At 41.7% G+C, this 136404-nt stretch overlaps 8 protein-coding genes across 18 annotated transcripts; 4 read left to right on the top strand and 4 right to left on the bottom strand.

Moving 5' to 3' along the window:
• Window positions 1-4431: 4431 nt before the first annotated feature.
• Window positions 4432-42283, top strand: LOC133395840 (MAP7 domain-containing protein 1-like). Of its 4 annotated transcripts, XM_061665071.1 has the most exons (18): window positions 4432-4769; window positions 22225-22434; window positions 24874-24942; window positions 25115-25135; window positions 27584-27747; window positions 28105-28213; window positions 28924-29028; window positions 31951-32070; window positions 32968-33116; window positions 34521-34663; window positions 35114-35355; window positions 35973-36285; window positions 36600-36780; window positions 39428-39532; window positions 39627-39677; window positions 39756-39810; window positions 40085-40303; window positions 41670-42283. In XM_061665071.1, the coding sequence occupies exons 1-18, from the start codon at window positions 4703-4705 to the stop codon at window positions 41678-41680; spliced, it is 2334 nt and encodes a 777-aa protein (XP_061521055.1). In that variant the 5' UTR covers window positions 4432-4702; the 3' UTR covers window positions 41681-42283. The 4 variants fall into 4 exon arrangements, with proteins under 4 accessions (XP_061521055.1, XP_061521056.1, XP_061521057.1 ...); XM_061665072.1 differs by lacking the exon at window positions 25115-25135; XM_061665073.1 differs by lacking the exon at window positions 28924-29028.
• Window positions 42284-44208: 1925 nt separating this feature from the next.
• Window positions 44209-60435, top strand: thrap3b (thyroid hormone receptor associated protein 3b). Of its 4 annotated transcripts, XM_061664256.1 has the most exons (12): window positions 44445-44462; window positions 44764-44880; window positions 50483-50626; window positions 53247-53954; window positions 54486-55103; window positions 56050-56216; window positions 56378-56486; window positions 56574-56649; window positions 57282-57445; window positions 57545-57788; window positions 58145-58306; window positions 59209-60435. In XM_061664256.1, exons 3-12 carry the CDS (start codon window positions 50511-50513, stop codon window positions 59428-59430), a joined length of 2586 nt encoding a protein of 861 aa, XP_061520240.1. In that variant the 5' UTR covers window positions 44445-44462; window positions 44764-44880; window positions 50483-50510; the 3' UTR covers window positions 59431-60435. The 4 variants fall into 4 exon arrangements, with proteins under 4 accessions (XP_061520239.1, XP_061520240.1, XP_061520238.1 ...); XM_061664255.1 differs by lacking the exons at window positions 44445-44462; window positions 44764-44880 and adding an exon at window positions 44209-44348; XM_061664254.1 differs by lacking the exons at window positions 44445-44462; window positions 44764-44880 and adding an exon at window positions 47416-47780.
• Window positions 60436-61746: 1311 nt separating this feature from the next.
• eva1bb (eva-1 homolog Bb (C. elegans)) lies at window positions 61747-67798 on the bottom strand. Its single transcript, XM_061664259.1, has 3 exons — window positions 67445-67798; window positions 63938-64077; window positions 61747-62790 (listed from the first exon to the last, which is right to left on the bottom strand). Exons 2-3 carry the CDS (start codon window positions 64002-64004, stop codon window positions 62369-62371), a joined length of 489 nt encoding a protein of 162 aa, XP_061520243.1. The 5' UTR covers window positions 64005-64077; window positions 67445-67798; the 3' UTR covers window positions 61747-62368.
• A 5743-nt stretch (window positions 67799-73541) lies between these two features.
• Window positions 73542-75942, bottom strand: lsm10 (LSM10, U7 small nuclear RNA associated). The gene is made up of 2 exons (XM_061664602.1): window positions 75858-75942; window positions 73542-74356 (listed from the first exon to the last, which is right to left on the bottom strand). The coding sequence occupies exons 1-2, from the start codon at window positions 75861-75863 to the stop codon at window positions 73943-73945; spliced, it is 420 nt and encodes a 139-aa protein (XP_061520586.1). The 5' UTR covers window positions 75864-75942; the 3' UTR covers window positions 73542-73942.
• A 298-nt stretch (window positions 75943-76240) lies between these two features.
• oscp1a (organic solute carrier partner 1a) lies at window positions 76241-80187 on the bottom strand. Of its 5 annotated transcripts, XM_061664598.1 has the most exons (12): window positions 79958-80187; window positions 79764-79793; window positions 79027-79181; window positions 78661-78828; window positions 78446-78526; window positions 78257-78360; window positions 78053-78181; window positions 77911-77959; window positions 76984-77129; window positions 76851-76908; window positions 76651-76785; window positions 76241-76559 (listed from the first exon to the last, which is right to left on the bottom strand). In XM_061664598.1, exons 1-11 carry the CDS (start codon window positions 80067-80069, stop codon window positions 76663-76665), a joined length of 1155 nt encoding a protein of 384 aa, XP_061520582.1. In that variant the 5' UTR covers window positions 80070-80187; the 3' UTR covers window positions 76241-76559; window positions 76651-76662. The 5 variants fall into 5 exon arrangements, with proteins under 5 accessions (XP_061520582.1, XP_061520580.1, XP_061520584.1 ...); XM_061664596.1 differs by having other exon boundaries at window positions 76241-76785; XM_061664600.1 differs by having other exon boundaries at window positions 76241-76785; window positions 79027-79099; window positions 79958-79984.
• Window positions 80188-82152: 1965 nt separating this feature from the next.
• Window positions 82153-88421, top strand: zc3h12ab (zinc finger CCCH-type containing 12Ab). The gene is made up of 5 exons (XM_061664770.1): window positions 82153-82617; window positions 84671-84810; window positions 85486-85720; window positions 86110-86216; window positions 86425-88421. The coding sequence occupies exons 1-5, from the start codon at window positions 82250-82252 to the stop codon at window positions 87123-87125; spliced, it is 1551 nt and encodes a 516-aa protein (XP_061520754.1). The 5' UTR covers window positions 82153-82249; the 3' UTR covers window positions 87126-88421.
• A 502-nt stretch (window positions 88422-88923) lies between these two features.
• smim13 (small integral membrane protein 13) lies at window positions 88924-92608 on the top strand. The gene is made up of 2 exons (XM_061664745.1): window positions 88924-89391; window positions 90904-92608. The coding sequence occupies exons 1-2, from the start codon at window positions 89316-89318 to the stop codon at window positions 91092-91094; spliced, it is 267 nt and encodes an 88-aa protein (XP_061520729.1). The 5' UTR covers window positions 88924-89315; the 3' UTR covers window positions 91095-92608.
• A 3978-nt stretch (window positions 92609-96586) lies between these two features.
• On the bottom strand, window positions 96587-125512 carry nedd9 (neural precursor cell expressed, developmentally down-regulated 9). Its single transcript, XM_061664463.1, has 7 exons — window positions 125332-125512; window positions 112946-113359; window positions 101978-102076; window positions 100698-100853; window positions 98826-99989; window positions 98136-98225; window positions 96587-97596 (listed from the first exon to the last, which is right to left on the bottom strand). Exons 1-7 carry the CDS (start codon window positions 125341-125343, stop codon window positions 97048-97050), a joined length of 2484 nt encoding a protein of 827 aa, XP_061520447.1. The 5' UTR covers window positions 125344-125512; the 3' UTR covers window positions 96587-97047.
• Window positions 125513-136404: the final 10892 nt, after the last annotated feature.

The following is a 136404-nucleotide window of genomic DNA, read 5'->3' as shown; positions in this document are numbered from 1 at the left end:
AGAAACACAATGTGATTATTAAGTGATTATATAGCATTAAAAGGCTTGTTACATTGAAGACACCTTAGGTCCAGTTTGTATAATATTTGGGAAGAATTTTCCCAAATGAAGCCTCAACAAGAGAGTGAGTGATAAGAAGAATATTCAGCAGAAGTTACATAAAGTAAGCAGACTCGCATTACACGCAATACAGCTCCAATGGCATCCTAAGGTTTTGATCATATTTTAACTAATTTCTACACTTGAGAAGATTATTACTTAATTATTACATTAAAAAAAATGGGTGGGTCACGAATGACATCTGTCATAAAAACTGTGCCTATCGTGCAAGTGACTCGCTTAGCAACCCCTGATGGGGCAAGTCTAAAGTCACCACAGAAAAGGGAAAATGTATTTTCAATTCAGAGACATTTTGGAACTCCAGTTTAGAGTTTCCACTCTACCATACGCCATGTACATCACGATAATGATAACAAGCCACATATTTTCAACCCTGCCCAAATATTCATGATGCTCTTGTGCGGTTCTGATATGTGGGCGAAAGTTATTGCTATGCCAGCTGCTGCGGGTCCAGTCAGCAAGTCCGCCACTGGAACAGCTGAGAGCTTGTGATGACACCAGAATGCAAACTGCTCGAGGGCAGGCAGGCACAGAGTGTGACTCTCTATGTGTGCAATGTAACTGAGTGGGCATGAGGCTGGGAGGGCGCTTCATGCCAGGGACAAATGGACACATCAGCCATTCCCTTTATCAGTGCACTGGGAGAAATAAGGTGACGCAAGGAGGCTATTTTTGTGTCACTCGGGCTATAAGCTACACTAGCGGTTCTCCAACGTTTTACACCAAGTACCACCTAAAAAAAATACTTAGCTCTCCAAGTACCACCATCATGGCCAACATTGCAAGACAGCAGCGTAGTTGGCGTAGCTGTTCATCAAACATAAAAAGTGTATGTAATACAGTTGTGCTCATAAGTTGACATACTATGGCAGAATTTGTAAGATCTGTACCATTCTTTAAAGACGTCATAAGTGATCAGGCAAAGTATATTTATTTTATCTTCATTTCATAAGAGCACAATCATTAAACAAAACAAAGAAAATAATGGTGTTGCTCCCTGTTTAGTCATCATTCATATTTTCCCCCAAAATTGCCAATATTTCACACATTCTGACAGGGTATATAAACTTATGAGCACAACTCTATTATTGCAAGTGACTAGCATTATGCGCAATTTGAACACAACATAAAAAAACTACTTAAATAGTATTGCAATTGAAATCTATTGCACATAAAAGTTAAATGAATATGGTACCTAATTAATTGTTTAAAAACAAAATAGTTCCTTACGATTGAATGCAAATGTATTGAACTTAAAAGGTAAATACAACTGAATTGTACTTAGGCAGTAATTATTTCGCCTATCACACCATGTACCACTATAGCCGTACATGCGCTACAATTATTGATCTACAGCAATAGACCCCATATGGTTACAGGATAACAGATTTACCCCACAATGTAGTTGTATAATGACTTGTTACATTTTCCTAAAATTGATTCTGCAAGGCTCGTGTTCATTGGATTCAGCTTTATGTTGGCTTGATGGTCATGCATAAATGGTGGCGGTCTGTTATTTATACCGCCTGCAATTTTCCTTCTGCAAGGATGAGAATGTGATCCCATTCAAACCACACTGTCATCTGCTCACAAGATTTTTCAGATTTTTCACCCTCTTCATAACAACTGCTTGACACCCACACAGCAGCAGCTGTAGTTATATTCAGATTGTGACCTCAGCCATCCGTTTTCCAAATAAGTATACCTCTGCTCTTGTGAGCTTGGGGGGTTTTTATAACCGGTCCTCTTTTGTCCAAAATGTGCAAAGGAGGCTGTAGATGAGCAGAACTGCAGGCCATCTTGAGTGAGACTCTTTTTTTTAGTTCCTTTTGTGTGGACGAGGTGCAATTATACATGCCTCTCTGGAATGATGGGAGTCTCTCTGATCCGCCCCGCATTTCAGTCTGGTGCAGACAAGTATGAACATGTCATAGTAGAAACACTGTTTTTGTACACACTGTTGAGTACATTTTAGGGAGAGATTAGAAGAGATCCATATAAGCTAATGTTGCAAGACTTACTCAAGGAGTCTGTCTGTTGCTTCACCACTTTATGGACTCTTTAACCTCGAACTTTAATCCAAGAAAAAATAAATAAATCACAGTTCAATCTTGACATTCCCTTTGCCTATCATATTCGGTTTTTGTTGACAACTAGACTGCTGTGGACGATATATGATTTTGCACTACATTTTTGTCAGAACACCTTGTATGTTTTCTTTGCCAGTGTTGCGTATCCCCAGGACACATTTCAGAGAAGGCAATACATTTTGGGGGGGTGCATAGAATTGTTTTTGATGTGCATTATAAATTGTTTAGCAATCCTTTTTATCTTGCAACCATGCCAACCTTGGCTACTTAGCATTAGACTAAAAAGGTGAGTTTCCTGAAAAGTATCTAGAAGGGTGCCGTACGTGGGGATAAAAGTCATGACAATTCAGAATCAGAATCATCTTTATTTGCCAAGTATGTCCAAAAAACACACAAGGAATTTGTCTCCGGTGATTGGGGCCGCTCTAGTACGACAACAGACAGTCAATTGACAGAGAACACTTTTGAGACACAAAGACATTGAGAAAAACAGTTACTGAGCAATAAAGGGTTGCTAGTTATCTGGTAATGCCGGTACAATTTTCACAACATTCGAAGAGCCACCATTAGTCTTAATGGAGCAGCTTTGCTTACAGCTATTACAGCTCAATTTGTGTTTTTAGTTTCAGAGGCTACAAACATCAGCCTCCGGTTAGGCTATAAAATAAATGCTTGAAGTGAAGGCTTTTAACTTCTTAGAATCATATTTATATCCTGTGCATTGGTATACTATTTATATTCTTCACGTGAATTATGCAATTATTCATACCATGTGCATGTGTTATCACGTACAGTACATCCTTCAGTTTGATGAAAAGGACATGCATGCATTTTTAAAAGCAGGCACGCACAGGACATTACTTACTGTTCCGTTTTGTTGAGAAATGTATACAGTGTACATTTTATTTTATTTGAAGAAATAGTGGTTAGCACATCTGCCTCACAGTTCTGAGGTTCAGCGTTTGAATCTCAACCATCCTGTGTGGCGTTTGCATGCTCCCCCTGTGCTTCCGTGGCTTTTTCCCAGGTACTGTGACTTCCTAACTCATTCCAAAAACATGCATGTTAGGTTCAGTTTAAGACTAAATTGTCCAGAAGCGTGCATGTGAGTATGAATGCTTATTTGTCTATACGTGGCCTGTGATTGACTGGCGACCAGTCCAAGGTGTACCCTGCCTCTTGCCCAAAGTCAGCTGGGATAGACCCCAGCTCACCCGCCACCCTCATGAGGATAAACACTATAAAAAACAGTAGATTTTATTTGAATTATATCCAGTAGAATTTAGTTGCATTGTAGTCATTTGCCGCTCAGACTGGTTTGTGACTTGCTTTAAAAAAAAAAAAAAATTCTCCTTGTAACATGCAGTGGTCATACATTCTCATTAATAGTTAATAAGATTGCCATCACAAATCATATGAATGACACAGCGGATAATGCCTTGTCGCTTTATGTTCATCTGAGAAAAAGGCCTCACATTTGCACTCCATTAGTATCCATTTTATCATGTTCTGTCATGTATTGCAGTTAGATGCCATCTACTTTTGACGATATAGTATAAGTTAAAATTGTTGTTCGTGGCGTACACAATTCTACCGTTACAAATAGTTATCTCGGCCCTTCTGTTGTAACTACACAGACCTCACAAGTCACCTTGTTTTCAGCTGCTCCAAATCATCGGAATGGATCAAACCATTCGCCGAGTTAAGAGAATAAAACCGTTCTTCGTGGAAGCTACAACCTAAATGGAACACACAGTGGAAAAAAAAAATGTTGCCACTAATATTTAGAGATACTCTTCTGAACATTTACGAAATGTATAGATGATAATTTCGCTTGTCGCCCGGGCACATGGTAAAATCCAGTTTTCCGGCATGCGGTTTTCTCAACGAGCACAACGACATCAAGTTAGTCACTGGGGTGCAAGGAAAGTGACAGGAAGCCACAATTTGCTTTCAGAATAGCATTTATTTATCACTAGATTCACTTGAAAGTTGACCTATACAATACAATATAATAAGTCATTTTACAATAATATCAACGATACCTCTTTGCCTCTATTAGCTGTCATAATGGCCTTTATTATAAATTGTATTTTGTGAAAATACGCTGCAAGTATTACGTTTATTCGTGCACACCATAACCGGAAGTCAGTTATTTTTCATTTAACTTTACCAAGTTGCGGTTGGCAAAACTGTGGGGTTTTATTCCCAGTGTGGATTTTCCACAGAAGACACGTTACACCCGCTCCATGCCACTTAGTAATATATTTGCAAAACACCCGCTTTGTATGATTTAAAAAAAAAATCGAACTTTCCTCGTCGTTTTCAGTGGGTAGTGAACGACTTGTAGTGTTTTCGTGTTGCTTTTCCTCTATTCCGGTTGGATTTTAGAAAGGGCGTGTTTGGCTGAATCTGGACCGGGAGTTGCAGCTCTCGTACTTGGGGACTCGTGAGGAATGACAGCAACTGAAAAGTCACTGCAATCCGCCTGAATGGACACAATGGATTATAAACAGCTTGGACATCATTTCGAGCAGAAGCTGACACTGACAGATAAATGTGAGTACTGTACACAGCACATCATCAAAATAGGTTATGGTGGCTAGTAAAATAAAATATTATGAAACAGGTCATTTATTCATCTTAACTTTAGTTTTTTTTTGGGGGGGTGGGTTAAATAATTTTTTTAAGAGCTGTCTTTTCCCGTTTTATCAACACTTGGAAAATCCTACTTATTTTTATTTTATATTTTTTTTGCAAATGTTGACGTGCCTGTGTCATTCCCCAACATCTCTACCAGGCAGCTCCTCACCAGTGGAGCAGTGGAAATACTGCGCTGGTCTTCATTAGGCATGCAGACTGCAGACACATAGCCCATCTCAGAAAAACAGGAAACATCCCACTCACCCATGAAGTGTCTGTAAAGATGTTTCAATCCAAACCCTTCTCAGTCTCTACCGTCTCATTTCAATGGTAAAGCTGGGTAAAGAAGAGTGAGGCAAACATCTCCCCTTGACCTGTACATCTTGATGGACGGCGTCCCTGACATCCCTCCCCCCCTGTTTCAAGCAGACATGCATTATCTTTATCAGTGTTGCCATGTTGCATGTTTGGGAATATTTTTGATGTTTGAGGCAATGGTGCTCAGAGGAACATCAGTGAGGGAGAGAGAAGCTTCCTGTTGGGTGTTTTTAAAGGCCTCTGAGTGTCTAGAACGCCATTTTAAAGTATTATAGTTAATTAATCACGGGTGTGGTTGCTTTAGAATACACCCATCCAATTATTTTCCATAGTGCTTTGCCTGACAGGATCATGGCGAGTGGGGGCTGGAGCTTATCCCAGCTGACTTGTGGCAAGAGGAGGGGTAAACTCTGCACTGATTACCAGTCAGTCACAGGACAAACATATTCTGTACCCCCTTCCCACAACTTGTGTCTTCTTGTCACAGCTTTACTCGCCATGAAAGCCTTTCCATTGCCAAAAGCGGCTAGTACCAGGTAGTAGTACGCACATTGTTCCGAATGTCACAGTGGACCTATATTTTTGTTAACAGATATTTTTTAAAGATAGAATACAGGAGGGACATAGGTGCTTCTAGCACTGCATGTTGAGGCTGCTATCATATGGGTGATGTGAATCACTGCTGGTTGTCCACTGGTCAAGAAAAACAATTGAGGTTATGTGCATTGTAATGTTATTGTACACAGTCTCCACTTTTCTACAATGGTCCATTGTCTTCCTGCCCTTAGTCTTTGTTCAAATAAAATTAGCCTCCTTTCCGTGAAATGTAAACACAGGAGACCCTCACTCTCTTTTGTTTTTGTTTGTCAGCATGTTACGTTTGACAACACGACAGAGTCTTTGCTGCTTCCCACTGTATTATTTTGAAGTGGAGAATCGGCCACCCTAATATGACAACAACACAACACAGGGCCAGTGTAGTGTAAAAAGAGCCCCCAATTAACCTAACCTTCATCCTTTTGGGCTGCGGAATATGTTAACTTCATACACAAAGACCCCAGTTGACACTGATTTCAATCCAGGGCCTGAATCTTGCACTAATTACTCACCCACTGTCATCCTAAAACTTTTGAGTATTATACATGCTACATAAGAATTACGTGAATATGATCATTTGGTTTGCGGCTCTGCCAACCGAGAGCTCCAGCATGTGACGTTATGAGGAATGTGACGCACAGAAAAAGGCAGGGGCGCTAAATAAACAGAAACATTCTTTGTCGGTGTCTCCTTTCTCTGAGTCTTAGTCTTGTGAAAATAGCAAAGGGAAGACAAAAGAAGAGGATCCCAGCTGGGGTTTGTTTTCTTTTTACAGTTTGGTGTGCATGCAGAGCTTTGAAAGGGTATCATAATATTCAAGTTGTCGAAGAGGAGACCATAACAATCCCTGATACAGTCACAACAATTGTTGTGACGTACTGTTGTTTCTTAGAAAATAGAAAAAAGAGTTACAGTTGCTTGGAGGAATTCCTATTTTTTTCCTATCCGGATAGCATTATCTGAGTCTTGGAACTTTGGACTGTTTTTTTAGAGGGTTATCAGTTTGCTTCCCAAGCCCTTCTGTTTGGAAAAATGGGAGCGTGTGATAGGTGGAGATAGGAAACCTTTGGACTTTGATTTGATTTTTGTCATCTCCTGTCGTACTGCCCTGCAGTCAGAATCTCAGTTTTCAGTAAAAGGCGTCACTGTGAAACTAATCACGAGACGTGGACTCACTCCCTTTTGTCCAGCTTGCTCCCGACCTATGTTGACGTAATTTTCTTGGGCCAGTGTCAAGATCCCTGCCGGTCTGAAAATACAGACTGGAGACCTTGCAACAATGGCTGAACATTAGACTCCTGGGTTATTATATTTGAATTGCTTTATTTTGAAGTACGAATAATCAGGAAATGGTGACATTTCTTTTAGTTATCGCGCAATGCGTTAGCGTTATTAATCGTGACTTACTGGAATTTTCTGCTTGAATGCAATGGTACAAAAGCCATCTAATGCATGCAGGGCGTTGCATTTTTGCGCATTTCCTCACATATAACATGTATACCATCTACACTGTTAGATTTAGGATTTGGAGTCAATGACGTCAATTGGCCTATAAATGAAAGTAATGTGCAAATGCACTAACAATGAGCCAATCCATGATTAACGCTGTTTGTGTGACATGTCCTCTTGATTTAATCTTAGCATTGTAAAAGTGCAACTAACCACCACACCTTGCTTATTTACATACCCATCATCATCATCATCGTCGATCCATCCATTTTCTATATTGCCTGGCTTCATGAGCATTCGCATTAGTTTCAACTTTTCATGCTAATGTTAGTTTGATTAGCTTGTCATCTGTAGCGAACCAAAAGTTAGTTATTTAGGTGTAAAGGTTCCTTTGTGGGAAGGTTGCTCTTGACCAGAATCAGAATCAGTATCATCTTTATTTGCCAAGTATGTCCAAAAAACACACAAGGAATTTGTCTCCGGTAGTTGGAGCCGCTCTAGTACGGCAACAGTCAATTGACAGAGAACACTTTTGAGACACAAAGACATTGAGAAAAACAGTCACTGAGCAATAAAGGGTTGCTAGTTATCCGGTAATGGCGGTAAATTTTTAAATTTATTTATTTCGTTATTTATTTCTTTTTTGACAATTGTACAAAAAGATGCAGAGTCCTCTAGCACTTAGAGCAGTTCGAATGACTAGTCTCGCAATAGTGGTGCAATGACCATTGTGCAAAAGGTGCCGAGACTTCAAGGAGTGTATGCAGTTTAAAGTGACAAGTAGTGCGATAATCTGGGACAATGTTGATTGTGCAAATGTTGTAGATACTCCTCAGTCAGTGTGCAAATGGGGCAGATGTTACTCTGGCATGAGTGGCCATTATTGGTTAACAACAGATATGCAAATAGTGCAGCATGGCGAGACTACTACAGTGAGTGCACGAGTAGTATATAATTGGACGGACAGAAATTTGACAACAAACTCAGACAAAAGAAATTGGCAGCATGTTGCAATGTAATTGTAAATTAGCTGTTTTAGAAGTTGATTGCAAGAGGGAAGAAGTTGTTGGAATTTCTGCTTGTTCTAGTTTGCATTGATCGGTAGCGCCTAAGTGAGGGAAGGAGCCGGAAGAGCCGGTGACTGGGATGTGGAGGGTCCGAGAGGATTTTGCACGCTCTTGTCTTAGTTCTGGTAGCGTGCAAGTCCTCAAGGGTGGGTAGGAGGGTACCGACAATCATTTCAGCAGTTTTGATTGTCCGTTGCAGTCAGAGTTTGTCCTTTTTTGTAGCAGCACCAAACCAGACTGTGATGGAAGAACACAGGACTGATTCGATGACTGCTGTGTAGAACTGCTTCAGCAGCTCCCGTGGCAGGCCGTGCTTTCTCAGAAGCCGCAGGAAGCACATCCTCTGCTGGGCCTTTTTGAGGACGGAGTTGATGTTGATCGCCCATTTCAGTTCCTGAGAGACTGTAATTCCCAGGAACTTGAAGGTCTCGACGGTTGACACAAGGCGTGAGGGGCAGCTGTGGCGAAGGGTGCCTCCTGAACTCCACAATCATCTCTACAGTCTTGAGCGTGTTCAGCTCCAGGTTGTGTCGGCCGCACCGCAGCTCCAGCCACTCCACTTCCTGTCGATATGCAGACTCGTCACCGTCCTTGATGAGGCCGATGACGGTAGTGTCATCTGCATACTTCAGGAGTTTGACAGCCGGGCGCGTTGAGGTGCAGTTTTTCGTGTAGAGAGAGAAGAGCAGCGGAGAGAGGACACAACCTTGGGGCTCCCCAGTGCTGATGCTGCGTGTGGATGAGGTGTCCTCCCCCAGCCTCACCTGCTGTGTCCTGCCCTAGGTCGCTGCACTGTCGAGGTGATCTAGGATGAAGTGCAGTCCCATGTTGACTGCATCATCCGCAGACCTGTTTGTTCGGTAGGCAAACTGCAGGGGGTCCACCAGGGGACCTGTGACGCTCTTGAGGTGGTCCAGCACGAGACGTTCGAAGGACTTCATGACCACAGATGTCAGGGCGACAGGCCTTTAGTCATCCAGACCTGAGATTGAAACAGATGGTACTTCACACAGTTCCAGAGATCTATTGAAGATCTGTGTGATCGCGCAGACTTTGAGGCAGGATGGGGACACAAGGTCCGGGCCTACCGCTTTGTTAGTCTTTTTTTGTTTGAAGATGCGTCTCACTGTCTTCTGCATTGACCGTGGATGGTCAACGCAGAAGACAGAGGTTTGATTGTGGTCGGTAGTGCGGCTGGGTGGGTGTGGGGTGTGAAAGTGTCCTTTTCAAATCTGCAGTACAAGGTATTCAAGTCGTTGGCTAGTGTGCTATTGTGCTCAGCTTGGGGGGATCGTCGCTTGTAATTGGTCAGCGATTGTAATGCATGCCATACTGATTTAGAGTTGTTAGCGCTAAACAGTTTTTCCAACTTTGCTGCGTAGTTCCTCTTTGCAATGTTAATTTCTTAAGTCAGCAGGTTTCTAGCTCGATTATACAGGGCCCTGTCCCCGCTTTGATATGCGTCCTCCTTAGGTTGGCGAAGTTGCTTAAGTTTGGCAGTGAACCACGGCTTGTTGTTATTGAATGTGCGAAATGACTTTGTCGGTATACAAACCTTTTCACAGAAACTAATATAGGATGTGACAATGTCCGTATATTCATCCAGGCTGCCAGCTGAACACTCCAGTCTGTGCAGTCTAAACAGCTTTGAAGTTCCATCCACTTTTTCACTGTGTTCACTGTAGGCTTCGCACATTTAAGTTCTTGCCTGTATGTTGGTATTAAGTGAATTAAGCAGTGATCAGACAAGCCCAGGGCTGCACGACGTTTGGCACGGTATGCGTTATTTAGCCTTGTGGTCCAAAATGTTATTTTGCCTCGTAGGACAGTTGATGTGCTGCTTGTATTTAGGGAGTTCGTGGTTGAGTTTAGCTTTGTTAAATTCCCCGAGAATAATGAGGGGTGAGTCCTGGTGTTTTTTTTCAATTTCATGTACTTGGTCAGGGGGCATTAGCAGTGCGGCGTTCGTGTTAGCTTGAGGCGGAATGTATACACCAGCCAGAATGAAAGATGTGAACTCGCGAGGTGAGTAGAATGATTTACAGTTCAAAAACAGCGACTCCAAATGCGGGCTGCAGTGTGTGCTGAGCTCAGTGACGTCCCTACACCATTTTTCGTTGATATAGAAGCATATCCCGCCGCCTTTTGTTTACCCCGATGATTCCATGTCGCGGTCTGCTCTGTGAAGATGGAAGCCGGGAAGCATGACGGCGCCATCGGGTACAGCGTCACAAAGCCAAGTCTCCGTAAAGCACAGGGCGGCGGAACGTCCGAAGTCTTTACTGGTCTTTATCAGAAGATGAAGCTCGGGCATTTTGTTGGGTAGGAAGCGTAGATTCGCGAGGTGGATGGACGGAAACGGCAGTCTGTATCTTCTCTTGCGGAGTTTCACCTGGATGCCGGCTCGCTTCCATCTGTGGCGGCGCCGCTTCCGCCTCCATGCGCCAAAGACCGCGTTCGCTGCTCTGGTGAGTAACTCAGGGAAAAAATTTTGTGGATTTGCGAAAGGTGGTGAAAGAAAGTCTGGAGTAGCCTCGTTGATGCTTAGCAAGTCTCCCCTTGTGTAAGTGAGTCGTGTAATGTCTCCAAAGACGAACGAAAAACACAAAAACAAAAACAATACCAGAGAGCGCGTAACCGAGGCGACCACATGGGTAGGCGCCATCTTGCAATCTGTATTGGTAAACATATGTTGTATTTATACATGATAATACAACGCTCACAATCAGGATTGTATCGTCTGTATGCAGAGTTTTGCATACTATAACAATCTGATAAACCCAATCCCAGATTTCTGACATGATAGAATGCACATTTTTGCCATGTGGGTGTAGATGGCGTCAATGTATATGAATTGAAGGGCAAAATATTTTTGGGGAGTGGAATGGGAGAGCTGCAATGACTGAGAAACTGTAGAGCTGATGTTTGGGGGTAAGTTGTTGAAAAGGAGGAGACCAGATCTCTTCTCTGTGCGCGTTCCACGTCAGCGAAGCCGAGAGCAGATGTTATAAATCTCAGTCATGACGCCAGCACAGGGAAAGGAGAGGATGGCCTCCATTCTGCTGCAGCGTATAAGGAGGGAGAATGAAAGAGCTTCCTAAGGGTTTATGCTCAGATTACTCATGTTTACCTCCTCTGGTTTAAAAAAAAAAACTGAATTGCCATTGATGTTATTAATCCTGTTTGGGGGATTATTTTCTGTGTGAGGCAGCGTTTAGGCCCAAATAGAGCCGTCACATCACATTGGAGAGATTAGACATTGTGGCAATGGTTGCATACGTTTTAGTCCAATGTACTAAATGATTATTAGATGTATAATATGTATAACGACTTGTAATGACTAATGACTTGTACCTCAACCGATAAAGGCCGAGGTACAAGTGCTTTTAATTCTAATTTTACTGGCGTTGTGACAGACTGGCACTTGCTAAATTGAGCAAGAGACCTAAAAAAAACTTAAGCCCCGCAATAAATCATCCTCCTTGGGTCATCCTGACCTTTCCATTCAATCCTGCTGGAAGAGGTGTTATTTTTTATTACAGTTTTTGTAAGTCGGACGGATTGGAATGTTATCGGTGGATGCACTTTAAAAAGATGCGTTTTTTAAGTTCACCTTGTCCCACAGAGGTTCACCTGTATCTTGTGAGCCAGTCTCTGTGGTTATCTGACTGTGTGCTGTGCAGCAAATACGCTGGACATTTGTGTTGATGCACTGTTCTAACCTCAGGAGAATCACTAACAGATGCGGCCGCACTCTGCTGCTTTGGCCATGAGTGTATGTGTGCATGCAGCACGAGCAACCCCGGTTGTCCACTTCATAACCACTCACACGTCACCCAACGGGGCATCAATTGTGTCAGTAGATCCACAGTCTAATATTAGAATGTAGATTCTGTCAGGCTGAACTACGAACCGACCACGGACATTGTCTTGCTGTTTCACATGCTTCTTTACTTCCTTTATGGCTATTTTGAGCTCACTGAACCAGTAAAAATGCAGCTTCTCCTGCTGCACCAGCAAAATTGATTACCTCTGCAGTTTCCTGACACTGCTCTACCTCCTCCAACACCTCAGCACTAACAGCACCTCAAAACATTTAGTATTTATTTATATCGGCCACCTATTTGTACTTAAGCCATTCAAATTGGCCATTCGCCTCGAGTCTCTGTCTTATCTGCCTGTTTTTATAATTTTTTTTATGATGAGCACTGCTGCAATTAAAGTATAGGTTTACTTTTCCTGGGTTAGAAATCTTATTGTGCTGCGAATCATGTTGTGTGTTTTGATATACTTTCTCCAAAATTTGGAAGTGTGTCTGTGGAAGTGTCTGTGACCAGGCTGGAAAAGGAGTCCTAAACAAGAATGTTGGGAGGGAGCAGGTCAGCTGTGGTTACGATGCTGACTCCTGTGTTGACTTGACTTTCTGACACAAACATGACATGCCGATCTTCATTGTCACACTGTCTTGCTATGTTTGCATCCTGTATTTGCTACAAATGAAATTTGTGCTTGAATTGGTCCTACGAAGGGAAAGAAAGGAATTGTACTTATCGATGCAGCGATTATGTCTTAATTTATTGTCTTGAGTTATCATAACATGTCATTAAAGGTACTACATATAGTGTACATCATCAGAGTATATGACTATTATGTTAAATTCAAATTGGTAATTTAGGAAAAAGTAAGTTGACAGCACAGGCTGTATGTAGTCAAGGTTTAGGATAGTCACTATTTGAAAGGATGGATATCTATCCATGTATCAAATTTATTACAGTACAGTAGAAATATCGGAAGTAACGGACCGGCTCCGTGAGCCCGTGCGAGCACATGGCTAATTTAAATGCGCCAGGCAAATTGCATATTAATTAGCCATGTGCTGCGAACTGGCTTGCTGTACTTTCATAGCATAGCACATCATAGCAGTGTATCGTGTACTGTCGTAACTACCCCAATTTTTCTCATGCTCCACGGATTTCTCAGGTAATCATAATAGGATAAAGTTGTTTTCTTTTCAAGGCTTTGTGAAGGCTGGTAGTTATGGGTTTAACATCAATGGCTGTCTTAGTTTTCTTCTTTCATGTATTTACTTGATTATAGTCCCAAAACAGGCCTTCTATGTTTTGAATTAAAACATCATCTATTCCCCATCGTCATCTTAAAGAGGAACATACTATAGCTTAAAACACCTGTCTTTATTTTGCGTTTATGTTCTTTCTCACCATAACTACATTGTGAACATGAGCTCATCATGAGGTCATAGCCGCGGAAATTATACTCCTGCACTTCAGGCTGGATCCAGAACTATTCTCTATTCTCTGCCTTAAAAGGTTTTGGTCAGTAAGTGAGGTGCACAAAAAAAAAAAAAGCTTCTTGTTGATCCACTTGCACCACTTCTGGCCTTGTATCTACCTCCAGAGTGAACCAGGAAAATGTGAATAACGAATGATTCATCTATGATTAATGCTGTCCCTGTGTTACAGCTTTGTGACTGGGTAACCCACTTCTTTGTTTAAAAGCATCTGGAGACTCCTCCTCTCAAAAGAGTCACATCCTGCCTTCCGCTTCCTCTCTCTGTTTTGACTCTTACAAGTGCTGTCATATGGATGCCTCGTGATTACCAGGGTGCAGTTTTTCATCCATCCATCCATTTTCCGTACCACATATCCTCACTAGGGTCGTGGGCGTGCTGGAGCGTATCCCAGCTGACTTTGAGCGAGAGGTGGGGTGCACCCTGAACTGGTCGCCAGCCAATTGGAGGGCACATATAAAACAACCACTCACACTCACTTCCACACCTATGGGCAATTTAGAGTCTTCAATTAACCTACCATGCATGTTTTTGATATGTGGAAGGAAACCGGAGTGCCCGGAGAAAACCCACACATGCACGGGGAGAGCATGCAAACTCTACACAGGTGAGGCCGGATTTGAACCCCGGTCCTCAGAACTGTGAGGCAGATGTGCTAACTACACAAATTTCAACTCACTGCCTTCTCAGATTGTATACTTACTGTTTTGTTATATCAAAATGAATAGCCTTATTGAGCGCCACATAGAAATAATCCCGCATCTATGCCCCCAAAAAAAGATTAGTTAGAAATTGTGTCTGAAAGTAACAGGAATATATACCCACTAATCTGAACTTTGTCCTCATCTACCATACACTTACGACGCACACTGCATACTTATATACTGTACAATAAAGGACTGCACGATCTTGGAAGAAAAATGACATTGCAATTTTTTTATTTATTTTTTTTAAACCTGCGATTATATATTGCGATGTGAAATAATACAGGATCAGTGTTGGGAAAGTTCATTTCCTACGCAAACTAGTTCAAAGTTCAGTTCATCATTCCAAAAAGGAACTAGTTCATTCAGAATTTTGAACTAAGTTCACCGGTCCAAAAATGAACTCGTTCATTGTTCTTTCCCCCCCCATATGTTGCCAATGGGCTATTCCCCTCAAAATACTGGCTTTTCATTTCCCCATTGTTGCCACCCAATTCAGTCCACACTAGTAGCCAGCTGCAGCTTTCACCCTGCAATCTCCAAAAACATGAGGAAAATTTTTTTTTGAATGGTGTTTTTTGAAATGAGGAATTCAAACAAAACAGGGCTTTTGTCCTTAATGTGCAAACAAAGACACACAACACAGTATGACAGGAACGATGGTGAAAGGACATTAATTACTGTATTCTTCACAGCACTGGCTGGCTATATTAACAAAATAATTTATCTTTTCTTATATTACAAAACTAAATAAATTCCATATACATATCTGTACAGTGTTTTAACTAAAGCATTCTGATACAAATAATTTTCCTAGTAATCCATTTTTACAATTATGTACTGCATTACAAAAGAACTCATTCATTCCCATTTACGCAATGCCCCTGAACGCATCTCATGCACTCACGCAGCTGCCACGTGCGTGCCTGCCTAGTTCCATTCCGAAGAGAGGAATAGGAAATGCAGCAAGTGTACAATCTTTTAATCTTTTGCGCATGTCCAAAAAGGTCCCTCTGCTGGTTACCATATTACAGTTGATTCACTGAATATTACAGTACACCAACATCGCAGCAGACCCTGCGATTTGACTACTGCCCACACAGACATCGCAATGACGATGCTCAAACAAAATATCGTGCAGGCCTAGTACAGGACATTTTATATATATATTTAAAATTAGTATGGTTCTTGTTTTGACATAAGATAATTTAAAGGTCGGTTAGACATTGTGCCTGAAAGTAAAAAGACGTTTACCGACTGACCTCAGCGAATTTGAACATCTTGTGTTACAGTAGTTATCCTTTAAAATCATATGGTTTCTATTTGCTGTGACTCAAGACTCCCTTGGGAGAATATTGGGACTCCCCTAATATTGGGAGAACAAGTGAAAAATGTGACAAAATATTTACCCACTGATAAAACATTTGACAACAGCTGCCACAAACTTGTTACGTTTGAGGTCTTAAAAAAAAGAAATCGGTATTGTTTTCAACTTGAATATGCCCTGCAATTTATTATCATGATGTTTTAATGATTACTGGTAGAGAGGTAGCATGGACCAATTACCTGCTGATCTGACCGGCCTCAAACCTATTGTTTGACATTTTTAAAATCAACCCTATTAATCCTATTAAAAATGTTTGAACAACAATCCCTGTGTTGGATAACAACCAAACGGGGCAAGAACACGTTTGACGTATTAGTTGATTTAATAACAATTGCAATCTACGGTTATCATTTAAAAGACATTTTTTTTTTTTTTTTGCATGCTGCAGCAGCAGCATATAAAAGAGAAAACAGATGCTGACTCCAAAGTCAGTGGCCTGTTGTACACGTGCTGTGCTATGACAGTAAAGTAGTAGTTCTTCATCTGTGACAGTGATTAGTATCTGTTCACATTTTGTTGACCGTTGTCGTACCCTGATGTCCATTACAAACACAGCTGTTCTTCTGGTAAACTCTCACGCTGCAACCAGACAGTCAAAGGGTTCAAAGGTTCGTGTGGCATCTGTGGTTATGGCCTCCAAATGTAGTGTTTGCGACATTTTGTTTGTTTGTTTTCCACGATGCGTGCTTGATCTCAAACTCATTGTCCTTCCGTTTTGTTCTATTGTTATTTGTCACGAGCCACGGCTTGGGAAAAATGTACTAATTGATATGAAATGGAATAGCCAGGGAACGTCACACGCTCGGCTGGCCGTGTCCTCGATGTTGCGTTGAACAACTCAGGAATGTTCTTCCTCTTCTTTTCCTCTTGGGCGTGGACACTTGTTGCCTATGAGCATTTCTGTGCTTTTAATAAACACAGGAAGTACTGTCAGTAACCCTCAAACACATCCTTTAGGTTTGAATTTTTGGGGGGCTTGTTGTATCTCTTGATGCGTTTCCTTAAAATATATATTACACTAGATATAATTAATCCCTGATTGTCAAGTAGGTGGGATTGCCAAACTCTAGTATGCTATGCAGTCACATCCACAAGACATGGTTTCTATATGTGTGGAAGTAGAGTTGTGGATGCCTGAGATTCCTAAGGTGGCCTGACCTAGATCTAACTACACACTCCACTTTTAACAAAGGCACGCTCATGCCCAAAATGCCCGACTACATGGAGTCTGACCTGCTTCACACAACACAAAGGGGGGCTTCAGCACACCACCTGCTAATTAAATGGACTGTTCAGTTTTATGAATGAAAAACGGTTGAACGCATTAGTCTTTTAAAAGGACACAGCCGAGAAACAATTCCTATTACATTAATATGACTTTATTAACATACTATTCTGACATTTCCTGATTATTTGTTTTTCACGGCAATGTAAGAACACTAAAAAAATAATGACATCTTGACCGCAAGACGTATGCCTAAAATGTGAAAATACTATGTTGTTCTAAATATGCACAGGAAATTATATCTGAACACTAAATAGAAATTTAAAGTTTAATCATTTTGCCATTCAATTAGTATGAATAGATACCATTGAGATCCATCAATCATGCTGTTCTCTTTAGCGTCGCAGGGGAGCTGGAGCCTAGCCAGTCAATCTCGGGGCACATATAAACAAACAAAAATTCACACTCACATTTGTACCTCTGGAGCATTTATAGTCTTCAATGAACCTAACATGCATGTTTGTGGAATGTGGGAGCAAGCCGGAGTACCAGGAGAAAAACTATGCAAACAAGAGCATACAAACTCCACGCAGGAAGGTCATAGCTGAGATTCAAACCCCAAACCTCCAAATTGTGAGGCGGTCGTGCTAACAACTCAGCCACCGTGCTGCCTAACATCGACATAATTATGCAATTAATTCATGATTTAAGCAAAACACAACGAATAAATCAAAAGCCCTATGTTCAGATCTAGTCGTCCATCCATCCATCCATCCATCCATCTGTTTCCTATACCGATTATTCAGTTCATGGTTGCGGGGAGCTGGATCGTTTCCCAGCTGACTTTGGGAGAAAGGCAGACTACACCTCAGAAAGAGCGCCAGCCAATCACAGGGCACATATAGTATAGAGACAGACAACCTCTCATTCACAGTCACATTGAGACCATCACTGAATGGGAACTGAACACAAGTCAGTCGAGTGAACCATTAGACCAGATTTAGAATCAATAAACTACAATTTTTCCTCTATTGGGGACCCAGTGAAAGCTGACCTGGAATCTGCTTTCAGTCTAGAGCCTTTGGGCTTGGGATTTCGCTTGTTTGCTACTGCTCTGGTTAAACCTCTTTTAGTTCTCAAGGAATTTTAAATCCTATTGCCCTTTTTTCACAAAACCACCGAAAAAAAACCCTCAAAATGTGACTGATAAACCGTCTTTCTTGCAGAGTATTCTAAAAGAATTCCGGGAAAGAATGAGCGTGTTCTTCCTGTAACATGAGCCGTCTGGACGAGCTCTGATTCTCGTCGTCTGTGGCTTCAGTTAAATGTGGATGCCCAGCCCTTATTTCCGTGCTCTGTTTTAGTCCGTTACTTGCATTTGCAGTTTGTGTTCTACAGGCCAAGCTCAAGCAAACTGGCAATAGATGTGTCTTGCCACACGCTGCCAATAAATGTGTCTTGCCACACGCTGCCGTGCTTCAGTTGGCCTCCTCTGTGGAGTTGTGCCCATGGTCAGCTAGCTGTACAGACGACTCCTAAGGTGCCTCAGCAGACGCCCGCCCCTTTTATGGCCGACATTCTCAGTATGGTGCCTGTCGCTATTTATAAACCCCAAGTCTGTCAGAGTGACACAGAAACCTGAGATAGCTGCGAGGGTGAGGAGGGGAGGGAGCGGGCCACGGTGCGCTGTATTTGTGATTCTGTCACGAGGGCTTGACCACACGTGATCCCATACGCTTGTTGGCCTTATGGTCCTGTTTTGTTCCTTTATGACTGTTGTGTTGCCTATTTCAGATGATATGGCGACGATATAACCTTTTTATTTTTTTATTTTTATTTTTTTATTTTTTTTTTAAACATTTAGGAAATGATAGCTGTGAGGCGCATGTGTCAATTGTCTATGAACTTATATTATTGCTTAAAGTTAACAGCAATGCACTGAAATTCATATAATTTTTGTAAAGTAATGCAGTTGTTAGTTTGGAATTTGTAAGGTTGAACATATATATTTTTTCTTTAGAATCATAAAAAATCTATTCCAGGGTCAAACAGTTACAATAAAAAAGTATATTAACTTAACAGCCATTTGAAATATTAAATGTAAAATGTTATAGATTAAAAGTAGCTACAATATTGGTATGCCACTATTTCTTTTACAAATGAATGCTAAGCCCAAACTCACTCTCAAAGTAGTGTAATGCAAGAAATATTTTTGAAATAAATGTGAAAAAAGCAAATGCACATCATACTACAACTTTCTTGTATGTCGAACTGCTACCTCAATACTTGACAAGGTTTTAATGTCTATTCAAAATTATAAGAAAATTAAACTTTGACCCAACTTAAATACAATTGAGATGCACAATTTCCACAAGATAAGAACAATCCATTAGCCACATTTTTATTTTATTTTATTTCTTGGTTACGTATGTTACTTAATTCACCGATAAATTCACAGATGAATACTTGTGATGGAGTGTGGTAATATCAGCAATTGTACTTGTAGGTGAAATAAGTTATTTCTTCTCACATAGCACCCTTTGCTGAACGTCAGCTAACATGGACAATGACAAGCCAATAATGGAGTGTTTTGAAAGCGGGACAATGTGCTATTTATCCTATAATGTGGCTATCTCTCCTGTAGTGCTCACAGACAACAAAACCACACCCGTGCCATGCTGGTAACAACTGGAAAAGTCGAACTGTTGCAGCCTCACCCTGTCATGTGATGGATGGTCTTCTTGCACCACAGTCAGCCTTTGTTCTGTTCCTTTATGCACATCTTATCACAGGGACGCCTGCTGTACTTTATGGCATTTGTGATTTCTTTGTTTCCAGTGTAAGTTAAAAACTACTATACCCTGGGAGAGGGTCTAGTACGTTCTTTCAAAAAAAAAAAAAGACAGGCAATCCAGGATGATTTTATTAAACATTGCTAAACTTGTTTTTAATCCTGATAGCCATTGGTAGTGTAGTGGTTAATGTAGATAACTTTGCGCAGCTGGTCGTGGATCAGTTCCTACTGAAAGCGCTGGCCACAAGCCACAGAATATCCATCCATCCTTCTATTTTCTATCTACGCTTGTCCTCGATAGGGTTGTGGGTGAGCTCGACCCGACCCCGTGTGACTTTGGACGAGAGGTGGGTAAAACCCTAGACTGGTAGCCAGCCAATCTCAGAAACCACAGAATAATGTGTTTTAATTTCAATTGAAGGGATGATTGAGAAATATTTTCCGCATTGATATGATTCTACAGTTGTATATTACAGAATTTAAAATACCATTATCTTCATCATTATAATGATTGTTTTAAGAACATTTCTCAAATCCCACTTAGAAGTTTTCCTAATAACCTTTCCAAGAACAAATGTAAGAAAATTGTACAAACATGCTGTATGTTGGTAAATCAGGCCCATTGTTATTGCTTGACTCGACTTCCCAAACCTTCATTCGCAATAGACTCTCAATACTACATTACTTTGAATACTTGAGAGGTTTATAAATTGCCTTATTTGGGCTGTCTGTGTCCCTTCACGACCTAAGATCGGTTAAGTGTTTAAACCAACAAAAGCAGTCACACATGGTGAGCAAATAATCTTCTCAAGTTAGGAAGAGTACAGCAATCCTCTTTTTGCCAAACCTTAATCCTTTTTATTGACACGAGTTGTAGCCATCTTTTTTTAGCATCTTTTTTTCTTTTTATTATTCCTATCTCATCATCACAAATTGGATCCAACTTTACTTCCCACGATTCCTCATTAGTCTCGTACAGTGGGGTGCATTGGAAAGAAGCCCAGTGTTAATCTGTAATTTATTTGGTTGGGTGAGTGCGTTACTCTCCATCTGCCCATTGTTGGCAAACGGAGTGGAGAGTTGGCCTTCAGCCTCTCAGCGTCCATCTCTAGCTTCTCTCTCGTCTTTTTTTCATTCCAACAGTCTGTTAATGTAAAAGTGTTCACTGCACTCTTTTTCCTCATTTCGTCTGCCAGCTCTTCTTTCTCAGGAAATATCTTGTAGCATGTCCTCATGCGTGTGTGCAAATGGATCCATTGTCTTGTTTTTGCTTCTACTTGTATTTCCTGTCACAGTGAGGCACTGCACAGTTTGTCACTCATATCCTCCAGAAAGACGTATGCAAGGGCGGCATATGCAATGAGGTCATTGAGTGGATCAGCAGGTCGACAGAGACAAAAAACATCAGAACAGGGAGTCAATGTCTGGTAGTTTTTTCTGGTTTCTTCACAGTGACCTCATGGCTAGATGTTTGTTCATCAATGAGTCATGGACATTTTTTTTTACAGAATTTGAGCCAGAACATTTGAATTCTATGTTGTGTGTATACATCATCACCATCACTTATTTGGGTTTAACAGTTATAACTGCAACATCATCCATTACGTTGGACATGACGTTGTACATTATGTAATAATCTTAATACATTAGGCATTGTCAATTAAGTTTCCAATTTGTCATGTAAGTCAAATGTTGGTATACTGTTACACTTGTACTTAATTATTATAATAAAATTAAGATTGAAATTAGGATTGCCTACTTGATCCTAAAAAATATTTGATAACAACAGCCCTAATTGAGTCAAATTATCCTTTCTGAATGAATTTTGACTTATTGAATATGCCAAAAATGTGGGTTTGGAAATTGGATTTGTCTGAGGAACACACCAAAACAGAAGTTGAGGAGAGTAGCAGTAAATATACACTATTGTGAACTTTTCAATGACAAACCTTATGGACGAAATTATGTGTTTGGCAGCAGCAGCAGAGAATGTTGACCCCTAAATTTGCAACGAGGTTGTAATATGGTATGCAAACATCTTCATTTTTTTCATTAATTACAATAATTTAATTTAAGGTTTTTATACAATTTATTTCCGAGGGTGTGTTGTCTGATCTTAAAATTCCATTATCCATTCGATTTGAGCCACTTAGTTGTTTTAGTTGGAGTGAATGTCATGAATTCGAGTTGTTAGTTTTATATGCCTGCTGGTGTGTTAAAACAATGCTGACAGGAGTTATTTTCTACAGGGCTGAAAGGGAAGGAGGGGCTTTGCAGTCTTGCCGCTGATGTGTGTGCGAATGACGTGTGAAAGAGAAGTTAATGATTTCTAATGAGGTTGGAGTGTTTGCGATAATGAAGCTGCTGTGAGCCCCTGAGGTTTGAGACTGAAAATGTGTCAGCAATGAACGAAGAAAGTCAGTCGGTGTACAAACTGACATCATTATGTTTGATGCCAAGACAACAGCATGTTGCCTCAGAAAATGCAAATTCTCATTTCTTTTTCATCTCTCTCTCCCCAGCTCTGCCCTTGCAAGGTGACTCTCAGTCCATCCACAATGGCGACAAATGTTTGGAGAGCGTATTTCTGACACCAGACGACTCGGCAATCACGGACCTTTCTCCCAAAATTGAGTCCTGCACCAAAGCAGAAACCCCCACAGAGACAGATGCCTTGTGCAAGACGGATAAGTCGGCCCCAGGCACTAGCGGCAGCCCTCAGCCCAAGAAAGGTGAGCTACAAGTATGAACTGTTGTTGGTGCGTATGTGCATATGTCTTGTTTCTGGTGTTCAGTAAATGTAAGCACAATGATATCGGATATGGGTCAGTTGCATTTATCTGGTTGTGCATTTAGATATGTATTTAAAAACCAGCCTATGTTGACCTTACCAGACAGGCTATTATGTTCAAGGCGAAACGCAATCATTCATTTTAAGGAGACTTGAACAGTTTTCCAAATAAGAGGTCAAGCATGCTTGCTTCAAGATGGTAAACTAACACGTAAAACAAAAGAGAATTTAACATTGTGTATCTAAATATTCAAATGTTCAACCAAACCATATAATTTCATTCAACTAAAGTTTGCTAGCTCTATGCTAACATAAAATTTGAATGCCATGCACAGGCTAACGCAAATTAGCATAGATATTACGGTAATTATAAACCTTCAAACAACTGATGCTTTAACACGAATGGATCAGCAACACACAAACAGAGCATACGACAAAACACAACTATTACTGGAGCTCGGGGTTTGGGGACCTTCTCGGCATCGTCTTCTTGCTTCCTAATTACACTGCATCTCTTCCAGTAGACCTCAGTGGTGCCCGGCATGACATCGCACGACGTGGTGTTTCACTCAAGGCGCACAACTCAAAATTCGGACATGTCTGAATACTGTAAAAACCCATGAAAAACGATGGCTTAAAAATCTGTGATATAGTGGGGGGGGGGGCATGAATGATGCACTGCAATATAACGGGGAAACGCTGTAACTCAGTACGGCTCTGCTTTCCTTTTTGCTTTTTTGTTGTAGTGTTTCCGACAGTGGCCTACCATCAGTCTTGCGGCTGGACTCCGGCCTTTGCTTGAAAGTGGGGGTTCACCGCTGCTAAATCAGGGGCAAAGAAACTCGTGGGGTGATTTATTATGCAAATTATCTCAACTGTTGCTCACTGACAAGTTTTCAGATATTATCATCTACAAAAGATATTTCACACTTGATGGGTTGGCAGGCCCTCCAGAGACCCGTTTGTTTACAAGCAATTAAAAAGAAAATTTTCGATATGTCCCCCGTTCAGCCAAGTGACATGCAAGGTCACATTTTTATTGCGCAAATCAATTCCACTTCTTCTAAATTCATTTCAAAAATAGCTGGAAGAATTTTCCTCTTCAGTTGTCCTTTTTCCTTTCCTTTTTCTGTATCTCGCAGCATAAAATTATTTGTAAGCATTTTATTTACTGCTGTTGGTGCACCAGAAATTTTACTTATTCCTAATTTTGCATCTCCTGCACTGCAGTCCAACATCAAAATTATTATAGAAATTCCATAAAAATGGGTGAAAAGCAATTAACCAGGCATTTGTGTTCCTTTGTGTTAAAGCTAAAAAAAAAAAAAAAAAAACATACAGCAAACATGTCAAATGCAATACAGTACAGGTCAGACAATTACATAATTTTGTACTTGGACACAAATCAATTCATTCCCAGCAGACAGATGGCTTTGGATAAAAGCCAAATCATTTGCGATGGCGAGTCATGGCGTATAGTGTACTGTGGGGGGGAGGGCCGGGCACATTTAGTGGGGTCTCAACGGGACGAGGCCTTTTATGTATATCTGCGAGACCGGAGCATACTGTACATCTATATAGCAGAACCAATGTAGAGACTGAGAGGGAGGGATTAAAAATCAAGTTGCCATGGTGATGGCGCTAAAGTGCTGCACAGTATATGATTGGTTGACACACGTGGCATAACATTACACAGTACAGATTCAAACCACAAAAAGAAAAGGGCTCGGTGAGCAGCCACTGGCAAAAGACTGAGCATGGAAGACATTCAAATTACATTCCCATCTGAGTTTAGTGTGTTTTCATTGACATTGCAACTCAGCTGGCCTTTGAAAAATAACCTTGAAAAATTATGAAAACCTGTCGTGTGCAAAAATGGGCCCTGCACAGAATCACTTGAATTCCCCCAGCCAATCAATCAAGTACAATAATGATTTTTTTTTTTTTAAACAGTAAAGGAACAATTAGGAACAATTTAGAGCTGTAGTCACTGTGCTCAATATCATATATTTTCCACAACAATAATGATAGTCAACTGTGTGAGTCAGAATGCATGCATTATAGTATGTTACAAAAATGCATCTTATTCTAGCTTGGTTATCGTAACCGAAACCCAACTATTGATAGCCTTTCTCTCGTAAGCTTTAAAAGCAAATAAAGACAATTCATTTCCAATTCAAATTCAAAACGAAAATGGGAACATAGTTAGAGGGCATTTCAAATACATCCATCAAATGCGACTAACCTTCACTCGAGTTAGAGAAAGGGCATCAACTATGAAGTAATGGCTGAAAATTAAATGTATCCTAATACAATTTAGCGAATAAAATATTTGGTGTACCCCGTATTGATTGAAAGCTGTTGTTTTGTTCTCCCGCAGATGCTATGAACTCAGAGCAGCGACAGAAGCTCGCCAAGCAAAGGAGAGAGGAAAGAGCCAAATATATTGGTGAGAGTTAAAGTAGATTTTTGTTATACGATAAACTGGTTTGCGCTGTCACCGAGTTGATGCATGTCTTTTATTCTGCCCTACTTTACTCTAACCTCTTGTCGTCCCTTCTCTGGCTCTCTGCTGATGGTTATTGACATTTCTTGTTGTTGTCTCCTTGCATGGCTTTCAGAACAGCAAACACAGCTGCAAGGTAAGGCGCTTCACTAAAACCGTCAACATATCTGCGATCATATCATTTAGAAAAAAAAACAAATATTTTTGGGGGTGTAATTCACATTCTGGAGCAAAAGACTGATTCTTTTTCAATCTTTCTCGACCTCCTTTTTCATTGGATTTTGTTTTTCATTACCACCTCACATGCATGTTTCACATTCTACCACCATCATGGCTTTGGCTAGAAATTAAAAATAAATGATGTGGGCCAAAATTCTCAAGACGCACCTCTTAATCAGTTAATTATTCCATTGAAAGATTTTGGTAAATCTGTGCTTCCAACTTTGTGGGAACAGTTTTGGGAAGGCCTTTTCCTTTTCCAGTGTGATTTTACCTCTGATAACAAAGGTATGGTCCATTCATGTGACATATGACCTCTTGGGTCCTCTTTTAAAGGAAGGAACAAAAAAATTATAATGCTCTTCTTCCCAGAAGAGTGGAATAGGAGTAATATTATGGAGCCTTGGGCATGAAAGATGAGCCGTTTTTAACATGAGCTGAAACCAGGCCTTTCAGACCGTTTAGATTTAATTACCACATCCATTAGAATTGCAAGTGTGGTCATGCTCCTGTCACACCACAGTTGGAACTGTATCATTTTTTTTTATCACCATTTTCAAGGTTTACCCTGCTTGAGTAGCTCTCATTTACATTTCCTGTCGTTATTTTTTTTTTGTATGACTTCCAGTGTTGGTGGTATGCTGTCAAGGATCGTGTTCACTTAATCTCTTACCAAAAAAGGATCGCTGCAAATCAATGCAAAAATGCTGAACTCTGTCCTCTTAAGCAATCTGTCAATCATGATACGAGTGGTGCTTTCCAATTTAAACACCCATGACAGATTTTTCTTTAAGGACCCCCAAATAAGGGAGTATTTGGTGGGGAATGGTGATTTATCCTGAAGCCCATAAGTACAACCCCAATTCCAATGAAGTTGGGACGTTGCGTTAAACCTAAATAAAAACAGAATACAATGATTTGCAAATCATGTTCAACCTATATTTAATTGAATACACTACAAAGACGAGATATTTAATCTTCAAACTGATCAAGTTTATTGATTTGAGCAAATAATCATTAACTTAGAATTTTATGGCTGCAACACGTTCCAAAAAAGCTGTTTTTATTTATGTTTAACACAACGACCCAACTTCATTGGAATTGGGGTTGTACAAACACAAGCTAAAACGTGATGTATTTTCCTCAATTCTGCAGTAATCCTGCAGGCATAATGGGATTTTTTTCCCCCAGCAATTGGATTACCAGAAGAATTTGTCATTGGTGCTTCTTTGCAGAGAAGAGCTGCTGAACACTGAATGGAGGAAAAATCTTATCTTCGCATGACGCTGCTACATTCCTCAGGACTTAGTCTACAAAGTATTTGTAATGCTGTTCAACTCAACTAAACTCTGGGAAAATCGCTGCCGTGCGACTGCTTGCCGACTAATTCATGGGGTACCCTGTTTCTTGCCCAAGTCAGCTGCGATAGGCTCCAGCTCACCCGCAACTGTAATAAGTACAAACGGTATAGAAAATAGCGGGAACATTTTTAATGGTTGCTATTACTCAGTTGCTCATTTTAACCTTAAACCTTCATCCTTGGTACATTGAGGAACCAGAAAACCAGGTTTTGATCCACCGGTGTTCAGTTAATCTCACCACAGAATGGGTTTAAATCTGTAAATACTGATCCTATCTGACCCGCCACGCCTCAGTTTGTCAAACAACCTACAGATTGGTGTGCGTCTAGCTCTGCCATTTAAGTACCAAAAACTGCAGTTAGTACCCCAATGGAAGGATACCTGTCAAATAATTCTTTGAAGTAGTACTCTTACCCCAATTTGCTTTAAAAACCTATACAATTATCGCACATATTAGTCAGATTGTGTGCACACACACTCCTTGTTGGAGACACACCATATCCCACAATGCCGCCCCATTCCAGTTGTCCTCATGCTTTTCCCATACCTGGAGTCTAATGCATGCAAAATACCAAAATGTCAGAGCCAAATCTAAGAGTAAGTTATTTGGAACACTTTATTTGTAAATTGAAATGGAACAAACCCAAACTGTACCACACCACTTGTTAGAAACGGTGCTCAAGGCTCATAAGCAACGACACAGCTGCTATCCAGCATGACAGAAGTTTAATTGCTGATTGCTGTTTAATTGTTCCCCGAAGAAATTAGCCACGGTCGTGTACAGACCGGCATCTGCTAAAGCACCCTTTGAAGCACTGCAGGAAACCTATATTTACTGTTGCAACGATTGGTGTGAAAGAACAGGCTTCCATCTGTTCGACTCTTCCATTCTTTAGGCATAGTTCTCCATGTGAGGAAAAAACTTTGGTGGTCTTTAATACCTCCAGCATGTGGCTCGTGAAGGCCTTTGTATATGATGACTGTGTCTTTGGTAATCTTTTCAGCGGCAAAGAAAGCTCAGTGGCTGGAGAAGGAGGAGAAGGCCCGGCGTCTGAGAGAGAGTCAGCTGGAGGACCGCAGGAAGAAGCTGGAGGAACAGAGACTGAAGGCTGAAAAACGCAGGGCCCTTCTGGAAGAGAAACAGAAGCAGAAACTGGAGAAGAATAAGGTGAGTGTGATGCCAACAGGTACATTAATAACCAACATTTAGAGTGCTGTCACACCTATAATTCCTCTGATACGAATCCATTACACAATCAGTAAAAGAAATCCAAGTGAACTAAAATGAGTCACAGGCATCTCCGTTGAATTTGTCAGTAGATTTTGAACAGATTAGAGTCCAAGTCTTGGTCTCGAGTTTCATTACATTAATTTACACCTGCATGGACAAATCACAACAAGTGAGAAAACAAACTGGAGTTCCATCAGAATGGAGCAAAGTCGGCTTGCGTGAAATCATTGTTTTCATTTTGAACTCTCCAGTAAATAAAATTGAGCTTGGCCGTTTGTGGTCTTTGTGGCGCAGGAGCGATACGAGTCAGCCATCAAGAGGTCGACAAAGAAGACGTGGGCCGAGATCCGTCAGCAGAGATGGTCTTGGGCGGGTGGACTCAACCAGACCTCCCGCAGGGAAAGTGAGTTTTGGTGCCAAAGAAATATATCACATCCTCACTTGAACGCAGGGCTTTAATTTGAGAAGTGTTTGCACACACTCATCTGAGGCCAGTCATCCAGCTGACGCAATTCAAGGGAACGGTCTCAGAAGGTTTTTGTGGTTGGGAGGGTGGAGCACCAGAGGTCCCACACATGATGTCAGTGCTGGGAATTGTCCAGTGATATTACCGTGGCTACCTCCTTTCTCCATTTTAAACTGGTCACAGGGGCAGACTAGTAGTTTTTTCATTCGATTACTCGTGTGAACAGCAAGGTGCTGTGATGTCATTTTCCCTTTTTGCACTGAACTCTACCCTAACCTGCGTACAGTTGTTGCAAATGTGACAAGTTGCTTTTTGCTTTTCTTCTCTCCTTTCGGTGACCTTCAGGGCAAAAAAGCTTGATAATGTGTGATCTTGTGTTGTAGCACTAAGGCAGATCCTTGATTTCTAACAAACCCTAACCTTTTCCTGACTGTTCCTCAAAATGTCCCTTCATCTGCCAAGTGGGAACTCAGATTGATCCTACTTGTGATAATGAATTGGCAATGTGACCCCAGGGACCGGTGCATGGCTACCCTTTCAAGGGTATGATCCAGAATAAGGGATTGGGCAGCGCCATCTCTGTGTGGACCGTAGCACACCGGTGCTCATGTGAACAGATGTTGTGTGTTGCGTTCTCTCCGGTGCAGGCAGATGCTCAGCCTCCACGGTCAACTTGCCAAGACAGGTGGACCCTGTCATTAACAACAGGCTGTCCAAGTCCTCTGCCACGCTCTGGAACTCCCCCAACAGAAGTAAGGACGACCCAACGTCAGTGTCCGCCAGGCTTCCCTCCTTCCTCATCCCCTTCCACTTTCTCCTTCCTCAAACCCTAATCTGGTTTTTGGTTTTTCTTTCATTATTATAATTGTCGTCTCTGGTGACCTGCCTGCCTGCCTGTGCTTGGTGACTGGTCATTCGCCACACACCTCCCCAACACTCACGGTCTCGTATGCATCGTGGTTTTTTGAGTTAATTCATTTGGTTTGGTTGTCTTTGATTTAAGTCGCTTTTGCATTTTGGATCGACCTTCTTTCACCTTTGAAGTCATAGTACCATGCTTTGCGATACTGTGTTTCAGCAGCTTATACGTTGACATCTCTTCATGGCATTTTCATGTGGTGTCTCCCTCCACCTCTCTGTTGGTGGCTTGGTGTGGTGGTGGTATCGGTGGTGAATATGAAATTGTCTTCCGATGAGTGAATCTTAAGTAACAGAAAAGACATGAAAATAATGTTCTGTTCATGATGGAACAGGTAACATTTATATGTAAATGTTGTCACTACATCACCTCAGGTTTCTTTTATTATTCAACAAAACTTTCCGATACATGACCATTATTGCAGAACACAGACTGAACCCTACTAATATTGTTTAAGTGGGATATTGTTATAACAAACAATTATAATGACACCTTTTTGAGGCTATATTTTTACATGTTGGTGCTGTATGTCAGCATGCTTATAAGCTCACAGGGAAATTGGTTAACATTATTATTTATTTTTCTTCAGAGCCACTCTTTCAGACAATTGTATTTGGATTGCTACATGTAGCAGCCATTTCAGATATGCCAAGTCTCACATAACGGGGTACCATTCTAGGTTGTGTTTCTTACTATGTAATCAGCAATTTTGCTCTCAATTGTCCAATCGGACACTATGGAGGTTCAGATTTCTTGATTGTTACTTACAGAGAGCTTTGATACTGTGTACAGAAAACAGGGCAATTATAAACTGAAAGATATTGCATCTTTGCAAAGCCAGGGTTAATAAGAGAGCCTTGTACCAATAATCAAGAGGTTAGTGATGAGAATCTGCTGACATTTGCACACGGAGGCAGCCGCCACACTACCTACACAGAAGGCGATCAGCAGGCACCAGCTAAACACAGCCTCCTTCTTGCCGCATTGGAGAAAGAGGAGAGGAGTCGGTGGTACACCGCCGTTGCCTAGCAACAGGGGGGAAGTCAATTGGTTGGTCAGTCGTAAAACACACAGCGAAGGTGACAGCCTGTGCTCTCATATAAGGAAGGCAGTTTATCATTCAAAGTCATTTCACATTTGCTTGCGAACACTACCAAACATGTTGTGATTGCACTATCATCGCACATACACTATATATGGTGGTGGTGTTGCTGTGCATACCTTTGTGAATGTCAACTCAGCATGAAGCATTTAAAAAAAAAAAAAAAAAAAAAAAAAGACGAATTCAGCCATATACTGTATGCATATCAGCCATATACTGTATGCATGTTTAACTTAAAAATATTGTAAAGCATTGTGATCATTTTCCACAGAGGAAAAATAAATTCTACCAATTACTGACTAACCTGATAAAAGTCTTAAAATACCTCTTTTAATAATTATTGCTGCAAATATTAATTGAATAGTCATCTACGGTTTCCACTAGGGATAGGACAGTACGCTCTTCGTGGGACAGTACGCTCTTATGGACCGCGATGTTTTGGCTTTGTAATTCACTTTGCATTGACTCTGTGTGTGTGTGTTTGTGTGTGTGTGTGTGTGTGTGTGTGTGCGTGTGTGCGTGCGTGCGTGTTGCACATTCACCTACTCACAGTCGTAAAGGTATCTGGATACAAACTGCATCTGACGTATATGGTAAAATGTAAAAACACTAGCATGAGTGGAGGATTTGAGAGACGAACATTTGAACAAGTACTGGCTTTATTTAAATCTGCCGTGTGGATTAATTTCGGTTCCACTGTTGAATACAATGACGAGTGAGTGAAGAGTGTTGACAATTTACTGTCTCTCACAAATTGTTGACATGGCCACTAACAATCACGTATACTGTGTTGTACCGTAAGCAGATGGCTCTCTCTTATGTGTGATGTGTTATAGTGGCAAATACCTGCACGATTCTACATTCTTCTGTGTAATGTCATCTAATCTCTGATCATGCAACTATGTACAACATATAAATAAAATTTAATCTTTCAAATTTTCTGTTAGATAGATACTTTATTCATCTTGTGAGGGAAATGAAGTTGTCACAGTATACGTATACACTTATATTAAATTATATAGAAAGTACCAACAAAGTAAAAACAATTACAAAGGGCAGCATTGAGGAGAAATTTAAATAAATGTACATCAAATCTAAACAAGACAAAACAGAAGATTAAGATGTTGCATGTTTGTATACGGTAAGTAATAATCGTTACGTCGACCCCATATTTCACTGGATGAGTAACACCTAAGAAGGGATGCTTAAGTCAACAAAAGACCCGTGGAGTATTCGGATGGACTTGTCCCGGATGTAATCATAATCCATATTAGTATATTGCAAAGCGTTTTGGTCAACTTTGTTAGCTTTTTAGCTTCATTTTGTGAGCTTTGGCTTATTGTCTGCACATGCTCGTGAGGTTATTTGTGGTTGCTTCCATTCAATAATTTCTACTCTTTGTGTTCATCCCATTGGGAAAGTGTGGTGGGACAATTCCACTATTCACTTATATGCAGCCCTGAAAATTCAAATTTAAACTCATGCTACCTTTCGCTTCTCAGTATTTGCAATTTAAAACACTAGGGGGCGCATTATTAGGTCACATATCAACATCATTCTGTGGAAGAAGCATCATCTCCTCTTGGAGACACACTGTAAGAGGTGCAGAGGATTTGACCATGACCTGCTATTGACGGCGCCCTCTTGTGTCAGCCCGCAGCCTGCGCCTGAGTCCATGGGAGAGCAGGATCGTGGAGCGGCTCATGACGCCCACGTTATCCTTCCTGGCTCGCAGTCGCAGTGCCGCCACCCTCCTCAACAACGGTGACTCTTGTGAGTGTGACATCCCGCCGCCTATGTGCATTTGTCATGACTAACATCTGAACACCAATTGAACATGACCTAACTGAGGTTTTCTCCATAATCCTTTGGGGCTTGTGGTTTTTGTCTCTATGTATGCGTTTCTTCAACCTTCTGTATGAATGATTATGGGCGTAGGGATTCTTATCTCTGCTTCACAGTTCTGAGGTATGAGATTTGAAACTGGGCTCTGACCCTTCTGTGTGGAGTTTGCATGTTCTCCTTATGTTTGAGTGGCTTTTTCTGGGTTCGCCAACATCCCAAGAACATTCATGTTAGGTTCATTGCAAACTCAAAATTGTCCTTCGTTCTGAATGTGAGTGCAAATGGTTATTTGTTTATATGTGCCATGTGATTGGCTTGCGACAAGTCCAGAGTGTTCCCCGCCTCTTGCCCAAAATCAGCTGGGGTAGGCTCCAACTCACCCGTCACCCAAATGAGGGCAAGCACTGTAGGAAATGGCTGTATAGATGAATGATTACCTTGCTTACTTACCTCTTTTGTTTCTCTCTTTTCCCTTTTAATTGAGTTATTTAGATTTGTAATGACAAAATAATTCAATAAAAAGCAATACCCAACATTCAATACCTGCTATGTATCTTTTATTTAAGTGATGTTCATTCCTACAAGAGAGTGATTCTTGCAGCGGTAAAGAAATTAGTTGCAAAGAGCTATAAATGAGCTACTGAAAATGCTAAGAGAAAGCAGCACACAAATACATTAATATCAACATAAAGGGACATTGAAGCATACATTCTTACTTTGTTATGTCAATTGTAATGTGTTATGACCCCTGATATATCAGCCTGCATGGTGTGTGTATATAAATGTGTGTGTGACCCCCTGTCTCTGCATGTCTACACTGCTCAGACTCTCACCACTGCTCCCGTTCAGCCTCAGCCAGCCCGCTCAACGCCTGCTCCCACCACCAGCACCAGAACTCAGCAGAGCGCTGGAGGCTCTCCTCGGCCAGCACGCCCGACATCACCCAGCGCCAACGACAACGTAACTCCGCACCGGTAGGTCGTGGGATTTGGAGTGTCATCAATGTAGAGTACGCGCCATTGTTAGTCGAGTAGTGTTATACTGTCATTAAAAGTGGTGTCAATAAGGTCACTAAACACCTGCACACTCTAATGATATCCAATACAAAAGCTGCATCAGTAATTCTGCATTTGATTGATTGACGCCATCGGAGATGTATTAATTTAGCAATGTGTTTGTTATTGGAGTTGTAGTTCGCAGTGGTGTTCAACTACACTGTGTGATCCAGGTAGCTGTTATATAATATTTGGGCCCTTTTATATAGTCAATCTTCGTATGATGAAACGCAATTGATATCCCCGCAAACTGCAACCGGAATAATAAAAATAACAATCAATAAAGGATATATTATCTTATTGCTACTGTGATCAAAACATCGTTATTGTTTTTCTAAGTAGAAAGAGCTCGTGAGTATCCATTTTCTCATGTGATTGAAGTCTAAAATTCCATGAAATGGAAATGACCTTTATTGGATCTCATGCCTAGACATCTATTCCATACTCAGAGTAAAAGGCAAGCCAATAGTTCATTATGATACTAGGCAACAAGTAGGTGATGGCTTCCTTTTTTCAAGTAATGTGATATATATTTTACACTACAGCACCTTATATATTACCATCGGAGAGGAAATTGTCTCTTCACAAATTCTAAAACATTAATTTATTGTGGTTTTGTTTTTGTTTTTGTTTGTTTTGTTTTTAGACTGGAGAGTAAATAGATCCTACAGGTATGTAGGCAAAGGAAAGGATTAACCCATTGTAGGGAAAGAAAGGCAATCACAATAAGTACTAATATATAAGTGAGTAAAGAAGGACAAGATGTATATACGACTATGATATGAAATTCAACGAGTACTCCATAAAAGAGTAAGAGTCATGAATGTCATGCACCTGAATAGTTGCTCAAAGAAAGCTCAGCAAAACTGATATCCCTCCAGCAAACAATTGTCTTAGTTTCCATCCCGGATGTTAAGATAACTGCTACTTGGTTCATTAATATGATTGATTTAAGAGCTATGTGGTCGTTGTCCTAATCTAAAGTAGTGGGACTATCTTGTTGAATATTGATGACTTCTCACTGCAGCCTGGTAAAAATACATTTGGCTGCTGGCTGCCAAACAGCAAAGTGAACTCAGTCGGAGTGAGTTTGCGTGTACAGTTGCGAGCCTCAGAGTGAGTTTACCCTCAGAGCTGCCTTATAAAGTATAATAGAAGGATAATAGGAATATGATATGAATAACAATGCTTAAAACGTATTTTAAAGCTGATATGAATAAAACCTGCGGCACCGTGTGTTGCTAGGTAACCAATGGATAGTTACATCAGCGCTGTTTTATATTGCCTCGAGAAACTTCCATTTTTGTTCTTGTCCCCTTCAAGGTTGACAAAAAGAAGAAAGAGAAGAAGGACAAGGAGAGAGAGAATGAGAAAGAGAAGAGCGCTCTCACTAAAGAGAGGGTACAGAAGAAGAGACACACCGCATCGCCCACCACAATCACAAGGAGGTCCCAGCCAGAGTCCAGGTATTGCTCTTATACATCAAACCATCCCATGATAATGGAAAAAAATTCCCTTTTTCATGTTGTTAAACTGTTTATCCGGCATAGGAAGAAATAATTTATTCTTGTAGCGGGGTTGTTTCTAACAGATGGTCCGAGATGCTCTTATCTGAGTTCTGCAGGACATGGTTCAGGCATCATTGTGGGCATGAGCACGTCGTCCATTTAAGTGAGAGTGAGAAGCTCTCAGGCAAAGCTGGCTTTTATCAACAGACACTTTCATCTTTTACCTCCCTTGAGCCAAAGAATGCTGTCAACACAAAGTGGAGTCTCGCTCACATGCGTTTCCACTTGACCGAGTTTTTGTTTTTATACACGACTGTACCTCGAACCTCAGTATTTTTCTTGACAGTGTGGCAATCTCATTTCCTTTCGAGATCACTTTTTCCCTCGCTTGCGTGTTTCCTATCTTAGCACCCCCAAGCCAAGAACCAGACCTCCATCGCCTGCTCCTCCCAAAAGTCGTCCCTTATCGCCGTTGGTACCAGCGGCGGGTTCCAAGACGCCCACGGGTAAGAAGACACCCCCTCCTGGCTCCAAGACCCGACCCAAACGGGCCCAGACACCCGCCAGGGTGCAGCCCCAGACAGTCACTACGATCGTTGTGGAAACGAGCCAAGAACCAAAGGAGTCTGACACTCCGCAGGAGAAAAAGGGTGAGTGTGGTAACCATGGTGATGATATCCATCCTCCAAGGTGACTTCAGGTTTGGCTGCCATCCATATTGCAAGAAATTAGAATATCATTATAACAATCAAAATTATTTTAGTAAAGAAATTAGGTCGCAATTGGCCTTCTGTTAAGTATTTTCCAATGTGTTTACGGAATATGTAAAATACATAAGTTTCACTTTTTGAATTGAACAGTGACAAATGAACATTTTTACAATATTTAATTTATTGAGCCTCTTTACCAAGTATTTACACCCCCCCCCAATATTTAAATGTCCTTATTTGGCTTCATAAAAAGCATCAAATACAAGAAACACCTGACAATATAATGCGTTACAGTTTTAGATGACTGAAAAGTGTAACCCCAAAAATGTATCGTTAAATTCATATCTCTGACACAGTGTCAATTAACTGAGGTGTTGTTAATTGTGTGCTTGCAGTGTAGTTCTTGTATTTGCTCTCATGATTAGAATGTGCAGGTATACCTAATGATTCTGCGTATACGGATTAGTCAGCCTCACAGTACTTGAGCACAGCTTTGGACATTTGTCTCCTTAGTAATACATCTTTACTCACCTTTACCTCTCTTTCCTCTCCTGTAGACTCCAGTAATGTCTCGGCTGCTGCACCAACTGCATCTCCCGCCCCCAGCCCACCAGTTGTTGAGGCCTCAGCTGGTGCTGCAGCTAAAGAAGAGCTCCCCACTCCAGCTGCCTCTCCCGCAGTCAACTCCGCAAGCAATCCCGCCGCCCCTGCTGTCACTGTCACGCCACCAGTCACGGCGGCCGGCAGGCCATCGGCCGGCACCAACGACCCTGAGGAAGCCGCTCGCGTCCTGGCCGGAAAACGCAGACAAGCGCGGGAGCAGCGGGAGAGAGAGGAGCAGGAGCGGCAGGAGCAAGAGCACAAGAATAGGTCAGCTGGAGTAATCCAATATGTGCCATAATGTATGTGCAAAAGTGGCATTAGTACTCACACTGGATACTTAAGTAGAAGTACAGATACTTGTTTTAAGAAGACTGGTAAAAGTAGAAGGACTGATTCAACTCCAGTAACAAGTAGAAAATACCCATATCTCTTTTCAAAAGCAGAGTAAAAGTAAAGTCATCAGAAGAACTGAAACTCAAGTAAAGCACATATTCCTGAAAACATCTGCTTACGTAATTGTACTTGGTTACTTTCCACCACTGTTTATATGAACACTGTGTAAAGTGGATGCATCCTCTCAGGATCCTCAAGGAGGAGGCGATGGCGCGGGATGCAGAGGAGAGGAAGCGCAGAGAGGAGGAGGCTCGCTTCATGGCAGAGCAGCAGCGTCTGAGGGATGAAGCCCAGCGAGCTGAAGAGGAGAAGGAGGCCGAGGAGCGAGCCAGAGCTGAGCAGGAGGAGAACGACAGGCTGCAGAAACAGGTCAGTGCTTGAACCAACCAACGAATGAATGAATGACTGCTTTATTTTGAATACGTGGTAGTACGCGATAAGAATTTAAAAATGAAACGAATCAAAGTACAGTAGTCAAACAATACTAAAACAAACTAAAAATATATAGCTTATTACTGCATTTCTTCTTTTCTCTTCTCTACAGAAAAATTTCATTTGTTGTGTATTTTAATAAGATGGCAATAACAGTTGTCATACTATTTATCGCTTTATAATTCAATTCAAGTATTTGTCCACAAAAACAGCCACACCTCCTCCGCGTGCTTTGTGTTGCCGTGGCTGCATATGATGCTTTGCCTTTGAGCTATAAATGAGGAAGGCAGTGTCCGCTGCTGGTCTCCAATATTATGAAAATGTAAATATTGTTGGTACTGTAAAGCCTTCAAATTTCCATTAAGGCTCATGGAAACCAGTGAACACCGCCACCATGCTGAGAGGCCATTTACCATCTGGGCTGCTTAATGCATAGGAGGATGCCGGAGCTGTCTGGCATGTAGGCAGATTAAAAAAAGGGGGTAAATATGTACACTGCTGTCATGGATTAGATGCGTGGCACGTGAGCCCTAATAGTCAGACAGGCCCCTTGTCTGCCCGGGCACATGCCAGCTGGTGACCTCCATAAGAGTGCTGGGTGGCGGCTGAGGGAGCCATTGTGATGGACGAGATAGTGACGGGCCTGTGTTGCTTGTGTCTCCTTCGCCTCAGCGCCTGCGGTGGGCTGATGGGCAGACAAGCGGCGTCAGTGTACGCCAGGACCCTAGCTCTCTGCTATCCTTGGCTCCCCTTTTCTCCTTGAATGGATCCATTGTCCCACATGACAGTGATCGAGGCTGGCTGGAATCTTATTTATCCTCTTCAAGGTGTTGGGCACTGTTTAGAAATATGACATACCTGCCCATATCTACTGTATTTTAGCCTGCCCACAAAATGGAGATAGCAGAATTAAACAGTTTGAATACATGATAGGTTTGATGGCATAGCTCCCTTGGGCACTTGTGCCTGCTTGGTGCTGATTGTAAATACTCAGTGAAGCATGTAATGGAGCTTATTACTTATGTGCTGTATACAACCGCCGTGGCGTGAAGGCTGCAGAAGTGGCTGACCATGCACTGCCCCCTGGTGGAGATGTGCAGAAATGTTTTTGGCAGCATAAAGCATCCTGGAGTATCAGATCAGGGCCACTCTGAAAAGAAAAAATATATACAGCGATTTTAATCGTTTATTTACGAGGCAGTTTTTCACTTTTGAGATCATTTTTTAAATATATTTTCGAGATTTTACAAGAATAACTTTGTATTTTATAGAGAAAACATTTTATCATTGCCATTATCATTATATTAGATGCTCTTATGAGGGGAAAAAGTCATATTTTTTAGATATTTTTTATTTTCAAGATGAAATGTCATAGTTGTATATATTTTACACTTTTTAAAAAAAATATTGTTTTAGTTTAAAGTAATAATATGAGAATAAAGGCAACAACGACTTTGGAAGAACTTGAAGGGCGAATACGAGAAGTTATGTCTTCCATCCCACAAAAGATGTTTGAGAAATCAGTTAATGCGGTTCCCAGGCGGCTTGAGAAACTGGTGGCTAATGCTGCCGCTCACATCGAATTTTAAATAAAACTCCATGCGATACGCTTTCTTCTCTTGTTCATTTCTTGTAAGACTTATAGTTCAGAAACTTAAGTACTTAAAAATATGGAATTACTTTTCAATCACCCGGTATATAAAAGTTGTTTTTTTTTTTTTTTTACATTTTCAAGAGCTTTTTTTATATTGTCACGATAAAACTTTGTATTTTTAAAAACAATTTTATATTATGGAAATTGTATATTTTCCAGAAACAGTGATTGTATACAGTATATTTGAAGTAAAGACTTGTATATCCAACCCTTTTCTGTACCGCTTGTCCACACTATATATATGGCTGGTTAGCACATCCACCTCACAGTTCTGAGGACCCGTGTTCAAATCCCGGGCCCCGCCTGTGTGGAGTTTGCATGTTCTCATCGTGCCTGCATAGGTTTTCTGCGGGTACTCCGGTTTCCTCCCACATCCTAAAAACATGCACGGTAGGTTAATTGGCAACTCTAAATTGCCCGTAGGTGTGAATGTGAGTGCGAATGGTTGTTTGTTTATATGTGCCCTGCGATTGGCTGGCGACCAGTTCAGGGTCTACCCTGCCTCTCGCCGGGAAATAGCTGGGATAGGCTCCAGCACGCCTAGTGAGGATAAGCCGTACAGAAAATGGATGGACGGATGGATATACAGGTAGATCAAGATTAAAGTTGTAATATATGAATAAAATAATTTTGTTATAAGGGGAAGCGAAGAGTTAATAGCAGAGGAGCACTTTAGTGTGGGCAATTCTTAGGTTCTGGGTTCAAATCTCAGAACCTTCCTGTGTGGATTTGCAAGTTCTCCCCGTGCTTGCGTGTTTTTCCCCCCCCCGGTACTCTGGCTTACTCGCACCTTTCAAAAATAAGCATTATAATAATTCAATAGAAAATACTTAAAAACAGCAATAAGAAAACAGTTATAACAAAGCAAAGCAAAAATTCCATTACGTTGACAAGCTCCTTACATGTGTGTTCATTTTAATCTGATTAAAGAGGGAGGAGGCCGAGGCTAAAGCGCGCGAAGAGGCCGAGCAGCAGCGCATGGAGAGGGAGAAACACTTCCAAAAAGAAGAGCAGGAGCGACTAGAGAGAAAGAAGGTGAAGAAAAGCTCGCCCTTAAAAGTTTATCATAGTCCTTCATCTGGAGGAAGGAACATCTAAGTTTTTGTTTGTTTGTTTGCTGTGTTTCTAGCGTCTTGAGGAGATCATGAAGAGGACTCGCAAGAGCGACGCCGGAGAAAAAGTTGGCATAGTTATTTTCAAATAAAACCAAGTGGCCATTTGTCTCGTCAAGATAACATCCTTCTTGTGTTCTTTACAGAAGGATGTGAAGGCATCTCCACAGGTTGATGGAAAAGACACAGACCTCAGTATAGGTAGCTGACATCTCGGCTTTGTTTGGAATATTTCACCCATTCCCCACTCCCTGTTTACTCCATAGAGATTTTTATTTAGTGGACTTCATAGTTCCCTTATCAGTCAAATGAAAAGTAGTTATTGAACACTACTCGGGTGGGCCTCCAACAGCACTAGAAAATGGCAAACTCACGATACACGGCACTAAATAGTGGATGGGGAGTTATTCCAAACAGAACCCGAATGATTATTTTCCATTTCTGGATTTGTTTCACAATATCATCTTTGTGACAGGCGAAAACCTGCTGAAACCTGCTGCGAGCTCCTCCGGTCCTGTCGTGAACGGAGTGCAGTCCGCCGGTCATCAGAACGGCGTGTCGGCCAACGGCGAGTTCGATCAGATGATGCAGCTGAACAGCAGCGCCAACCCCGCTGCCCCCCAGAGTGGACTGGTCACGGGAGGAGAGCCCTTCCTGATCAAAACAGCCCCCATGAAACCTCAGCATGTGGCAGGTACACAGCAAAAGTGATGATAGACTAAAACACTTATTATTGGATTAGTCATCGCGAAAAAGGCATTTGCAGGAGATTGGGCCTTGATGAAGGCCTTTATTTGGGCCAGTGCATTTTTACAATAATATTAAACAATATTACCAGTACAGTGTTTCCTTGCAATATCATTGTTCATCGTCCGCGCCCCTGCAAAATTGTGAAAAAAATTTTAAGCAATTGTTATTTCCTAGGTTTTTACAGTATACTTACTTACTGTAATGCCCACAGCTTGATTTATTGGGATATTGCAAGCATTTTTTTGTAACCAATCCCCCTTTTCAAAGAAATTCAATAATAGTTGAACACTTTTTTTGTGCCTTCTGATTTCAAAACAAGTTATCCATCAATTTGTTGTGTATATGTAATTTTATGAGGTGATAATTCATTTATATGGCTTCAGAGTCATAACGGCCCTATGAGGGAAGCCAAAACTACAACGTGGTCCACGACAAAAATGAGTTCGACACCCGTGGTTTAGAAGCTCCAGAATTCCAAACAATTGATTAGGTGCAATTGATTTTTTAACTGATGGTAAGGTAAAATTCTGGCAAGCTTTTTAGGCCCACATAAAATGATATGGAGGGCCGGGGCTGGCCCGCGGTGCTGCTGTTTTCGTTCACAACAGGGTTCGAGTAGGCTCAGTTAGGTATTTAAAGTGTGTGTGGGAACAATAGCCTTTCGTGGGGTTTTTTTTTTTGTTTTGTTTATCTGATGGTGGTGAAAATGTAGTTTTCGGAATAGGCATTGATTTGTCTTAAGCTGTTGATGGACCCGTACAAGACTTAGTCCCTCACAATTTTAAGGAAGTTTTGGAAAATTGGAGGGAAGTAAATAACACAAATAATATGTTTAGGAAAAAATGAACAGACAAATGTAAAAGAATGAATGAATTACACAAAATTGTATGTTCCATCTTTACTAATCAACTTTTATCATCTGAGTGATTTTAGGCAGTGAATCCCAAACTTATCACTTATGTTCATTTCAGTTGTTTTATGTTTACAAATTTTGAAATTGTTAGCCCGCTAACACACGAAGATGCTTAATACAATAGATAAAGAAATTGGCTTAAATATAGTCAAATAAAAAAAACTGTACTTAATTACTCATTCAGTTAAAATATATTGCACGTAATGGTTAAAAACAAACAATTTTTAAAGATCAAATGCCAATGTTTTGAACTTAAAAGTTAAATACAACTGAAGAGCGATTCTGTCCTGTACTACTAGTGCTACTTCTACCGCTCTTTGAGAATCAGTTTTAGTAGATGAAGATATTGAAGACATACAGTAGTCTCTCCCTCATGTGTCTCGCCTTTCCCTTGCAGAGGTCCTGTGATTCCCCGACACAACCATGAACACTCGCCTTATGTCTCCGCTTCACCATAGAGATTCATGCCACACCACAACTGTTTATACGTACAGTGAAAAACTAAAAATAGTGTGCCAAACAAACAACATGCCTGTGCTGACTCCATGACAACATGCAGAATCTGATACGGAGGACAAAGGAGGGAGCGGGAGAGGGGGAGGAGGGGGGTGAGGGTTGGGGGCGGGGGGGCACTCATCCAAAAGAATGACAAAAATATATCATTCAGTATTCTCTGTCTTCAACATGTGTTCTGGTGCAAGTTTTATTGAAATGTCACATGCAGATTTTACAGTGCACCTTAAAGATGACTGAATTTTTTGAAAATACAGTATAAGACCCCTGGGGGAAAAAGACATCCTGTTTGACAATGGTGGTTATTATTACCGTTGTTCTGATATTGTTAAGTTGAACAATGTGTGTTTGTTGTTTTTGTCGTCTTGAAATGTTGAGTTATTTAACATGAGGAGCATTGTATGGACAGGCCACAGACAAGTCTATGTAAATGTATAATGAGCCTGGCTGCCTATAGGCCTCCTGCTGCAGGGGATCTGTGAAATAAAGCTTTATGGAAGGGAAGCAAAGCGTCTCTGCATTCTTTTTCTTTTTTACAAATAAAAGTCGGTGGTAGATTCTGCATCATATTTTTGAGAAACGGGAGATGTGGAGCTGAGTATCCTTTTTTATTACCTTGTAAATCTATTAGGATACCTACTCCCTTTTTCTTTTTTTTAATGGAAAATTTCAGTTGCTGAAGCCAACAGTAGTGTCATGTGATTACATTCCAGTAGATGGAAGCACCGACACAAAATGGAGTCAGGCTTTCCATTTGTAGCAGCCATACCCAAATTTAAGTCTAAAATCAGGTTTTGCTTTTAAAAAAAAAAAAAAAAAGATTTGCTCTTGTATTCCATCTCATTAGATAGTGCTGGTGTACCTAATGTTGTGTCCGCGTTGAACAGATGTCCTTTTGCTGAATTTGTCTGGCTGTAGTTTCACGTTGCACAGAGAGGTTAAATGACCTCAGCTGCATGTTAAAGGTCTGTACATGAGATTTACAGCCCCGCTCCCTGTTAGCAATCAAATTATAAGCCGTTGTGGGCTATTCATGTGGTACGTACCTGTATCTCAAATTCCTAACATACTACACTGGGCCTTGTCTCACCTGGCAACGAGCTGCGAATGTGTGCTGAATGCCAGCTGCAGGGTGACGTGTGCTGTCTGTCTTTGCTCTGCTCTGCTTTCCGTGGCCACAATTAGAACGCCATCCAAAGCTCTGCGTGCAAAGCTTCTCCTCCACTCCTCAACTGCTTTGCTTTCCTTACTACTGCTTAACGGTGCACATGCGTGATATACAAGTCTTTGTTTCAACCTTTAAGCCCTAAATTTTAGAGACTGCAATTCTCCATGTCAAATTCATATCAATTCCAATATTGTGTCTGTTTAGACAGAAGTAAATGTTCACTTTCTTTAATTACGTTCATATACTATAGTTTGTGTACAGTTCTATTTTTTGTGTGCGTTAATTACTACTAATTCTGACAAACAAAGAAGAACTGACTATAACACAGTGACTCCTCGAATAGTGGTGGTTTGGCATTTGAAAATTCACCTAGTCGCTGTTTTTTATTTTTTTTTGGGGGGGGGGTGCTCCATTATTTGCAGGAAAAATCACCCATTCACTGTTTTTGTGCTCAGGCCAAAGCACTGAAAGCATTGCTTTGGTGCCATCTTGTCGCATCTTGGTGCCAAGGAACTATGTTAAAGTGAGTTAAGAAGCTTTATGTAGACAAAAGAAGTGCTTACTGCCATCTTGTGGCAACTTGGTGCAAAGGAATTATATTGAAGTGAGTTGAGGAGCTTAATTACAGAGATGATGCTTTGCCACCATATTTTGGCATCCTGGTCTCAAGGTACGATGTTGAAGAATGTTGACTTATTTAGACAAAAGCAGTGCCCTGCCTCCATCTTGTGGCATCTATAGGCAGTTATAAGGGGAGGGGCGTCAAGTAGTTGCAGATTTTCACTATTTACAGCAGGGCTTGGTCCCAAACACTAGCTTTGTTGTCATTGCAATACATAGAGTGTAGAATGTAAGGAATCAGGTAAGCAAACTATTGTGGCATCAGATGCTAAAACATTTGGCGACTATAATAATTTTATGTAGAATCAGAAAACTACAGTATTTATACCCCCATTGGGGCAATTAAAGGATCAGAGACCGGCACAGTAATTTAAACAAAGTTTACGACATAAGTCAGGGAGAAATCTGCGGGTTTACATTATCGCACTGAGTAGTATTGGAATGATATAGTTGTATTGATATGTTCTGTGCATGGAAATATTCTGTTAGAGTAAGGGGGTGTTGACGTGATGACGAGCTGTCGATGTGCTCATCTCGTGGATTTGTTGTCCCCGATGCATCGCCACTTTATTGGAATGCCTTCTCAGGGTGGACTATTTATAGATCAGATGCGCTTTCAGTAAGTGCTTGTCACTCAGTTGAGTCGGCTGCGTGCAGGCTGGCAACACCTTTCACTGGACCTTCTTCTTCCTCTGTTTTGTTTTCTATATAAATGCAGAAACAATAACATATCACTTCTTTCTTGCTTGTGGCCTTTTTACTCTCCCCTGCAAGGTAAGACTTTTCTGTTTTCAACATTTACTTCTTGCATGCCATGTGTGTACAGCAGTGTGCTGTTATGTTTAGTCATGATACAACTATTGAAGAAGCATGAAGGAACACATTATTGTAAGTATTTCTCATTTTTAATGACTTGGGTATGTTAGTTGGCCATGGCTTTGTTCTCATACATGATATTCAACATATTTGTAAAATTGTATTTTCTGATCATCTAATTAATTGATTAATTAATCCATTCCGCTCCAGAAAAAATAAGTACTTTATAATAGCGTGCGTAGTAAAAACATACAGTAGTGGCATAAATTGATAGAATGTAATGAATTAAAATTTATAGAATGTAAAGAATTAAACAGTTTTTGACATGTTTTGCTTTAATTCAATGGACATTGAGCTGCTCCTTCTGTTGTAGCACCTATGTTTCATCTGCGGCAGTATACTACAGCCATAAAGATTTACGTACAAGTTACTCCTATTCAAGCCACAGTAATATTAGTCCTTCTTCGCAGAGGATAAAGAATACATGCCTGTGAGTATTATTATATTATCTATATATTACATTTATATATATTACATTTGTTGCCCTACCGTTTGTGTTCAAATATTCATTGCTTGGTTATAACACTGCGGTCAATCAGTCAATCCATCAATCAATCAATCAGTCATGACCGCTGATGACTACGTCGTGTCGTCATCTGTGGAAGTAGAAAAAAGTAAGCCTATTTTGACAAAGTAAGGGTTAGAAAGTAGCTATCTCTTTACAAATGCAGGGAGTAAAAGTGAGAAGTCATTAGAAAAGTATATACTCAAGGAAAGTAAAGATACAGTACCAGGAAAATCAACGTAATTTGTTGTACTTTGTCACTTCCCACCACTGCTTTCCAACCACCTGTTTTGCATTAAAAGATAAATTATGCCACAAATATTAAAACATTCAATTCTCACCATGTATGTAGAATTATATCGTGTTGTTAAGCTTAAGTTCCACTGAGAGTAGAATTTAGGCCTTTTTTTTTTTTTTTTTTTAATTTGAACTGACTTGACTTGACCTCCTCGGTCAAAGTCATCCTTCTTAGTCGGTATCCACGCCTCTGAGCGAGACCGTTAACAGCCCATAATGGTGAGTGACAGACAAGGAGACATGTGCAGTCTGACAAAGAAGCCAAAGGAGAGCTTGTCACTGTTAATAATAACTGCGATGCGTTCAAGTGTCAAACACTTGCGTTGCGAAGGAAAATGAGCGTTAATAAGAACCGCTTGCTTCTATTGGTTAGAGGTCAATGAGAGCGGACTCCGTCCACTGCGTGCTGTGCTGATTTGTGAAGTATTTTTGACACGTTGGGCTTCTGTTGACAGGATCACCATTAATTTCTTTATGGTTATGTTTTGTTTATTGATAATGCTTTTCTGAAATGCTTGACAGTTTAATTTGAATCCCATTAAAATTAAATTAAATGTGTTTCGCCTGGTCCTTCATGTTTTCTTTAAAGAATTGTACCCATCTTACAACTTCTGCCTGGGTAATCAAATATATGAGCACAACTGTGTGTTTTCTCATTCACTAAATAAAAGTAGGGCTGTGAATTTCAAAATAAGAGCAAGTAAATAAGGAGAAAGTATTACGTGTTCAAATAAAGTTCTTAACTTCAGAATAATTCTTGGAAAAAAACCTAACAAAATACAGACAATCATATTTTGATCATATGGGTAGAAGCAGAATCCGGCATTGTAAAAATGGAAGGGTTTTTCCAAAATTTTAAAGGTCAACTTTGGTGGTGCGTATTATACATGGGTGCGCATTATACACGAGAAATTACGGTAATAATATTTTTTTTAAACTCAACCATTGTGTTACATCCCCTTTTCTTTTTACAACATTAAAAATAAATATTTGGGAACTGAGGATACTAATAGTTGAAGCTTTGTAGGTGGAATTCTTTCCCATTCTTGCTTCATGTACAGCTTCAGCTGTTCAACAGTCCGGGGTCTCCGTTGTCGTATTTTACGATTCATAATGCGCCACACATTTTCCCTTGAGCAAGGCACCGTCCCCAGCCCCCAACTCAAGAGATGCAGCACTGTTTGCGCACCACTTTCGCACTTTTTATTTTGCGCACTGAATCTCTCCTTGCGTGGCTGCATGCGTGTCATCTAGTCTGCCATGTGGTCTGCAAAACAAAGTTGGAAGCAACGTGTTAGCTGAATATCCCTTGGAGGAATAATGAATAAATACAAAATCAGTTTGACTCAGTGGGCAATTTAGCTGGACAAGATGAAGGCAAGGGAGTGATGACTGATACCGGAGAGAAGTGGGTTACAATAATCTAATCTGGAGAAAATAAGATTAATTTGTAATATTTAGTCATTTACATAATTGGTTAATTCATTGGTTATATATTAAAAAAAAGTATTAGTAAACAACGTTACATACTACATTAAAGTAGAGGTGCAACAATTAATCGATTAATGGACACCTAATCAATTATCAAATTAATCGACAACCATTTTGATAACTGATTATTCGTTCGGAGACATTGTTTAACTTAAAATTGTCCATTCTCATTGCAGCAGCAAATATTCCCCGATTTCTATAGTCCTCCATGAAAGCAGACTGAATATCTTTGTATTTAATCAAAATAAAACAGTTGCAAACATCTGCTTTTACTGAGGAAAACAATTATCAACATTTTTGCTTATTTTCTGACAAGTTACCGACCAAACCAGTAATTGAATCATAATTAATTTAGGTTTGTGAATTTTCTGCACTTTCAATTTGAAATAATTTCCTGTTTTTGAATAAAGGGATGGAAATTTACAACTCCTTTTTAATCCAATATATTGATTAATTAAAAATAAAAATAAAAAATTATTTTAAAATAATCATTACTTATCCCTACATTTAATATAAAAATTGGGGAATTAATCATAATTAATTACATTTTAAATTTTAAAAAATGTGAAACAATTATTATTAAAATAAGGCATTTTACTTACACATTTTATTATTATTATTATTAACTTCATTCTGTCATTCATCACCCGTGTTACTTCGTCACATAAGTCTCGCGAGACTTGGATCTATAGCGTCCATGAGCTAAGCTGTCTGTCGACGGTCGGCTGCTGAGAACGCTCGAATCCTCGAAGCCGCACACGAGCTGCAATCGGAAAGCAAAAAAAAATGTTTTTGCCTCGTATATGTCTAACTTAGTTTGGTTCGACATTCCCAGGTTCTATTTTGGGCGAAGAGGTGTCACTTTATTCGCGTGCTTCGTCGCGCAGCTGCTGCTCGCGGCGAGCTAGTTAGCTTCTTTGCTACATTGTACCCGGGACGGAAAAATACAGGAAGGAAGCAGAGCTCGAACGAAGCGCGGCCTACAAAGGTTGCTGTCGACGCACATACGGCTCAAATTATTCTCAAAACCCGAACAGGTAATTACACCAGCTCCCAGATGTCGTTCCTGTTCGAAATGTTAAAATGTTCAATGGCTAACTTAAGAGGTAAAAGGGTTTATTAACGTTTTCTAGTCAATGGTCGTATTTCACGGAAGCAATCGGGAACGGCATCGACGGTTTCAGCATCGAGTATTGGTCTGCATGTATTTACAAATGTGCATTCTTATTTTGTCAACCATCTGCTTCTGTATACATTTAATACGTCATAGCATCCGATCTTCTCGTGCTCGAGTCTTTGCAGCACGTGTTAGCACGATGACAAATACAGCGGTGGATTGATGTTATGCGTACAATACGTACACTTATACTTTATTTATTAAAGTGTAGTGCACTGTGATCAGATTTTAAGAAGCGTTACTCGATGTCCTCTTAGCGTCAGACTAATGCGTCATTACAGCGTGGATTGCAATGAAGCTTGTGTTGGGTGGTAGACGGATATCAAGCTATTCAAAGACATTGCACGGCTGTTTTAAGACCCACATGGTGGAAATGGTGTATTTAGATCCTCACCATCTTATAATGCGGAATGGAGAAATGGCGTTTGGTTACACATCCGCTAGATAAAGCGTGTGAAAGCCTGTCCTTATTCATTCTATTGAAGGGCGTACATAGCGCCCGAAGGGCTTATACTGGCAACCATTTCATGCATGAAAAACAAAAGTAGTCTGTTTTTGTGCGTGTAAATAATAAATGCGCTTGTTGGCCTGTTTCCACGACTCAAAATGGCCACTCAACGGCTTCATCCACTGTGCAACGATGCCCTCAAAAAGTCCGCTTCGGGTGTGGAAGAGTAAGGGGCCTTTTAAACTGGTTGTGTGCTCTTTCTTGTGGACAAAATGGTATGAGTGTCATGACGACTAGTGCGAAGCCCATAGCGACCGTTTGTTTTCTTTGGGCATTCCACCACATTGGGTGAAAAGGCCATTTTGTCAAAGGGAACCTGCGACAAAATGCAAATGTTACTGACTTCAACTGCGTTTGAGACATTTCTGATACCACTTTTTTTTTCAGACAGAGTACCACTTTTTTTTTCAGACAGAGTAATTCACTTACGTCTTGCAATTTTAATGAAAGTGTTTTATTTTAATGAGATATTGTTGAAACCACAAACTTCTATTAAACATGACAAGTTTGACTCATATATAACACTGATTCGGTGTCGAACCAACAATCAAATGTTCAAAAATACAATCTTATTGAACATGGAATAAATTACACTCTAATATAATACTTCTTAGTAACACAGAATAATGCTATTCCACTTGATGCAGGAGGTATATGTGTTGCTGTGGTGTTTATGTTTCAATAGTTTCGAGGTTTATACAGCAGCATTAATGCTATTAATGCCTTCTGTAGCGTTTTGCATTATGTTAGTATTAAGCTAGTGGACTATAGCTTGCTAAACTATAAGATATGTTATTCTCTTGTTTTACTGTAAACTAGGAGTGTCAAACATTACATAACTTTTGTTTTTATAGTCATACTTTTTTAAATTGTATGATTGTTAAAATGTTAGATAAGTACTTTCGTCACACCAGCGATATTCACACACAAACGCCAACAAACAAACAAAGCACAAACCAAAACAGCAGCATTGATGAAGGCTGAATTTAAAAAAAAAAAAAAAATCTAAAAAATAAACGGATGATGTTGCATGTTGGTAAATGGTGAGGAATAGGTATAGCCCAATTGTGCTACAGTAATGTGGGAAGTTTAATATTATTGCCTGATATATAGATGCAGACAATGCTGAATTTGTAGTACATGAAATATGTAGTGTATGAAACATCAATTCATATGCGTCCTATGTATGCATAATAGATCTGTAGTTATTTAACATTGCCTGTAAAGTTAGTAATAGATTTCCGATGTTAGCAGTTTGAAGCTGGGTCTTGTTTAAATATTTTCTAAAATAGTTTTTGAAATATGACCAAATCAGAGAGAGGCCCAGAATTACTAGGAGGATCAGCTGTACTTATAGTGAGCCTTATTTTTTTTATCTTCCTACCCTGACCAGTGATTCATGTACACACTTTATTGTACGTTGACATTTGTGCATATATACACCACCATCTTGACAACCTGAAGACCTCTTTTGTGGTTGTTGCAGATGAAAGACCCTAAATGAAATTACAATTTGTAAGTTTTATCCAGTATTGTCTTAAGAACAGCCTGCCTTTGGGAGTACTACTTGTGTGCTGCGCATATTGTGTGCACAGAAGCGCCGCTCAGTCTCATTGTGCTGCCTGCTCATGTCCATATGTTTGCATGTTGTTGCAGCTGCTGCAACATTTCTCTGTCCAACCTGTTGGCCTCTTTGTGTCTTCGCCACACCGGTTATGATTTCAAGTTTATCAGACAGTTTAAGGTCACGTGTGCTTCCTGATGGAAAATGAAAAGTGAAGGACTTTGGGCTTTTTTAAACATTTATTATTATTTATTTTTTTAAATAACAGGTGACAGTGTGTCGCGCTGTAGGCCTATCAGAGTGTATCTGTACAGACCTGATTTAAAATGGGTCACTTCTTGTGTTGATTTGAAGCACTTCTGTTACTCAACATTTTAACCTTTGCACTATCCCCGAGTATTTGACTCCCCCGTTGCACATTTGGTAGGCAAATAGTCACTGCAGCATTGAGGAGCACCTTACACATTAATCGGTTTCCGTTCTTTTTCAGGGATTTTTAATCTGGAATAAGGGCTAAAATGGCTCCCTACTCACCTTCCCGTTCCAACTCCAGATCAAAGTCCAGGTCTAGATCTGTATCTAGATCTCAATCTAGAAGCCGCTCCCGCTCAAGATCTAGAAAACGTCGCTACAGGTAACTCCAGTTCCAATCATCCGGTCAAAACCTGAATCTAGTTCCTATGAGGTTATTTTATCATATACATCCTTTTCAGTTATTGTGATTTATTATTTGGGGTTGGACTTAAAATCGGCTATTTGTGTACCAGAGTGACTCACAAGAGATGGGCTCGTCATTTTTAGCAGTTAATGGCCTTTTTTGTTTTTTTCTTCAACTGCAACTGAATTTACATCAGATCATATTTAGCAGCCTTGAATCAAAAGTAGGTTTGCTGTAGATTCGCATCAAATTGTGACTAAGGTGGTATCACTCAGATTTTTCGCACACATGCATATGCTGCCCCCGCTGGCGCAAACAAACACAATAATATATATATATATATATATATATATTATATATATATATATATAGAGTTTTAACATTTTCTAAAATCCATTAAATTACATAATTTACCTTCAAACAAGCAACCACTTGCATAAGTGAATAATAGGTTCATGGCTTGTGTGGTTTGGCCCCTTTTGCTTGAGACATTTGACTGTTTTTGGACAGACTTGCGACTGTTCATGATACAGTGCCATGCCGTCGTTGTAGTACCGCGATTGAAGATGACAGCCAACAAGTAAAACACTGGTCAGTTAACAGTATTGATCTGCGACGTTTTAAAGCTGTAGATGGCCTGTGCTGAAATTAGGCATGGGGGCCCTCCTTCAAATTTTATATGTAGAAAAAATCCCTGCTATTGTCACAGCGGCCTTAAAGTAAATGTAGATTTGCATCGCTATCGACTACTCTGTGTTTAACTAAATGAAGGGTTGCTGTAGATTGTATCACTATTGAAAGTGGCAGACAAGGTGACGTGAAGTCATTTGCATCAACTCACTTTAGTCCTCTTCCAACCCACACGTGTGAACACTAAAGGCCCAAATATGATGTTTATCATTAAATATATCTTCAAGTGCAAGATGTAAATGTAGGTGCTTTTTCACCTCGAGTGTGCATTTGCTTGACACACAGGTGGGTTGGTGGGTTGGATATTTTATGGTGCCCTTTTGGCCCGCTGAACTGGGCAATCACGACATGAATATAGTTGGGGACTCACCCGTACGCACACAAACCAGCGCACTGCAATGGGAAAACTGCGTTATCAGGAAATGTTTTGTAACGGAACATGTTAGGGTTGCACAATTAAGCAAATTTTAATTGTGATCGCGATTTTGACTGACACTATTAAATGAGCACAATCGATTTCTTACATTTAAAATGCAGGCACTGTTGCATATGAAAAGTGCTTCATGTGCAGCAGTGCCCGCAACCTAGTCAGCCAGCCACCAGGGGGCGAACGAATGGTTAAGGCTTCATTAACTGCCTGTACTGCGCTCTGGGGCCAATTTAAAAATAAAAGTCTAAAATGGCATTCACGTCCAATGTAGTAATATGAAGCTTTTATTTTGAAGTCACGGTAAGACACTGTTAACAACCGTTGTAGCGGCTCCCTTCAACTTTTCGGCTAGCCTGACTGCGATGAAAAAACGGCGGATGTAAATAGAGAGGGAAGTCACAACTCTTGTTCTTTGCAGTTTGTGAGCGTTGCGCGACTGACCAATGGTCAAGCAGAAAAATTAAACTTACAGCCTAATGTTATTGCTTTTTATGCATGAACTGTAGTTGCTTCCATTAAGTTGTGATTCGTGATTGCACTTTGTAATAGCATATTTATTCAATTATTCCTTGGTTAAATAGAAGTTTTTGGGGGATACATTTATTTGTATTAATCTACCATGCATTTGTATTTTAATATTTCATTTTGCACTGAAAATTGTTAGATAATGTTTGTTCAAAAGTAGTGCAATAAAAATAAATATTTTTCCCTAACATGAGGAATAATCCAGATTAATAATCGTGATTACAACATTTATCAAAATAATCATGATTATTATTTTGGCCATAATCGTGCAGTCCTACAACATTGACCATCCATCCATCCATTTTCTGAGCCGCTTCTCCTCACTAGGGTCGCGGGCATGCTGGAGCCTATCCCAGCTGTCATCGGGCAGGAGGCGGGGTACACCCTGAACTGGTTGCCAGCCAATCGCAGGGCACATAGAAACAAACAACCATTCGCACTCACAGTCATGCCTACGGGCAATTTAGAGTCTCCAATTAATGCATGTTTTTGGGATGTGGGAGGAAACCGGAGTGCCCGGAGAAAACCCCACGCAGGCACGGGGAGAACATGCAAACTCCACACAGGCGGGGCCGGGGATTGAACCCGGGTCCTCAGAACTGTGAGGCTGACTCTCTCACCAGTCGGCCTCCGTGCCGCCACAACATTGACCACTTTATTTACATTTTTTACTGAACCACAAACAACATGCCGCAATTGACAAGGACAAAGCGGATTGTCCTGGTCGCTGTAGGTATATTGTAATAATACGAAGAGGGGAAACGGGTGAGAAATAAAGGAGAGAGTAGATATTAGAGAGGCTCTTGGCTCAATAAAGGCTGGGATGCACTGGTTTAGACAATTACATTTCAAACCATTTCCCTATGTAATCAAGGTTCTTCGCACAAGTTCCTCTGTCCCCATTGTGACATTGTATCTCTACACATTCTCTCTTCTCTTGCTTTAATTCAGCTCAAGGTCCCGTTCCCGCTCCCGTTCCCGCACTCCTATGTCCTACCGAAATTATCCCTCCCGGGACTACCAGAACAACAGGGGCTACAACCGGGGCTACAACCGGGGCTATCGAAGGCCGTTCCACTTTCGTGGAAGAAATCGAGGCTACTACCCTCGCGGTCACTATCAGAACAGGGGAGGCGGCGGCTATGGCTACAAGTCTAACTGGCAAGGTGGTGGCGGAGGCTGGCACGACCGCAAACGTGACCAGGACAACCGCTCCCACAGCCCCCGGAGAGGACGTTCACGCTCCCAAACGCCAAACAAGCGTTCCGCCAGTCGCTCGCACTCCCATCACTCTGACCGCTCGTCGTCCGAGCAATCGCAACGTTCTAGGCCCTCCAGCTCCTCCAGGTCGCGTTCCTCCACCCCGTGCCCCCGCAACAAGGGCAAACCAAGCTCAAAGATTACTGAGAAGAAGCAAGATGAGGGCCAACCGGAGAAGCAGCCAGGAGAAGGCAACGTTATCGAGAAGGCGTCAGGAGGTAAATGGATCGACTATGACACAAGCCGAGTCAGCTCAGAGATGGCTCAGAAGGAAGAAGGTGCGGCTGCTGACAGTCCCCCCAAGTCGGGACAAACGGCCTCCTTCGGCGGCTTCGGCTTCTTCTCCAAGGATGATGCGAAATCTGGAGAAAAGACGGTGATCTCTGCTGCCTTCAAAAAGTATGTCTGTTTTATCTCTGATCCCAGCTCAATGGGAATCCTGCTTTCTTTATTTTCTCAGCAAAATGTAATTTTTCTTTCAAATATTTTAGCTTTTTTCCAAAGATCATTGGATGAATCATCAGGTTAAAATGGAATAGGACTCCTGATTTTAAGTATGACAATTGTCCTATGATGTGCACTGAGAGGAACTTTATTGAAATCCCACGTACTTAGAAAGAAGCGCATTACGTGAGTATAAATACTGTCTCATCGTCTGTACTGTTTGCAGCTGGGATGGCCTTTTTCCCCCAACACACAATGTCACGTTGCTCAGACTTAACATTGCCTTTCTTTGGTTGTTTACAAAACCTTACACAATCGCTTCTGTTGTGCTTTCTAATGGTGCATCAGCCCTCACAGGTGATTTGTTTTGGCATTTTAGCAGAATAAACCTAATTAGACAGCCCCAGATGCATTTTGTTCTGTCAGTTAGTGGGGATATTTTCTAGTTTTCCAGTTCTCTTTAAGGCTGCTTGTTTTTTTTTTCAGGTTTTTGGCTGAAAACAAAAGCAAAAAGCAGGCAGGTGAGAAGGAAGATGGTAACGATAGCGAGAAGAGTAGTGTTGAGAGAGAGCAAGAGAAGGGCATCAAGTCTGGAGACATCTTCAGCATCTCTGTTCCTTTTGGTGACTCCAAGGAGGACAAGACCATGCCGTTCTTTGATGAAGAGGAGGAGGAGTTCCTCAAGTCTCATGGCTTGAAAGAAAGGGACACAGAGGAAGGCAGTGGGGGCAAATCCAAGCCTACAACTCGCGATATATTCGGGAAGTGGGGGGACGAGCCAACCTATTCCACCTCCTACCCGTCATTGAAGGAGAAAAGCCGCAGAGATGACGATACCGAGACGTTGGATAAAATGGTAGAGGAGATGTATCAGAGCCGCAAGCACAGCAAGAAAGAGGAGAAGGCCAAGAAGAAGGAGAAGAAAGAGAAGGAGAAGGAGAAAGAGAAGAGCAAAAGAAGTCCGTCCCCTGCTGTGACTTCCAAAGGCAAGGACAGGCCACTCTTCCCTGGGGCCTTCCCTGCTCGTGACGATTCCCCCGTACGTCTGGCTTCGTCCAGAGAGGACTTCGAACTGAAAGTTGCTTCTTTGGAAGAAATGCCAAGGTAGGCCCAGTCAGATCCACTGCTACATTTTTTGGAAACATACTGTGGGAGGAAAAAGTATGTGAACCCTTTGGTATTTCTTAAATTTCTGCATAAAGTACTCATGAAATATGGTGTGGTCTTCATATAAATCACAAGAATACTAATACCACACAAAAAATAGGTTTTCATATTTTCATTTAATTTAATGTACTGTAATTTCTCGTATAACGCACACCCATGTATAATACGCACCCACAAAGTCGACCTCAAAGTTTTGGAAAACCCTTCTACCCATGTATAATGCATTTTTACAATCCATGATTTTGCTTAAACTTATGAGCACAACTGTACATATATGCAGTCATACGTAACCCTGTCATGTTGGAATGAAAGTGTAGGCTACAGCTTTCTCATAACCTCTAGGTGGCGGTGGCATATTGGAATGAAAGTGTACAGCTTTTTCATAACCTCTAGATGGTGGCATACATTTATACGATGTAAGGTTTTTTTTCCATTTTCCCCTATACCCATGTATAATGCGTACTTTAAAAAAAAATAATAATAATTGGGGCGAGGGGAATGTGCATTATACACTAGAAATTACAGTAAATATTCACAGGACAGGGAGGAAAAAATTAAGTGAATCTTTAGGCTACGGGTTCTCCAAGAGCTAATCAGAGTAAAGTGAGCCAATCAGTTAGACAAGATTGGAGGTGTGGATTAAAGCTGCTCGGCCACTAGAAAAAAACACCATTTTAGAGTTGTCTCTTGTCAAGAAGCATTGCCTGCTACACTGACTGCATTGTAGCAGTGTTATTGATTCAGCCTTGTCTCGTGAAAAGACAGAATAAAATATTTACACAATACAAATGTGAAATGTTTACTCACTCTTGTGAGACACTGTAATTTGAACCTGATAGAGAAATGTTTGTATTCATTGTCATCTCACATTCCTCTCTCTCAGCTCCTCTACGGCTAAGAATCGCTTCATGTCCAGAGATCTGTTGAATCCCTCTAAGAAAGATCCCGAGTTTCGCTCAATCTTCCAGAATATTCAGTCTGCTCATCTTTGCAGCAGCCCCTCTGAGCTTTTTGCTCAGCACATAGTGTCCATTGTGCATTACATCAAAGGTACAGTGCTCCTAACTCACTCCGGCTTGCAGAACCTTTGACTACATGAGCTGGACATCATTTTGTGAGCCATTTAATGCATTAGTAGTGACTGCTGTTGTGTTTGAAAGTGTGTGAATAACTCTTGCGGGTTCTGATACCTCTCTTTCGCGCTCTTGCAGCTCAGCACTTCCCCTCCTCAGACATGACTTTAAGTGAGCGCTTCGCCATGTACCAAAGAAAAGCTGCAGAGGTAGAAATTAAGCCAAGGAAGAGCCCAGAAATCCACAGGTTTGTACAACATATCTGACCATAAACAAAGGATTCAACACAAAATTGCTGTCAGTTTTTCAGGTTACTTGCTCTCATCTCTTTTAGGAGAATTGATGTTTCCCCCAGTGCCTTTAAGAGGCACTCTCACCTGTTTGAGGATATGGACGAGGCGAGCTTCAAGGTGACCTGTCGTTTAGAAACTTGACACATTTTCCACAGCCGAATTTGAGACGACCCAAAACGGCAGTGTTCAGCTTTGTGCTTTTCTTTCAAAGGATGCATATTTCTAAATCAAAAGAGCCCAATTGTGTTTTGTAAGTGCCAAGCAAGCCTGCACCCTATGAGATATGGTTATTGATTGGGTATGTACCAACCCCAAGCAAAGGCTAAAAGGAAGGGAGTTATGATCCTGAGTCCAAGCCTCTCATGGGACGCTTATCAATGCCTTAACCTTGTAAGTATCTTTCCATGAAAAGAAACAATTGAAGCAACAAAACTGCTGTAACATTAAATTCTTCAGTTTAAGTGATGCATGCTGCTGGTTTCCATCAGTACTTCATGTTTTATACTGAACTGTGACGTATTATTACAGCCTGTAACTGAAATGCACACCAGTTACTTTTAACTGTGAGTACACATTTGGTCTTGAAGATGATACAATACCTGATAAATGTGAGTCAATTGGAAGTGTATTTACATGAAGAGTTCAGCTCACAAATCTATTACCAGCATTGGGGCTTGAGTCATGTTTCATAACTACCTCTCGGAATTGACAACTGCTTCTTTTTGACGACTAAATGCATTTCACTGCAGGATTCAGGCAAAAAGTTCAAAGGGGACACGATGGACCTTCGCCTGGACATTGAAAGGCGTAAGAGGTTTGCCGGGAAGGACTACAGGCGCGAGGCGGGCAGGAGTCCCGGAGGCTCCCGAGAGAGATCCTCTGAGAAATCTGGAAAGCACCACAAGAAATCCAAGTGAGTGGACCATCCTTCATGGTGTCAAAAACCCCCACAAAAAAAGTTTGTTCTCTCATCACTTGTAAAACTCGCACCCAATGTTTCTTTTGCTTGCAGGAAAGGGAAGAAAAAGCGTGATCGCTCACCGTCCTCCTCCTCGTCGTCATCTTCTCCGTCCCCTTTCCCCACTGCGCCACCACCTTTCAGAGGCAAGGAGTACATGGGAGATGGGCCGGACCATTTTGAGGAGGGCTTCGCTCACCAGCGCTACCCTCCTCGGGACTACGGTGGCCACGGGGACCGAGGGCACCCACGGGATTTTGAGGGCCAGCACATGGAAAGAGGCAGAGGCCGTGGATTTGTAAGTGACCGTCTGTGCTTGGCTCACTTCCTGTGTTTTTGTCACTTCTCTATAACTTCCTTGCTCTGTTCACACCCCCTTTATGCTAAGGATCATTATGTGGCTGACTCTGCTGATAATGATGACTCTCTATCTTGCATAGTTCTTGCACTACATGAATTTTTACCTAAGGTAACGTAGCACAAATCGGTGAACTTGCCTGCTCTTTATTTGGTCTTAATCTGATAGCTGTTTTGAGTTGCAGAACGTTGACCCATATTTACACCTGATCTGCTCACTTCTACTTCTCTCTCCAGTGAGTAGAGTTGAACGAAACAGTCATCTGACTGAAATGTGACTTGCTCTTCCACTTTCAGTTCCCCAGGATGAGAGGGCGAGGATGGAATAGGGGCAATTATCCAGGCAACAACAACAACAACAGCAGCAATGGCAACCCTGCCAACATGAACCCTCAAGGGCGCCCCCCAGAGGAGGAATGGGATCCTGAGTACACGCCCAAGAGCAGGAAGTATTACTTGGTGAGTCAATAACATTACATCTCCATGTGGACCTTTATTGTAGTTTTAAAGGGGAACTAAACACTTGTTTTTTATTGTTGTTTCAAAAATACGTTCTATATGCCCCCACTAGTTGAAGATGGAGTTCGGAATCATTTTGCGTTTGTGGAAATTGAATTAAATTGAATTTTCATCCATCTCAGGAAGCCAATGTTGACAACTCTCCTGTCAACCAAAAACATAACTGCTCTGGTGCTTGCATTGCGAACGTCACGTGACCCAACCCGGAGACCAATTTAGCGGACTCCCCGTGTATGCCGCGATAACTAGCATAACTACGATTTACATGATTGTTTGAACAAGATTTTTCCAACTTCAGGTTCAAACCATCATGTCATCAACATATCGTTATGCTAGTTATAGCAACATACATGGGAGTCCGCTAAACTGATTTCCACTGGTTTTGAATTTTAGTCGACACTAGAGGGAGATAATCCCCAACATGGCAGCCCCTGTGATGGATGAAAATTGATTAATTAATCTCTGTAATTTTTATTCTACGACTGCAATATTAATCAGCATACTGTGTTTAAACTAGTGGTGGCACATATTCTTGCCCAAAAAATGTTTAGTTTCCACTTTTAAAGAACATTTATGTAGTCCTTTGTCAGATTCTTACATTTAGCAATTTGTTGAATGAAATTTAGTATTCTACTTAAGTTTTCACAATCTAGTTCCTGTCAGGTTTAATTATAAGGCTAATACTGGGATAGAGTGCTTGATATTGTAACTATTTATATAAATAGCCATCTGACTGAAAAGACTGCTTGATAGATGGAGGGGGGGGGGGGGGGGAATCTGACAAAATATAGAACATGAAACTAAAATCACTGACGGAGATTAATGGTGTGTCTAATTTCCAGCACGATGACCGCGACGGTGAGAAAAACTGGGTGGACAACCGCGGGCGGGGCCGGGGGTCCTTCATGCCCCGCCGGGGACGCTTCGTGTACCGTAAGGGAGGCAGTAGCCCTAAGTGGGCCCACGACATGTTCCAGAACGCGGAGCAGCCGGAGATGGGAGATGACAACATCGAGGCGGAGCATAAAGACACCAAGAATGCTGACGAAGGCCTGAAAACCTAAACACCCCTCGTCATTGTGTCCATGTGTTGGCACACTTGTTTAAAAAAAAAAAAGAAAAAAAAAACATTTCCCCCTCCCTTATCTATCCTCCTCTTTCCTATCATTTAATTCTTGTTATTACCCAAGTGAAGAAATTGGTCTGTTTTTATGTCGTTTTCAATGAATACATGGTTGATTGTTGAGTACTGAGGCGTCATCATTCAATTAAAACCTAAGGAAAGAAATAAAAAAAAATTGTGCCTTAGATGATTAAAAAAATACAGTTCCATGTAAGTGTTTTTGCAGTTTGAAGCAGAGGGAGACTTATGCTCATTTTCTTGTACACTTCCCCCCCGATGACGTCTTGATGTTAAAACTGCATGAATGCAATTAATGCTTCTCCCCACGGGACCAATCAGTAGTTGCTCATTGTCGCCATTTTGGAAACTTTTTTTCAGCCCTTCCCAAATTATTTTTTTTTTTTAAAATATATGTATTGTAGCACCACTTCATCTGTGATTATCCGCAACATGCGTGTTTTCATGTAAAAGGTCCACCCCAAAATAAAACTGCTTTGCTTTAGACATAAGTATGTATACTTACAATGTAGGTTTACATGTCTGTTAGATCATTTAGCAAAGGACATAGCTTTTTATGTTTTGGAGTTTTGATTTACAAGCAAAGTTACATAATTACACAGTTGCAAACTCTCTTGTCCGTAATACTTGGGAAACAAGCTAAATGTTTTTTTTTTTCTGGTGGAGGTATGTTTTTAAGTGTCAGTTTAAAATTGTCATGAAAGCAGACATGAGAACCCCTAAATTTGACAAAACTAATTTACCTTTAACAAGATGTTTTAAGAATGACTTTAAAATCTCTTGACTGTCCATACTGCATGTACGCAACAACTGTGGGAATGCGGTTCTTTTTTTCTGATTAATATGAAGCTAACAACTTTTGTATTGTTGAAGTGCTATCATATGTCTTTTAATTTTCAATAAATTTCATTTTCTTCAATATTGGAAATGTGTTGTAAGAGTATTGTTTGACATGCTTAGAAAATTATTTATCTCATGTTAGTTAAACCATCTGAAATCCAAAATAAGAGCTGTAATTAGAAAAAAATTATACTCCGTTTTGAATGACACTGAAGAGGACTGTTCAGAAATATATTTATTGGAGTTGGAATATAACTGCAATGCAACATACTTGCCTTTTGTGTGTGTGTGTGTGTGTGTTTAAGGGTAGTCTACAATTTATGATACCCAATTTAATGAGATAAATTATTTGAAAAATACATCTAAATAAATCTATAAATACATTTGAATGAACCAATTTTAGAAAGGAAAAAACAAATGTTATAGGACTTTTGATCATATAAATGTTCAGTGAGCCGGATTAGACGAGCGTGCTGCATGTGGCCTGCAGGCTGTTCTTTACCCACCACTGCCCTATAAGATCAGAATCAAGTCTGCAGAGGAACATAGAATCCATTCTTTTAAAATATGCTTCATAATCAATTCCCTCATTTCAGAGCTCATCACAATGTGAGCAAACTGTGTATCAGTCACACAGTAATAGTGAGGTAATTGTCAGAATGCATCACGGGTGCCTCATTATCCTGAGGTGTTTTCTGTCCAGACAGCAATCTCTTCTTCAGCCTCAGCCATTCAAAACATGACAACCATGCGTTCCACTTACTGCATAATGAACCTTTTTATGGTTAGGGGGGCTGAGGAGGACTTCTGCCAACAGAAAATTGACTTCCTCTCTTGGGACGTCGCTCGGATTCACTGCGGGAAGCTCGATACATATCCAGTCTGACTAAACTAAATGGCTCTTTCATAGAACCAAACAGACATGTCTTTACTAGCGAGCCATGCTGTTGGGAGGCTGCTGGGAATTGTGTGGAAAGAGAAACATGGACTGCAAGGGTCAGTGACACCAGCCGGTGGGAATGCTGGGAAAACTGGGGGTTTTCTCTGGGAGGAAGTCTGTCTGCTGAAAGAAATTTACCCAGAAAGTGCTTCTTTTGGAAACGTTTGTGGTCCTAACTAAATAATATTTATTAGTCCCTTTTATTTTCCTTTCACGATGCCCATGTAAGGGTTTCCCAGAACGTCATTAAGCCAATAAATTAAATCGTGTATTCTCTTTAGGATAAACAAACGAAACGATCCCTTGTAATTTCAATCAAACTGTGCCAAAAACTATTTTTAGTTTAGTACTGTAGTATTGCAGAATGAGAGTAAATATTGGCCATTTCTTCTCGCAATGATGTTGTAATGTAAAATGCGCCAAATGACCCGGCATTATGATTGTAACGGATAAGTGTACAAACAAAACATTGCTTTATTTGGGACTACGGACATTATGATAGACGACGGTGTAACACAATGAGGTTAATATAACCATGAAAATAGCCACAGAACAGCATATGATGTTAAATTATCATCAGTCTTCCTGATTTACACAATCGGGCTGTGGCCCGAGATTCTCTGCCCATGATATGATCAGCAAGGCTGGGTGAAGATTCAGAGCCACTTTCAAGTGACTACACTTGCTGAAACACTATCATGCAGAGGCACTTTCATACAGAAACAGCCACATCTACCATTGGTGTGACCCCCGCCCCCACCCTGGTATTAAGTCAAAGCCAAAAGGTATATAGAGAGCTGCATTAAGTTTTGGTGGATGCATAGATTAGCATTAGTTAAGCATTAGTTTCTGATAATGGGCGCATACTTTATTGCTTGGTGAAGTTGTAGAGGTGGTGTGTGTGTGTGTGTGTTGCAGTGCTACCTGCATTAATAATAACACATTTATTGCTCCCCACACTCTGGGCTTCGGCAGGGCTCAGGCTCCACCCCCTGGTCATCATGGTCAAAGTGAACAAAAAAGTGCTCACTTTTATGTTCACATCTGCAGCATTCTATTGTTCGGATTTAGGTGTAGGACACTAGTGGTAATGGACCCGTCCAATTGTTCCGGTCCCGGTGACCAGGATGTCGGGCTGTCCGTTCCTCCATATCTCCCTGATGATACGCTCCCTCTCCTCCAGACGTCGGGCCTTCTCCAGCTCTTCGACCGAGGCAAACACATTGACGCTCTTCAGTGTGCCGTTGGACTTGGTGCTGCGCTCGTCCATCGGCACAAGAGTCATTTTGTGGCTCTGTTCCTCCTCTTCCTCCGCTATGCTCTCGTCCTCCACCTCCTCCTCCTCGCTGGACTCTTTCAGCTGCCTCCTCTCAGGTGATGAAGCTGGCCTGCCGATGCGGCGGCGAGACCTGCAGGTGATGCCGGCCACCAAGAGGCACAGCGCCATGAGCAGACCAAAACAGACGCCCATCATGAAGTAGAGGGCAAAGCTCTCTGGGTTGGCTGTATGGACAGACACACAATTGCACACAATTAATGTTAAACCATATGTTAACTGTAGAAGCCTAGAAGCACTGAACTACATTTACAATCTATATTCTAATATTTTTTCCGTGGAATTGTATTAATTTATTACTAACAATCTACTGTCTTCATTTCAGCATTTCTCTTGGCTGCATTTCTCTTGACATCCCCAAGTCCTGTTTCCACAGGACTTGGGGATGTCATATTTTTTGTCCAATCAGATTTTAGCCTCTGTGCTGCCATGTCAGTCTCATCTGCTGCTTCATAATCATTTGTGCTGCCTGATGTAAGTTATACTATATTACCAGTGGGATTGTTTCTAAAACCTATCAGATTTGTCCTCAAATAAAATTTGTCCTCACAGGGCCAGAGTGCTGGCCCTAAAGAATGTCAGTATTTTTCTGACCCCTGAGTTGTTGGTCAGCGCAAGCCAGGTTCTTTTTTTTTTTTTTTTTTTTTGGATTTGGTTGTTTTACCAACACCGAAACAGTCACTGTTGCATTTACTGGATTTGTTTCTTGCAAAGAAACCATCCGTCCAACCATCCATCCGTACATCCATTCATCATTCCATACATCATCCAGCCATCAATCTATTGATTTATCATTCCATCAAGTGAACATCCATTCGACCACCCGTCAATAAAGATCAGCTATCCATTTAATGTCCATTTAACCCATTATACTGAAAATTAGTCCATCAAATATCCAGCAATAAGTCAATCTAGTCATCCATCTACCAATTTTTTTATCAACTGATCTGTACATCTATCAATGATCCTTTCATTTACTGAAACGTCGCTCAAAATCTTTTGAATCAAACATCCATCCGTCTGTCCGTCGATCCATCGATTGATCCATCCATCCATCCGTCCATTCAAGGTTAGTTTGCCTGTGCTGTGCTGGTCATAGCAAACAAATTGGTATATTTGTATTGACTAGGACGGAATATATTTTACACAAAGGGAGACCTGTTCATTTTAGTCGCTCACTTCTGAGCCAGAGAACATGTCAGTGTGAAGTGCTTTTTTATTACATCCAATAGCAGTAAGAGGCCAAATGCAACTAAAATTACACATAGACAGCATAGCGGCAGTCCATGTAGAACATTATTTCTGACACATTACCTTTGATGTGAGCGTATGTTGCCATGCTGTTACTGAGCAGCTCCATGTCTTTTCTAATTGGCTCCATCTTGGTTGGAGCTTGAAGTTTCTAGCATCTCCAGGGTCTTTCTTTATGCTGTGAACTCCGGGACCCTCGGCTCCTGTCAGATAAAATCACATGCAGTGAGACGATCACACTCTTTGCGCAACTTTTAAACCAGAAATAGACATTCCAGACGGCACCGGGAACCAAGCACATTGTGTTTATGTTGAGCCTTCAGCAGCGACATGGGCCTCAACCAATGGGGATGTTTATATTTATGACATCAGTGCCCGAGGGGACTCATTTCCAGTTTCCAGTGTCAAACAGCTACACTTTGGCTCTTGTTTCACACAGCAACAGTGAAATGATGGCTCTCACGAGTTTTTTAAAATACATCCAACAACAGTGGTTATTTAATTTTTTTCTGCTGAGTGAGACTTTTTCCCACCAACTAATTTTTACTCCAAATTGGGGGATAATGTAAATACCCCCATCACTCCATGGTCCCACGGTTAACGCAGAGTTTAATGTAAACACGATGGCTGATTTCCCAGCCCCTCACAATGCCCGCATCATTAAAATAACAACATACAGTATATGGGAGCCAAGACTTTTTTCCCTCTCGTGCTTTCTCTCAAGGGAGAACAAAACTCTAGCCTTGTTCCAGTTGCTGCCATCAGGCAGCTCGACTCACTCACCCACCCTGATCTTTATCCTGATGACTCTTGGCAGACCCCCAGAAAAAACATTTGCCTGATTATAGTGTTCTGGCATTATCACAATGATTTCTGGTCAACAACTCCACTCTTCAAGCCGTCATTTAACCCTTACAGAAAAATGAGAAGCATCACTACATGCGATGTTTTCCAGGCAATGTCACTTCTTCTTCACTTCCTGTTTGGCAAAATCATTTAACTTGATCACACTATGCGAGGATGACAGCGAGGCGCTGTCTGCTGATATTGAATAAATTATTTCACATTTAATAAACTGCCGTGATAACAGACTTGTTCCTTGACGCTAATGTTGTCGCTCCTGCAAGCAGGCGGTTAGCTTAGCACAAGGTAGCTGCAATAGGCTGGCACGACAGATATGTCTAGCCCGCCTACCTTTTACGTAAACACATTTTTACTTGTAAAAAATGTGTGCCCGTGTTAAAGTCAGGGTAGTTAGTAACCTAAGCAAAGGATAACGCAATGTTATGACAACGCTACGTGCTCTCTGTTCCTCGGCTTACAACAGCTACGGCAGCTAATTAACTTCACTGTGTCACTAACCTACGCTAACACACTGGTAATATCATAATTACAGTAAGTATTGTATAAAAAACACTTCTAGGTCATAAATGTAACTGAGCGCGCCTTCTTGTGCCGCCTAGGACCCCCTGTATGTACATAGGCATATCTGTAGGTATACTGTATATTATTATATTACAGAGTAAGCGGTAATATCCTTAACATGGAGACCATAAAGTCTGAATTTAGTTAAATTCGTGGTTAGAAAGGGCTTTTTAGAGAGCTTTAAGATTTACAAACGTACAAAAAATTTCTACGCTAAACTAAGCTAAGCTAGCACCCTGGCTCATCTTCAATTGCACAGGACTTTTAATTTAAAGTGGCAACTAGAATCTCATGATTGGAATATCCAACAGATAAAGACAAATTTGAATATGAACCTCTCCTTGCTAAAACACGTTTTTGTTTTGTTCCCTAAACAAGTGTATTTTTATGCAGAGTGACACAAACAGGCAGTTTGTGGTTGTCCGAGCAGGAAGCGCTTTAGACAAATACCAGACGGAGACAAATGTCCGTTTTTATACAGCTTTGGGCAGACAAATGAAACAGCCAGCATTTCCAGGCTAGCCCAACTGCGTCTTGACATAACCTCTGCACAGCACCGTGAGACGGCAGCTGGAGCTGTTTATGTGACCCCATAAAACAGACTCCGGCGCAACCCTCCCACATTTCCGGCCCGGATAATCCCATTTAAGATGAAAGCAGAAGACAATGACACCACCTCTTGTTATTCTACAGCAGTCAATCTTGTTTTCAACAACTAACTATAGGGGCAGTGGTATTAATAATAAGAAAGTACTTGAATGTACAATACACTTTGCATGTTGGGGTTTCAAGTGAAATCAAATGTTTCTTGTTGTGACTATTGCACCTATGACGACCTTCAGGATTACTCCGCAAGGAACATGTTAATGTTGGTGGTTGTTAATTCCCTAGACAGGGTTGGGGAACCTCTTTGATCCAGTCCTCCAGGCAATTTTAAAAGCAAATAAAATCTCAGAAGAACTATAATAAAAGACCGCAAAACCCACAAATGCTAATACTATGCGCCAGTTCAGGGGGTACCCCGCCTCTTGCCCCAAGTCAGCTCAAAAAGGCTCCAGCTCACCCATGACCCTAATAAGGACAAAAGCACTATAGAAAATGAATGAATGAATAATTCTTCTTCTAATATACATACAGTATGTTAGATCACTGCACAATATTTGTTCATAATTTTATGTCAAGTCAATGACAGTGTTGTCTGTCTATGGGCTCTGTGATTGACTGGCAACCAGTCCAGATTGTAGCTGGCGTTTCACCTGAAGTCAGCTTGGGTAGACTGCAGCTCACTGACCTTGAAAGGGTATAGCAGTATAGAAAATGGACAGAAAGTTAGGATGGCCCTTCATAAAAACTGAATAGGCCTCTGAAAGGGAAAAGGTTGGCCCAAAAAACCTCAACTTTCCATGAAAAACCACTAGTGTTGGGAAGTAACAAAGTACAAATACTAGATTTTTCATATATTTGTACTTTATTGTACCTAACTTTGCCAAAATTGGCTCCTTACTTTTTCCCACCTCCGCGGATGACGACGTGACGTAAAAAAAACTTAGGAATAAAGATCAACCGTGGTTGAGCTCTTAATTGATTGAGATTTTGGCGTCTTAAAAGTGAACCATAGCAGCAACAGCAGACAACAACAACAACAGATTTGGAGGCCCAAGCTATCCCCGACCCATGGCCTTATTTAAGAATTTTTTAATGTCGGCTGCAATAATAATTTGTGGTGAATGTGAGGTGTCTTGTTAAAAAAACACATACAGGTAAGTTATATTTTTTTGATTGTTCTCATTAGTTAAGTTTTATGTAAGTCAGTTACAGGTATTGTTTTTTCATTTTTATTTTATTCAAGTACATTTCAGAGTGTACATTTTATTTAGGTTCATGAATTGAAGCAGTACTTCTACTTTTACCAAAATTTCACTTTTACTATTTTAATTTTTTATTTATGTGCAGACAGACTTTTTTTGATTTTTACTTAGATACAGGAGTTGAATTATAATTAGAATCTACTTTTACCAGTCTTTTAAAAAAAAAAAAAAAAATGAACTAAAGTATCCATACTTTTACTCAAGTAATAAATACAGAGTGGGAATACTTTTGCCACCTCTGGAAACCACCTTTAAAAAGTTTTGTCAGATCACTTACCGTGGTGCCAGATGAACGTGGGCGCTCTCCTACTAAAGGTCAACTGAAGATGTAGGAGTCCACATGTGCAAAGAGTGAGATGTCATTGTTCCCCCGCAGACGGCAGCCACCAGGAAAGAGGAGATGATGTTGCTGCTCCAGGAGTCCTAACATCCACTCCCCCTCATCTTCAGTGGGACGACACCCAGCCACTTACACCCCTGATGAAAATGAAGTCCTTTCTTCGCCTTAAAAATTAACCCTCGTGCATTCACTGCAGGCAAAAACAGACGCAAAGCAAACCACACTCACTTCCAAGTTGCTGTCCCCTACTGAACAGGGTGAGGTGATGTCGCCACTCACTGCTGCTCGCAAACACACCACAGGTCTGTTCACTGGAGGGCCAAGAGGGTGGAACAGGAAATAGCTTGTCGGCTGTTTTGGGCACCGGGCCCCGCTGCTGCTGCCGCTTGTGGGGGCTCGTGGATTAATTGAGCTCTTTGAATTTTAATCAAGGAAGGGAGGGAAAAAGCTGTGCTGTCCAAGAATGCATTATGGCAAGAGTGGAGGAGCTCAGATGAACAGGTGGTATTGTTTGATTAAATGTGGAAGATCATTTAGAACATGTACTCCAGAAGGGGCCCTAATTAGAGCCCTGAAATAGAATAGTTTTCTACTTTACTTTGTGCTGTTTCACACTTCCTGGCTCTCTATTGGTGACACCGACACACAAAAATGAGATTTAATACCACTTAATACCACCATTTAATGTCCACTATTCTGCCTTTACAAAGACAATAATACTCATGTGTTACGAAAGAAACACATTTAATATGTGCGAGCAGTTTTTAGGAGAGATAAGGGAATGGAAGAATATAGCATTATAGTGAACCCTCTTTATTGCAGGGGATACGTTCCAGACACACCCGCAATAGGTAATAAGCCGTGATAAAGAAAGACCATAGAAAAACATCTTTTGAGAGTTTTACCCTTCCCACATGCTTTAAAGGTCCCATTCCATACATTATTAACATTTATTTTGGATCATCTTTTATGTCCTTTATTGGTTTGCATGATAATTTGGGTTGAAAATGGCCAGAATGCCCTTTTCAAGCTATTGTCGTTAGTCTTTTTTGCTGGCAGTTAATATTCAACTGAAAATGAACATTGCGCTGATTGGAAGGCTCATCGCAATTTGAATATGGAAAACAGCTTTGCTATGATTGGCTGCTGGCGATATTTCAGCGACCAAGTGTTCATAGCAAAATATGGGGTCCTACTATCATTGTGAAGCAGAATTCACAAAGCATCAGATTGTTTGCCCACTAATTGGGTCTCCTTTCCCACATGTGAGGGCATAACAGTTTACTGTAAAAATCTAGAGAAAACAGTCAATTAAAAATATAGCAGGGGTGCGATCGATGAGACATGATTTAGCGTGGGAGCACTGTAATATAGATTTTTAGCCCTAGAGTTGTCCATCCATCCAAGCTTATTAGTGTCGGAGGTGAACTGGAGTCTATCACAGCTGACTTTAGCGAGAGGCGAAGTACACACTTGACTGGTCGCCAGCCAGTTGAATGGCACAAACAAGAATTTACACCTGACATTCACACCTGAGGGCAATTTACGGTCTTCAGTTAACCTAACCTGGACTGCTTAGCCAGAGTTGTCATTAAGCTTAACTGGTATGAACAGCAGTGTCAACTCTTTAGTATTCATGTAGAGCATATTATTGAATACCATGCAACACGACTATACAACATTTAGTCACTTCAATATGTACATAATCTAATGAGATTCAATACAATAGCTGCATATTATGCAAAATAATGATGTTTAATTTGGATTGACACTGTCAAAGAGGTATATGTCATGTGCTCGCATTATACTGAAATTTACTGATATTGCGGTAAAACAAAAGAGGGTTAGATTTAGCTAATATTTTGGCCAGTGAGTGTAATACAACATACATCCTGTGGTCGCAGGAGTCAGTAACTGCTTTAGTTGATGTGAAATACAGTATCTAGAATGAGGGGTGTCAAACTCATTGTAGTTCGTGGGCTAATTTGAAGTCAAAGAGCCAGGTGCACTAAAATCCTATCATACCTGTTATGATCATAAGAATGATAAATAATAATAGTTTTTTCCCTTTGTTTGAATGTAAAACAAATCAAATACATTAGGATTTAAAAATTTTTTTTTTTACATTTAATGACATTTTTAAAACCATTTTAATAAACAACTTCAGATTTCTTGAGAGTATTTTGCTTCAGTTTGTCATCAACAAAGTGTGCATAATAACTGATCACAGAGATTGTATTTTAAGGCACAAAACTTTAAATCACAGGTCTTTGGAACTGTAAAATATAGTATTGCACTTTAAAATGGAATCAATTTATGAACACCTAGGAATCATGACCATTTTATTTCTTATAGGAGCATAATAATTCTCAAAATGATCATTAGTCCTACCACCACAATGTCTTTTGTGTTTTTTCACTTTCAAATTCATCCTGCGGGCCGGATCGTACCCTTACCAGGCTGGTTTTGGCCCCCAGGCTGTATGTTTGACACCCTGATCTAGCTCACCATTAATATGGAAAATGATATATTTTATGACAATCAATCAATCATCCCTGTCATGTTTTAGTCTTTATAGTTAACAGTGACACACAAATCACTTTTGTTTGCTTTGAGTTAGATTTATTGTTTTTTTTGGGTGGGGGTGGGGGGGTGGGGGCGGATGGATGGGTGGTAATGACATGGAAAATGCAGAGCAATTAGTCCATTGCACAGGAATGCAGCACAATAAAATAAATCCATTGCTTGCTGCTTCTACAACTGGGTAGACATCTACCCAAATCAAACACTTTTGGCATGCAATTTGAAGCCTATCTTAACACCTTCCTCCACAGTGGCGGTGATGTCACCATGTACTCAAAGGCCAGATGTGAAAAGCAATGAGGAAATGGAATCTTGTGGAATTGCATCACTCACTAAAAAAAAAAAAAAAAAAAAACCCCAACTGAATCTCTAACATTTTGATGCTGCTAAGAGAAACCAACTGGCCAGTTTTCTACTTGCGTGCATTCACCATCTCGGAATTAATGTTAGATTAAACTCACTGAATAAACATGAACACAAATAGAGAGAAATGGGCACACCCTCTACTAGCTTTGTCTATATTAAAGGAAAAACAAAGAAAGGAATAGCAAGAAATGAGTAGACTGTTTCAAAGCATTCTAACAACAAATACAAAATAATTACAGAATAATTAAACAAATCAACAACAGAATCAGGACAGAAAGGCTGACACAGTAATGGTGAGGATAGAAGGACGGAGGGAGTAACAGTAAGTCCAACATGGGAATCCCCCCAGCAGTCAGGCCTGTGGGAGCAAAAAGAAGAGATGATTCAGGAAAGGCCTGAGACAGTCTTAACTAGTGATTTTTAAAAAAAAGGTCATTTTTCAAGCTAGAGAAGGTCACAGCCCACCTGGAATGAACATGGAAGAAGGCTCTGACATTAAAACGTTAACCTGTGGCGTCGCTAACCCTATTTTAGGAAGGCTTCAGTTGATTTTGTTGTTTAATTTGTCTTTGGGCAGCAGTACATTTGACTATCTGGAGAGTCTTTTTGCAGCAGCCTGACCAAAGAAAGTTACGATGAGGTTCACGAAAGGTTAACAAACGTATGAACTAGAACTATTTCTACACTGAAAACTACTATAATACATTTATTTTAAAATCAAGACCTCTTGGACAGAGCACAACCTACCAAAAATGTGTTGCCTTTGCAAAGGCTGATTTTTTTTTTTTTTGGATACTGTATTGGATCCAATTAGATTTAGCAATTTTGTAGTTGGTTGAGTATTTTTGTAAGAAAGTGAAATATTCTCTCTGTTTTTCTGAATCTGCGCATTAGAGTTTGCCATTCTCAGTGAACACATCCGTGCATTCCAAGTAATCCAGTTTATAATGCAAATGAACGTGTCTACATATTTCCATTTGGAACACAAATGGGGAGACTGTAATTGTGAAAGTATTGTTTACACGATTGAATGTGTGTCAAGTTCTATTCTGAGTTTAGCAATGCGGTCGATGTGGTGCGGCATTGACCGTAAGCAATCATTATGTGGCCTGTTGTCATTCGCACAATCTCAAGGTTAGCTTGCAAGTAAACAGCCAGGAGAAAAAAACAAAACAAACAAAAAAACATGTGGCTAAAAACACACACGGAGACCACATCCAAATCAATGATCCAACTGATCCAAGGGACATTCCCAAAGGTTCTGAGGCATCATGCTCTCGATTTAAGTCAGGGTTTGGAATGACATCCTTCGACCTGCGGCGGAGGGTTGATCTGTCCCAGCTGCATCTGTGTTTTATCAGGTTTGCCCTCTTCCTGACACCCAGCAAGAATAACATCGCCCTTCTTGCAAATTCCTCAAATTCTCGTTCATCCTCGTTTATGTATAGGGAGAACACTGGCACAGCAGTTTCCAAGGGAAACACTTTCTTCCTTTCACCGGCTTCTGCTCATTTTAACGCAAGCCCCATCCCGTGTACTGGATGCAGCAGCGGTGATTGACAACTCAGGGATGGATTTGGCAGGAATGTTGGTGTGCTCCAAGCTGTGGAAATAGAAGTGCTGTTTTTTTTTTTGCATCAGAGTGGCAACCACCGTGACGATTGTTTCCCCTGGTGTACGGGCGCTCACAAACTGATTTCACAGACAAATGGGCTCTGCGGTGCACGCCAGCAACGCTCAACGCCCATGAGCGAGAGCAAATACTGGACACACCCGTCCTCTCGCGTCATTGTAATAGTTCCACTTCGTATCTACAAAGGCTTTTTGTGTTCGAATAGGAAAAACTTACTTTCCTACTTTCGGTAAAAACTGCTTTTGTACTTCTATATTGTTTTCTCCTTTGATAGGCAGAAAACAATGTATTTTATTAGAGGTCTCATTCAAATAGAGAAAGGCAACTGTTACAGTTTTAACCTTCCGGTCTCTTCCATTTGTTTCTTTGGGCCACCAAAAATTTTCAAGGGCCTATTAGTCAATGTTTAATGCTACTACTACCATAATTCACTATTTCTCTCACACACACATATATAGATATTAAAGGATATATAGAAAAATAGATATAATGAGAATTTAAAAAAAAGAGTGTAAATTAGATTCCTAGCCCCTTTAGCCCTTTGTGTCAGTGCTGGGTCAATATATTAAATGTACAGTGGTTATAAAAAATCTACACACCCCTGTTCAAAGGCCAGGTTTTTGTGATATAAAAAAATGAGACAACGATAAATTATTTTAAACGTTTTCCACCATTAAAGTGACTTATAACGTGTAGAAGTCAATTGGAAAGAAAAATATTATGAGAGGTGAAGCAAAAATAAACAACTGAGATATATGTTTGTACATGTGTACACAATACTGTTAAAATTGGGGATGTGCCAGTGTTCGGAGTTACCAATCACATTCAAACTCATGTTAAATGGAAGTCAGCGCATACCTGCCACTATGTAAAGAGCTTGTGATTAACCCCAAATAAAGTTCAGATGTTCTACTTGGCTTTTCCTGACCTATTTTGAGGTGATTTCAAGTGTGTTTTAAAGATTTTTGAAACCAAGGTTGAACTAAAAAGCACAAAAAATATCAGGAAAAGCCTACTAGAACATCTAAACTGTATTTGGCCACTTAAAATGGTGGCTGGTGTGTGCTAACTCCTTTTTAACAGTTTGAATGTTGTAAGTTCTAAGAAGCTGTGCAGGTGTGCATGCATACTTGCAAAACTCCAATATCTCAGTTATTTATTTTTTATTTCCACTTGAGAAAAGATTTTTTAAAAACAATCAATGGAGTTTGAAAGTTTTGAAATGATTTACCTGATTGGCAAAAACCTTCCATTTGAATAGAGGTGTTTAGGCCTGTCATATTCACTACCTTGTAAATTAAAAATTATACAGTATAGTAAGAAATACAGTATTTTTTAAATGGATTTTTCTTGACTTTAACTAAACGGGAATCATTTGTTATCCATGAGCTCATTTAAGATGGAAAGAAAATCAGTCATTTGAGTAAAACAAAAAGATTGGGCTCCATTATTAGTAAGGCTTTATTCTCAACATTTTAACAAAGGCTAAACAAGAAATAAACTAGTACAACTCTGAAACGCATCCAGTCCATCCATTTTCAACACCGCTTATCCTGGTTAGGGTCACGGGGCAGGGGAGCCTATCCCAGCTAACTTCGGGCGAAAGGCAGACTCCGGCCTGAACTGGTCGCCAGTCAGTCGCAGGGCACATATAGACACGGACGACCATTCACACTCACATTCGCACCGTCACTGAGTGGGAACTGAACCCACGCTGCCTGCACCAAAGCCAGGCGAGTGTACCACTACACCATCAGTGACTTCACTCTGAAATCAATACGTGATATACTTGCTCACATGTTTAAAAATAGAATAATTGTTTCATATCTCCATGTTGTTGGGAAAGAGTTGAATCAGTTTGTTTTTTTGGCAAACTCCTTTCTGCCTCCTCCCTCTTTGCCGAAGTTGCGGACACGGCGGATCGTCGCCAGTTGACCGTGTATGGTCTTCATGATGTCCATGTGGTCGGGGATGTGAACGTAGCGGATATTTCTGCCAGTGACGAAGAGGTCCTGCAGCCGAGTGAGGCGCCCCTTGCGGTCACGGTAAAGGACCTCCTCCAGGCGTACGTTCATGAAGGCGTCCACGTTGACCACCCGACCCCGTGCCGTGCTCTCGTTCCTCAGGTCCACCGTGGTCACCTCCCCCCGCAGGCCCTGCAGCAGCACCACCATGCTGTTCTCTGCGATGGTGCGCTCCCGGATGGAGTTGAAACTCTCTGCTTGGCTTAACAGCGGGCCCTCAGTCCTCTCTGATTCCATGGCCTCCTGCAAGAAGCCTCAATGTTAGCTGCGCTCTTTAATTTAATAGCAGTGAGATGTGTAAACACTTCTTAAGCCAAACAAGTGAAGTTGCATTGCAAATGTAACAAGCAATGGCATAGTCGGAGCATTCGTACAGCTTTAGTACTCATTCAACTGAGGTTGTTTCAAACATGGGCAGCACTGTGGGCATAGTGGTTAGCAGTGGTGGGCCTACAGATCTTAACACGATCTGAAGCACGGCTCTAAATTCTAATATTGGGTGGTGACCAGTCCAGGGTGTACACCTCGTGGTCAAACACCTGTCAGGAATTTTGCTATTCAACTGTTTGTTAGAAAACAGCAAGATGTGCAAAAAAATACTGAAAGATTGACACGGCACGGTGGTCGACTGGTTAATGCGTCTGCATCACAGTTCTGAGCTCCGGGATTGAATCCCCGGACCCGCCTGTGTGGAGTTTGCATGCGTGGGTTTTCTCCGGGTACTCCGGTTACCTCCCACATCCCAAAAACATGCATGGTAGGTTAATTGACAACTCTAAATTGCCCGTAGGTGTGAATGTGAATGTGAACGCGAGTAGTTGTTTGTTTATATGTGCCCTGCGATTGGCTGGCAACCAGTTCGGGGTGTTACCCCGCCTTCTGCCCAATGATAGTGAGGAGAAGCAACACAGAAAATGGATGGAATTAAGTTCACCTGTAAAGGTTATAGTGCAGTGTTTCTTAAAGTGTGGTACTTGTACCACTAGTGGGATGTGGGCTCCCTCTCATGGTACATGAAGTAGTCACTGCCTATACAGTTCAGTTGAATTTAACATTTTAGTACAGTACATTTGCATTTAGTCTTTAAGAACAGTTTGTTTTTAAACTTTTATTTCGGTACAATACATATTTAACTTATGTGCAATACGGTTGAAATGAATCATATTAGCACTTTTTTTCTATATTTGAGCACAGTGTTAATGTTCAAACTGCATAATGTTGCAATGGCTTATAATAATTTAAAATATACTTTTTAATGGGGAAAAAAACTGTCTCGTGTTTGATGAACACTCAGACCTACGACACTCACGACACGGTCATGAGAGCGGTACTGGGAGAGCTAAGTATTTTTTATTTTCATTTTTTTAGGTGGTACTTGGTATAAATATTAGGCTAATTCTGAAATTGAATCTGAAAACCAAAAATCCCTAACTTTTTCTGTGAGTAGCATATGTACATTTTAGCTGAATTTCTATTGACGAGGTCTTTCCCTGTGTGGGCATTTTTACAAGTAAGACACAAATACGTAACACCTATTTCAGATTGGAACAAGCGGTACAAATAAAGGCGAACGCTGCTGGTTTTCGGGTGAAATATACTTCCAGTTTACTAACTTTATCTTCGTTACCATGTCAATAAACCATTTTTGTACATGGGCTAGCAGTGACTCATATTTAAACTATACAGCGACAGCTAGAAACATCAAAAACTTCTTGTCGATGTATGTACAATATGCAACATTTACCTGCATTAGTTTGCGCTTTAATCCATTTGAAAAATACGCACACAAAAAAACGCCTTCGCGGGAGAATGCCAAACACTTCCGGATACAGAAAACGTGACGTGATGACGTCGATTTGCGTCACATACTTCCGGTCAAGTAACACAACACTGCCACCTGCAGGCTACTGACAGACCGTCAGGGGCTCGCGCGACTGTACTGCACTTAGGTTCTGTTGTAAAAGAAAAGCTTTTAATGGCTATTATTTTTCTAAAAGAGGTCATTCAAAAGAGAAATAATCGTCAATACACATTTGATTAAGTGTGTCAAAAACGGCAATGAATGAATTCAAACTTTCTTTAAATAATGTGTTTAAAATTTTATTTAGATGAGATACGCTCCAGGAGGGCGGCACGGTGGCCGACTGGTTAGAGCGTCTGCCTCACAATTCTGAGGTCTGGGGTTCAATCCCCGGGCCCGCCTGTGTGGAGTTTGCATGTTCTCCCCGTGCCTGCGTGGGTTTTCTCCAGGCACTCCGGTTTCCTCCCACATCCCCAAAACATGCATGGTAGGTTAATTGACAACTTTAAATTGCCCGTAGGTGTGAACGTGAGTGCGAGTGGTTGTCTGTTTCTATGTGCCCTGCGATTGGCTGGCAACAAGTTCAGGGTGTACTCCGCCTTCTGCCCGATGATAGCTGGGATAGGCTCCAGCACGCCCTCGACCCTAGTGAGGAGAAACGGCTCAGAAAATGGATGGATGGATGGACGCTCCAGGAGAGTGGAAAATGGTTTGGAGACAGGATTTGAATATTAACATGTCACAAGGGTCAGAGGTCATCCATCATGGCCAGCAGGTCATCTCCTTTGTTACTGTTCACATCATCTGGCATCTCCTCTTGTTCTGCAAAAAGGCCGGCGATTTGAGCCAGCTGTGTTGCTGAATGTTCATCCTGAAATATAAAACATTTCAGTCACGGCGCAGTTCCAGAAAGACACGATGGACGCGCACGTTTACCTGCAGGGCTTGTATATTTATCACTCCAAATGACTCCTCAGCTCCACCTGAAGCTCCTCTATTGAACAAAATAAGTTACAAATTAAACACCCACATCATGGTAAAAATGACAGATAAGAAATAAAACACGTACCCCTCATCCTCCTCTTGGGCTGAATTAAACAGGTTGATCTGAAAGCCAATTTGAGAAGCGGACACGTTCTCAATCTCAACAGTGCCCATCAGACGGGCCAGTAGATTGAGCTCTTCTTTAGCCAGAAGGTTGGGAGCGGTTTCTGTCTGTGGCATGGAGATAAAAACTTAGAGCAGAAAGATGTGTCGAAAGAGCATATGTTGCACACAGGTGTCAAATTTAAGGCCCGTGGGGAAGATCTGGCCCTCCCTGCATGAAAGCTTGCCACAATTTTTCCTTGACTTTTTTTTTTTTTAATCCAAAACTAGCCATACAAACAATATTTATCAAAGGCAGGAGCAATTATGTTCTATAGTATGATGGGATGATTATTAGGGTTCCCGCACAGAACGTTCGTGTAACTACTTTAGACTCGAGCCACACACACGCATTTTCTGTGAACAAGCACAGTGCAGCTCAGCTTCTGTAGCGGGCATCATGACTTGCGAAATGGTTGGGCTCTAAGACAAACTTGTTAACTAATTTGAAATTAGGCAATTGTGAATATCACTGCAGCACGAAATTAAAAAACAAAAAAAAAACTGGAGTGACACAAACATCCAGCGGTATTTTAACAGCCTCTCCCAAGCTCTTCAGTAACAACAAATGCCATTGGTATAATAGCATAATAATTGACACTGTTGATGTTGTATATTCCTAAACAGAGAAGATGTAAGCTGTTTCATCTTCAGTGTCGGCAGTTTATTTTGCATTTTGTCCCCTTGCTATACCCAATGTAAACTGAACTGTGAGCCTAACACCAAGGTACGTACTGAATTGTGATTTTTGGCATACCGTTACCGTGAATTTACATTTATATGGTTTCACGGTTATAACATTTGACATACCTGATGACATAACGTCTGTAGAGTTTTACTGTTACATTACCTTCACTGAGTGAACTTTGGATGATTCCCCTCCCATATTTACACTGTACCTTTATTTGGAAGAAACACAGCAAAACAAGAGTGTTATCCACACATGTGGTGTAATGTAAAAATTTTAATCAAACATGGTATTCGGTGCAGACATGTTCACGCCCAGTTTGATGACTCTGTCTCCATGTAGGCCAAATGAAGCATCTTTTATGGGGAGGGTGTAACTCCCACCCGAGGAGAACCGGCTCTGCTGCATTTGTCGTCCCTTATTGTCAAATATCCTGAAAGACACCACAGAAATGACGGTCATTTCGGATAAACTGTCCAAATTCTTCCGTAAAACAATACGTTCTCACCGAATGATCCCAGGAACATCCATTCCATGAGGCACTGGGCCTGAGGTTGACAGGGCGAAACGCCCGTTGGGATTCTGGATTTTGTTTTTGAGGAAAATGGACACCTGAATGAGAAAACACAGTGGAGAAATGACGCAGCGTTTTTATTTCAGCTGATATCAGTGTTCACTTAGATCGCAAGGAACTCACGCGGATGTGCATGTCCTGCAAGAACGTGAGCAGCGTTTGCCGGAGAAGCTGGAATTCACCCGAAGTCATAGACGAGTATACCTACAATTAAATTTTTTTTTTTTTTTTTACAAGGTCTCAATAGGTTGTGGGTTTTCAGCTATTGTGAACATATTGTGAACATATCTTTATAACGGGGGGTTCACTGAATTCTGTACAGACTGGCTCAGGTCTACCTCAATGATCTTCCTATGAGTTTCATCCACTTTGTTCACAAGGGCAGGAGTGTCTTTCACAAATTCCCTGATGGTGTCGATATGATTGTATGAGATGAGCAGCAGGTCCTTAGGGCGCGGACAGTGGAAGACTTGATACTTGAAGGCCATGATCATCAGCTCGTAGAGCTGTTTGAAAACAGACAAAACATACGTTAAACCTAGGAAATGTGCACGATTTTGCCAATTTTATGTTGCTCATTTGTTCTCGTGATCAGTTTTGATTGGTACTGTCAGAGAGGTATTCATTGAATAATATGTTCATCATTGTAACAGTAGCTTACATTGGTGTTCCATACCGAGAACGCTTTCCTATGTGATTGTTACCTTCTCCATGCTGACCGTCTTCAGCTTCATGATCGAGACGTGCGCCAAGCGAGTTAGTACGACTTTCATTGTCCTGTGTGAATACAGCAGCTGAGGTTTCAAAAGTTCATCCACGAAGGCTTTACTGAACATGGTCCCGACAATGTCATTCATCACTGTCAACGGGAAGGGACAGAAACACATAGTGGTTGATCCTATATAGTACAGTATATCACAAAAGGGATTTCACGTGTCACATTTTTGTAAGTAATGGTACAACACTGAAAAAATGACACTTAGCTACACTGTAGTGCGGTATGTACAACAGTATGTTGTACATACAACAGTATGTACAACAGTGAAATGTATGTACAACAGTATGTAAATGTATGTACAACAGTATGTACAACAGTGAAAATGTACTCTTCCCTCAAAATAACTCAACACACAGCCATTAATGGCTAAACCAATGGCAACAAAAGTGAATACACCCCTAGCTGAAAATGTTCAAATTGTGCTCAAAACAGCAATATTGTATTTTTTTGCAGCCACCATTATTTGCCAGCACTGCCTAAACCTCCTTGGGCATGGAGCAACACCCACCAGCGCTGTGATATCGACATGGAGTGTAATAGGATTCCATTGGCAATCTGTGAAGCTTTGGTGAACTCCATGCCCACATGCAGGTATGCACTTAATAATTTTACAGACTCCCAACCTAAGATTAGTGAACACCTGCTTTGGCATATTGCCTGTACCTCTTTTTCTGTCATTTTCAGACCACACTTCTGCAGCATTAAAAAAACAAAACAAACAAAAAAACCCAAACAAAGACAGGAAACAATTGTTAAACATGAAAAAATACAAACAAATGTTTATATTTAAAATGTTTTGCAGACTGTATGACAGCAACATGACTGGAAAGACTGGTAGAAGCAAGTTTTCAACTTACCTTTTTCAGACTTGCCCTCAGAAGTGCTGTGAGCTTGCAGGCGATGGTCCAGTATGTAAAGCATCTCCCCTCCAAGGTTAATGAAAACCAGGGGAAGAGTTTTCATTGACATCCTGGAAAATCAGTCTGTCGAGAGACAATTCAACTTCTTGAAAGTTAGAGTTGTGATTAAATTTTTTGTAAGGGCATGTTTTCTGCAGCGGGTTGCGGATTGTTCCCATGCTCTTATCTGAGCATGCCTCTGCAGAAAACACTAAGATGCAACAGGTGGTCAGGATAAGGATCAGCCACGGTCACGCTCAAGCTCACTGGCCGGTGCACAATGACGACATATCCTGGATGTGGCCTAATGCGACGCAATGAGCCTGTAGGGAGAAATTTGGATGGGAAGATATTGCGGATGGCTGATATTGTCTCATCGGTAAAGTTAAAGAGGGCTCATATATAATCATGCACCAAATAGATTCGCCAAATATATATGAGAAAAAGATTACACGTTGAAAATGAATACTCTTTTCCCAATTATGGAATGAAATCCTCTTCTTTTTATCACTCTTCATTTGTTTTGAAGATATTTTGGCTTGACGTGCAGAACTACTCATCGACTGCAGGCAAAGAACATTTGTATTCATTTGGACACCATCGAGATGAATAAAGACATTTCTTCTTGGTACAACCGCTTTGGAAAAATACCACATTTGTCAGAAGATGGGGATTTGCTCCAAACCCAGCTTTGTTGTTTATGGAAAATTACTATGGTTGAAAAAAATAAGTCATTGAAAACTTTTGGGGAAATATTTGCTAGACAATGTATTTTTTTTTTAATTCATCACTTTTTTCTTAATTTATTCTTGCCTTTTATCACATCCTTCAATATTTGTGTATAAAAATGCATCTCAATGAATTAGAGTATTGTGGAAAAGTTCATTTATTTTATAACTCAGGTCAAAAAGTCATAGATGGGTGTTTATTTGTTTATGGGCCTTTTTGTATCCTTGATTTAAAATTTAAAGAAGAAATATATTTAAATAGATTATTTCAATAACCGGCAGTTATCGGTAAAAAACATCGGGAAATGTTGTCCTGTCATGTTCTTCTTGTGTTTTTTTTTGCGGTTTGCAACAAAACCTAAAGTGCATTACTGCCACCTAGTGTTATTAAATGTATCTCAGGTGCCGACCAATTTACTACTACAAATACATTAGAAATACATACAAATAAACTATACCATATAACTTAAGAATAATTGTCCTCATATTCTTTTATAACACATACTCTTTAAGTAAGAGTAAGAGTAAAAATAAGAAAATTATGATTCTTTAAAACAGGTGAAATGGCACCAATTTTATGTATGGTAAATTCAATTTGGGGGGCGAGATTTTACCTGTGAACTTTTTGGTTGTATCTGCGTTCCAAACCTTCATAGCTTTCTTAATCTTTAAACTATTTTCAAAAGTGGAATGGAAAGCCTATGTGTGTGTGTATATACTGTATAGTTGATAAAAATTCACGAAATTAGTGACAGGAAATATGAGCCGTCATGGCGGAGCACAGTAACGTCACAAGGGACCTGGCCAACCGTAGGTGTAACTAATGTCTAAGACGACCAATTTACCTCAAAAATTCGGGAAATGTTGTCCGTAATGTCTAATATAAACAATTTAGGGGCGGCTGTGTTTGGCCGGTTTGACCGCAGTAACAAGTTTGGCCTACAGAAGCCGCAGTAAAAAACAAAACAAAACAAAACAAAACAAAAAAAACAGTTTTTGTTTTTTATAGCCTTCCCTTCATCATCCTTTCATCCGGAAGCAAAGCACTAAAATCACTTTCGTCTTCACTGGCACAGAATCATGGAGTTTGACTTATAAATTATATAATTATATAAATTACTGTGTACAATACATTTTTCTAAGTACAGTGATTGTTTATTTTGTATTGTTTTTATAAAGATTCGAAAGAAACATGATAAAGAAGTTTGTTTTAGTGTGTTTTGCCACGTCTTTGAAAAGACTAGAAATGCACAATAATTGAAATCGCAATGAAATGGTGTTCTCTATTTTGTAAATGAAAAGCTAAAATTAAAGCAACAGGAGTTCATGAGTTAACCATGTTAAATGTACTTGCACTGGAAATAAGTGTTCTGCTATGATTTTAAACAGGTGGAACATGAACAGGCTGCAACCAGGAAGAGAGGATGAACGTTTAAATTACACATCCGTGGACTCCACTCCCCAATAGTCAGAGAGCAGTTCTACTAGATGGATCTTCACGTCTCGTCCCGTCTGTGACACGATGGAGCCCGCTGGGTGTACGCCTTGCCCAGGCACGCCTGACCCCTCTCTGACCCCCCGGCACCTTGAGGCCGAGCTGGACTTCTTCCACAAGCTGGGATACTCCACGGCGCAGGTCACAGCTGTGCTCAAGAAGTACGGCCCCAACACAGACAGAAATCAAGTTCTCGGAGAGCTGGTTCGGTTGAGAGCCCACAGAGCCAAGCAGGGGTCCGTGACCACCGAGTCGGTGCTGGTTACCAAAAGTGACATGCAGTCCACAGAGCTTGCCGTGAGGTTGCCGCTTGCTTCTCATAGCAAAGAGGAGGACAGCGATGAGGAAGACGCTCTGAGGCCCGTTGTTGTCGATGGGAGTAATGTAGCCATGAGGTGAGAACGGATTTATTTTGAATGCCAAAATGTCAAGCATTCTTTCAATGTAGCTGCCTTCTCGTGGTAATTTACACTAGTAATACATGTATTATATCAAATGTATATAATGGATGTCATCTTGGGGCAGAAAGTTGTGCTTGTTTTTAAATTTAAAAACTATGAATTAAAATGAAATAATGCAGACTTTCTCTCAGAATGGGAAATTATTCCAGTCAATCATGCAAGAATGCTACACATTCTCTTAATTTAGCTTCTATCAAGTGGTACTCCGACTGCTTTATTATTCACTGTACATTGAATATACCTTTTTAAGTTTTGTGAGCAAATGACTTGTGTGTTGCCACATAAATATTAAGGAAACAAACCAGTTTCAGCTTCATGATGCAATCTTTGTCATTTAGGGATATAAATATCTTCTTAAGATATGTATAATTCATCTTATTAGTAACCTCTATATGAAAGTTAATGTTAGCTGATTTCACACCAATGCATGCAAACATTATAAATCTTGCTTGAATTATAGAAGTACTGAGTTTCAGCCACAAAAAAAAATGTTTAATGTAGTAAAAAAGAAAACATTTCATACAAAATAAATTGTAGTTTTCATTCTCTCTGATTATTCGAAAGGGTCAGCGAATTGTATTTTTCACATGCACTTCACATGCCAACCTTTTGTGGTCATGTATGTGATGTGTAACTGTCAGTTGTGATGTAGCGTACGTTGTATGTGGAATCGGTAGTTGTTGAGTGATGCTAAAATGACTAACCAATGAATTCTAATTCAAAATGCAGTGTTTTCACCATTTGTTGAAATTAGGTGCTCTGTATATAGGGCAATAAAAATATATAGGGCAATAAAAAAAAAAAAAAAAAAAAAAACACAACCAAACTATTTCCTTTTGTTAGTTTAATTAGTAGCGCTTCTTCTTGGGGAATACATTTCATATAAAAACATGCATGTAAATACAATCCTTAATGAATAAACATTTAAATTGTTTAAAAGGTTTCATTTACTTGTGTAACATTAGTTTATAACAAGTTCATCAAAAACAAAGTTAAAAGCAATAGGTTACATAATAGAGTGGTTACATTCAGACCAATGGGAAAAGAGTATGTGATTATAAGGGAACGTACTTAAGTCGGTCGGGTGTGATATGTTACGTGATACGTTAACTCATGATCATAAAAAAAATATAATATTGAGCCATTGCAATCTCTTGCCTTTTGCCACCTTGAAAGCTATACCATTTGTGTACTTCACTACAGTCATTAGAGTTCACTGACGTTTTGCATATACTCTACAACACTTGAGGAATGTGAACAGTGGTGTGTTTTTTTGTTTTTGTTTTTTTTTTCCAAACCCATTAAGTGGATGTACAAGCATGGGTGTGTGTCAGGCATGTCTGTGCAGGCAAGGCACTAGAAGCTTCAATATGCAAATCTAGAGCACATATTTAGCAGGAACCGGCCTAACTGCATTTTACTGTCTGGCTTTTGTGCTGACATTTCCAAAAACGTATGATCCAGACACAGTTGCCTATAGTTCATCATGCCAGACGTTCTGCCGAAGTAAGATCCGACAACCATAAATGATCCTGGATTAAACCCAAATACAGTGGTGCTTTGAGGTACAAGTTTAATTCCTTCCGTGACTATGCTTGCAACTCAAAACACTTGCATATGAAATACTCTTCCTGACTTCAATAGCTGGGATAGGCTCCAGCACGTGACCCTTGTGAGGATAAGCCATGGATGGATGGATGGAGAGGTATTGGTCAGTTAGAAACTCCACATAGTTTGCCGAGGTCATTTTTTTTAGGCACTACGTGGATTTACCATCGCACTCCCTGTAATTCCAGTCCAAAATATCACTGCCGCCACGAGGCTCAACAAGACTGAACGGTCGCACAGTTTGCGGGGTTCAGCGACCAGTTTTCATGAGTGGCCAACTGTTGGCCACTAGTTTTGCTGCCGTTTAAAATTAAAATCGTAAAATATCTATATATAGTCTTTTCTAATCATACTTTTAACCATATTTCTATCTAATCAGCCATGGGAACAAGGAAGTTTTCTCTTGTATGGGAATCCAGTTGGCCGTGGACTTCTTCTTAAACAGAGGCCACACCACCATCACCGTGTTTGTTCCCTCTTGGAGGAAAGAGCAGCCGAGACCCGATGTCCCAATCTCGGGTAAGATGACGACAGACCTTTTTGTTTATTGCTACCTACTTGTACATCACTCTTAACTCAGTGCTGGGGTAAAGCCAACATTTCGTCACAGTGTAGCAAAATGATTCAGACAGCAATATTAGAGCATATTTGCTCCGGTGCTAATAATTCTTAACAGAAACTTGGCAGGATATTTGATTGTGAAGGCATTTTAATTGTTTGTTGCACCCTGTTGCCAAATTAATGATGGCTCATGCGCATGCGGGACAAAACAAGAGATGCATTGTTCTGCAGTTGTTGATTGTTGTATCGAAACAACGTTTTGCCGAAACCTGACTCTATGATTAACGCACTGGAAGAGCTTGTGAACGTGTGAAAATAAAATATGTCATAAAATAACGCATTATCATTTTAAAAAAGAAGCATAATATTGCAAATGTTACACCATTAGAGAGGGTCACATATGCTTAGAGTTTTCTTTGTTATTCTGACAAAAGTAAAGAACAACAGTAACTAGCAAATAGTTAGATCACGTCAATGTAAACATGTGCAGTGTATATGGTTCCTGACTTCAAATTATATGATGAGGTTCGACAAATCATCGTATTGTTGAAAGAGACTGTATGACTGATAGGGTGCTTAAAAGTGGATTTAACAGGTTCATGTTTATGTTAACTCACTACATTTGGTATGCAGATCAGAAAATTCTATTAGATCTGGAAAAGAAGAAGTATCTAACGTTCACACCGTCACGTCGCGTGGGGCACAAGCGGGTGGTTTGCAACGACGACCTGTTCATCGTTCAGCTGGCCTTCGAGACTGGCGGCGTCATCGTGTCCAACGACATGTACCGTGACCTGCAGGTCGACAGGCCGGAGTGGAAGGATTGCATCAACGAGAGGCTGCTCATGTACTCCTTTGTGAACGACAAGTGAGTTCTTACACACATTAAGATGGGCGTATCTTTCGAGTCGGCAAAAGTAATGATAAAATACACTCCACGCATTTCATTAGGTACACCTGCACATTGCACAATCGAATGAATGACTGCACTGCATTACACACATGTACTTTTCCCCTTCCATGTTGCGAAATAGGCAACACGCAATTATCGCACTTGCTAGCTGAGATCTTAGTAAATCAGGCCCATAGTCTTATTACAATATAAACAATTTTGTTGTAGTCATTTATTTCCTCTTTACAGAACTATACTATTTACGAGGTATTATGTTATCATTTAACCTTGATTATCTTGAAAAGCACCTTAAAATAAAATGCATTATTGTTGGTAATGATCACAGTAATTGTTCCTCAATGCAGGTTCATGGTTCCTGATGATCCGCTTGGCCGACACGGTCCAAACCTGGAAAACTTCCTGCGGTGGCTCCCAAAGACTCCAAAAAAACCTCAGAAACCATGCCCTTATGGTGAGGAAAGTCAAAATGTCATTTAATTCTATTTTATTTCCATATACCGTACAGTCTCTACCATCTTTGAGCTGCGAGACTGTCTGTCATAAAATTACCGTAAGCTAAGAAAGTCACAACATTATCAAAGTCTGGTAATGGCAATGGTCTACTCAGATACGTTTGTACATGTTTTTTCAACCAACATTCCACTCTGTTCATTTAACAGGAAAGAAATGCACCTTTGGACTCAAATGTAAATTCCTGCACCCTGAGCGAGCCAAGCAGCCCAATTGCTTGCTTGCCGATGAACTTCGAGAGAACGCGAAGCTCCCCTCCACTGCTCCCAAATCATCTGTCCAAAGTCCAGTAAATGGCCAAAGGCACTTATTCGTAGATGTGGCAAGCAAATTGACTCTGGGACATCATAAAAGCTCCTTGAAGAAAGACAAACTGACTCACTGCTCGAGGCAGAAGTCCTCATCTAAAAAGGAGAAGAGCAGTCTGGGCTCCTCTGATCATGGCTCTCATAAGCAGCTAGACTCTGGCATAGGTTCTATAGAAAGTCAATCAGTGGAGGCTCAAGATGCTAACTGTCATGTCCAATACAGAGCAACATCTTGCAGCTACCATTCCATGCTGAATTCCCATCCTCGGAGTGCACCATGCGCCTCTTGGAGAACTTCCCAAGACCAGCATCTCCATCACAGCATCAGGCCAGTGCGTCATGTCAGTGCCGACATGATGCCTATGGACTTGCCCTCTTACGAAATCTACGGGGAGGAGAGAAAGGTCGCACGTACAAAGCTCCTCGCTGTTTTCAGAACCAACTTGGTGGACGCAGTGATGGACATGTTTCCACACCTGGTGGACCCTGAGATGTTGGCTGCGGAGATCGTCAAGATGCAGAGTGACAATAAGATGAGCTAAAACTCCTCAACTCACTTCAACACAGCAACCTCGGCACCAAAATGCCACAAGATGGCAGCAAAAGATTACTTGTGTCTAAATGAAACAACTCAATTCACTTCAACGTAGTTCCTTGGCATGATACCTTATTGCTTTGGCCTGAGCACAAAAACAGTACACAGTAGGTGAATTTGCGAATGCCGTACCGCAAATAGGCGGGGCTTTACTGTATGTTACAGTAAACTACATGCTTCCGTAGTGAATGGGACAACAGTGTAGTTGATACAAAGTGTATCTTGATCTACAGTATCTGACAGTATCAACGTAATTGTGGAATTGATATAGTCGAGTGCAGTTCTAGTTTATGAAATACACATTCTGCTTTTAGCAGATGTTCCATATCAATCTGACTGTATTAGTTTTGTATTTGCAAATAGTATGTATATGATACATAAAATAAGAGCATATATGTATATTTTTATTTCAGGTCAGGTGGTATAGTGTGGACCAATTTTCATTGTGAAGTTCTTGCCTCAAATCATTAAGCGAGACACATAACGATACTGACTTACACATTGCAATGACGCAGAAAAACCTTACGTTTAATTAATGAGTAGCAATGTATAACAATATTGTCTATTACTGTTAGCAAGGGGTGCACATAATAATGCTGTTCACCATAACAGCTATGTAAAATACCAATGACTCTATTGCAATTCCCGGCACTGCAAAATACAAGCTATTACAAATGGAACAAGTGTCAAATGCAACTGCCCAATTGTGTCAGACTTGACCCCAAGTTGCACAATATCTTTAGCTCACCTGATGTATTCCAAAAATTCTTTTTTGAGCACGAAAATGGCGGCGCGTCCACTGCTGCACAATATGCAAATATTGCATGCAAGGAGGTTCTTCGGTCCTGCATGTGTGCACAAGTGAAAAATCCTGTTCCTGTTGTCAGACAGAATGACCGAAGCAAGTCTTTCTATTGCTCTAATATTTACTGTGTATGTGGAACAAATAACTACAATTATAGCGGAAGATAATTTCAAGACAAGTTGTAACATTTTAGTTTCGATGGCAATGACTTTATGATACTTTTGTAGTTACATTACCACAGTTGCTTGAGAAGAATTGCACAAAATACCGCACAGTCTACTGTATATAATATGATCTCGAATCAGATGATTTGAAGCGCTCGTTAATGTCTCCGCCTGCTGGACGGTTAAGGAACAACATGTAAGGTGAAGCTGCAGTGGCAACACCACAGTATGTATACATATTTGTAAAATAAATGAATCACGTGCAATACTGTAATGACTGAATTGCTTTGAATCCATGTAAGACATAACGTTTGAGTTTCAGCACGCACACAAATGATTTGAATCATTGTAAAGACAGGCACATTATGAAATGCCAAGCTAGTTTTCTTACCTACACAACTGTTTGTGTTGTGTTTATTGTACAAATACAAAACAGTGTATAAAGTCCCAAACGTCTTGGGTCCAGGGACTCTTTACAGGGGGAAAAACTTTTCCAAGGACTCCTTTATAATCTTCATGCCAATTAAACATAACTACCACCCATAAATGCAATGGGATTCATCTTCTGAACGTTTCTAACTAAATATGCATGACCTGTTCAATAAAACGGAACTTAACCAAATTCAACTGATTCAAAATCACTATCCATTGTTGCTAGCGGATGTGCACTGCTTCCACTAACCAAACAGGATTCTGGTTCTCGAACATGTTTTGAAATGAGTAACTACATTACCCAGACGTCAATTCGGCTCGGCGCAGCCGCAGTGTCAGTCAACTGTCATTAAAGAGCTCGCCAGAGGAAGACGTTCTGCAGTTATGTAGCTCAAATACGGTGGTCCCGAACATGCTGGGCCTGGCTACTATGAGCTAGCTTTTACGGCTTCTTTTGGGCTCAAGAAGTTGTTTGAAGGCGGCTGTATTTTGCGTTTGTCAAACAGGTAGCTAATTGAGGTAGCCGCATGCTAGCAGGCTACAGTGAGTTTGGGATGCGCCGCAATTTTGTTTCTCTCTCTCACTCGTCTCGGCTAGCGGCGTGAGGGAGCTGTCGGGGCAGCTAACCTCGCTGCTGTATGTTGATTTCTTGTTCTTTTACATCCCCCCCCACCCCCTCCATTGGAAAATAAGCTGCTACCCCCACCCTCGTCGCCAGATCAAGTATCCAGCTGAGATGTGGCAAAGTGTGGGGCTTACATTGCTGGTCATTGTGGCCACGCTACTTTGTGTTCTTATCTTCATGTTGTGCGGTAAGTTTGGAAGGACGACAATCTTCATGTTCGGTTTACATAACCCGCTGGTTGACCGTAAGGCCAATGTGCGTCATTGTTAATGAACATTTAGACGACAGTGTCGATTAGAAGTCACTTACAAGTTTCGATGTCGCCCAAGAATCTATTTTTTTATCTCGTGCTGGTTCATCAGTTAGTCGTGAAACTAATGTGACACTACCACGAACCATGCATGAATCCCTGTAAAACCTTATAAGTGCGTCAGTGCACATAGATAAGGAATCATAGTGATGCTATTTATTTTATTATTTTTTAATATTCTGAATTTAAATGTACAGATACTTACTGTTTATCTGTCTATCCTTACAATAGATAAAAAGTTGATATTATTCAAAAGGATAAACGGTTGACACAATTGTGATAGGTTGTATAGTATGTCAACAGTGGTACAGCGTCTTGGAAGATCATAGCACACTTACTAGATAAAAAGTTGATATTGTTCAAAAGGATACACGGTTGACACAATTGTGATAGGTTGTATAGTATGTCAACAGTGGTACAGCGTCTTGGAAGATCATAGCACACTTACTAGACGTCCAAGCAGATCGCTGGATGCTTACGATAAGTTTCCACCTGTGATGTGTGACAGTTTTTCCAGCCTCCACACATGTAATACAAGTAGTAATAATTAAGATGCTTACAATGATATGGCTTCTGTTGTAGTTGTGTATGTGTGTATATTTAACAATAATGACACTGTCAACCTTATGTTGACCCTCTTTATGACACGGTACAAATCTAGATGATAGTCAAGTCCTTATAGGCGGCCTGTAAGGACTTAACTATAGATGCTTGGGAAGTTATTTAGGTGCTGGATGGCTTGGTCCAGGATCCCAGTTTGGTGAAAGGTAGCAAAGTCATTTTTTATACAATTTCAATACAATACAATACAAGATGATGCAGAATACAATACAAGATGATGCAGAGAGAGAGCGGTCCGTCCACTTCCTTTTGGCGGTGGCGGAGGTAAATCGATGATGAAGTGACAACTGAAGTGAAGGTAAAGAGTCATTTGCGTTATATGTATTTAGAAAATATGAGTAGGCCTGTATATGCCACAGAGTCAAAAATGTAATGACACGGCTAATAGGAAAGTACTAATTAGGGATGCACAGATACCACTTATTTATTTATTTATTTATTTTTTAAAATAGTACAAGTAAAAGTACTTGCATTTGAACTTTCATTCAAATGCCATCAGTATTTTTTTGGGACTCCCTGTTAATGTAATTCCTCATGAAACGGGAACCCTGCGACTGTAGTTACTAACTGAAATAATATGAATTTAATATTTATTTATTCAATTAAGTTAACTACATGTTACATCAGTTTGAAATCGTGGTGAAAACTGCTGAATCAAAATTGTTTATTCTGCGTTGTGTAAGCTGTATGTATGAAACTAGATCTGATATGACACGAGCGCGCGCAAGTCTCTCTTTCACATCGCAGTGTTTTCTGTCTCCGACTCAGGTTGGTATGTGGTCTGGCAGCTCTTCTTGTCCAAGTTCAAGTTTCTGCGCGAGCTCGTCGGGGACACGGCCGCCCCGCGGGCGCAAGCGCAACCGTCCGAAAGCGAGAGCGAACGCGCCGCTAACGTCGCCACACGCAACCGTCCCAGAACTGCACGCCAAAGAGTTTCCTTCCCGCAGAGCACCTCGTAGATCACCACTGACCGTGCACCTTACACTAAACAAGGACATTTCCTGACTGACAACTCAGTAGGAGACCAGCTCTGATCTCCTCGCCTCTTGGGGGCAAAAGCCATTTTGCAGCGCCATCCATTTCTAGATGTCAATCATCTTCTGTAGATACACTCACCTATGGCAAACCATTTGAACATTAATTCACTATCCTACCAGTACTTCCTGAATTGTCCATGTACTACATTTTTGTCCTCGATGGTAACGCAATTAAGAGCACTAGTTGAACAACTATGCCTTACTAGTGATTTCCCCCCCCCCCCCCCCCCACTACTTTTCGTGTGAGATTGATGTGCATTATTAGAATGACTGATAACTGTCAATATACAGCACTTCATTTATATAGATATCTGGAAGTATTGACATTTTCAAAAGCTCACTTCTACAGCAATGTCCCATCACTGGTGAGCTGTTTTTGCAAAAGGTCCGAGAGCTACTTATGTGGTCCTTGGGGGCACCATGTTAGTGACTGCAGATGTAGTACTTCTATTAGTGCGCCCTAGTCATTTTACTAGTGCGCAGAATGGTCATGCAGTAGTGGGGAACAAAAATGTCACGAGTAAGACTCGTTCTACTAGTGCGCTGAATTGTCTTATTAGTGAGGACAACTATTGACAGAGTGCTTTAAAAAAAACAGCTGCAGCTGCGACAAAAGAGCTTCACATAAGATCAAACAATAAATGAAAGACGTCCCGAGGTTTATTCCCTCTTGGTGCACAGTCTACAAAGCACGTAAGCGTACATGGACAATTCAGTGCAATAGTCGGATAGCAAATCAATTCTCAAAACAGCTTGCCATACTCACCAGCCACTTTATTAGGTACAACCACACTTTCTCATGGGCCCCCCTAGTGTGTAGCCATGGAGTGTATATTCTTAGTAAGCACACTACCTGTGGAGTGCAATGACAGGAACACCTGTGATCGACTGACCCAGTGGATGACATGTAATGGAGCTTCATTTCCAGGTTAAAACGGCTTACATATCTTTAAAAAAACAAACAAAAAAGAAACACACACACGATGCACACCCAAAAAGGTGTTTACAAGGAACTGATGGTGTTAAGTTGTGTGGTGTTTTGATGCTGCTACACACGACACAAGCTGACATCCCGGAGCGCCAAATGGACGCTGCCTCCTGCAGAAAGGCTGCCCGTGTGGAGTCCAAACCTATCCCCCTTTCCCCGGACGTTGTCCCCGCGCCAGTGTCTTGTCTAGATGGTGTCCACAGTTTTTGTTTTCTCATTATCCCCTTTTTGTTCTTCTGCAACGAGGCTAAATCAACGACGAGAAAGGCCTTGTCGATATTTGTCATCCACTTTCCCTCCAGGTTAATTGTATAATCTGTATCTTGCACCTTTTGATTAATGATGATTATCATTTCTGTGGCACAGCTGCTGCAAACCAAACATGTTGAACTTAGTCCTCTTCTCTGCTCAAATGGAAGCTCTGTGTCCTCAGCTGTTTTTTTTTATATTAAAATCCTTTAAATTCAATTGTTAGTTTGTTTCTTACCAGCCTTAAAACAAACAAACAAAACAGTTTCGCAAGTAAATGCCTCATATTTTCCCCATTAGGTCAAAATGACACACAAGTTACTGTAACTTGCTAACACCAATTTGTCACAGTACTAACTGCTACACAGGATCTGTAAACATGGCATCTGTAAAGCTGATGCTTGGAGTGAAGTTCATCAAGAAAGTGCTGCTGTATGCAGAGGGGAGCGTTCTGCAAAAAAAGTACTATATACTGTTAAGGTTTGTTGGAAAATGTGTATTTTAAATATTTGTGAACAAATGATTTTTCAAATATGCAGTATTAAAATATGTCCTCTTGCTAAATTCCTTACCTTTAATGGATAAAAGTGTTTAACAGACACCCCTGCCCACTATTTGAGGAAACATGGTATGGACTATCTGACGCTATGCCTTTCTTTCATGCTTTACATTCATTGAGGAAAGTTGGACGTGTTTTAGTTGAAGGTTGACGTCCTTTCATCTGCATTTCGCATAACGGACACCAGGTGGCAGCAGCACATACATATATATATATATATATATATATATATATATCAAAGAACCTTGGTTAATTCTCTTTTGCCACTTGGTCCAGGTTTGAGTCGCTCTTGTGCGTTGTTTACCAACCTTTATTGAGCCAAGGCACATATTTTAAATAAAAAATAATTTCGAAGCACAACACCAAACACAAATGTCATAAAAAGTGGATACTCAGGTTAGTTATACATGTAATTCTGCCAACTAGTGGAAGAACGTTTAATTGTTCCGTCACTATAGGCTACGTCGCATGGGTTTCTGTTGGGAGATTTTCCCCCCAATGTAAAATAATGTGCCTTGGCTCATTGAAGGGTGGGACATTTCTGAACTTCTCTACATTGTAAGTTGCCTCCAAAATGTTTCAATATGCGTCTAGGTAGAGCAAAATCTTTGAATGCATTTTTAATGGTCCGTTTCTGACCATATTAACTTCATAATTGTGTGCATCCTGCGAGAAACCTCTTTGATACAACATCCACTTGTAGTTCTATTCTGTGCGATGCAGCCTCCTTCCTCCACTTCAGATTTGGCTGCGTGGTCTGAGACCTGCAGCTGCCCCCCTCCTTTTTAAGCAAAGACAGCTCCTCTACCCTTTGAGAAGCTGTAATTTCAGATTCTGCAAATACTTTACAGGAAATGATTGTGGTAAACCACGGAAATGACATCCACTCTCCAGTGCTTTTCTCTGCCTCTGTCTGTTCACATTCTGCTTCTGCTGCACGCTCTGTGAAGGCCCGCCCCTAGCAGAAAAGATGAGCAGCTGACGATTCACTCATCATTTTTCCACCCTCACTGCAAATTTCCATCTCCACAACCTAACACCTGTTTGCTATCTCTCTACAGTGTGTCGAGACCGCCTCACGGCTGCAGCCGACAATCGGGATCAAGCAATATGCAGCCTCGGCTCGTTGTTTTTGCAGCACCTTGTCGAGTTGTGTAACTGCGCTACAACAGGGAGAGCCGGGTCTGTGGCGTTCGGTCTGTAGTGTGGATTGATTCTGAACTGCCAGGACTAAAATAACTCAATTGATTCACCCCGCACTGACATGACCCCATGGTGCTTTCTCTAGTCAATAACTCCTCCACTGAATGCAAAATTACAAATTTAGGTCAAGCTATAGTTGTTGATCTCACTGTTAAAACAGTATGTTCAGTTTTGTATTTTTTCAAGCTTTCCAAAAACCAAAGTCTAGTAGTACTTTTTTTCTTGAGGGCCGCACATCTTAGTAGTGGTTCGCACCCCTGCCTCACAGTCGAGAGTTTCCAGGTACGAATCACTTTTGCGTATTCTGCCCGTACTTGTGTGGGTTTCTCTGAGTACTTCCTCCACATCCTCAAAACATGCATTAAGTTCATCCATCCATCCATCCATTTTCGGAGCCCCTTCTCCTCACTAGGGTCGCGGGCGTGCTGGAGCCTATCCCAGCTGTCATCGGGCAGGAGGCGGGGTACACCCTGAACGGGTTGTCAGCCAATCGCAGGGCACATACAAACAAACAACCATTCACACTCACAGTCACACCTAAGGGCAATTTAGTGTCTCCAATTAACATACCATGCATGTTTTTTGGGATGTGGGAGGAAACCGGAGTGCCCGGGGAGAACATGCAAACTCCACACAGGCGGGGCCGGGGACTGAACCCTGCTCCTCAGAACTGTGAGGCAGACACTCTAACCAGTCATCCACCGTGCCTGCATTAAGTTCATTGAAATCTAAATTGTCCAAAGGTGGGAATCTTTCTTTTCTCTATGGGCTCTATTTTCGTAGTAGCTAGCAGAGCACCAAAACTGGCGTATCTTGATTTTCCTGCAAGTGCAAGGCTCGCCGCCCTTGTTTGCCAATTTGGCAGACCGGTCTGCGACAAGCTGGGCGTACTGGCGCACGGCGATTGGCTGGTGACCAGTTGTATAGGGGCACCTTGCCCCTTGCCCAAAGTCAGCTGGGATGGGCTGCAGCTCACCTGTGACCCAACTGAATAGATTGACGTATGGATTGTTGACTTGACCATATTCTACGGAGAAGGTGAAGATCAAATATTTGATGATGGACAAAAAAGGCTCTGCAATGATACTATGGCATTGCCTTAAAATATCCATTTACCGTCCAATCTGAGCTGATGCTATGCTGCGCTCCAGCGTCACCTCCTATATTGCTATCAGCCGCAATGGGGCATGATGTGGCTTACTGTGACGTATTAACCAAGGCTGTTGTCTTCAATTGCTTGTTTATCTTTGCCGTTTCGGCTCCGCAACCGCATCTTCTCATTTTGAAAGTGTTACAATTGGTACTTCTGTCAAATATTCCACATAAAATGAAGTTGCAGCAGATAAATGTAGTGATGAGGGACAGGAGGGTGGTCTTGATGTTTTTCTGTCTTCATGTTTGTCTATGTTGCGTCTCAGATGACATTTTTATGACCAAATTAATCGGCTGACCACTGCCGTCGGCAGCACAATGTTGTCACTTAACCACTGGAAAATTATTTTCTATTATTGCGTGAGCTAGCTAGGCCAGCAACTTAAGTGTCATCCTAATAAGTAAATACTGGACTGTGCAAGTGACGCTTAATCAATATACAATTCCACATTGTTATGCTCAAATTTGGCATATGACTCTTTGCTAGCCAACCACCAATCTTTATTTTGCTGCAGTTATTCAAAATAAAACCTCCTTTTCTTGCCTTGGCAAAGCAGATTAGCACCAAATAAGACTTTGCTCAAGCAGAATTGAGCTGACATCTTCTGATTACTATTTAGTTATATGGAGAAGCCTTTTAAAAAGTGATTGCGTTTGCAAATTCCTTTTCTTCCTCGTCTCCCCGGAGAGTGTGAGCAGGAATGCGGTAGATAATAAAAACAAATTGCTTGGCATGCACTGCCAGCCTGTGTGAGTTGAAAAGCGTTTTAATGAGATTTTCTGATTGGGAGCTGAAGGGGGTGCGAGGGTTCTCGCTGTGATTATGGCCATCTATTCTTCACGTAGTCCCATCTATCTATTGAGAAGCCCCTCTTTGGGGATTTTACTGAGGCTAGAATGAGAAAAAACTTAGTGAGTGGGATTTGTAAAGATGTAGAGGAGAAAAGGATGTTTCTATGTCAGCTACTAGTTAATTTTACACGTAGCTGGAGAAGACTACTGCCATGCACCCAGTGTGAACAGAATCTTGTCAGCTCAGCACACTTTGAGCCAGACAAAATATTTGTAGGTATTTTTGGAAAAATGTCTCTTACGGCTCAGAGAACGCATACAAAACACATCATGTCCTCATTGCCCTCCGTCACATCCAATGTTGTAGGAATGCTGAGGAATTCTTCTTTATCTGCTAGCTTACACTACAGCACGCCCCGTTAAGTGAGAAATCATCTCATCTCTGGTAAAAATGACCAGCTATTCTTGGAATAGAAGCTACAGATAACACTTTAATGTCTGATCATGATGAGAATTTGACAGGGAAGAATGATGCACGTATAAGTAACTAGTCAGTAGGTATTACAATCAAAATGCCCAGACTGGTGTGTCATTTGGATGTGTGAAAAGAACTTAAAAGACACAGTGTCATGGTTATGAACAAATCTTTGCTTTATCTGTGGAGAACCTCCACCTTCCACACACACACACACACACACACACACACACACACAGAGACGGATAATAGCATATTTTAAGATCTACTGTCACGCATCCAGCAGTACGACACATCAACAACACTCTATGGGTGAAACGAACATAAGGTGCTTTATAATATATGACTGGAATGTTGAATGAAAAATGTCCACATAAAACGATCTACACAAAAATAGAGCAAATATTTACAAAACAGAAACTTTTTACAGCATCACAAACAAATGGAGGAAAGAGAATCACCATTTAGCCATTTGAAGCAACTGTTCTTTGAACTGTTGTGCGTGATGTGAAAGATCCGTGACTCTGTCCACCATCTCCTGGATGGCGGCCGTGTTGGGGTAGTTAAGCGCCGCCGTCTTGGTGGCCGCAACCACCATTTTTAATAAGTCACACAACACGTTACTAGAGTTCATCACCCTGTTGGCCACCTCGGGGGCGGTGGCCTGCCGGGACAGCGTGTCTCCGATGAACACCAATTTGTGCGCGCTGAGGATGACGAACTTGCTGTGCGCTACGAAGATGCGGGGCGGCTGCCCGGAGCTCAGGCAGCTGAAGAAGGCGTCCACGGCGCTGAGCAGCGTGACGAAGTGCTGCTCGCACTGCTCCGAGTAGAAACCCAGAAGCTGGCGGTCCCGCGTGCACGTGCGAGTGGAGGCGGACAGCGACGGTGTCGTCTCTGTCTGGGTGGTAGTGGTCCTGCCCGAGTGTTGGTGAGGCATCCATTGCGACATGTCGTTCTCCACGGGCTTGATCACCTCCTGCTCCAGCTTCTTGAACTGGTTGATCTGCCAAAAGTTACAGGACTGATATGAGTTGTCTGCACGCAAAGGCCCATTTGAACCCAGGAGGCCAACATGCACAAATGACATTAAGATGACATGAAGGCAGAATTTGTATTTTTAGGGCCAAGTGCTCAATTTTGATGTAATGCCCCGCCTTATTGCAGATTTTTAACGTTTTTTAAAAATTTTTAATTTTTTTTACAGTATACAGAGTTCAATTTGCTATATTGGATTGTTACTGTAGTCACCAATAATAACAGTCGTTGTTACTACTACTATTGTTGTATGGTGTTTGTATGTGTTCCTGTCCGTGTTTTAAAGTAGCAATTTGAAGTTTGAGAATTTCTGTAACAGTTTCGCATTATACTGCATGTTAGCATTAAGCTAGTGGACTTTTGTTAAACAAAATGATATGGTTTGGTGAACATTTTGGAGTTTAAATATAAATACATATACAATACACATTATTTTTCCACAGCACCTGATTCTTATCAGATGGTGCAGTTGAACCTAATGTTTCGGGTTAGGTTGTTCAAGCTCACCTGCTCCTGGCCCAATTGAGCTTGGTTCTGCTTGATGATGTTTTCTTTCTCCAGCAGCTCCTTCTGTTGACGCTCAAAGTCTTCTTTGCCCTGTAAGAGGCGGACCAGTGTGTGAGAAAAGCCTTAAATATATAACAGCCAACATTTACCTATGACAAGGAGAGTCCGTTTTTATCACTATTTGTTTGATTATCACTATTTGTTCATTTGGTAACAGGATTATGCTCAACTACTGCAACTCATTTGATTTTGCAGAATTGAGATGACAATGCATCCAAAATGTGAAAACAGTCATGTTTGTATATAAATGTTTTTTTTTTGGTCATGTTTTACCAACCCCCCACATGCCCCCCAAAAACTTGTCTATAAAACAAATTGCAATCATAAAATGTATAGTGACTACGGTATGTATTGTAGCATTTGTGTACATGTATGCGTCTTTAAGAGGCAGGGCCTGGTGCCGTGGTATGAGTCGACTGTGAATCTGCGTGTGAGTGTCTGGGTGAGAGCTGTAGTTGACAGTAGCTTCTGCGTGAGCGTGCTCATTGTGACTGTGGCTCTCCTTTCCCACATGTATGCTGTTACAATAAGCAAGTATACTGTAAAACCCCCAAAACGATCACTTCAAAAATGTGAACTAGCAGGGGAACACTGCAACAATAATTGTGCCATTCTAAATGTACAATGTACCTGCAGATGTACGTAGTCGTAGTCTTCCATCCAGCTTTTAACACACTTCTCACTGTTGTTCATGTTGTCCTTGTCTTGGCTGGAGGGCACCGGGAAAGGCTTGGTTTGCCCCCCGTAGGTGTCGCTGTCCGAGGAAGGCGACGTGAGCGGGTGGCTCATGTTGTCGTCGGGCGTGCTCCCGCTGGAGAAGGACCCCTCCACATGCGTCCGTCTGAACAGCAGCTCGGCGCTGTTGCCTATCGTGGAGGCCAGCTGCTTGGCGTCGTCCGGCACGGTTCTGGAGACCATGACGAAACGGTCCAGCTCGTCGCTTTTGTTGTGATGCTTGCTGGCGGCGGAGGAGGCCAACGTGTTCAGCGCCCAGCTGCTGTTCTCCAAGACTTGGTAGATCTGCAGAAGGATCTGTTGCGAGTCCTCCAGGCGACCCAGCTGCCTTCTCAGCTTGCTGTGAAGGGTGGAGTCGGAAAGGGCCGTGGCGTTCGCCGCGGCCCCTTTTCCGAATACGACAAAGTCCCCCAGACCTGCTCGGACCCTGTCCAGCACTGTGCGGACGTCGTTGGCGTGGCGCTCCATGAAGGGAAAAGTCCTCCAGTGAGGGGAGGCTGCCATGGAATGCAAAGCCCCGACCGAGACCTCCACTGCCTGCTGCAGACGGTACAACCTCTGGACGGCGGTGTCCACATCCAGAGCCAAGCGGCCCTCTGAGCTGGTTCCCGTCGAGGAGGAGGAAGTGGACATGCTGCTGCGTGTGCTGCCCGTGCTGGAGAACGACAGGCGGTTGACGCCTTCGGTCACGTCCGCCACGGCTCGGGAATCCTGGGCGGGGACGTCGTACACGCCCTTGTCTCGGTCGGCGGGCAAGCTTCTGTGCTGCGAGAGCTGCATGCCCCTCGGGATGTCGTAGACGTCGCTAGGTGACACTGACAGAAGGGCGGTCGGCGGTACGTCGTAGATGCCCTCGTTACTGTTCTGTTGTTGGTGATGGCCGGCGGGCTCCATGCTGGGGGGGATGTCATAAACTGACTGAGGGTTCTGTGTGGTTTTGGTGACGGCGGGCGGCGGGACGTCATAGATGCCCTCCTGCATCTGTTTGAGAGGTTGCGGGAAATCGTAGGTGCCTTCCTGCTGGGCAGGGTTGGCTCTGCAGGGTGGCACCGAGTAGACCTGAAGGTGAAGGACAGCCATGTCATTTACAACATGTCTAGGCCATACAGTGAACCCCCGTTCATCATAAAAACAGTAAGTACGTGTACAACTGAGCGTGTATTCTTGTCGTCCGACAATGTATTCGCACGCCGCTGCGCCGACTACTTCATGGGCACCATTCGTTACTTCGATATGTTGGGACAGTAAACCAATATTTGAAACAACACACATTTTGCTTTTGATTTTCTTTAACAGCATTGCTGGACCTTTCACAAAAAAATAAATAATATTTGACTTGCCTCTAAAATAGAGGCAAGTCAAATAATTCCCACTAGCCTTGAAATGCAGTTCTCAACTAGAATTAGCAACGACACCCACCATATTTCTGGTTGTAAGAAACAAACTGTTGGACGTCTGCCCGAAAAAATTAAAACATAGAAGCCGTGGAAAGTAACGAGTTTTGTTTTTGTCTTTCTCATTGAGGCTTCAGACCGAATTAACCGCACTCATGGAGCTTTGGGTCAACTCTGCTGGCAGGCAAAGCTTTCATACAGCGTGACCAAAAGAATGTCATCAATGTGACATTTAGAATATTATTTCATTCATACCAATTGCGACAAACAGCATGAACTGTATGAATAACTTCAGATCATAGTTTAAGCACAATGACTTCCTAATCCAAATAAAGTAAGATCTCCTCTCTGTGGGAGTGTTCTCTCCCCTTACCGCTTGTGAGGATGGAGGAACATCATAAACGTCTTGTTCTTGTGTTCTGAGATCCGCTTGAGACGGGGGCACGTCGTAGATATCTTGGTTCCGTGCAGCTCCATGCTGTCCAGGGTATGGTGATCCTAACATCTGACCAGGTGGAACATCATACACCTGAAAAAGGAACATTCACAACACAGAAGGTTACATTTCAGGCTTCTACAAATAATAAACAATCCTATTAGTCCATTAAATTTCCCCCTTAGCTTTCTTAGAGATCAGGATTTCACTGCAGGTTTTATGAGCTCAAACCTCATTCTCAAATATATATTGATATCAGGTTATGCTGGGGAGGAAAAGGAATTAATCCCGCTGTATATTCAAATATATGATTAATGAATTTGCAAGTGGACATTTTTTTGGTGCTTTCATTTTTATAATTATTATTTTTTAAATAAATCAGTGCACTGCATCACATCGAAAGGGGTTTCTAAAATGTTGGTGACCTTCATGACAATGTCAATCTAAATTGAGTGTTGTTGCGCTAAAGTGTAATTCTAATTTTTTGAAACGAACTTCATTCACAGGCGGTGCCCGTTTTACGACGCTCTCGATCGAGGATGTTTCTTGGTTACTAACGGCACGCAAGTAACTCCTTCCAGCGTGTAAGCCAACTAACAGAAATAATGGTAAGGTCTTTTTCGTTTCTGTTTTTCATTTGACTATTTTACATTTATGGCCTGGAAGTGTTTTTTATATATTTACTGTAATTATGACTTTATAACTGCATTGGCGTAGGTTAGTGAAAAACCGAGGACCCTGTGTGCATATATTGTATATGTATATTGTATAACTCGAAAAACAACTAAAGAAAAGCTTGTTTCATGTTTCCGTTAACTCTTTAGATGTATATGCAAGCTGAAATAGAGTTTATGATTTTTTTTGGGGGGGGGGGGGCGTTTATATATTTCCAGACATTTTTGTATGGGGAAAACATTAACCGACTTCAAACTCATTTTTGTAGTTTGAACAAAACATGTATGTGTTTATTATTATTATTGTTTTTTTTTTTAAATAATTAATTAGCAGCGATCACAGTGCACCAATGGAACTTGAAACAGTATAACGTAGATGACAATAATGTAATCATATAGAAGAGCCCAAGGGTAAGGATTTGATTATTTTTTATTATTACAACTGAACTTCTATTAACAATGAAAACCACACCAGATTGTAGGATTAGAGAAGGGTCACTATGTGTTGTGTATATAAGAAAAAGAAACCAAAAAGACACCAACCCCCTGTGATCTACTGGGTGGGACATCATAGAGGTCCTGCTGGTTGTGCTGGCCTGGGCTGTAGGTGTACGTCTGTCCCACTCTGGTGGGGGTCACCACCTGTCCAATCACAGCAGGGGGGAGAGCAAACAATGAGCTCTGCTCTCTAGAAATGACACCTGGTTTACAGCAGTCCTCAAGACAAATGCTCCCCAGTCGCAAGCACGCCTCCCGCCACCCAGAATCAAACTTCTCTTCGTCTGTTTCGGCTTGCTCATTGTTGAGGCTGGTTCTCATTTCCTAGTCCTCGTATGACCCAGGAACAAGGAGTGGATATAGTTGAGGCAGATATGCCGAGACAGGCCCACACGCTCCCTTTTTTAGGTCATTAGTGGAGAACATGGGTGTTATATGCGAAGCCCTTCATCAGGAACCGTAGACTGAAGACTGATGTCATAAAAGGTACTGACAGCGTAATGGAAAATGGTATGAGTCAGCCGTGGTAAGGACGTCAATTAGGTGTTGTGCTAACCTGGAGGTTTAGGACGCTGACCATGTGCCAGCTGTCAGCCCTCATTACTATCTCTCTCTCTCGCTCTCTCTCTCTCTCTCTCTCTCTCTGTCACATCATGTCAGCAGTTCTGTACTGAACACGGTCGGGTGAAAAGGTAAAAAAACACAAATACCCTCCAACCAACACGAGTGAATGATTACAGAACATTTTTAGGGGATGGCATTATGAGCTCATATTAGAATAATAGCAGCCATCCATTTTCGGTACTGCTTATCTTGTTCAGGGTCACGGGGAGCCGGAGCCTTTCCCAGGTGACTTTGGGGCGAGAAGCACACTGGAATGGTCACCAGTTCACTACAGGGCACATGTAGACAAACAAGCATTCATAGCTTCACAATTCACACCTATGGAAACTGAAGAGTCTTTAATATTTGGCCAAGAAAACGAGAAGAGAAACAAACTACTCCAAACCCAATCAAACTTGATCAGACAAAAGAAACCTTTTTATTCCAAATGTTTTGCAATGATTTGAGCTGCCACATTTTTACTTTCAAACCGTTGCTGCTATGGATGAATTAACGCGACTATTTAACGCTATACTGCAGACAGGCTTTGAGCATAATGACATGATTACCGCTTAGAAATCAAAATCTTTTGCTGGCTTTTGGTTCTTTTGCTTGGACCAGTGACATTTTTGCCTCACTCCTTTTCTGTTTATAAATCCTATATATTCCCCTCTTTCCCGTCAGTGCTAATCAGTCCTTCCACACCTCCTAATCCCACTCTTTCCACTCTCCCTCCCCCCACGCTGCTGCCTCCTATCCCCTAAAAGCAGAGCTGCAGACCTCCTCGCTGCGTCAGACAGACAGAGGAATTCTGGGAATGTCCTTCACTGGGCCCCGAACTCCTTTTTTCCACCCCCACTCGCTACCGTCGCCTCACTGGAACGAGCAAGGTTCATTACCGGGGTTCGAAAATAGAAATTGTGCGTATGCTAGCAGTGGGAAAGGTCTCCACGGGGGTATGAGGCTTTAGTCATGGTATCCACTCTTCTTGAGTCATCAGAAAGCTGACTTACTCGCCAAATACCATCTTTGATAATGAAGAAAAGCTCAGATGGCACAGAACGGGATTAATGTTTCAGGGAAAGCAGAAGCTGGTCGAGGGGGACTGGTCTGCCAAAGAGATTTATGAAAAAAAAGTCAAAAGGAGGAGGGGGGAGGCAACAGCGAGGAGTGGAAAATAGGAGTTGGTTGCTCAGTAGGGAAAGGAATGCCATTCAACGTTGGAGTCCAAGGTGAAGTTCATATGGTTCTAATCAGTCCGATTTGAACAAGCTCGAGGTGATTTAAGGTGTTCATTGCTTGCATACCTGTCCACGCATGCGGCGGCCAGCAGCTCACAACTGAAACGTACACCAAGGCTGAACTAAACCAGCGGGGGAACAAAGAGACTCGCACGCACTGTCAGTCATAGACTCCCGCAATCTCCCACCGCTTGTAACGAAAAGTAGCAAATAGTGCTGTTTGGTCAAAGTTATTTCAAAGGACGATAATGGAACGCTAACATGGAACGTGGAATCTGAGGCTGCCAGTTGAACTTCTTCACATAAAAAAAAGAATCCAAATGTACAAAATGGAGTCACTTCATCCTCCTAATTCTTCCAGTATCTGAAAACGCTCCAAATATACAGAAATACTGATACGGTAACTTTGCCTACATTGAGAACCTCGCTCCATTCACATTCCATTACATTCCTTGGCGTCATATGATTTTATTTCTAAAAAGTCCTGCACAGTTGTGAGATTCGGAGCCAGTTCCTGCCCTCCTGTGAGAAGTTTGCATATTCTCCCCTTGCTTGCGACGGTTTCTCCGGCTATTCTGGCTTCCTCCTACATTCCAAAAACATGCAAGGTAAGGGTAGTTGTGGACTCTAAATTGTCCATAGATGTGCATGTTATCGGCTGACGACCAAACCACAGTGTATAGTGCCTCTTACCCAAAGTCAACTGGGATAGGCTCCAGTTTAGTCAAGAATTGTAAAGGGTACCAAAGTAACTGATCTACACTAACGCCCCATTTAAAACATACAATAGCGAGCACTCAGAGGCTTTTATCTTGTGATGGAAATTCAGGCTATATTGGGGTTTACCATACCAGAATGGGCTGTGTGGAGTTAAACTGAACTGCTTGGTGGAACTGAAGCTAAAGTAAAAGCCAAGAGACAGAAACTGTTGAAGGTGAGTCGGGCCCCGCGGGTTGAATCTGTGCGTTGGCAATATGAGGATATCTGGACTCAGCTGCCACATGCAGATGGCAGCAAGGTGTCCGTGTAAGACCTTCAGCGACCTTTTCCACAGGTACGTGTCAACGCCTCAGAGCAGCACTCTTTTTTCTCAGTCACCTCTGCCATATGCACACTGCTCATTTATTCCCCCATCTCCTCCCTCTTGTTTACCCAGCACGCCGTTGCCCAGAGGCGGGCCGGCCGCTGTCGTAACTGGCCCTTTGTAAATGTTTACCTGCGTCGATGAAGTTGGTGCTTTTGTTGGCGCCGGTGGCACCCTTTTTTTGAGAGCAAGAAAGAGGCGAGGCGATGACATCAGGAAAGGCCTCCTGAGCGACCAAACAAACATTTGTTCCCACTAAGGTGATAGGCTCCTAGGATTCCCTCACGGGGAAGGCAGCACAAACCGTGTGACTAAAGCGGGATCAGGTTTTGACTGGTGCCCGAGGAGCCGAACCAATACGCTGCTAATGCTCCTCTGCGTGGCGGTGAGTGAGTCACGGCCCTCCCGCTGTTTGCTTAGCACATTGGCAGGCTCAGATTTTGGCAGGTAGGACATTTTAAGACTTAGTTCGGTGTTATTTGAGAGGTGGCGTCATAACGTCAGCAACTGCTTCATGAGCTTTTTATAAACCTTTGGATTTTACGTACTGCACTCACAGCACATTTTACAGTGTGTAAATACAGTAGTGATAATATCAAGAACCAGTTGTTGGAATCATGTAGTTGACTTTAAATTACAATGTGATAATACAGGAATATCAGAAAGTAACAATCAGCAAAATGACTAGTGATGGTAAATAGGTTTTTTTCTTTAGATACACTACTAGTCATACATAACATTCTCCCATTTTACAAATAAACACAATTGGTATTAGAGGCCATAAAATCAATTACAACAGTTACCTTATGCTTGAAATCTTGAAAAAAAACCACCAAGAAAACCCACAAAAGCCCAATTTAGTTCAACTAGGAGGATATTGTTGAACTATGACCCCTGTAAATGAAAAATCCCCGATTTAATGGCTTGCTCCAAGTCAAAATAGCTAACTTTCTTTTTGTTTTTATGCATGGGTTCTTGACACTTTTTCGTGCCTCCTGTGATGATGGACCTTCCTACCAAATGTTGTGTCAATCGGTCAAACTAGTGTCAAAGTATCGGCCCCTCTGTCGCCCCCTAACTTTTCAGGGGGGCCACAGAGTCAATTTTATGGGGTTTGCTCATTCCCTAAAGTCTGTAAAGTTCCACCAGGATAAATGCACCTCCGGAGTATGGCGTAGGCAAGAAAGCCTCCCATCAAATCGAAAAATGATCTGTCTAGTATTTATGACTGGAGTTCATTTGGGCGATTTCCTAGTAGGAGTATGAGCCCTACAATTTACCCAAAATGGTGGCTTTAACGCAAAATGGCTGACTTCCTGTTCAATTTCAGGCATGGGTCCTTAACTATTTTAAGTGCGAGCCCCAAATTCCTTGTCGAGTGGTGAAACTGGTGTTGGGTGCTAATTTGTATTTGACCTTTCCAGGGGAAGCGATTGAGTGAGGTTGGGAGGGTTATTTTCGGGAGCCGTAAAATACATACATTTTTCCAAGATACATGTGCTTGCAAAAATTGGTGGCTTACTGGGCATGTTGAAGCCTCGAAAAGGCGATTACTTCATCGGAAAAATAATAAACAGCAGCCCATATAACATCAATACGGAGGGTCCTAACTACGATCAACAAATTCTGCAGCCTGCATGCATACAATCTCTGCCACTAAATTAGGTACGCCCGCACCATTTGAAACATGAGCTAAAATACAGTCTCTATAAAGACTACAATGTTCAATGTTTATTGATAGGTATTAACAATATGTTCATTATTATGGTTTTATATCTGCACTGCATAAACCTGAGAGCTGTTTCTCACATTTTGTCTCTCTGTTGAAGCTGAAATGAGGAAAACAAAAAACAGTATTTGAATTGGATGATGCCGTATTTTGCTGTTGTATCTCTTGCTGTGGCCAGACTCTCAAGATTCACGCTATAAATCAATATAATGAAAGATCTCTCGCGATAAAGAAGCAGCGTGCGTGCGTGTGTGTGTGTGTGTGTGTGTGTGTGGGGCTCGATTGAACAGGAAGGCATCATATAACACTCGTTCATTGGGTTTGTAGACAGCTCTTCTTTGCCCATAATAGCCTACTGACATAAATCAACAAGCCTAATGAGACAGCTCACCAAAAGATGGCGACAATGAGACTTCCGGCAATTCGGTGAATCGTCATTCATGCGTCTTAATCTTGTTCTTCCCAGTAGTATCAATCATGATCTCTCATCCACCTATCTGGATGTTGGCAAAGCTTAGAGAGACACACAAGGGTACGCACACTCAGTGACATCAGTTCTATGTGAGATAGGAGTGGAACTTTTATGTTGACTGTGTATTGAAATAGGAAGTGTCTCTACTTTGATGAATCACTGCAATAAAACACCTCTAATGTCGATGGTGTTGCCATCTGTACAACTCGGGGCTGCCTATTAATGCGCAAAACCAATTAACGCAAGTAATTAAGTATTTAATCCCTGAGTCGCGTCGCCATTAGATAGCCGAAAAATGACTTAATGAGGAGAAGCGGAATGAGGAGATTCAGGCTCAAATAAGGATCATCTTTCATCCTCTTGGATCAAAGCGACTTCTCAATTCCGTAGGAATGTTAAAAGATGACATGCAGCGTTTTGTTTCTCAGAAAACGTCATTACATATTGTAATTCCCAGGAGAATAGGGGATATTGTGGAGCGACAGATTAACGATCCTTTAGCGCAAAGCCAAATGGCCAACTGTAGTACAACCATGCAAAGCTTTTTTTAAATGCTACCATTGTGACACGCTCAGAGTAAAAACCACATGTCGACTAAAGTGGCAGGCAGATCCATCAGCCACCCCACAGATAAGACACCCAATAGGTCAAATCACTATTTGCGTTGCCAAACTTTTCCAGCAAAGCGCTTCCTGTCATCCAGCCTCGCTTTGCTTTATGACTCATTTATGGCGAGCACTGTTCTTAACCTTCAAGGAGCAAAGCCCTCTCGGAATGCAAACCACACCGCAGATTACTTTTTTTTTTTTTTTTTTCTACAACTGATTTATGAGCTTCCTCCCCCTTGGTCACTTCTCATGGGCCAGCGATTCATCACTGCGACAACAATAGCGACCGAGGCGAGTGTTCGAAGGAGCTGCCGTGCTCCAGGAAGAGATAAGTCAACTACGTGGGGCTGAGCTCGCTGTACGCACGACGAAGCAGAGAAAATATGATCGAGGCAAACAAACAAGCCATTTGTTACACCTAACAGGGTCGCTAACAACTGCAGTTTTATCGAGGTGAACGACACACCCTCGTAGACCGTAAACAACTATCAGTGCACTTCCTTGACATTTGTGTGAGTCCATTAGTCCCATACATCTTTATGGCACTCTTGAAGACATTGGGTCTGTGGGTATGACACAGTGAATGGAGGAAATGCCCATACAAGGAGCAGAGCTCTTGGGGGCAGGAAGTGAGGAATGAATAGGCCGTCTGGTAGGCGTAGATAAGACGCTTGGCTGAGGTCTTTGAACTATGAACCCAACCCATCTTTGAACACCATGACCTCAGACACTGACTCAGAGGAGAAGAACACAAGGGAATCAGAGGCACCGTGGAGTTAAACAGACACACCTTTCACAACGCAAGCAGAGAAAGAGAAAATCAAGAAACTGAGAAATGAGCTCAGTAAGAGCACAATGGCTTCTCCTCTTTGGGTCATCCCAGAGTTTCAAGCTTCACGTAGATCCCGTTGTGAGGCCTTGATGAGGGTCAGTCAAGGACAAGGGCCGACATCAAACCAGAGGGAGACAGCGCCAAACCCCAGTGTGCATTTATACACCAAAGCTCCACACCACATGAAGAGAAAATAGCCGGTTGCCAATCTGGATCTGCACCGTGCAAACCAGATGACAAATTTGGGAGGAAATCATAAAGTACAGCGGTTGGTTCAGAAAGCAAAAATTGGACTTGAGCAACGCTGACTCAAATTGAAGTCAACTTATTTTAGTCAGAGTAGAAAAGGATCTCGCCTACTCAATTACGAAGTGCTTTGAATGATAATTTAGTTCATTTAATGTGGGTGGACGTACAGTAGTAGTTGGAAAACAACAGTCTAGTAAAAACGTGAAATTTGATCCTTCCGGTTTTTGTTTTGCATGCAAATCACAACAGTCACAATAATCCCTGTTCACATGGACGCTGTAATATGCATGCCTGGCCAGTAGGTTGGCGACATCCCTTGGTAATGAAACGCTATGCTCATGTGCAACAACCGCTTGTCTTACTGAAAAGCTTTTATGGATCGCCAGCTCTCGCTTCATGGTAATAACAAACTGCTTGTTGTGAAAGGAGAATCACCCCTGAATCTGAGTTCAGATAGGCGTGCTACGAATCTGATTCAGCTGACCTGGCCGAGCTCTTGTTGCTCGGTTACCGTAAAGATCTTGCACTTCCACAATCCATCTACTTTTTTATCTAAAAAAGTAACTCCACCTTTGCAGTGGAAACAAAGAATATCTTCCATGGCAAATATGCTTGAGAAAGAGTGTTTTGTTTCAATACTTGGAGGGAACTATTTATTGACATGTAATGGTAAATAAATGTAATCTTGAGACACGCATAAAGATTCTGCAAAGGCAGCATCAGGACGGAGTGATGGAGGCGTCATCATTACTCAAGAGAGGGGATTATCACTCTAGATAAGACTTCGGAATAATTTTTATGCGTTCATATACACTTGAAAAACAAAAAAGCTCAAGAGTCTGTTATCTCTCCAATGGCCAGCCATAGCATATTAAACTTTTGCGTTGGAAAGCAATGGTCAGGTTTTGGGTTTTACTCCAATAACCATTATAAATGATATGACGCAATAGTTGTTGTTTTTTCAGGGTTGATAAGGATACTAGTTTAATTCCGTTGTGATTCCAATGAACCTACAGTGTGTATAATAACATGGGAAGCCATTCTTGTTATTGTTATTAGTCTCTTGTTGAAGACAAAGAAATTATTCATTACAATGACTTTTTATTGTTTTCCTTGATGTGCTTTGAGACATCCCAATTCAGGCCAGACTCTGAAAGTGACTGCCAAAAAAAAAAAAAAAAAAAATAGAAGAGAAATGAAGGTGACTTGGAGGTTAAAGCTTCCCTGATGTGAGGAATGTTGTCATTTCTCTTCTTCCATTACACTGAAGGGAACCACTGGACCATTCATACGTTTGGAAAATAACTCTTACTGCACTAATCGATTTTGAATCATCAACAGCAGGCCTAAAAAGGAATTGTTGAACCATAAAAGCCAAAAACAACTTGTACTATTTGGCAACGCCAGCAATTTTCAAAAACACCGGACTGATGGTGCTTGTGTCCAATAGTGAGACGTCATTGCAAAACAACAGAGCCTTGTCCGGATTCCCAACAATGCACAAATGAATCCCGAGGAGAAAATTCATTTGCATGTGACGCACTTATCAAGACTGAACTCAAATTCCATTATGGTGAAATTGCACTCCCTGACAACCACACATCTAAGGAAAAATTACTCATCCAAGGCTTAATATAATCTCTCCAATAACATGATTACAGCACCAAAAAAAACTGTCAGTAGAAGCACGTTGAATTTTCCATGCTACCATCAAAGCCTTTTATACCATTCTGTTAAACCTCGCAGTGGAAAATAGTTTGATGAGGCTGCTTTGTGTTTGCATGTGTGAGTGTCTTTTGGTCGATTGACAGGTCCTCCTGGCAGCCCGGTGGCTCTTCTCATCTTTATTGCATGTGCAGAGAGTTGTGCAGCCTGTGGTGTTTACCCACTAACGTGCTCACCTGGGCTCATTCAAATGATAACCAAAGTTAATTTGTTCATGGAAGGAAAACACCCTTAGGATGACAAAATCTCATTCAACATATGATTCATATCTGTCTGCTGAAGGGCTGTGAGAAGTGGTGAAGCTCGATGAATAGGAGAATGTTTGGTCATGTTTGAAACCCTGGGGCTCGTTTGTAGTGGTCAATCACGCCATGCTGCTTTGTTAAAGTCAAGGCAAAACGTGATCAATGGTACTTTTCAGATGAAATATTTAAGAAACTGTAGCATACAGCGAGTGGGACAAGAGCATGCGTTGTGACGCTTTCAACTTAATGCTTCAACGTCATAAAATACTAATGTGACTATGATTGCTGATTAGGGACTATTGTTAAATGTTGTTTTGGCCGCTTGTTTATGCGCTAACCATGTCAAAGTGGGAGTGGAGAATTTTGAAAACACTGACAAATGCTTGTCAGCAAAAATGGACGACACGCACATGTGAAAGAATATGTCGCATTCAGAATCCATTTTCTATAGCGCTTGTCCTCATTAGGGTCGCGGAAGAGCTGGAGCCTATCCCAGCTGACTTTGAGCAAGAGGCTGCGTACACCCTGGGCTGGTCGCCGGCCAACCGTTAGGGCACCACATTCATTCGATGACACAGCAACAGCGTTTTTGAAGTAGCAGCAGTTGGTGTGCGTATGCGTAGTGTTCTCTACAAAATACTTTGCCCACTACCGTACTGGCCGACATGCTTATGACAGCGTTTTCAGTCGCTTTTGCAGGTCTGTGTGAAAGTGGATCATTTTGTCGTCTGTATGTGAAAAAAATGTTCCCACGCGACTATACAAAGTAAATAGTTAAACTCCACTATTCCTGCATTGCAAAATACATTGTATAAGTTTTTCAGTTTGTTTTTGACAAGTTGTTTTTATTTTAGCAGTTAGCATTTTCTGTTGAATTGGTGCATTTCCCACAGGTCTTTCTGTGCTCTATGTATGCACTATATTTTCCAGCAGCTGAAGATAAATTATACGCTGTGAAAATGATAAAATCCTGCAATAAAACTACTATAGCTATGATTAACTATACGGCTATACTGTCAGTGACCAAGCTAAGTGCTATGTGTTTGCTAGTGAGCCGTAACCTAACAATTAAATGCAGGAAAAAAAAAACTATTTTTAATGCAGCTGGGCTCCACCAAAAAATGGCTTTGTGCAGTTTTGTTTTTCCCTTCACTGAACTGATTCCCTCGGCCTCTGCGGCTTAGACTGGCTCTGCTACAGACAATGCGCCCAGGCACGGCAAACGCCAAATGGGAGCCCTTGCACAAAAACACTACCCTGCTCTGTGGTCAACACCAGGCCCGGCACACCCTGTGCACATTTGTCATCGTGGAACCACAATCTCTCTGACATGTCAGCCTTCTACTTGTTCAATGATGGGAGTCAAGCACAATTGTGCAAATGTCATGTCGTATTGCATCTACATAACCACCCTTGCGTATTTAGGCCACACCCACCATTTGGTATTTTAAATCTGGAGTGATCCCAAAGAAAAGTCTGTTGGGATCAATACATGCACATTTCTTACAGTTTCTCACAATCTTTGCTTGGCATCCCTTTTGCTCCTCCAAAGCTCTTTTTCCAGTGCTATATTGTTAATTTTCAAGCCATCTTTCCATTCAGCGGTACACTCTGGTGCTAGGGTATGTTTTGGAACAATAAACCTGGATCTAACTTACGTTTCCAGGCGGTGGTGATAGCTGTAAACATTGAAACATCATAGCAGCCCTACATCGTGACAAATATTGCTTTTGATTTATTTTTCATTTCATTCTTGCTACAGCGGCAATTCTCTGTCGTTTAATCAATGGATAGCACACTAGCATGTCTTTGACTGGTAGTAGCTCAAGAAAAGGGAGCTGAAAAGTGATATGGTACCAGTCAGAACTCATTACAATGGAAATACAGTACGCTCTTATAAATAAACAAGTGTACCATAACAAACTGAAATAAATTGTAGCTACTATATGGAATAAACACAAACTATCCATGGAAAAAGTCCACAAGCAATTTTTAGGGGTTTCTAGTGTGAACATTTGCGAAGTATACCAAAACATGGGTTGACTGTATAGCGGAAATAGTTTGCTAGATCGGACGGTATCTGGGGCATTGGTAGTGAAATGATTGACCTTGCTGCTTTGGTTTCTGGCCACTGCCCCAATACCCAGCCGCTGGGTATCTCCAGTACTGGCTTTAAGAAACTACTGTTAAAAGAAAGGTATTGATCCTCTTTCACAGTATCTTACCTTGCTCGGTGTGTTATCGGCAGCTAGCGTACTCCTCGGTGGCACTTGGTAGACATCTTGACCCGAGGGCACCTGGTAGATGCCCTGCTGGCTCTGCTGCTGTGGACTCTGCAGGGAAGGTGGCACCTGGTACAGCCCCTGGGCCCCCGAGCTGGCCTTCTGCTGGAAGCCCGAGCTCTGGTGGGGCAACTGGGCAGCGGCGGCGACCGGCGACTGGGCCTCGAACTTGGGCCCGATGAGCAGCTTGAGGCGGTTGCCGGGGGCGATGCCTTGGCGGCCGTGCAGGGAGCAGAGCCACCAGCCCTCCAACCCGCCGGTGTTCTGTTCAATGACGGTCAGGATTTCCCCTTTCCGAAAGGCCAGCTCCTCTGGGGACTCAGGCATGTTGTCGTACAATGCTTTGGCCATGAGGTTCTACGGAGAAACAAAAACCTCATTACACTGTGCAAAAATATACTTCATATATGTGCTTTTTGATCTGAAGCCAAAGCCCATTTTGAAAGCTTGTGTATCTTGATATTGGTGTTAACATTTGAACTTGAACCCCACTTCAAATGACCATACAGATGGCATTAGCCTGCAGCTCTGCGCCAGATGTCTTTCAAACAAATCTGAACTTTTCTCAGCTTGTGCCCCGCTCCAGGGCACAGTTACGTGTTTCCGGCCAGCGGGGGTTAAGGTATAATGAGTCTAACAGGCAGATTTTGGCGATAACAGATGCCCTGAAGTGTGCCGCTACAGTGTTTTAGGCAGGCATTTGCTGCTAATTGCTACATTAAATACACCATTATCCTTTTTTGGGCTTTTTATGCCTGGGAAGAATCAACTTAGCATGAACGGAGCTTTACACTTGCACATTAACAAATATATTAGGGGCTGTTCAACAGACAAACAAGCCTCAACTATGACAACATACTCCATATGGGTAAAGGAATTGGAGACCTTTTGCACCTTTATAGCTTCCAGTGTTCTGGGAAGACTTTTAACAACATTGAGCCGTGTGTGTCCATTGAAGAGCATTTGTGAGAGAGGGCCTGGCTCATTATCTCTGTTCCAGTTCATCTCAAAAGTGTTTGATGGGGTCACTTCTTCCACAACAAACTCCAAGCAGGACCTTTTGGACCTTCCTCTTGAACAGAAAAGGGTCTCCCAAAACTGTTCCCACAAATAGAATGATCCAAAATATCGATGCAAAATTAATTCAGGGGGAACTAAGCGCTCCTGCCAATCCACTTATTGACTAAATAATTGATTCAGAGGCTTGTCCCAAGGCTTTTTGTCCTTTAAGTGTGTCAAATCCTCTTCATCCCATGAACACGCCACTAAATGTCTGCCTTTTTTATGGTGACTGCATGAAGATTGGCACCCTATTTTCAGTCCACCTGGATATACACACTTTTGTGAAATGCATACAATAATAGCCAACCATATACTGGACTTTTGCAATGATTACAAATATATATGGAACTGAAACGGGTCCTTTCATGGCCCCCTTTTCTAGTATAATGAAATTAAACAGACATGTTGACTGACAAACAATGAATGCATTTAGTTGCTACACTATTTACTTCTCTTTGCTTTTATTTGTTATTAAGCCTCATAAATTGTATCAGATGAAGCATTTCCTCGCTTGTTATCGAGCCTTTATTGTCCAGTAACCCTGTGTGAGAACTAGGAAGTTGCCTTTGAGGTTCTTTCTGGGTTGATTCTATGTTGCACCCTCCTTGGCCTTCCTCTTGGCCAGAATCAAACAGTTCCCACGCGAAACTCTCACATCTTGTTAACACCGCCGTTATCTCTCACTGTGCTTCTGGCCGCTTTGGCCATTGTCTAAGTGCACTGTCAGCACCATTAGCCAGCAACACCCGACACACCCACAAGTACCACCCCCAGCTGCCCACCAGCTGGACCCGCAGCGTGTTCGATCGCGACCTCGGAGGTCACCCGTCATCCAATAGGAGCGGATGTGACCGTTTGTCCGTTCCGATGATTTGATCTGGCCTGGCAGAGTCATCCACGAGGAAAGGAAAAGCTCCTTTCTGCGATTACTGCGACAGCTACTGCATTTGTGCGAGGGATGTTAAAAGCTGCTTTCCGTGAAGTCGCCGGCCTGCTGTGGCTAGCTAGCATGTAGCCGTTTGATGCGGTGAGGGGAAATCTCATTGCAGTCACGAGCAGCGTGCGCCATGCGCCTTTGTCTCTGTTAATTACAGTGACAGAATTCTTGTATTAAGCTACCGTGCGAGCCACGGTGTGCACTCAGACTCATAAAAAGGAAAAAAAAAATCTTTGCCCGGGCAGACAACACATCCTCCCTGAGACATCACAAACAAATGCTTTTAAACCCTCAGTTCTGTAACACCATCTCTCCTTCGATATTCTATACTCTTTATCCAATTCAGGGTCATGGGGAAGCTGGAGCCTATCCCATGTGACTTTGGGCTGCGAGAGAAGGCGTAGACCTCGGCAATCCATTTTTGCAAACCTAATCACATCGCAAGCCCCAGAGCAGATTAATGCATACATCAACTTGGCTGTTTTGTTTACTTCTGCCGCAGGGCCGTTTTTAATGGTTCAAAATGGAACTGAATTGAATCCTCATACGTATCAGGATTTTTTTTTTCCCTAATAGAAAATGCTTATTTCAGTACTTCTGTTTGAGGCCTGAAAGATCCACAACAGAGTGTAAAATGCCTGACATAATTTGTCTTCTTCATTAAAAATGCGAACTGACATGAAAAATATATTGTAGCTGCAGAATGAAAAGTATGTAGCTCTGAGTTACTTTTAGCAAAGAAAAAACACAAAAAACAAAACATTTACCTGGAAATGCACTTCAAAATGAGTCAACAAAATAAAGTGATAAAGTAGTTTAAGAAACTCCAGAGCTCCCCTTACAGTTGTGAAGTGGAATACCCTTTTAAACTCCTAATACTGTCATCTTAAACGTGCAGAAGAAATTGTACAGATTGTATACAATGCTGATGAATAATGTTAGCGTTTGACACAAGCACTAACACAATACGTCAACCAATACTGGAAGTCATACCACTAATGGTACACGGGCTCCCTCTCGAGGTACGGGAAAGAATCTCCGAATAAATATTAAATGTTCATACTGTGCATGATGTTACATTGTTTTAAATGTAATTGCAGTACAGTCCCATGCAGTACATTTGTTGACTACAGCTCAGTTGTATTTAACTTTTATGTACAAAGCGTGCATTGAATCTCTTAGAACTGTTCCCCCCCAAGTGTATTTAGGAACCCTTTATTCAACTTTTATGTGCAATACATTTAAATAAAATCAATATTTAATTTACAGTTTTTATTTTCCTACAGCCGACTGCAGTATTAATATTCAAACTGCGCATAACGTTAGAGTAGATTGCAATAGTGTAACATAAACTGTACATTTTAGGAATAAAACCTCCGCCTCATTATTTGCTGTACATCTAGCCCTACGATGCTACTATATTTTACTGCCGGTCACGATGGTGAAACATGGAGCGCTAAGGATTTTCTAGAGGTGATACTTGGTGTAAAAGGTTTGAACACCACTGTTGTAGACCATTCAAGGGTTGCCATGGCAATGGCAGTGGCACTGTTTCCTCATAACAAATCAGTTTAGCATTAATGCTAAAATGAAAATGTAAAAATGAGTATGCATTGTTGCCTTTAACCCATTTTGATAGCAACATTTGGGAGTCAATCAGCATTTAAAAGAAAACAAACAAACACATTCATCAGTCTCTGCTGTGATAAAGCAACTCACTGACTTCCTCCAATCGGCGCTTTGTGGGAATAATTACTGTTTTATGTTGCACCTTCACCCAGGAAATGTTAGTCGCCCATGGGTTGGAATAGATTTGAAGCCTCATGAAGGCATTAAATGCAAATCTGTATGACCAGCAAGGGAAATGCAATAAAATAGCCATAATGATTTGCATAAAGAGGTTGTTTGTGAAAACAACCGTCACACATGTCCTTCTGATGTGACGCAAAGAGCGAACACACTGCTCACTTCGCCGTGTTTGTTTGCCTGACTTGTGTGGGCAGCGCTGTAATTTGAGCAGATAGAAGTGACTATTATTAACCAGGCGTCACGTCTCTGACATAAACAAAGATTAGTCACGACACGGTGACACTCCTCTGCCATTGATCATGCTTTAAACACACGTGTTTGCCATTTGTATGTAGGCCGGCGGGCGGGTGTAGAGGGAGGGAAGGAAAAGGAAGGGCCCCTTATGTGACTCCCACCTATGAGTGTGAGCTTCCAGGAAGTTATCATTTAGAGGTCAGTGACGGGGCGAGTCGTCTTACTGCTCCCTCAAGAACACTGATGTGTTTCTGGTCCCGACGACCTAAAAAAAAACAACTTGGCAGAGCAGGAGGGACTATGACATACTTCTTCAGAATTAACATAGGCGACACGTGGCAAACTGCCGGAAGCTGAGCAGATAAGGCTCAGTGAGTCAGCAACCTTATTAAAAATAAAACACAAAACACAATCTAAATGAGAAAGAAAGTGCAAAACTATTATAAAACCTTAAAAGAAAAGTCTAATGTAATCTACTTTTGTCCCCTTTGCTACTGCTGTGTCATTCTAACGTTTGGGAATACTGTGCTAGAAATGAACAAAACGCATGCTAACTCTCGCCTGTTGCTGTGCCTTAGCTCTGGATGATTCACATTACTCAACAGTCTCCAATTTGCTGCAGCGACCCTTTTTAACTGGCTGCCATAACTCACGTCCTGGTAAAGTTAGTATCCCTACCATGTTGAAGCCACCCAACCACCAACCCGCCCTCAACCCTGCCCTTTTTTTGGGCTTGAGCCCCTGCCCTCTAAAATCTCTGTGCACATGCCTATTCGAGTACTGTGATGGTAGAAAGTTGCAATATTACAACATTTGACCCCCATAATCAGTCTCCCCCCAACCCAGTCGTTCAAGATGGTATCTGAATCTCGAGTCTCTCAAATTAACATGCGTGCCAAGATAAAGTAAGACTTAAAGAAAAAATGTGCCCCTCCTTCTTTGCCAGGCCCCTGTCAACATCTGTCTTAAAGGCCTTGCGTGTTTTCATCAGTCGAAAGCATGCAATAGCACAGAGCGGAACTGTCTCGATCTCTTACCTGGATCACTGTATACTGTACAACCTAAAGACCCAGCTGTCGGTCCCCCCTCCGCCACCCCCCTGAACCCCTTTCTACCCACACAGACAGTGATGACTCACGCAGGCTTTTTCCATCAGTGTCTGGGCTTTACGCAGACTGTGTAAACCTCCTCTCCCTTGCCTGTGGTGACCATTCCAAAAATAAAATCGCCCTTATGTAACTTCGTTGCCTGTTGAAAGAGCCCCACCTTTGCTGGCAGTGAGTGGAGCTCTCTGTGAGTTTTGGGCTCTTTAGGGTGGGTAATGAAGAGGATTTCTGGCTGAACAAGCTCATAAATGCTCAAAATCCCCTTCTACACTTGCCCAACATGTGTCCTCACTCCAAGAACGAGGACAAACAAACAAATAGTACCCCCCAAAAAGTGCTCCACTCCAGCTGTGAGAAAACACCACTGTAACTTTGTCGAAAGGGAAAAGCAGCTCACTCATGTGGCCTCATTTCACATGGTTATATATAGAAAATAATTATGGTAATGACGATAATGAGGACCTGATGACTTTTACCAGTCGCTCCTCAGAGTGAGTGAGGCCTGCTGCGGGTGAGAGCCAGTTCAAATAAATGGGCCGTGTGAAGGGTTCTGGGTAGGAAAGACTCATGGGAAGTGGTTCGGTGCCCGGAGTACATGGTAATTTCTTCATTTGGACATTTTCCAGGAAGGTTTACCCCCGATTACAGCCTCTTTGTAACCTCTGCCAGTGGCTGTTGTCGAGCATAATTATACCGCAAGCTCCTTCAACTGCGTACAAAATTGTGGTATGGAAAACACATCAATGTCCAACGCAGTCTTTGCACATCGAATTAAACATTATCTAATCTCCCTGCTTCACATAGACAGTGACCGTTTATGTCCCAAGTTGTAATTCCGAATAGTTATAGTGCTATGATGTGCTTGGGAACAGTCTAAAATAAACCAATAGCTCATTCTCGCCTTGTGATCACTGCCGGTCTGTGACTGTAAACGCCCCTAGTTGACATTTCAGGCCAAATGAAACTGACAACGTAGATTGGCTCATCTATTTGATTTGATTTTTTTTTTTAGGTCAGTCTCCTCCAAACAATTATAAATTATTATAGTGTGTGTTAAATTAGTCACTTGCTAAATAACATTTTACTTTAAGTCCTCTTAGTGCGATCTAGTTCCAGATTTTGCCTAATGTTCTTTAGTTTTTCTTTCAATATCTTTAGGCTCTTAAAATGCAAACATGAGAAAGGAATCCAATTTTAACTTGAGAATGCGCATTTCCTTGACCGACAGTCTATTGACAACCAATCAGTGGTGCTGTGCATTTAGCCTGACATGTAGCCGGCCCAATAGTTGAATGTGTGGGATTTAAACAAGAACGCAAGCCATTGCAGCAGAGAGCAACACTACATGCTGACTCAGGTCATGAAATCCCAGGTGATTTGCATTTCCAAGGAGGTGATTTTTGTTTTCGGAATAGAGGTTATTCTCTGAAACAGATGGGCGTAAACTCCTTAAAAACTGCGAGGATACCACATTTGACCACTCAGACTGAACCGATGTCATTTGATTACACATTAAAGCCACTTCCAATAGTAAACTTAAATTATGATGAATACAACCAGGGCAGGACATGACTGCAACACTTGAGGTTTTATTAGCTCACAGGAAGTGATTGTGAAATGTCCAAGTTAGAATGCAAACTCCTTCAACTCCTCTTAACCCTTTCCATTCATTCCAGTCATTTTGTTTCTTTACTGTCACATAAACCACTGGGTAGCTTGACATGACCCCACATTTGTTTCCATCATCACTCCTTACCCTGCAGCACTTCCAGTCTCCTACAGAACTTAAAGCGAACCAGGCGACTTACGACCTGCCGGCCTTATCGTTTCCCATCTTGTGCTGCCTTACGAGGGTTTTTAAGCACCAGCTATAATTAGGTGCCCAAACCACGCTCAAAAGTGGATCTATTTCCATAAATTGTAAGGACTGCTGCGTCAGCATATTGAGTAGTGTCGCCTCATGTATTATGCGAAGACATTCTTGGACTTTGAATACTGTGAAGCAGCAGAGAGTAAAGTTGTCCCTCAAACTGAAGAGCCGTGGCTGTCACGCTGGGCCTCTGCCACACATAAACTCTGGCCTAGAAAAGCAAAATTAAAAACAACACAACCAGTATTCTTTGATATTGCCAAGAGTCAAGCATGCGTACTGGCAACAGAGAAATGGCGCATTATTTCCAAGCTTGATGCCAAGGCCCGATGCTGAATGGGTGCATCTCGGTAGGCCCTGGAGACACAAACTAATCCCTCCAGAGGGGCATGAGCCACCATCTGAAATCATCTTCATGGTATCACTGCGGGGCCACATTGGATGGCTTTACATATAGGAATTGCCAATGAGATGGTAATTCATTGCACCGTCCTTGCGATTTCACGGTAGGCCAAGATCATGGAGAGAAAAAAAACGGCCCCAAAACTCCCCTCAAAAAAAAAGAGAGATATAAGAAGACAGTCTTTTGTCTTTTTACAAGAAGGGAAGACACACCCATTTGAGGGCTTTTTTTTATTATTATGATTAAATAGCAAAGACATTACTCATCGTACATCTCAAAGTACATATTACAAAATGTTAAAACTTCAACAAAAGGTTTACATTGTTTCGAATTGGCTTTTTCCAAGTCCTGTTGCTTTTAATGATAGGACACAGCTCTCTTTGACTGATGCTACATTTTGTAGTGACATCGCAAACCCACTAAGGCCTTTTGTTTTGTTTTGTTCAAAATAACCACATCCTGACATAGATAGAGTAATAGAAATATGATAGTATTGTCATAATCAGCATAACATTTGGAGTTTTGAAGAACAAAATGATCATTTAGCTTCAGTCTAAGGCTACCCTTACAACATTCAAGTGTAATTTACTTTCAAAGCACTGTGGGAAATACAAATTAACAGTGGCAAATATGCATTTGTTGGTCTACGCTGAACTAACTAACTGAAGAAATCCAGCCATTGATGATCATGATTATATATGTTGAAATTATTTTTTTTTTTAAACAAAAAGATGTTTGACAAAGTGTATTATGAGCTAAAGTAAGTTGAATGGGGTCACTGATGCTATTCTTATTACAAGCCATTCTACAAAGGAAATTGTTTTAAACGTGCTATTTTAAAGTAAAAATAAATCTAACGGATTGTCGCTTTAAGTCCAAAAACTAAAAAAAAAAGCACGAGGTGGAGTCTTACGAGACCAGGTTGTGGATTTCACAGTACAAGTGCTGTAGTATGAACTAACTTTTGCAACGGTATTAATAACTTTTCTCAGCTGTCAAGCTTCCTTCTTCCCACCATGGGGGTCAACATCCTCTGGGGTCGAACCTGGTCGACAAGGGGCTGCCATCTTGAGAGATGACCCTCACAAAATAGTTGGCATTCTGTAGAGGAGGTGGGATACGTGATGATTATTTCCACCCAAAAGGTCAAATGTGGAAATGATTCTAAACTATATCGCTGATGTTGTGCATTCTGACAATATAATCTGCCATTGTGCGTTTTTGTAATGTTAAAAGTTGGCCGATGGTGCGGGGGCACGGTGTTGCGGAGGGGGATGGTGAGTTGGCGACCATACATTCTCGTTGGGGGAGCGGCTCTTCGCGTTCACTTTAAAATGATGCACGGTAGCAAACATGAAACCATACAAATAGAAACTAAAAAAGGGCATTTCATTCAAGCTTATGGGGCCCATGACCAGTAGACAAAGTTGTCTGCACGTTGTTGTGTATGTAGACTCATTCTTCAATGGGAAGAAAAGAAGTGTTTCTTGCAGAAGGACTCTTGCAACACAATGGCACTGTCTGCATAACTATACGCACCCTCTGCCAGACTCATTAAAAACATAAAAGGCCACCTTGAAACAATCATGGCCATCTTCTGGACGACATTCCCAAGCACAACGTCCTGGAATGTTCTCATTCTCACAGGGAGCTCCTCAACCTCTCTCTTCCCATCCCCTCCCCCGTCACCAAACACATCTAACTTTGCTCTTTCGTCGCCCCCCACAACTTCCTCTCCTTTTCATTTGCTGCAGCCCCTTTCAGCATCAGGCATTCTCCTCCCACTCAGAACAATGTCTGCTTCGCCCTCCTCCAGCTCCCTTTACCCTTGGACCGGTGCCTGGAAGCTGAACCCATTTAAAAAAAAAAAAGGAAACAGTGAGGAAACACACATTTTGGCCACCTAATCACTGTGGTTGTGAAGCTATTTTGGCAACTGTGACATCAGCTATAAAAGACTGTGGAAGCGTCAGTGGAATTTTTTTCCACCAGAACAGTCTGAACTCTTGAAAGTACTGCAGGTGTCACGCTCTGTTGAAATCCACGGACTACGCAGATGCTGGGAGAGATCAGAGTGCGTGCGTACAGCCCCACTGAAGGGATTATGCGCATTAAGAGACCAATGGAAGACAAGCCTTTCCCTCGCACCTGAGCACCTGTTTGGAAAGCCTCTCTGACAAACACCAAGCGACCTGAGCACCGTGTTGAACTCCAGCTGAAACGCTACCCCCTCTGCTTCATATAGTGGTAAATCATTCAATGGGACTAAGAGCAAACACAAACATGGAGATCTGAGAGGGTAACCTCTGCAGCTATTTAGCAGCTTTAAAGAAGGCCGCTGACCTGAAAGAAATCTGATAAACACAGCAGGGAAGCTGACGCACAAAGTGCCATCCAAGCAGTGGCAGATTCCTTCTGTCTGCATGCCAGCCCCCTTTCCCCCTTGTTACACAACTTTGACATGTATACAGTGAACCCTTGCTATTCGCGGGTGATTGGGACCAACCGAGCCCTGCCACGAAGAGCCAAAATCGGCAAGGATCGAAATGAAACGCCTCAGCTCACTTCAACATTCTTCCTTGATATCAATATGCCACCAGATGGCGCCAAAGCAATGAATGCTCTGAGTTCCTGTTTCGATTATTGCAGCCTGGATGAGTTGGAGGACTACTGGCGGTCCTTTGCGAATGTAGCTCAACTTCTCAAAGCTGACTGTTCTTCAGGCCGCAATCTAGTCGAGACTGAATCAGCAGCTCCTCACCTCTATTGTTTTCTACTTGCCCCAGACACGATTTATCAACCTATTACACATAACGTCCTTGGTATCCCGACATACGATGTTTCCAGGTTACGTACGGTGGAATTAGTTTTCACAGCGGCATGAGAATTACATCGACGCAGCACAATAAGACATGCTCAGTTCGCGCCATACCGGTTTCATTTGTTTTATATTTATGGCCTCAAAGTAATTTTCATACAAATATTTACTTTAATTCTGAGTTTAAGTGATAAGATGACAGAAGTTCTGTACAAAGTTGGGTTACGTCGCCGGAACGAAAGTCAATCGTAAACCGTAAAATGCTCATCCCTACTTTGGAGAGGGAAATTTCCTTCTTAGTATCCTAACTAAACCGCATGCACTTGTCACCTTTGTCTGCACTGTTCAGGCAGGTGCGTCCTTGTGCAAATAAAGACCTCCTCTCAAATGGTTGCCTGCTTCAAATAAATGCTTTGGGCTGTTTGTAGTCGAGTAACTAAGCGCCCTTGCACACTATTTGGGGAAACAGGGTATCATAAGTAAAGAGCACCGGCTGCCTCACTATCTTGAAAGGCAGGAGAGAAAGACAAACAAAGACGTGTAGACACGATTCTGTTAGTGAGGTTGCGCACTGTGTCAGTTTCCTTCCTGCACGCAGATACGAGTCTGAAAATGCTGCTTACGAGCCGATTCATAAATATCCAAACTCCCCCTTGCAAAGATCACAGGCTGAAACCATGAGCCCGCTCTGTAAAGTGTATATTTAACAGACCAATGAGTCAGTCTGCATGCACGCCCACTGTTCTCAGCCAACCCCTCCAGCCCCCTGAAAAGACAGACGCTGAGCAACAGGGGTAGCTTGACAAACAGCAACTTGAGAAAACAACCCACAAAGCTGCAGCCCCGTCCTTGAAAGCCCCTCTGAATCATCCCGGCATTTCAGATAGATTCGTACCAGAGTGCGGTCAGCCTGTGAGCTCATCTAATGAAGACCAGTGCTGCGTGTGACCGCACTAAAACGACAGCCTTTGGTGAACTCGACATACTGTTCACTTTTACATCTGATAATCTCGAGTCAGGCTTTGCGTCACAACATATTTTACAGCACATTACACGGCCAGTGGAAGTAACACCGCTGATGAATATTTGAAGCTTTGTAAACAAATCAAGAAATGTGTCCCATTTTCTTACTAACTGTGTCAGTGAAGGCCTCACGTGCATGGTCACGTTGACTTTTGCTGGCTTTAAGTGTAATCTGTGATTATTTTATAGTAGTATAAAACAATTAGTTCAGTATAGGACTTGAGCATTGGCAATGATTGGAGAAGGTGTGTTTCTGAACTTTGAGCTTCGGCCAATGTGTGACGTTGTAAAACATTGATGAGATCTCACGTATGATAGGACAGCTACACTTGTAGTTCTACTCAATTAAACTCAATTCAGTTTTACTTATATGGCACCAAATCACCACTGACGTTTCAGGATTGTTGAATAGCGATTATATTGGAAGCTGAGATGAAAGATCATTTTTCTGCTCTTGGAATTTCAGTGTAGTCCATTCAGTGAACTAAATTAAATGCCACATTTAATAAATCAAGAGACACTACAGCTACCCAACGCAGGTAGATATTAACGACTGGCTACAGTAAACCATGTGAAAAGGAAATTCATGTTAAGATGTCTCTTGGGCTGTACAGTATACGTGGAATTTCAAGCAGCTATAGTTGAGCATCCTATCACATCCTATCCTATCATATAGCATATCATAAGTAGCAAAACAGTTATTGAATGTAAATGTCTCTGCCGGGGTGGACAAGGGTGCAAGGAACCCAGTCACATTTTCGCTCTACTGACGCCTCTGCTGCTGCAATAACTGTTGAAATAGGGGCGACCGATGGGGGGTGCATGATGCGTGCATAAACCAGACGTACCATGCACACGTCTACCAGGCAAAAGTGACAGTATGTGGTTCTTCTTCAACCCAGGTTTCGCAAGCATTCGATCCGGTTTTATTATTAATGAATTCTTCTTATTATGATTATTTTACAAAGGTCAAGCCCGGTGTAAAAGTTCCTCATCGCCTGCAGCTCTCCTTCTGCCAACAGCAAAGCCAGTTTACGACACCCGAGGCAACATTTACACACACTTACTTTGTATTTCATTTTGCTGCTCCTCAGTAAGATTCCAGAATAGATGAGAAATATCCGCTTTTATCGCATCAACGAGAACGAAGAGGGACTTCTCTGTGGTTAAGCAGCCATCCGGAGCCGCGACGACGCAGAAAGTGGCCGACTGCAGCGCCTCTCGACTCGGACTCGGACTCGGACTTTTCCCTCAGCTTTTCCGAGGGTCCGCTGCTGAGCCCTCTGACGACATGGCCTCATTTGCATGCCGCTCTCTGATTGGTCCTCGCACGCATTTGGGCTGCCCTGCCGCTCCTGGAGAAGTGACGTCATTATCAGTACTCGAGCAGCAGAAGAGCTTTAAAATAATAGTCATAAAAAAAATGCATACACACATTATTTATTTGGAACTATATACAGTATGTTTGAATTATAGTTGTGTTTCAGGGGAAAAAAATAAAGTCGACTAGGAGTTTTAACATTTTGTTAAGGGGTTCAAATCCGGGAATTATAATGGTAAAAGTACATAAATGTGTAATTGCAAGGGGTCTAAACACTTTTTGGTACGTACCTTGATTTGTACGTCACGGTTTGGTTCACATTGGGCCCCGCCACACACTGCGCGGCGCTCTCATCGCATAATTGTATAATCCCTAAATTTGTATTTTGTAATTTTAATGATGGACAGCAATGTAGTTGGCGGCACAGTGGCCAATGGTTGGCACATACGCCTCACAGTTCTGAGGATGGGTGTTTGTATCTTGGCTCTGGCCCTTGGCTCTTCTCCTTATAGCTTCTTTTGCCTTTTCTCCAAGTATTCTAGCTTCCTTCCATATTGCAAAAATATGAATGTAGCTGCCTATTATTAATATGAGTAATGTTATTGTTGTTATTGTTTTAATTATTGGCCTCACCGTCTGGTAGTGGTTAGTACAGTGGGTACAGAAAGTTTTCAGAAAAAAATGAACTTCAATGATTTTAACAAATGGCTGCAATATAACAAAGAGAGAAAAATTTAAGGGGGTCTGAAGACTTTCCGTACCCACTGTACGTCTGCCTCGCAGTTGAGACGTTCTGGGTTGGATGCATAATACTTCTCATCTTTGTTGTTGACTGTATATGATAATCCATCCATCGATTTTCGGAGCCGCTTCTCCTCATTAGGGTCGCGGGCGTGCTGGAGCCTATCCCAGCTGTCATCGGGCAGGAGGCGGGGTACACCCTGAACGGGTTGCCAGCCAATCGCAGGGCACATACAAACAAACAACCAGTCGCACTCACAGTCACACCTACGGGCAATTTAGAGTCTCCAATTAATGCATGTTTTTGGGATTTGGGAGGAAACCGGAGTGCCCGGAGAAAACCCACGCAGACACGGGGAGAACATGCAAACTCCACACAGGCGGGTCCTCAGAACTGTGAGGCTGACGCTCTAACCATTCGGCCCACCGTGCCCTAATACATACAATGTTATTCAATATTGTTCATAATAATGACAGATACACAGCATCTGTATCTGTGCAAAATGTTTCATATTTAAAATAAATGAGCCGAGTTCTCTTAATATCTCCCAGCTAAGCTCTTTAATGCATTGCAAGTAGGAAAGAGTTTATTAAGTTGAAAATATGAACCTGATAAGAGACAAACAAGCAAAAATAAAAATGAAATGTCGCCACGAGACCATTGTGACTCCGCTGCTTGCCTGCGATAACAAAAAGTTTTCAAGGAGGAGAAATCACCTGTACTTCCACAACTCTCTGATGTGTGTTGGCTCATTTATCACAATCACAGGCACTTCGTGGCTCTCATTGTCCGTGGTGCACAGTCATATCCTTACATGAATGTCTCGTGTAAGGTATGCCGAAGCTTTGTTTATGCAGCATGCACCGTGCAGCTGCAGCCCATTCAAGCGGGTACCGCCGCTATTCTTTTCTGTCTATGGTATGTGATTAAGTGCATTTGAGCACCTGTTTCCTATGACAAACACCACACATTTTTCAGTCTGTTTATATCAGCGTTGGGACTAAAACAGCCGCGAAATGTTATTCATCCCGTTTGGCAGGATGGAATGAGTCCTTCAGGGCGCAATCTCCAGTGGCTTGCCATTTGCAGCTTGTTCAACTCATGCTTGACATGCATTATCAGTTTGCTGGCAGTGGGAGATTTTGAGCTCTAGCGGCTGCACAATCTCCCGCCAGCTTGAGTTACATCCTCAAAATCCTCCTTTTGAACCTCGACAAAGTCAAACAATCGGCGGGCAACGGGAGATTTGTATTCGGCCCCTGTCTCCTTGACAACAGCCACCATGGCCGTGGTATCTTTGCTCTCACACATAGCAGATAACATGAGCTCAAAGTTGGTCTGCGCGAGAAGGTCCTGGGGTGCCGTGATGGCATATTTCAAGCACGGAAATAGCGTGAGTGAAAGATGAGCCGCCCTCCTTTCATCTCGCCAGGTGTCAGTGCTGTATGAGTTGCATAAGTGCCCCTGCAGAGCCGACCCCGGGTTCAATAGTGGGTGCTCGCAGTTGTACGTGGAGATCACAGGGCAGTGCGAGCGGCGCCACTGAAGCGGGCAACTAAGTTTTAATGGACAGAGGCGGGAGGACAACGGCTCTTCTGTGAGTGGAGGTGGCCCCTCGCCGCTCACTGTGAAAGACTGTTCCTCAAACTCTCCCGCAAACTAACTCAGACATATTTATGGGAGCACCCCTCCGCCTTTCAGCTCCCCCACTTACCTCCATGTTTACCCGTGTTGCCTAGCTCCTCTGCATGGGTTTAAACAGACGAGACCTCAGTCAGTGTCTTCGCCTTTGTGCCCTGTGACCTCACGGCCTGGCAGCAGCACGGAGGAATGCGCAGAACACATAAGAAAGGGGAAGAAGAGTAACACTGACACAATGTTGTTTTGTTGCCAGTGCTGCCTCACTCTGATTTACATCCCACAGCCACGAAAAACATCTTAGCTTTCACCTGGTAACAATATTTCGCCATGTTGATAATTGTTTTGACATTTTCAATTGAGATTTTGAAGTCGAAAACAAAAACAATACAAAATGGTCCTGTTTGTGTATTCAAAATGGAGAAATATACTAGCACGGCTACTATACTGGTCAGTCAAGCTCATGGGGGAAAGGCAGTGTTATTTGTAGCATAGATACTCATATCATGCCCGCCTAAAAACTAGGCCATGGTTGATAAAAAAACAAACAAACATGTTTTTGAAGCCAATTCTTCACTCAAATGACCTTGGCATCCTTTGATTTTGAAATATGATCAATCGCACACACACACGCACGCACGTAGGCACGCAGGCACGCACGCACGCACACACACACACACACACACACACACACACGCACACGCACACGCACACACACACACACACACACACAAACACAAACTGATGCTTTTCTTCACTTGTATTTTCCTTCCTATTACAGATTGTCCTCATTAAGACATTCAGAACTACAGACACGTTAATGAAGCCACCATTGAATGTGATATTTCTGCCATTCTGTCCCATATTGCTGACACCGGATACTGGATAAGATAGGTGAGGCAATATAACGCTGGACGTATGATGATGATACATGTCAAGAACCTCAGAGAGGGAATTGGAATTAAAGCCCTTCCTTTTAAAATAAATTGCCTAAAGACAATATAGGCGATGACCTCAGTGCGATCTGATTCAATAATTTGTCAGTACTGTAATCTTCTAGTTGCATGCTTGAAATCAAAACAGCCTTTATGTGCTGCTATCACAGTATTGCATAAAATGCCACAAAAAAGGCACCCAAACCCGTGAAGACAATCACAGTATATTGTAGTATTCCCCAAATCCTACATGCATGACACACTTGATAACTTGTACTTGGCATCCAGCCAGAGAGCACTGACGTCATTCTCTTCACTGTGCACATGCAATGATAAAATAAAAAGATTTTTTTTAAAATCATTTTCCCTCCTTCCAATCAAAATGAGCAAATGCCCGATTATCAGATGTCTCTAAAAGATTATACTGAAGTGTGGGGTTTGTTTAGAGTGTTTTTTTCCTCCCTGATCTGCTCGGAAAATGGTCTATGCCGACAGTCGTAAACGTTAAAACTGTTCAATATTTCCGATCACAAATCCTTATCCAAGTACAGCTGATCTACAGATCTTTGGCCACTTGGAGTGGAAGTTCTACTCCACCAGGAGCAAGCGCTGGTGTTGTGGCACAGAGCTCTCCACAGATGTGCACCTGGATGCGAGTCCATGGGGTGGGTGGTTACGGCAGAGGTTGCACAGGAGGAGACGGAGGTTGACCAGAGTATGAGTGCTCACCCTTGACTCTGTAAAATGGTGTTAGCTTCTCCGGCACCTTTACTGGCCAGCCCTCCCTAATGAAACTGCAGAGTTGGTCAGTGTAAGCAAAGCAAATTTATTTATATAGCGCATTTCGTACATAAGGTAACTCAATGTGATATTCATGATTAAAAGCATTTAAAAACAAAGAAAAAAACAGCTCATAAATATTTAAAACAAAGAGAAAAAAAACATAAAAGTACAATTAAAACAGCGTACAGTGCAAGAAATATCATTTAAAAGTGGAAATGCTCTAAAAAGCATGAGAAAAACCAAGAGTTTTTAACCTGGACTCAAAAACATGCACACTTGGGGCTGACATCACTTCTGTTGGCAACATATTCCATTTGTGTGCAGCATAATAGCTAAATGCTGCTTCACCATGTTTGCTTTGGACTCTGTGCTCCACCATTTGACCTGAGTCTGTCGATCTCAGAGCCCTACTGGGTTTATATTCCATTAGCATGTCTTTCATGTATTCAGGACCTAAACCATTTTGTGATTTATAGACCAGTAGCAGTACTTTTAAGTCTATTATAAAACTGACTGGGAGCCAGTGTAAAGACTTTAGAATTGGAGTAATATTCTCTGGCCTCTTTGTTCTGGTCAGAACCCGAGCTGCAGCATTTTGAATGAGCTGCTGCTGTTTAATGCTGTTTTTGGGGAATCCAGTCAGAAGACCATTACAATAGTCAAGTCTACTTGAGAAAAAAGCATTGATGAGCTTCTCCTGGTCTGCTTGGCACATGTAAGCCTTCACTCTGGATATGTTCTTCAGATGGTGGATGGAAGTTTTAATAATTGATTTGATATGACTGTTGAAAGTCTGGTCGGAATCTATCAGTACAATAGTGTAGGGTCCTGTGTGGACATGTCTGAAGCTCCTGCTGCTGGACAACAGCTGATAGTGGTGTGTGCAACGTGAGAACCAATCCATGTTCCGGTTAGTCTCCAGCGCGGAGCTGGGTGTGGCGCAGGAGAATAAGTCTGCCAACACAACCTATCCCAGGCGTGACCTGGCTGGTGAAATTATAACCCTGCATTTCCTCAGTCCACTGGTATAGACAAACCAGCTTGTGCCCTGATCCCGTCATTGCCAACAGGCCTGTGAGACCCTTGTGTTCACTCTGAGGTGTAAAGTGCCAGCAGAGACAGCAGGCAAACGCTCTTCAGTTCTACCTTTCACCACTTGAATAGGTTGGCACAGGAGGCCACGGAGTTAATGGTGGTCGGACCCGATCGTCCATGGGAGTGAAATTAAGACCTTTTGGTGGTGGGAGCAGCTTGGAGGAATCATTCAGCTTTGCACAGTGCTGGCATCTCTCTGCAGTTGATGAGCTGGCAGGTGCGCATGTGGAATGGAAGGAAGACCGACGTTTTCACAGGGCCTGCGTCCCATGGTGCCCTTCAGTTCTAAGACATTCATCTTTATGTTGTCATTAGAGGAGATACTGGTGGAGAGCTGAGCAGTTGGAGCCACAGCCTGTGCCACCAAGATTGAGGCGGGTCAGGGTTTGCTAACCATGATGCGAACAGTGCAGCATTTTTGCACGGGCCATTTTTATTGCCTTCCACAGCAGGAGGTCATTAGGCTAAAGAAGCACCTTCTCCCATAGCTTGGGATCAGTTGTGTGCTCCGGCAGCTGGTCTTGAACAATCTCGTCTTCCAATCGGGCGAAGTTGCAAAGGCAAGCCAACCACCGTAAGTCAGCAATATACTGCTAAAGCGACTTGCCCCTCTGCTGCAGTTCCGGGCAAAAGATAATCTGCTGGAAGACCAGCATGGCAACATAGTCTTCAAACGTATGTGTGGGTCCGAGGGTACGAAAAATATACTGGGCCTCGGTGCCCAGGTAATGGATGAGAAACGTTTCGGCCAGCTTGATTGCCGCTTGGAACATATTAAATTCATTCCAGTGGGACAAACGGGACTGGCGGTTCACTGGGCAGCACGAGGAACAACGACAGCGACACTAAATGAAGGTCCATCTTCATCGCTAAGCTTATGTCCTATAATGTGGGGACAATGACTGCATGCTAATGACAACTTTATTGGTTTGACAGCAACACTGACCATTCCAACACTTGTGCCGCGTTACGATACAGGCGTCACACTGTCGTATGTTCCATACCATTAGTTAGTGGATTAGCAAAAGCTAAGAGAGTCACAGCAGTGGAGCATTGAGGCCCCTATGAACCTTTCCAAGGCCCCACTTTAACAAATCAGACTGACATGAAGGGTTTCATTTAAGTGTAATTTTCACAGTTGTATTTCAATGACCTGAATAGCTCCTTGTACGGGGCTAAAGGCATCTCTTTATCTGGCTGTCAACTTGGCAGTGATAGAGGTGAAAATGGAAAAACAAGCCCATGAATACACAGTATTACACCTAGATTGCACTGCAGAATGCACAAAGCGTAAATGGGCACTGGGAACATAATTTACTTATTTAACTGGATGCCAGGGCCATCTTTGAAATTCTGGTGTTCAATGTTTCTTTTTTTAAATGGCTCACACTTGTTCATTCATTGTACGCAGCGCAAGCACACCTTCTTTCCCTGTGAGTAATTTGCCTCTGCATTGCTCTTGTATTGCTGCACAGCCAACTGTTCATCATCCTGTCAGCAGCCACTGCAGGATAATGTTTCAGTGTCAAGAGAAGTTTTAAAATTCATGGTATACTGATCCCCGCGTACAGCCGAGCGTTATTGATGGCGACAAGACTGGTGAAAATCCCAGTTTTTAGTTTACTGTGCGCAGATCCTACATGTGATATAGGCGCCACTTAAGCTCAGCTCTTACTTCCAATTATCTTCTTCACTGAGCAATAAGCCTTGTCATCCTCTTTTAAATTGATCCCATCAGCTACTTGTGCCCCCTGTTCTGAACACTATCCCTGTGACAGTATGTTTAGAATTTAGAGCCGGAGGTGTGCTACGAGGCGTGGTTACGTGTTGACACTCTCATTTCTGCAGCAAAGATGTTCTCTGCCAGGGTATCAGCGTGCAGCATCCCTGCAGTCGGTCTGAGCATATTAACCCCATCCACTCTGGGTCTGATTCAACCTCGTTGTGTGCGCGTGACCATGTGTGTTTACTGCATGTGTGCAGCTTTAATCAGGCCACTGATCCCATGGGTTTTTTAAAGCAGCCCTGGGAGGGAATGGAGATCATTTAAGCCTCACTTGAGGTGAGCAAGGTGATTGCTATGAGCATCTTTTTGCATGCCAACCTCAAATCTGCAGTTGAGCTTTGGTTTTGAAATCAAGTGATATTCTCATTTGTTACGAGACCTCGTTGAGACACATAAAACAGGTCTGGAGTGCTGATGGTAACTGTATGGTATTATTATGTGTGGCCTATCACATTTCACAGAGACATCTTTCCTGTTTTCATGTAATGAAAAGCTTAGGTCATAAAACCAATACAAAATCCCCAAAATGCAAATATTTGACATGTTCTCAGGGCATGTAATTTGTGACAAATTCTTCAAAGTAAAATGGATACAGATTTTGGGCAGTTGCAATTTAATGTTGTCATATTGCTATAAACAATGGATGCTATGAACTGCTTCGCAATTAAATGTTCTGACCACAAACGCAGACAAAAAACAGATGAGCAGTAAATTGTCCCAGTTGTGACTATGGAAATAATGCTTACTCGATAAAGGGCCTACTTTTTTTCTGTTGAGCTTCACAGATAAACAACGTTTGATCCCTTCTGCTTAAAAATCGATGTAATCTGCACAAGTCATATAGTGGTGTCCTGTATTCCTCCATTTAGTCAAATATGTGCCAAAAACCAGTCTGTCTGTGTGATGCATCCAGCACATTTGGACTGCTTGTTTCTGCTCAAGCTGTCCAAGGCACTGAAACAAAGCACAGAGAGAAAACATTGTGGTTTTGGCTTTGCTCTGCTGCTTATTTATGGTGAGTATCCATCCATCCTCTTGTGCTCTGCGGGCAGTGACGACGCGGGAGGGAATTCTTGGAAGGGAACGTTATAAATAACACTGCAATGTGCCTCAAATGGTCAATGAACAGTGAAGACTGGCAGGACCTTTGCACAGTGCAAGAGAGCCTAAATATGCACAAAACTCAAAGAAAACATTAAACAAAATCGATGCCTCCCTGTGCAAAGTGACCTACTTTAAGTGTCTTCAAACTGCACATTAAGCTCTCCCCTCCTACCTATCCTTCACTTTTCATGCTGACTCTGGTTTTGCCCCCTGTCGTCATACCTGCACATCTCAGTATTATCAAAGTACAAGAAAAGCCAATATGTTCTCTAAGGGCAAATACACCACATGGATATTTTGTATATAGAAAAGACTACAACTTCCTTTCTATTGAAAAGCCATTCACTGAAATTGTGTGTCTTTTTAGTAGTTGTTTTCCATTAATCCAAAATAGCCTTTGTGGTGTCTTTCGGGTACGGCTGCTATCGGAGTCAATACTTCCAATACGATATCACATTTGCAAGAGCAGGTTAGGGGTTTAGGGGTTAGGGTTAAGCACCATTGCGACCCTCACTTGGTTCTTTGCGTGCTTGTTGCTATACGTTTCTGTTTCCCGAACTCCTCCGCTAACTGCGATAAATGCATGTGGGACGGCACAAATGGTTTCTTAATGTACTCATAGCAGGGTGTAGTCGGGCCTGGCACGTTGCTCATCACAACAAATCCAATTGTGGCCGAGTCGCAGCGCTCTGATCGCTCTCGGGTCGCTGTTGTCGGAACACGCAGCTCCGCCAGGGATCTGTGGCTGAAAACTAAAATGAGCACTGGGCTTACATGTGGATTTGGGGTTGGTCGTGGGTGGATGGGACGGGATGAGACACGGTAAAAGAAGGGGCAGACTCCCTTTTTTGAAGGATATGAGGTTTCCTCTCTGTGCAGTGGCAATAAGTAGGTGACCCAATCCAATGCCCCGCGACAAGGAGCATGTCATCAGTAGTAGCGCTGCCCTGAGTTTGTCGACTACCGCAACAAGAAATATTCGCGTCTCATTCAATTACGTTTTATTATGTGCCACCTTGATATTTAAGGCCTGCTTAAATTTGGAAAAGAGTTTAGCTTAGGAAATGATTACTATAATGTAATCAATGTGGACAAACGTATTGGAGTACATCTTCTGAACAAATATGCATATCATTATTTAATTTAGTTTTAAAAATCCCAACTTGTCTGGGCCCTGACCTCAACCCCATTCGTCTCCCAGGGCCTTTGTTCCTATGTTACAACGGTAATGACAATAAGGAAAGACGGCGCTCTCAGTTGTGAACGTGGTTGTAAATAAGTAGGAAAAGCACCCCCCATTGTGAAGTCCAGTGTTTGTTTGCGTCATTGAAGATTTCCTTGCATCATTTCCACACCAACTGATCACATTGCTGTACGATATGCACAATTGCCCCTGTATTTGATTGTGTTTGATATATCATCGAATTTGAAATAAGAAGTCATGGAAATATTTCAGTATAGTCCAACTCTTGTCCGTTTATGTAAAGGAGGGATTTGGTGAAAATAAATGCTTGTAAAAGCAGTTAAAGTGAGGAAAAATTGAGAACGAGCACGTTCCAAACCATTTATGGTTGCAACTCTTGTTTTGTGCTGAATAGTTTAACACTCAAAAGAGACGACAAGAAGCCATGGGACAAAGAGGTCCACAAAAAGGCGATTATTATATTATCTGCACACAATAATCAAGAAAAATCCAACCGGAAAACAACAAGATTAACAAAAGCATACAGTTTATTCTCTAGAATAAACAAGAAGATTTATGTATCTTCACAGAGGGAGCTGTGTGGATGTACTTAAAAAAAAGCGAGGATTTCAAACGTCTGCTTTGTGACACACGTACGCATCAAACGTGCCAACTTGTGGTCAGCACTTTCTGCTCTCCAGTGCTGCTTGGATGTCAGGCTGCTGCATATGCAGATGTTCGCTGCAGCTGTTCAGATTTATGTGCAGGGCTGCTTCAGGAGCAGCTGGGCTTTTCGCACAGTCAAATCAAATGAATGTGTGTGCTTTTGAATTTGTTTTCTCAGCGGGAAAAGAAATGAAAAATAAAAATAAAAATACATTCTGTATAGTTACTAACCCGTGGAAGGAAAAAAAACAACTGTCGAGCCTCCTCAATGGACGGACCAATTTGCACAAAGTTCAGTTATTATTGAATCATAATACTATTATTTAGTTGAATGTATTTAGCTACCCATAATAATGAGACACAAAGTTGTATTAATTGTTTCTCCATAGTTAATTAAATATTAACTGAGGCAACAATTTACTTCATCGTTTCCCAGAAAATGAATTACAGCCTCATATTTTATTACCCTCTGTTAGATATTGCCATACTTTATGATGATCTATTTTGTCCGTCACTGTGAACTTTGACCTTTTATAACCGGGCAAAAGTTTAAGTGTAAGAAATCATTGAAGAGGTGCACTTATTTATAATCAACAAAGGCAAATGTGGCCTCACTATTTTGTAAAATTTATTAAATCTCAGCAGTGTTAATCGAACACATGATCAATTTAATATAGGAATTGTAGAACCCCAATCAGGATTCTTTTCCCAAGACATTCAAAACTTCCTCCTTTAAAAAAAAAAAATCAATGTTCATCAGTTGTGAAAAAAAACTCATTTGTAAAATAACGTTTGTCATCTGAGAATAACATTTCCAGCAAGTAAACTTAGAAGAGGAGCTAGCAGATGAACATCCCATCATTGAAAGAATGTGCCTGCCTTAAACG

The sequence above is a fragment of the Phycodurus eques genome, chromosome 20, assembly GCF_024500275.1.
Source record: "Phycodurus eques isolate BA_2022a chromosome 20, UOR_Pequ_1.1, whole genome shotgun sequence".
Classification (NCBI taxonomy): domain Eukaryota; kingdom Metazoa; phylum Chordata; class Actinopteri; order Syngnathiformes; family Syngnathidae; genus Phycodurus; species Phycodurus eques.
Note: the sequence above shows the minus strand (reverse complement) of the source record. Positions and strands in the feature narration are given on the sequence as shown.

Coding starts and splice junctions, on each gene's coding strand:
- LOC133395840 (XM_061665071.1), top strand. CDS start 4,703: ATGGACACAATGGATTATAAACAGCTTGGACATCATTTCGAGCAGAAG. Junction 34,664..35,113: donor AGGTCCCAGCCAGAGTCCAG/GTATTGCTCTTA, acceptor TTCCTATCTTAG/CACCCCCAAGCCAAGAACCA. Junction 39,811..40,084: donor AGACACAGACCTCAGTATAG/GTAGCTGACATC, acceptor TCTTTGTGACAG/GCGAAAACCTGCTGAAACCT.
- thrap3b (XM_061664255.1), top strand. CDS start 50,511: ATGGCTCCCTACTCACCTTCCCGTTCCAACTCCAGATCAAAGTCCAGG. Junction 55,104..56,049: donor TCTTTGGAAGAAATGCCAAG/GTAGGCCCAGTC, acceptor CCTCTCTCTCAG/CTCCTCTACGGCTAAGAATC. Junction 57,789..58,144: donor GAGGCAGAGGCCGTGGATTT/GTAAGTGACCGT, acceptor TTCCACTTTCAG/TTCCCCAGGATGAGAGGGCG.
- eva1bb (XM_061664259.1), bottom strand. CDS start 64,004: ATGGAGCCAATTAGAAAAGACATGGAGCTGCTCAGTAACAGCATGGCA. Junction 62,791..63,937: donor AACATACGCTCACATCAAAG/GTAATGTGTCAG, acceptor CTGTCCATACAG/CCAACCCAGAGAGCTTTGCC.
- oscp1a (XM_061664596.1), bottom strand. CDS start 80,069: ATGTCAATGAAAACTCTTCCCCTGGTTTTCATTAACCTTGGAGGGGAG. Junction 78,829..79,026: donor AGACGGTCAGCATGGAGAAG/GTAACAATCACA, acceptor GTTTTCAAACAG/CTCTACGAGCTGATGATCAT. Junction 78,361..78,445: donor TGCAGGACATGCACATCCGC/GTGAGTTCCTTG, acceptor TTTCTCATTCAG/GTGTCCATTTTCCTCAAAAA.
- zc3h12ab (XM_061664770.1), top strand. CDS start 82,250: ATGGAGCCCGCTGGGTGTACGCCTTGCCCAGGCACGCCTGACCCCTCT. Junction 82,618..84,670: donor GGGAGTAATGTAGCCATGAG/GTGAGAACGGAT, acceptor CTATCTAATCAG/CCATGGGAACAAGGAAGTTT. Junction 85,721..86,109: donor TACTCCTTTGTGAACGACAA/GTGAGTTCTTAC, acceptor TCCTCAATGCAG/GTTCATGGTTCCTGATGATC.
- smim13 (XM_061664745.1), top strand. CDS start 89,316: ATGTGGCAAAGTGTGGGGCTTACATTGCTGGTCATTGTGGCCACGCTA. Junction 89,392..90,903: donor TCTTATCTTCATGTTGTGCG/GTAAGTTTGGAA, acceptor TCTCCGACTCAG/GTTGGTATGTGGTCTGGCAG.
- nedd9 (XM_061664463.1), bottom strand. Junction 99,990..100,697: donor TTCCTCCATCCTCACAAGCG/GTAAGGGGAGAG, acceptor CTTCACCTTCAG/GTCTACTCGGTGCCACCCTG. Junction 98,226..98,825: donor ACGACTACGTACATCTGCAG/GTACATTGTACA, acceptor CGCCTCTTACAG/GGCAAAGAAGACTTTGAGCG.